This window comes from Columba livia, chromosome 1 (genome assembly GCF_036013475.1).
Source record: "Columba livia isolate bColLiv1 breed racing homer chromosome 1, bColLiv1.pat.W.v2, whole genome shotgun sequence".
In the NCBI taxonomy this organism is placed as follows: Eukaryota; Metazoa; Chordata; class Aves; order Columbiformes; family Columbidae; genus Columba; species Columba livia.
This window is the reverse complement of record NC_088602.1, coordinates 42,204,487-42,348,665: the sequence shown is the minus strand read 5'-3', so window position 1 is coordinate 42,348,665 and position 144,179 is coordinate 42,204,487. Positions and strand designations below refer to the sequence as shown.

The 144,179-nt window shown below is 36.1% G+C and overlaps 1 protein-coding gene across 1 annotated transcript; it reads right to left on the bottom strand.

Annotated features, from left to right (window-relative positions):
- Positions 1 to 48,855: 48,855 nt before the first annotated feature.
- Positions 48,856 to 51,382, bottom strand: LOC106145663 (coiled-coil domain-containing protein 70). Its single transcript, XM_013366760.3, has 2 exons — positions 51,240 to 51,382; positions 48,856 to 49,851 (listed from the first exon to the last, which is right to left on the bottom strand). Exon 2 carries the CDS (start codon positions 49,791 to 49,793, stop codon positions 49,095 to 49,097), a length of 699 nt encoding a protein of 232 aa, XP_013222214.1. The 5' UTR covers positions 49,794 to 49,851; positions 51,240 to 51,382; the 3' UTR covers positions 48,856 to 49,094.
- Between the last annotated feature and the right edge of the window lie 92,797 nt (positions 51,383 to 144,179).

Sequence of the window (144,179 nt, the reverse complement as noted above, 5' to 3'; positions counted from 1 at the left end):
GACTTTTTTCCTCTTTCATTTTTCATTGATACATTTTTCTAATTTGTCAACTCCTTGTTAAATGTAGCTATTTCTGCTTATGTTTCTATGTGCATTTTTCCAAATAACTCTTATTGTGTTACTCTTCCAGATCTATAAGAAGGCTACAATATATACAGGCTGCAGCTTAAATTGACTTTAGACAGAAATAATTTCGTTGGTAGGATCTTTATATTCCAAAATGTGTTAAACTACTGTTGTTTTCATGGTTTGAAGAATTCCCTATAGAGCTTATTTCATTAAAGAGTTTTTTATTACCTTTTTGCTAATCTCTGTCAAGCCAATAGAATAAATGTTACTGGTTCTAAAGAGACATTCTAAAGAGCAAAACAAAGAAAAAAAAAAGGTTGAGATCTTCCTAACTTAAAACTGAATAGAAGCTTACAGTTTTGAGCTTTATCTAACAAGCATCTTGAGGTAAAACTTCAATTGTAGAAATTCATAATGAACATGCCTTGGCTACACAAAGCAGTTTTTATAAAAGAACAAATATGTTGCTATGAAATCTACATGATAACAAAATAAGAACAATATTTGCAATTTAATTTCCTTTATAGTGAACATTTTCCACACAAAATAGGCTCAATTTTTCAGAGCACTACAGCTACAGTGTGTAATAGTCCTATAAAATCTGCATATATGCATCCCACACGCGTCATGGATTAAATGACGAGGTAGTTCCCTTCTATATTCTTCACTTTTGTTCTTTCTACTGACATCAAAGAGGAAGAAAAGTAAGGTTTTAAAGAACTATTTTAATAACCTATTACAAAAAAAAAAAAAAAAAAGCAAAATCAATGGTTGCCTCCATAAAAGTCATGCAGGCAACCAGAAAACTAGAATACTTTGTGAGTGACTGTACATTAGATGGCAGAAATCAATAGTTTCAGTAAAGAAGGTATCCTTAGGGATAGAGAGCTTCAAGGTATGAATAGAACAGTAGCTTCAGTGTCTGACATCTGCAGAACTGATAATACGGTTTCTAATCCCTGCCCAAGAGTGGCTAAAAAAGCACACTATTTCTAAAGTTTAATGAGCCTGGGTGAATACATTATGCTATCTTTCCTGCTGAGTTTCTTGAGCCCCGCTTTACCTGAGAGATATGTTAAAAGACCAATCAAATAATTCAGGGAAACCATGTAGCTTAACTGGCAATGTTGAAATTATGTTTACCATTCCTTCTGGGTCCCCTAACGGCTGCTGAAATGTCAAGTACTTACCTCAGACAGCAGCTTGATTTTTCAGTACCAAATATTATATTAGTATGAAGGAAGAAAAACATTTTATCTAGTTTTTGTAAATCTGTTTTATGCATTAATCTCACCTTGAAGTACAGAAAAACAAACATAGGGCTTCCTACTGTCTGTGATTAAGTGTTGTCACTCTTTGGTAGTGTCCTGACTTCACATCTTCATTGTCCAGTTCTCTTTTCCCATGTTCCAGGTTCTATGTGAAAGAAAACTACATTTGAAGAGTAACAGTGCACCTCAGTTGAAAATATCCTACTGTAATGACAGGGAACTAGGGTGGAATGACTTTTGACACATACCATCAAGTTACTTCACAGTATCACAGTATCACAGTATGTTTGGGATTGGAAGGGACCTCAAAAGATCATCTAGTCCAATCCCCCTGCTGGAGCAGGAACACCTAGGTGAGGTCACACAGGAACATGTCCAGGTGGGTTTTGAATGTCTCCAGAGAAGGAGACTCCACAACCTCCCTGGGCAGCCTGTTCCAGTGCTCTGTCACCCTCACTGAGAAGAAGTTTTTTCTCAAATTTAAGCGGAACCTCTTGTGTTACAGCTTGATCCCATTACCCCTTGTCCTATCATTGTTTGCCACCGAGAAGAGCCTGGCTCCATCCTCGTGGCACTCACCCTTTATATATTTATCAACATTAATAAGGTCCCCCCTTAGTCTCCTTTTCTCCAAACTAAAGAGACCGAGCTCTCTCAGCCTTTCTTCATAAGGGAGGTGCTCCACTCCCTTAATCATCTTCGTTGCCCTACACTGGACCCTCTCCAGCAGTTCCCTGTCCTTCTGGAACTGAGGGGCCCAGAACTGGACACAATGTTCCAGATGTGGTCTCACCAGCGCGGAGTAGAGGGGAAGGAGGACCTCTCTCGATCTACTAACCACCCCCCTTCTAATACACCCCAGGATGCCATTGGCCTTCCTGGCCACAAGGGCACAGTGCTGGCTCATGGTCATCCTGTTGTCCACCAGGACCCCCACGTCCCTTTCCCCTACAATGCTCTCTAATGTGTAATTTCCCAACCTATACTGGAACCTGGGGTTGTTCCTGCCCAGATGCAGGACTCTACACTTTTCCTTGTTAAATTTCATTAGGTTATTCCCCGCCCAACTCTCCAGCCTGTCCAGGTCCCGCTGGATGGCAGCACAGCCTTCTGGCGTGTCAGCCACCCCTCCCAGCTTAGTGTCATCTGCAAACTTGCTGATAGTACACTCTATTCCCTCGTCTAAATAGTTAATGAATATATTGAATAATATTGGCCCCAGTACTGACCCCTGAAGCACTCCACTAGATACTGGCCTCCAACTAGACTCCGCACCATTGACTACCACTCTCTGGCTTCTCTCCTTAAGCTAGTTTGCAACCCACCTCACTACTCTATTGTCTAGACCACACCTCCTCAACTTAGCTGTGAGAATGCTGTGGGAGACTGTGTCAAAAGCTTTACTGAAGTCAAGGTAGACCACATCCACCGCTCTGCCATCATCCATCCACCTTGTTACATTCTCGTAAAAGCCTATGAGGTTGGTCAAGCATGACTTACCCTTGGTAAAGCCATGCTGACTGCCCCTAATAACCCTCTTATCCTTGATATGCCTTGAGATGGCACCAAGGATAAGCTGTTACATTACTTTCCCAGGGACAGAGGTGAGGCTGACCTGTGTATAATTACCCAGGTCCTCCTTCTTGCCCTTTTTGAAGACTGGAGTGACATTTGCTTTCCTCCAATCCTCGGGCACCTCCCCCGTTTCCCAAGACTTGGCAAAGATGATGGAGGGTGGTCCAGCAATGACTTCAGCCAGCTCCCTCAGCACCCGCGCATGCATCCCATCTGGACCCATGGATTTATGGATGTCCAGATTATTTAATTGCTCCCTAACCCAGTCCTCATCGACTAAAGCAAACTCCTCCATTGACCTGGCTTCATCTGGGGTCTCAGGGGTACAGGGCTCCCCAGGACAGCCTCCAGCAGAGTAGACAGAGACAAAGAAGGCATTCAGTAATTCTGCCTTCTCTGTATCTTCTGCCACCAGGGCACCCACCCCATTCATCAGTGGGCCTACATTGCCTCTGGTATTAGTTTTATCTGCTATGTATTTGAAAAAGTTCTTTTTGCTGTCCTTGACCCCTCTCGCCAGCTGTAATTCTAAGGAGGCCTTGGCTATCCTAGCTGCCTTCCTACATCCTCTAACAGCAGCCTTATATTCTTCCCAAGTGGCCAGCCCCTGCTACCATGACCTGTAAACTCTCCTCTTCTGCTTGAGCATACCCAACAGATCCATATTCAACCACGCAGGCCTCCTGGCTCCCTTCCTTGACTTCCTTCGTGTGGGGATGCTCTGATCCTGAGCGTGGAAAAAGCAATCTCTGAATGCAATCCAGCTATCTTGGGCCCCTTTTCCTTCAAGCAGTCTTGCCCATGGGATTTCCTCCAGCAATTGCTTGGAAAGGCCAAAGTTAGCCCTGCTAAAGTCCAGGGTTGCAATTCTACTTGCTATTCTGTTCCTGCCACACAAGATGCTGAACTCCACCATCTCGTGGTCACTGCAACCCAGGCAGCCCTCAGCCTTTACTGCTTCGACCAGACCCTCCTTGTTAGTGAGGATGAGATCCAGCAGTGCTCCTCTCCTGGTCGGCTCTTCCACCATCTGCATGAGGAAGTTATCATCAATGCACTGGAGGAACCTCCTGGACTGTGGCTGGCTGGCCGAATGGTCCTTCAAGCAAACATCAGGGAAGTTAAAATCCCCCACAACAACCAGGGCCTGTGACTGTGAGGCCACTCTCAACTGCCCACAGAAGGCCTCATCAACTTCCTCAGCCTGATCTGGTGGCCTGTAACAGACGCCCACAACAGTGTCACCCCTGCCAGCCTGCCCCTTGATCCTGACCCATACACTCTCGACTCGCTCGTCATCCACTCCTGGGCAGAATTTAGTACATTGTAGTTGCTCTCTCACATAGAGAGCGACTCCACCACCACGCCTGGCTGGCCTGTCTTTCCTGAAAAGGGCATAGCCCTTTTGGTTACAAATGCCTTTCAGGTCAATGTCAACTTATGTGTCTTCTTTCATAGAATCATTTTGGTTGTAGAGGACTCTAAAGATCATCGAGTCCAACCGCAAGTCTAACATTAAACCATTTCCCTAAGAACCTCATCTATACATCTTGTAAACACCTCCAGGGATGGTGACTCCACCACTTACCTGGGCAGCCTGTTCCAGTGCTTCACAACTCTTTTTGTGAACAAATTTTTCCTGATATCCAACCTGAACCTTCTGTGGTACACCTTCAGGCAGTTCCCTCTTGGCCTATCAGTTGCTACTTGGGAGAAGAGACCAAAACCCTCCATGCTACAATCTCTTTTCAGATAGTTGTAGAGAGTGATAAGGTCTCCCCTCAGCCTCCTTTTTTCCAGACTAAACAGCTCCAGTTCCCTCAGCTACTCCTCATAAGACCTGTGCTCCAGATCCCTAACCAGATTCATTGTACTTCTCTGAACTATCTCTAGTACCTCAATGTCCTTCTTATGATGAGGGACCCAAAACTGGACACAGTATTCGAGGTGTGACCTCACCAGTGCCGAGTACAGGGGGACAATCACTTCTCTAGTTCGGCTGGCCACACTATTCCTGGTACAAACCAGGATGCCGTTGGCCTTTTTGGCCACCTGGGCACACTGCTGGCTCATGTTCTGCTGGTTGTCAATCAACACTCCCAGATCCCTTTCTGCCAGGCAGCTTTCCAGCCACTCTTCCCTGAGCCTGTAATGTTGCATGGGGTTGTTGAGACCCAAGTTCAGGATCTGAGACCTGGCCTTATTGAGCCTCATAGAATTGGCCTCAGACCATTGATCCAGCCTGTCCAGATCCCTCTGTAGAGCCTTCCTATCCTTCAACACTCCAACCCAACTTTTTGTCATCTGCAAACTTACTGAGGATGCATTCAATCCCCTCATCTAGATAATTGATAAAGATATTAAACAGAACTGGCCCCAGTACTGAGCCCTGAGGAATACTGCACGACTGGTCACCAACTGGATTAAACTCCATTCACCCCAATTGTTTAGGCCTGGCCATCCAGTCAGTTCTTTAACCAGCAAAGAGTACACCCATCCAAGCCATGAACTGCCAGCTTCTCTAGGAGAATGCTGTGAACTAACTAATTCCACATAAAACAAATCCCAAGAAGATGACTTTGAGGGCATGTTTCACACCAAAAATGATTCTCTAAAATCAGTAAAAAAATAAGTTCAACCTGGTGTGGGTTCTTTCCTCTCTACAATATTATTCACTAATTCCTAGAGATGCATTAATAAAATTCATTAAGAAACAAATGGATTTACATTAAGGAACTGCCACAGGACATTAAACACATGCTTTACTCCTCAGGCAATAGTGCTGTGCAGGAAGAAGGGAAGGAAGAACAGAAAACAGAAGAAAAGGAAGAAGGGATCAAAAGGACAGTCAGGCAGATGAACAAAAAAGGAAGGAAGGAAGGAAGGAAGGAAAGAAAGAAAAAAGAAGGAAAGAAAGAAAGAGAAAAGAAGGAAAGAAAGAGAAAGAAAGAAAAAGAAAGAAAACGAGAGAAAGAAAGAAAGAAAAAAGAAAGATGAAAAGAAAAATAGACAAAAAGGGCAAGAATGATAGAGTGAAAGGGATGGAAAGAAAGACAGGCAGATGAGCAGACTGAGAGGAAGGAAAATAGAAAGGCAGTTAGGGATGGAGGAAATATGTTACATTATTTCAGACATTTTTAACTGAAGAGGTTATGCCTTAAGATGCCAGGAATGACATGAAGGCTCAGAAGAATCAGGACCGGACCAAATGTTCTGTAGTTTGATCATCTGACTTCAGGGCTTAAACCTGAAAAATGTGTCTGGAAACCACTCTTCTTTGGAAACCTTGAGGACAGAGTGTGCCCCCAGGTTCACTGCATTTATCAGTACAGATGTAGCTATAAGGAATATTGCATGGGGATAATTATTAATATAAAAATATTTTAAGATACTATTTCAACAAATTGACTGAAGAAAGGCTTCCTTTAGAGATTTATAGATTGCCATTTTTTAAACGTAAAAGTAGTGTAGACAGAGATGACAGTCACGGGCTAGGTTATCAGTCCTTCAGATGTTCTTACCCCAGCTTGGGGATATAGAGAAAATGTTCTGTCACCAAGTTTTGGGTAAGCTGTACTTCTGCCAAGTCTATTAGATATACAGAGGCAATATCTGTTCAACCTGACTTCTTTGTCATGACAAAATGAGAAGCATTGAAGAAGTGCCTTATATCTCTGAGAGGCTCCCTGCTGATGTGAGAATCCCAGGGAGCTGCAGGTGTCAAACAGCATAGTTAAGAGCTCCATAGTATTTTAAGTTTCCACTCCTTTTTTTTTCTTCCATCGGTGCAAGTCATTTCATATTGTCCGTTTCACTATGGTGCTCAGGAAAAAATAAAATACATTTGACACTATGCATGTAAGTACATGCTTGAAGCTATAGTCTAACCATTTAATATGAAAAGCCAGAAAGTTCCCAAGGTTGCACTGGAAAGGTTGAATGAATCAGATTTGTCATGCATTTGACACTTCCCTATTCAATACAGTTTGTGTAAACTTACTGCTACAACTTAACATTTTCGTATGATTTAGTATACACGATAACTCCTAGTCCTTATCTGGAGTTCTTGTCATGTCAAAAAATGTGCACAAAAGAACTAGGTAAGTAAATATTGATGTATACCTTACAATCACTCTGAGGGCTGTATTGAGTGCTTCTTATGGGCTGCTACTTTTGCAGGTGTTATCTATAATAGGCAGGCTGATCTAAAATTCAAAAAAAGGGCATAATTTTACATTTGAGGTATGATTTTTAAGCTGAGGAGAAAATCAGACCATGTTCAAACACTATGTTTTCCACCATGTATTTCTGAGATACCTATTTCTCTGTTTTCAAAATACATTTTTTAACGTTGCTAGCCCTGTAATTGATTAAGTGACTGCAAGGCATACTGAATGTCATCTTTTTAGGGGGAACCTTCAGAGGTTTTCCTGTTCTCCACCTCCTGCTGTGGTGAATAAAGATTTTACTTTGCTAGATGAAGGTGATAATGATGAATCTTCCTGAAATTCCCTATGGCTGTTTATTTAAGCAAAATGAAGGAAAAACAAAACAAAACAAAGAAACTTGGCTATTTAAAATTTTAATATGGTATTGTCAGAAGAAATAGTGACATAGTTAAAACGCTAAATAATGCCTAAGCTTGCAATGTAAAAGTTTCTTAAAATTCACATAGCACATTTAAAAAGCAAACTGTAATTTCATAATATAAGGTCATATAGTTTTTTGCTGAGGTTTCTTAACACAATACTGAAATTAGAATAGCAATTTTGTTTTCAGACCTAAATTATGAAACCCACTGGTTAGTCTCAGGATACTTTGAAACCATCCTCCTGTACAGTGAAACCTAAAGATTGGAAAAGTACAGAAAAATATAACATAGTAAAAATAATAGTCTTAAAAATAATTTAGCTGAAATTATATATTATTTCATACTGTTTAACGGAAACTGATAACATTCCTCTATTTCTTAGTACTTGAGCATTTCATATAATAAATCTAAGTGCATCTGTACCATCAGATAGCATGAATCTACAGTCTGATCTTGGGTCCTGATCACCTGCAGTGGATACTTATTTAGTCCAAAGCTGTCCCTTGGACTAAAGCAACATGTTACGTTTAAGACACAACACCATTGCAGTTCTCAGGAAAGATTACTCCACGAGCACTCCCCGTATAAAAAGTATGGATAAATTAGCCTCAAGATATTCTCTTTACCCTAAAGATTAGCAAGCTAGGCACCCTTAGGAATCACTACATGCTCTCAAAAGTCACTTCAGGATGTGTTATGTACATGTTTGGAATGATAATAATATCCTAAATAGTTGTGACAGAATCCCCTCATTTTTACAGGTACCCAGCTGAAAAAATACTGAATAAATGTTGATTGTTTCTGAGGGTACAGAGAGTCTTTGGGAAAGTTCTTTGTGGTTAAATGTGGCCAGGTACAGCTTTTTTTGTACAGATACTGTTGAACAATCTGTAAAGCCATCAGAATGTGAAAGTGTATGGGGAATGGATTCATTTTAAAGAATGCCAAAGCGGTACATTAAGTGTTACTGTTAAATGATTCAATTGCTTTTGCAGCCTTTTCTTGGCTTTCTTAGAAATGTATGAATGCTTGGTGATATTACTCGCCCTTTTGGCTAGTAACAACTTGAAAACTTTGCTATTTTTTGACAAAGGATAAGCTTTTTTTGTTGTGTCAGCATAGCCAATTTTAATTCCAAACTTGCGTAACTAGAAAGTGAAAAGTAAAACAGAGAGAGAGGCATAGAACTGGGATGATGTAAATTAAAGGATTATGCAGGTTAAATTGAATTTGTCATCTCCCAGTATGATTTTATGTATTTTGAAAGAACCAAAATCAGAACTTGGAAACTAAAATCATATGAAATTTCTAGCCAACATACAGGTATGCTTTTTAATAACCAAATAACCAAAGGATCATGCTGTTACTCTTGGTATTATATAATGTAATCTCCAAGAACACCACAAGCTATAAGCATTTCTTGGTTTGCATTTCGGTGTGTAACAGTAATATTTCCTGTTGTGATAGCATGATCAGGCAGAGTTCCTTTTTTTCAGTGAGTTGTTTAAGACTGTAGTTTCAAAAGGAAGTGAAAAAGATATTAAATTGTCAAAAATAATTATAGCAAGAACACAAAGATCAGACCTATCATAAATCAGCAGAACGTTTTATAATGGTTCTCTCTATAAAATAATCTTCTACATATTTTTTTTCTTAGTCAAACAAGTAAAATACAAATTAGTTTTATCAGATATTTTTTTTAATGTTGTTATTATTTAGGTAACTTCTGAAGTCTGCTTTGTACTACTATTTTTGTGAATAGTCTTTTACAGGAACCAAAAGAAAAATGTCCATGATAAAATAGTCAATTTGTTATCAATCTAAAAAAAAATGCAGTTTTTTTTTTTTTTTTAATTGAAGTTCTATTCCATTTTCTAATAGAGAAGACCTTTACAAAGAAAATTATTTTGTGCTTTTTGTATTTTGTTGGAATAATGAGCTCTGTGTAAAGACACATAAGATAAAAGCTTTGTGAACTCAAGCCAAGCTTTTTTCCAAGTGGAGGATAATGACTCATTATAACTTCCAAATGTGCTTTCAGTAGCAAAAAAATACACCAGAATTCTTTTTATGTTTTCAGCATGAGAACCACTTTGGAGGACTATTTAATGGGAAAGACTTATGTCCCCCATAGTGTGGGGTCAGATAGAAACTCTCTTCTGCCCCGCATAAATCTCCCGTGTGCACACTAAAATACCTCTCTATCCATGGTGCATCTCACCTGACAGAAATATGAAATTAAGTGGGTGTAAGATACAACATTCTTGAATTTGTATGGAAGAAAATTTTGAAATACTCTGTAAAGCATTTCGTCATTCTGTGTTGCTTGCCACAGCAAGACTGTCTGACACACAGCTAGCTCAAAGTGTTTATACACAGTAACTCTTCGGGAAAGAAAATCCTTAAGCGGTACAATTATCTTCAAAAGAACAGTCCAAGTGATTAGGAAGTAAATAGAAGAAAAAAATATTTACTGATGCAGCAAATCCACTTTCCCTTAGAAAATATGTATTTTAAATAAGCTTGAGGATGGATATATATTTCATAAACTACTTTGAGGTTGCAGTCTTTCAGTTGTCCAGATAAAGCATCTGACTTTATTAATGTATGCATCTCTTTACAGTCTTCACTTTTGGGCCTTTTTCTTCTCAATGTAAATTAAGTTGTGCATAAGGAGGTAGCTGCTATGTCTCAAACTAGGATTGTATCAAGATGCAGCTGTTCCCAAGCATGGAAGCTCAGAAGTGCACACAAATTCACCAGATTAGAGCATATTTCAAGGCAAAAGGCTTTATCTCTCTTTTATCTCGAATTAGTTATATACATCTCTAAAAAGTAATCTGAAATGTGTATTTATAGAACTTTTTGTTCAGTTTGAAGTGAGTACAAAAGCTCTCTCAAAATATTTGTCATGTGTTGTATCTCTTGCCCTAAGATTTTTACGTTTTCTCTTCTGATTTCTTTGGTAGTTAATGCCACTAGTGACTAAGTCTACTGTATCTGACTTTGCTAGCACACCCACATACTCCCTCCAGCCCCCCAGAATAGTGCTTGGCTCTTCACACTCTGAGTCTGAATCTCAGGGTCAATTCTTTACAGTTTTACAAATTGGTACATTAAGTCAAATTAAATTTTAATTTAGTAAATATTTTAAATGTTTGTTGTCATGCTTTTAAAAAATGTACACAGAAAAAAAACCCAGACCCATGGCACAGTCATATAAATTGTCATTTGAAGCATAACTTATGCAAAGCAGAAAAAAAAGGATCTTTGGCTTCTTGGTTCAAGCAAGTTATTAGTAAAACCTTTTTTTAGGGCTGAATAGTCAATGAACAGACAAAGCAAGCCTCGTTTTTTGTAGTGTAAGAAAAGCAGAAAGCTTTTTTGAAGGTGAGAGGACCATGCCTGCTTAATAAATGAATTATATCAAACTAATTCTTATCAGATTGATGTAGAATATAAGCACATAATTATACCAGACAGTGCAGTGGTATGTGCATTTTTTTTTCTTAGCAAACTGAGTTTACAAAAAAACCAAAAAATGTTTAGTGGGACTATGCTGTACTATATTACAAAAATAAATCCCAAACAAATATCAGGAAATGTAGTATATATAATAAGAAATTTTTGTTCTTCTCAGTTAAAAAGATGAGGATAGTGTTATTATGCACCACAAATGGTAATGTATTTCAGTGAGAATAAAAACTAACTTTTTATAACCTGAAAATGAATGACAACATTTTCTTTAGGCTTTTATGGATTTCACATTTGTTGTCTCTGCTCAGGTTTAAGAGTTCCATTCTATTTAATTGTTGCTTTCACAGAAGCCATTTCCAATCTGTTGTCATCTTTGCTACTCTTTATACTCTTTTTCGTATCTCTGGATCCTATTTGAGATGGGGGATCAGAACTGCATACACTATAGTATACACTAACATAGACATATGTTTCTCACAGTAGGCCAACAATATTTATTCTACTGTGTTTGTTATTCTTTTCCAAACATTCTGTGTTCTTTGTTTGGTTTTTTTGTCAGCCCTGAATATAGAGATAGAGATATAGATATAGAATATAGATATAGAGATAACATATTCATAAAATCAGGGATTTTTAAATTGAAAAAGTCATTTTTCAGTGGCAAAAGCCTATTCAGAACTCTGTGTGTTTAGGAAAACAGGATTGTATTTTTCCATGCCAACAGTTTCAGAATTATCTTAAAAAAAATTTACCTCCATTTTATTTTCTGATGAATTGAGAGTATAAGATCCTTCCATATCTCTTTACTATTTGTCATAATATATAAATTTTGTCATTTATGGCCCCTTTCCAGGTCATAAATGACAACATTCACATATTTTGTCAAATGTATCTATTTTTAGCAAGGATGCACACAGACATCCTCACAGGATTCCACTGGTGAATTTCTTCCACTGTGAAGCTTGCCATCTACTCCTGTAAATTTATGTCTAGTCTTTTTACCAGTAAATTGAGAATAGTTTTCCATTTCACTCTATCATGCCTTCTTTTCTTCATCATGCTCACTAACTCCTTCAGAGAGATCTGGACTATAGCAGAACTGTCTTCTATACTGTTTGTCATAGATATGACTCAGGCTCGCTTAAAGTAAGATTCAGAATAAATTGATATCTTGCATGACATTGAGGTAAATTCATAAAGATTGATACTGTTCTGAGAATAAGTTTCCTTCCATATTAGTCATATCAACATACTTTCTAAACCACCATGGCCCAGGTAATGCTGATCCATAAATCTCCTCTGTTCAGTATGTCCTATGATTTATTGCTGTCTTTAATAAACTTGAAAATATGTTGCCAAATAATTTTTACCTTTTTTTTTTTCTTTTTTTAAGTTGGGGGTGGGGAAAGAAAAGAGTGCTCACATCCTCTAGCAGTGCTATAACATCTTGGGAAAATATTGGCTATATCTGCATTGTATAACTTTTTAAATCCCACTACTTTCTGGAATACATTTTGTGTGTCACAAAGAGTTCTTCACTACTCCACAATTTACATTATCTATATGAGGAGAAAAAAAAAAAAAAAAAAAGAAGTTGTTTCTGTTTTCTTTGATTAGATTTTGAGCAGCATTAGTGGAAAGCAGCTCTACATGATTGTCAAATTCTTAAGTTCCTGTCCAGTTCTCTGGTAACCAAATTGAAACTGCTATGAAATTCTGTGTCTTTGCTGGACCTGCCAGGATGTTTCTCAGGCCTAAGACTTGTTTCATGGAGAGTTCTTCTTTTTTTTATAATGCACTCAAGATAGCAAAAGATTGTTTCCAGATAAAAGCATTTCTGTTTTCACCCATCAAAGATGTGCGCTGCTTACGGAGAAGTGTTCTGGAAGGACACATGAGAATTTTAATGGTACTGCGATTAAGAAGACAACTGGAGGAATGCTTGCCATTTTTCCAGTTCTACACATACTCCTATTGGATTAATTCCTGTTACAATCTAGTCTCCAACTTCCTGACATCTTTTAAGAGGAAAGACCAAACAGTTCTGCTAGAGGTAACCTGACATTAATGAAGGGCAATGAGAACAGCATTCCTGACTGCAATGCGTGAGTCAGAGAACAAGGACAAAAAACCCCATAAACTGAGAGACTTCAGAAATTGAACAATTACTTGCTAGTACAAAATACATGCACCATTTGAGCATTAAATTTGGGCTCCAGTGGGGACTATTTCTTGTGTTGACTTGACGAGGTTCACAGTTGCATCTTGAACCATTACCTCTGGTATCCCATAAGATGACATCCTGCAAGTATGATGAGTTAGATTGTTTTCTGCCACAGCATGCTGCAATATGAAACTATCCATCAATAGATATACATTTTTCTGTATCAAATATACACTTTCTTGTATCAGCCCACCATCCTTGACTGAGTATCTACTAATACATGCCATCATCCACTGATTTTAAAATGACATGAAGATCTGAAATCTGAAATTTCAAATAGATTGGATTCCCTCTAAAGTTCAAAGAGTAGTTCTAGTAATTGACCTAAAATTCAGTACTCCGTAAAGTGTAAATTTATATTTTTTTTTTTTTTCTGCTAGAATTAGTACTGAAGTATGCCTTTAAACTCCAATGCTGAACCTTGATCCAGACGAGCTTTCTTGTAGTGAATGTCCCTGAAATGTTTCTGAAAGCAATACAGACAACTGTGTTTCTCTTGTGTGGAGATTTTACTATGTTACAAAAAATATTTTTCTTTCTGAATCAGAATAAACCTCCCAGATGTAAAAAAATTCCTATGAATTGTAACTATTCTTGATTTTGTTCTACTGATATTCTTTTCTCCAAATCAATACACTGGAATCTCAGAGTGCTGAGGAATTATATTTATACTAATAGACTAAACAGTGTCAGGGAACATAATTGAGACCAGACCTAAAGTCATCCATGCTGCATTTCTCTAGCACTGTGTGGCTCTTCCTTGACAGCTGGCACTCAGATGATGATTCAATTCAATTTAGGTGGCTACAAAGACCTGGAACTATTAGCAGGATGTAATAAGAGATGTACGCAGAAGTGAGTTTAAATGTATAGATTTGAGCCACTCTGTGCCATTTGACCTACAACTTGGAGATTAGACCCTGGAACATTTTATTTATTGAAAAGATGTAGCTTAGAAATCCAGGTATTCAGGAAAGTGTAGGGTTCTTAATATATCATGACTTTGTAAAATCAAGGACCTCATGTGATTCCCTCCCTCATGCTTCACCTTTTTTGCCCCATTACTATTATTTTTTCTATGATGGTAAAAATCTAATTTCTAATGTACATTAGAAAATGTTACAGATTTTAACAGATTCTGTTTGAAGTGCTTTTATGTCTGTAATATCACTAATATTGTTTATTTTAAAAATTATTTTAACAACAAATAATTTCTAATTGAAACTTAACATTTATTTTCTTTCTTGTATTTTAGCAGATAAACTATTTATTTTTCAAAACAATTATGCATCACACTTAGTTAGAAGTTGTTCGTATAGAATGAGTGCACTTTTCCTATTTAAGTTTCCATAGAACACTGCAGTTTATATTAGTATTATAAACGTGGGCACTGGTGTTATTTACATTCACATTTGCACATTTACACTCACCACTGAAGTCAAGTAAATACAAATAAAAATAGTATTTTGCAAAAAATACCTGTAAAATTTTATGCATTGTTACCAAATGAGCATGCCATTAGACATATGACACCTTCCTTTTTTGAATTTCAGATTATGATGGTTTTCCCCATGAGGTGGCTCCAGATACATCCCAATTTGGTCCTTTGCATGAGAGCTAAGTAAGGGGAAGAGCTTTATCTCAAGATGAACATTTTATGGTGTTTCTTCAGTGCTGCGTTGTGGTCAGAAGTGCAGAAAGTTGATGTAGGATGTAAATGGCCCTGGGGGAATCTGTAGTTGAGATACATCTGCATCAACTTTGGCATGAGAAACTTAAGGGTTAGATGCAGCTTCAGATTTTAGAAACATAAATGTCAGTGTCTGCATATACATTTCTACATTTTAGATTAAGTTTCTGACTCTCTGGACCCCTTAACTGTTGATTAGTGGCTCATTTCAGTTTCCACACAGTTATTTAGTGTTAGTTGAGATGCCTTGGGGTATCTTGTCTGGCCTTCAACTACCAGTTGAGAAGGACGTGAATACAAAAATAACTTCACTAAGTCCTGTGTTACAGGTGGTTATGGATATCTCGGATACCCTAGGGCATCTTAAATGTCTATATAACCCTACATCAGGACAGTCATACCAATTTCTAAAATTTTCATTGACCATACATTTGACAATTTATGAGATAAATCCCACTCCAGATGCCTTACAAAGGAAACATAAGGTCCTTTTATATTCAATGGAGAGCAATAGAAACCTCTGGAGGCATCGTAGAGAAAATAACTGTCTGGAGTTTCTATTTCTAGGCCTTGGCTGTAAAGATTACTAAATCAGAATTAGATGTGAGATATCTTAGTCAGACATACCTAAAGCCAGGTTAGATAAATATATATGCTCTGCGCAGAGGTGACCTTCAGTCAATATGATCTATACAGGAGGTATTTCCACTTCCCTGCATATTCTTACTCCCTTGTTTGTAGCTTCATTTTGTTGCATGGAAAAATCATGGAGCAAATCCTCTTCAAACACACTTTGGAGCACATGAAGAAGATAATGGCTGAGAACAATTTGTATGGATTTGTCAAGCATAAGTCTGACCAAACTGATTGCCTTCTAAGGCAAAAATACTGGATTTGTGCATTACAGGACAGAAGCAGATATCATTTGAAAAGTAAGATTTTCGACACAATCTTCTACAATATTTTTCTATCTAGTTACGCAATGAAATTCAACAAGGACAAAAGCAAAGTCCTGAACTAGGGAAAGAAGATTCCCTGGCCACGATACAATCCATGGAAAGATCATCTGGGCAGCTACTCTGTGGAAAAGGCTTTTGGGACCCTTGTGTGAGAGTGAGACAAATGTTGGCCATTAGCGTGGCCTGGCAGCTGAGATGGCCAACAGCATGCAGGGCTGTGTTAACAAGACCACAAGTAGCAGAACGAAGGAAGGGATTATCCCCCTGCTCAGCACTCATTGAACCACATCTAGAACACTGCAACTAGGGCCCCCCACTACAGGAAAGACATTGGTGAAGTGGATGGAGCAAGTTCAGCAGAGGGAGACCAGGAAGGTCAAGGCTGAAGCCGTGAGAAGAATCTGACGGAGGGGAACTGGTTCAGCTTGCAGAAGACACCACTGTATGGGGACCTAACAGCAGCTTCCCATTACCTATAGCGAAGCTACTGAGAAACAGATCTAGGACCTTCACAGAAGTGTACAGCAAGATGATGAGTTACAAAGGGCATAAATTTAGATGAAAGTCTCACACTAGATATGAGGAATTTTTTTTTTCTTTAATCATGAGGATAGTCAGGCAGTGGAATAAGTTGCACAGAGACACTGTACAGTACCCAGCCTTGGAGGTTTTCTAAATTTAACTGGATAAAGTCCTGAGAAACACTGTCAGATCTCACAGCTGACCTGCAGTGAGCAGGAGGTTGGACAACAGACATCCTGAGGTCCTTTCCTGCCTGTGATTCTATAGACTCCTATAGTATAGACTCCTAATGTATGTTTTTGAGATTTAATAGCCAAAAGATCTAAATATTATTATTTTGATCCTAAAGTAGATTAAATGAATCACATACCAAAATAGCTCCTTCCTACTTAGTAACTCCAAAGGAAACAAAGAACAACTGATTTACATGTAGAATATTCATTAAAAATATTTAAGGTCATGAAATATTAATTTATATGCAGAAAGATATAATTTGGTCAGCTGTCTTAATGTTTAGAAGTTATCTATGAAATGAAAGGTCAAAAAAATTGACTCAGTTTTTGGTTGGAGCGAACAAACACTGATCTGTTGTTCTCAATCTATTTAAAGTTCAGTTTCTGAAGGACTTTTGCTGTTTTACTAAAAACTGAAACTTACTTGAAATTAATAATTAGCAGCATATTATAAAGATTTTGTAAGAACAAAAGAAATAAGATTGCTGTTATGAAAGTTTTGCTTATATGATTTCAAATCATCACAAAATTATATAAATTACTAATATCTGTTTCACGATTTAGTAGAATGTTCAAAAAGACAAACAAAAATAAATGTAATTCTCATTTAAATGGACGAAGCTCTAATATTTTGCTTTCTTTACAGGTATGATTGTCAAACAATATACTTGACATAGAGGGCTATTGAATACATATATGATGCAGCATTGTGAATTCTTTTCTGCTGAGCCTTGCAAAATTAATAGATTGATAAAAAACATTTGCAGTGAAGTCCAAACACGTAAATGAAAGAATGTGGTTTCATGAGAAAAGATGCCATTTCAGACAAAAATGATTGGCATTTTCATTGTGAATAAAGCACTCATTGCAAGGAAGATTTCTGCTTAGAGGTGAGGAAGAACATAAGTTAAGTACCAGAATCATATAATTTATCTAGGGGAAAAGATGTATTATGTCATATGGTTCATCAGTCTGGTGATTCATAATTGCTCCTTGTCGTGTTTTCAACAGAGTTTTGCCTGATTTAGTTTTAAATGTTCTAGAGAAATAACTCTCTTTATTTCCCACAGGAGACTGTAGTGGCTGTGAGAGCTTATTGCAAAGAAGTTTTTATTAAGTTTAGCCTGATATTTGTTGTTTCTATAAATCACTGAGAGGTTTTTTTATTATTATTATTATCTTAATTGCCACTGTTTTCTCACTCAAGATGCTAAAACGTTGTTTCTTATTTATCCCAGATATATAACTTTGAAATAATTCCTCTGTAAGTGATTTCTCCAACCTTATGCACTTATCTTCCAAACTGTCTATACTTACCTGGTAATGAAATGATTGGAACTCCATATCTTTAGACCTGTCTGAACTGAATTGCTCAGAGAAAGAATCATATTTAAATAAACTAAAACAGTGTTTATAAGCTTTTTGTGTGATTCATTGGAAATTGATGGCTATTTCTTTTAGTTTCACTTTTCATTTTACTTATTACACAGCAACAAAAGAATATTTTTACAGGTTTGAAACAGTGGACAATTTATTGAAAGAAAATCTGTTAGGTGAAAACCAGTTCTGATGCTTCAGTGAAGAATGAAAAAGAAGTGTTAGTAGACAAGATACACAGCAAATAGTTGTGTGTGGATATTGTTATTAGGATTCATGAGCAATCGAAGCACTGATAGGTGGAGTTAGCTAAACATATAAGTAGCTCTATTTTAGTTTTATAACTTTAGGTTTTGAATATTATTTTGCATTAATAGGTTGCAATGGTCCCAGATATACCCAAACAGCTGTTCCTACATTTGTGTAATGTGTCAATTAAATCAATAGACCCACATGTGAACTTAGAGATCTACATGCATATATATCATTGTCAAATCTAAGTCTTTGCTGCATTTTTTCTGGAATGAACATTATTTATCTCCTGTCCTTCATCATATATGTGTTTTGGTTCTTTCTTTCTTTCTATCTTTTCTTTCTCCATTTTCTGTGTAGTATGAATGTTACTTGAATGCTTCCATTTAATCCTCTCCATTCTTTGCAATTCTCCTGAAACAAAATGTGAAATAGAACAATAGTTATAAAATCACTTCAATGAGAAACAGTAAACAAGGACAGTCTTGGAGCTGTTTTCATGGATCTAAAAATGAAAATGAAACCAGTGAACTTTTAAATGTCCTTTTGGCAAGCTTTGCTAGCATCAGTAATAGTGACCTCACACTTTTTTTCCTCTCTGTTTAGTGATTCCAGGTTTTTGATTAATACTTGATATAACATAGCCTGAAGGAAAACAGAGCAAAAAAATGAAACAGCTCAGTGATGCTTTGGAGGACACACTGGTGTTTGGGAAGACCTTAACTTTGGTTGCAATTATGAACAATCTGCCTGCTTGGAAGACCTGGAAGCAGGTATTTTGTTTTGTAAGCAAATGCTCCAGTTATTATGCTGTTATACCGCTGGAATGTCAATGACCATGTTATATTGTAAAACAGCATCATTTTTCCCCCCATACTGTCCTAAGATTAAGCATAATCTCTCACACCAACCCTCAATCCCTTCCATTACACAAGTCCATCTAATTAATTCTGCAGAGTTTTTCAAGAAATGGTTTCTCAGCTTTCAAATGTCTTTCTCACTAATAGACTTAGGGGAAACCCAAGCTCAATTCTTAGCTAACCCTGAATTGAGATTTGAAAACTGATTTTGCAAAAGTTGTTGAAAAAAAAAAATCGCAGAAAGAGTCACAAGCGGTGCCAGGAAACTGCCATGCTTTTGTCCTGCAGCATGCTCACTATGTACTGCCAACATATGCCTTATCTGCTGTCTTGAGGTACTCAAAATATAGGAAACAATCACGTTGAAACTTTTCTCTATACAGTTTGAGCCCTCATAAATATGCAAAGATATAAGTTTGCCTGGAACTGAGTTTAATTTAGTTTATATTAAAACAAGTAGTTTTACAGTACAGAGAAGGTAGTCTTAATTCTGAGTCACACAATACAGTTGGTGGGATTTCTTAATGAAAAAGCTATTAAACTCTATAAAAATGTGGACAAAAGGGAATTCTGAATGGAAGAAGCATTTTCTGCATTATACATATGTGAAACACTTTGGTTAATCTAATCTGCATAAGGTAAATGCATAGTGCATCTAGAGCTTATGAAAGAATTCTATAATATGTTTATGTATTTACATAACTGAACTCAAAATGTCAAGATTTGAACTAATTTTTTTTTTTCTTCTTTTTTCTTTTTTTTTTTTTTTTTCTGGAAGAAAATATTTTGTCATGAGTCACACACAATAACTTCAGTAAGAATTCAGGAGAATGAAAGAGAAAGAGATGGGACTGACCCCTCAAGGGTACCCAGAAGAAATGATCACTTGCCCGGGTTAGGCAACTACTTATTCAAGGATATATCCAGTAGAGAAAAATAACTACAATCAGGTTAGGCACAATCAGTCCCAGGAAGTCTCCTTAAACTGTGTCCCGGTCTAAGGGGAGGCCTCCAGTTCACAGAGCAGCTGCTGGGAGATGGCCACTCAAAGGGCACCTGGCTGTGGGTGTACAACATGGTCCAGAAGCTTCTCCATTCCTCTCAGCACCTCTTTTGTTGAGGACTTTGTCAATCAGCTGAGAATTCCACCCTTTGTGCCCTCCAGCTGGGAGGAGGTGAAGTTACCCTGTTCCTAGGTGGGGAGAATGTGACTTTCAGCACCATCCTTGGTGTGTATGTGGGCACAGGCACAGTGGGGCACAAAAAGTGCTAAAAGAGTCATCAACTGCCCCGTTGAAGGCTTTGGATCTCAGGGGGATGTGCAACTGCTACACTCGCACAATGAATTAATCAAATTTTAATGTTTTGATTAGACTGCCTATTTTACTGAGTCTAATTCATTTCACATAAGTGCTAAGAAATGCATATATTTATTTTTAATTACTGGTAAACACACATACGTTGTATCTTTGTGGTACAAGGTATATCTAAAAACCAAGAAACATTCCTGGGTCTTAAACTGTACTTCACAGTTCATATGTTTGTCTTCGCAATTGCTGTAAAATTCTTTAATGGATGTACTTTCTGGTAGAAAATAAAAGTATTGTAGATGTGATTATATTTATAAAATAATAAAAAGTAAATGAAAGCCTTATTATGTAGCAGAATGTTGTTGGAAACTCTAAAGGCAAACTGGACTGAAGTAAAAGATAGGCAGATTTTTAGAGGCACTTCAAACAAAACCTGTTATATCTCCAGGGCAAAACAAGGAAGTAGACTATGAATTGTGTATGCAGATAAGCAGAGACGGTGAAATGGCTGGAGAACTAATCATGTGGGATTTCAATTATCCTGATGCTGAAAGCAATGAGAACTGTAGAGTAGTAAAAAAAAAAAAAAATTCCCCCCCCTAAAACAGAATACATGAACACTCAAGTCTGCTGCTTCTGACTGCCAAAAATCAGCCAACTGACTTTAGCTGGAATCCAGAGAATCAGAACAATGTGATAAATGAGATAGAACGGTTGTCATCTCATACTGAACCAGTGGGGACCCATCCCTGTGGGGAAGCAGGCTCCAGTTTTGTCAGGACACTATCCTAATACCTCTAATTTTTGCCTAAGGCTTGCAAACAAAAGCTGTTAGACTTTGAATCAATATATCCCCAGAGTACAACACACTCTGTTCTATGCCACTATTAAACATTTTGATTGCTACACTGAGCAGTTCTTTTCCTCTGTGGAGAAAATCAGTAGTGGGCAATACTGCAACTGCCTCTATGGAGATTGTTTTGTGCCTCCAGGGATCACTATCAGAAAACAGTATATGTCTTATATGAATAAAAAAAAATAAAATACATTATTGTTTTAGAAGAAAAAAATATTAAAAAAATGCAATTTCCATTTATTTCTAAAAGAAAAAAATTAAGGTCTCTCCCACATTTCAGGTAGGGGTTGTGTGTCCGATAGCCTTTATCTGGTTTCAGGTCATATAAAGCACTGATAAATCCTATGGGTAAAATAGTGTTTTCTTGTAAAAATGACATGAAACAATCATGCAGGAAAAGAAATAACAGGCAAATCAAAACCAATTGCAAAGTTCTTACCAAACTTCTTGGGCCACATAACAAAAGTTTTCAAAGCCATCATAAATAATTCATATTAATTTGTGCATGATGTATTGTAAGAAATATTGAAAATGGCAGGAAATAATCATTCACAAAATTAGGGAAATTATGGGAAATCAGTTGCATACTCAGAATTTTAGTTTTTATCTGAAGAATTTTAAGAGTAACTTGAAAAAATGTTCTATAATACTTTCAAAGATTTTCAGTGCAAAATGTATTGATCATCATTAAATATCCATGGAATCATTCCTATTAAAGTCTTATTACAGTTTTTTAATTGTTCTTATTACATTCAGTTAAAATATCTGTTTATTTAAGGCAGATGGTAACTTTAGGCTTCTGTTTGTTTGTTTGTGTTTTTGTGAAGTTTCAGTGTATGTTCAAAACAAGGAAACTATGTATTTAAACAACTTCCTAACTGAAGTCGTAAGAAAAAATTACTGGATTTATGTGGCTATTTAATAGTGTACAATGAAATAAAACTGTCGATTTTATAATGAAACATAACCAAATGATTACATTTCAAAAGCTATACTGTCACTAAGAAGAGTTTACTTGATACTGATTTTTGTATATGGAGATACCTCATATAAAGAAACGCAGAAAATCACTGAGGCATCTCAGTAAAGCTGCCAGCTTGCCTGAGAGGAAAGAAATACCTGAGTGTGATAGGCAGGAGGCTCATTTGCTTATTTTTATAAGCTATCTTTTAAACAAACAAATAACAACAAACCAAAAACCACAAACCAAAACCAAAACCAAAACCAAACCAAACCAAACCAAACCAAACCAAACCAAACCAAAACAAAACAAAACAAAACAAAACAAAACAAACAACAACACCTGCCAGTAGACTGGAGCCTCATGACATCTTATATGTCTTAATGTATCCTCTTTCTGAAATGTTACTGAAAAAAACCAGAGAATAATTTAACTTAGAGAGAACATGTGGAGATTACGTGGTCCAAACACTGTTAAACCCACTTCGAAGGTGGATCTGACTTTGAATTTTGATGAGGTTGTTTATGATATTGTCCAGTTGATTTTTTTAATATCTCCGAAAACAGATTCTTCAAGCTTTTGAGTGACCCATTTCAGTGTTGGATTACTTTCTTTTGTGGGTCATGGTGGTTTGGGTTTGATTTTTTTTTCCTGATGTCAAATCAAAATTTTCTTTATTGCAACTTGTACTCATTGTCCTACCTCCTATAGCTGTGCTTGTCTGAGGATAGTCTGGCTCCTCCTACACTATACCAGCATACAATATATTTGAAGACAGCAATAAAATTATTCCTTAGCCTTATTTTATTAAGACTGAAGATGTCTAGATCTCTCAATTTTTTGTCATCTCTCATACTTAAGAATCTGAATGGTCACAGTCTATGATGTAGCTCTCTGCTTCTTATTTTCTGTTTTCACAAATAAAAAGAGTATTTTAACTAGTTATTGTAGTAGAGAAATATGTGCTAGATATAGAACAATGCAAAATCAAAATTGTATCTTATTTTTGTCTGTCATTTATGAAGTATAAGGACTTTTTTTGGCACTATTTTACATTTTTTGGCAGCACCATCAGTGACATGCAACTTTGCACTTCTGCATTATATATCAGAAGGATCAGATTTGTATTAGACACATCTCTGTGGCACAATTTAGACGATTTTGCAAGTATGTGCTGACATCTGGTGGATGAACCGAACACTCAAAGAAAGCCGTACTACTATTAACACATGCTAGTGTCCTGTTCATTCAAATAAAGTACTTGCAGTGTTTTCATAGAATAAGATCTGAGTTTTCTTTCAAACATGTATTGGAGAAAATAAATCCTGAGTAAAGATTTCGTTGACAAGATTTCTGTTTCTGTCATGCCATTTGGGAAGAACAGATTTCCAAACAAAGTCTAATTATTTTATGTTATTCTCTGTGGACAAATGCACCTTTTAAAACACATACAACAGCAAGTCAGACCATTTGGAGACATGACTATATTAATGTAGGTCTGGCTGGAAGTATATTACATAGCTTAGCACATCTCTAGTTCAAAAAAGCCCCATGTTATAGCATTTGCTGCCTGCTGGTCCGTGAGACTATGTTTAAGCAGTACCTGATCATGGAACAGATGCTGTTCAAGAATAAATGGGTGTGGTGATTGACAGCTCAATATGAGTCAGAAGTTTGTCCTGGCAACTAAGAGGTCAAACTGCATCCTGGGGTGCATCAAAGACAGTATAACCAGCTGGTTGAAAGAGATTGTTACACCTCTGTATTCAGCATTAGTTCAGCCTCACCTTGCATACTGTGTACAGTTGTGAGCACCACAATTTGAGAAGGATGTGAAGGTCCTTAACTGCATCCAGAGGAGAGCAACAAAGCTGGTGAAAGGTCTGGGATACATGTCATATGAGGGGTGACTAAGGACTTTGGGTTTGTCTAGTTTGGAGAAAAGGAGGCTGAGGGGTGACCACATTTCTCTCTACAGCTTCTTAAAGAGGGGACATGGGAAGAGAGGTGCTGATAGGATATGTGGAAATAGTTCAAAGCTGCATCAGGAAAGGTTTAGGCTGGACATTAGGAAGCATTAATTTAGCAAGAGGGTGGTCAAACACTGGAACAGGCTTACTAGAGAGGTGGTCAATGAACCAAGACCATCAGTAGCATTTGGACAATGTTCTTAAGAACATGCTTTGACTTTTGGTCAGCCTGAAGTGGTCAGGCAGTTGGACTAGATGATCATTTTATGTCCCTTACCACTGTAACATTCTATTCTATTCTATTCTATTCTATTCTATTCTATTCTATTCTATTCTATTCTATTCTATTCTATTCTATTCTATTCTATTCTATTCTATCCTATCCTATCCTATCCTATCCTATCCTATCCTATCCTATTCTAAATCCACTCAGAAATTAAATGGTGGTACTTGGAAGATGTAGGTCCTCTGCTCAACAGGGCTGGCAGGATAGCTTCAAATAGCACAGAAAAGGCTGAGGTATCCAGTGTCTTCTACAACTCAGTTTTTGTTAGGGTCAGTCCCTAAGTATCCATCTGAATAAAGAAAGACAAAGCAAAAAAAAAAAAATTGTCTAGTTCCAACTGCCCTGCCATGGACAAGGACACCTTCCACTAGACTAGGTTGCTCAAAACCTCATCCAGCTTGGCCTTAAACTCTTCCAGGTGTTAAGGAAGTTTCTTTACCCTAGGTTTCCTGAAGCTGAGACTCAAGCATGTATTCCAGAAATTCTTCTTAAAAAATTATTTGTAAGACACAGAATAAAGAACAGCTTGAGCTGGGTTCTTCCAGAAGAAGGACACCAAGCAAAGAGAGCCCTGGGCAATTTTACCCTTAGAAACTAAGCTTTCTACCCCTAGTGTGTCAGTTTGGGCCAGTTGTGAAGTTTGGGTCTCAGGTCTCCCTGTTCTTTATTGCATCTCTTAATTTTTATTAGGCAGGCCATTTTGTAATTCAGTGAGTAGCTGGATGTCAGTCCTGTCCTTCAGGTGCTATTTTGCACCTCCATATAGGAACAAAAGTAAGTCCTTGGCAATAACCAAAACATTCTTCTCTTTCTTGTCTGCTTTAGATGTGTTGTTCCATTCCTTTACTTATCTCTAGGGATGTAGCTCCTGTTGATGAAGTGACTGGAAGGCTGCCTGGTGCAAAAAGGACCTGGGTGTGTTGGTCAACAGCCACCTGAATATGAACTAGCAGTGTGCCTGGGTAGCCAAGAAGACCAACAGCATCTTGGTTTGTGTCAGAAATAGTGTGGTCAGCAGGACTAGGGAGGTGATTGTCCCCCTGTACTCAGCTCTGATGAGGCTGCACCTCAAATACTGTGTTCAGTTTTGGTTTCCTCACTACAAGAAAGACATTGAGGTGCTGTAGTGAGTTCAGAGAAGTGCAACAGGGCTGGTGAAGGGTCTAGAGAACAAGTCTTATGAGAAGGGGCTGAGGGAATTGGGGCTGTTTAGACTGGAGAAAAGGAGGCTGAGGGCAGACCTTGTTGTTGTCTACAGCTACCTGTAGAGTGGAGAGTGTTGGTCTCTTTTCCCAAGTAGCAAGTGATAGGGCAAGAGGGGAAGTATAGATTGGATATTATGAAAAATTTCTTCATGGAAGGGGTTGCCAGGCATTAGAACAGGCTGCCCAGTGAAGTGGTGCAGTCACAATCCCTGGAGGTGTTTAAAAAATGCGTAGCTATGTTTCTTAGGAACATGGTTTGGAGGTGGACTTGGCAGTGCTAGGTTAACTGTTGGACTCGGTTGTCTTACAGCTCTTTTCAAACCAAAACAATGTTATGATTCTGTGATCAAAAGCTCCCGTGTTTTCCAGCTTGACCTGACGCTGGGGCCCTTCTAGGCAGAGAGTTCGAAAGTTCACAGTTTGCGGCCCAAGGAAACTTAGTTACTCATGCTAAGCAAGATATGCTAAATTGTATATAAGGAGTTTCTAAACAAGTTCTGTAAGAAGCAGCATACTAAACAGTTCAATAAGCTAAGGCAGTCTATTTCCTAACACAGGGATGTGGCACCCACAGCTTTTCTGGGCAACCGTTTCTAGTGCCTCACCACTGTCATGGTGAAGAATTTCTCATTATATCTAATCTAAATCAACCTTCTTTCAGATTAAAGCCATTACTTCTTGTCCTAGCACTGCATGCCCTTATAAAAAGTCCGTCTCCGGCTTTCCTGTAGATCCCCTTTACATACGTGAAGGTTGCTAAAAGGTCTTCCCAGAGAATTCTCCAGGCTGAACAATCCCAACTCTCCCAGACTCTTCACAGGAGAGGTGCTCCCTGCACCTAGGACAGAATAATCCAAAACAGCAATACAGGCTAGGGTCCAATCCAATAGGGTGTAGATTTTAAAAAAAGACCTCAGGATCCTGATGGGCAGCAAGTAGAACATGAGTCAACAGTGCATTCCATATATTCTCAGCAGCATCACTAAGCATATAGTACTTACTAAGACTTAAGGCTGTCCCAGTAATTTATGGGCTCAGGATATGTCAATAGACACAGACCAAAAGCTTCAGAAATAAACAATTTATCTCTAAATCATAGTACAGTAACAAATACAGATCAGTAGTACAATTATCCAGGTCAAAACAAGAGAAATCCACTAATACTGGGCTAAACACAGCATCTGGACATGCACAGACTTACGTGATCATGGCTATCAGGCAAACAGACAGGAAGCAGGGCATAACTTCTTCTCCAGAAGAGCAACTTGGACCAACCAATGGGATCAGGGAATTCTGAATTCCCTGATCAGACTGCCCCTTTTATTGTTGAGTCACTGAAGCATTATCTGGATTTCTTAACCAAATATCACAGCTTGCCTCTGCTCCCTCTATGTGCCAGATCTGTCCTCAGTGTGAACTGAGAACAGAAATACCATATAAAGCAATTGTAGCCTCACATTCCTTTGTGTGCATATACTGGAAATAATCTATATGGCAGTACATGCCTTATGCCTCCTTTGGTGTGCATGGGACCTGGAAATACCATATAAGGCAATAGTAGACTTACATATACCCAGCAAGTCAAGAGATCTACTTCAGCTTTTGTTAGGCCATGCCTGGAACGCTGTGCCTAGTTTTGGTCTCACATAGTTCAAGAAAGACAATGAAGAAATTGAGATGGTTCATGAGGAGGGTCACCATGAGAATTAGAAGTCTGAAAAACTTTATATTTGAAGAAAAGTTGAAGGATTTAGGTAACTGGCTTTGAAATGTTAAAGTAGAAGGCTGAAGGGGATCTTATCACAGTAAAAAGTAGCTAAGTAGCTATAAAGAAAATGGAGGTGATATTTTCACAAGGATGAACAGTGAAAGGACCAGAAGCAATGAACAACAGTTTTTTAGGGGAAACAGGTCTGAACATGAGAAAAAAAATTCTTCACCATCACAACAACATTAGAATAGATTGCTAAGAGACATGGTGGAATCTTTCTTGCAGGAAATACTCTATATCTATCTATAATATTTTTTTTTTCCTTTTTTTTTTTTTTTAATAAATCTGTCTGCATCTCTGTAGGTGATCTCTTTTAAAAACAAAACAAAACAAAACAAAATAAAAAACCCTACATTTTCCATATTGTTCAGAAACATTTGAATACATTTGATATGTAGAATAGCACAATAAAGTCGCAGATGGATGGTAAAAAGTCAGAATTAACTTATGACACCTATATTTAATTTGGTTTAATTATTTTTTTTTCTTCTTAATAAAACTTAACAAAACTAAATTATTTTTAAATAAAAAAGAAAGGAGTTTAGACAAGTAATTAAAAAAAAAATTATGAGGTATACTATCATGACCACATTAGAAGAAGTTAATTAAAGTTCTATTTAGATAGTATTGAAAACCTACTATAGAGCCACAAGGTCAGATTTGAACACAGAAAAGATATTATTGAGCAAGTAAATACTACTTACAAGTATGTTAAGAAAGAAAAAAATTATGTTCCTAGTTGTATGCTGAGAATGTTAATTATATTACATTTATCAATAAAGCTGTGGATATTTTGGTGTCTTGGTTTTGTTAAAAACAAGTTTCTCCTTTAGTGAATTTGCCTGTCAGCTAAAGTTTTCATATTAGCCACATTTTTTCTGAAAAGCTAGATACACGTTTTGGTAGACATAGCAATGGTATGCAAGGTCATTTATAAGAATTGATAAGAATGGATGTACATCTCGAGAGAGGGGCAGTGAGAAACAGGTGGCCAGAAACTGACCAATGGAATATAACATACCATTCACGTGAATACTTCATATAAAAGTGGGAGATCATGAGGATCTTGTCCCCCTTTTCATTATGGCCGACATTAGGAGAGGACCTTGCTAGTTGTCCCTGTGAACTGAGGCCTAGTGACAGGCTGAATCCAGTTCCGGTTGGCTGCAGTGTCCAGTCCAGAACTTCAGGTGCTGGACCCTCATCTGCCAGAGCAGTTGCTGGGACTTTCAAGATTCGTTTTGTATATTTTGTATTATTTTCTCTATTCTTATTGGTAGCATTAGTAAAACATTTTTAATTTTTCCAGCTTTCTTCTCTCTGTCCTTTTTTTCCTCCCAATCACCTGTCCTTAGTGGGAGGGGGGGAAGAGGGAAAAGCGGGGAAAGCAGGGGGAAGAGGGGTTTAACAATATATCTGCCACAGTTTTATTGTCACCCTACAATCAAACCTTGACATTTGGCCCATAAACTCATTAATCAAAGATTTTTTGATCAGTATTCAAAAAATTATGGAAATTACATTTCTTTTTAGATTTAGTTTGGAAATTAAGGAGAAAAACATAGAGCAGTTGATCTTATAAAACATCCTTGAATTGAAGTAGGAGTTGATTTGCTTTAAATTATACCATGAGTGTATATTTCCTGCACTTTCTACTGCCATTCTGAAATTTCTTCAATTATTACTGCAAGCTTCAGGGTGGGTTTCATACTCTGTGTGAGGCAAGGAAGCTGAAGATACTGTGTTCAAGAGCTATTCAAGGCTGCCTGTTGCCTGTGCTTCTACTATGGCTTCTTACCTTCTCAAAAAACTTGAAAGGTCATACAAGATTGTCCATGCTTCCAGTGTGTCATGTGGACAGCTTCCACATTTCTTTGAATAAGTACTTCAGCTAAGGGAAGCATAAATGTAGATTCAATTTCAACATTCAGCATATCTGAACTGATCTGATCTGATCTGGTGACATTCCTCACCATCGTGGAAGAGTAATAGATACCACTGAACATGAGTCATCTCATCCTAGGAAGGCAATTCTGCCCTTCTACTAGAGAGGTGATGCTGACCCTCTGTTCTGGTGAGATCCCACCTGGACAACTATGACCGGCTCTGGAGCCCTCAGTACAGGAAAGACATGGACCTGTTGATGGGAGTCCAGAGGAGGGCCACCAAGATGATCAGAGGAATGGAACACCTTTCCTATGAGGACAGTCTGAGACAGCTGGGCTTGTTCAGCCTGGAGGAGAGAAGGCTGCAGGGAGACCTTATTGTGACCTTTTAGTATAAAAAAAAGGCTTATAAGAAAGATTATAGGCTTTTTACAAAGGCCTATAATGACAGGACAAGGGGTAATGGTTTTAAACTAAAGGAAAGGAGATTTAGGCTAAACATGAGGAAGAAATTTTTTATAATGAGGGTGGTAAAACACTAGAACAGGTTGCCCAGAGAGGTGGTAGATGCTCCATCCCTGGAAACGTGCAAGGTCAGGATGGATGAGGCTCCTAGCAACCTGATCAAGTTGAAGATGTCCCTGATCATTGCAGGGGGCTTGGACTAGATGACCCTTGAAGGTCCCTTCCAACTCAAACTATCCTATGATCCTATGATGTTTCTATCATAAAATGAACATTTGTGTTTGGGCAACCGAATGGTACTCTGAAAGTGACTATTTTTCATCCCAGAAATAAAGGAGGCACAGAGTGGCTAAGTAAGACTCAGATCTGCAGTAGACACTTCAAAAATCAGATGAATGCATGGTGAGATGGATCATGAACTGGCTGGATGTCAGAGCTCAGAGGATTGTGATTCATGGTGCAGAATCTGGTTGGAGGCCTGTAGTTAGTGAGGCTCCCCAGGTGTCAGTATTAGGTCCAGTCCTGTTCAATCTGTTCATCAGTGACCTAGATGAAGAGACTGATTGCACCCTTAGCAAGTTTGCTGATCATACCAAACTAGGAGGAAGAGTTGACACACAAGAAGCCTGTGTTGCCATTCAGCAAGACCTGGACTGACTGGAGAACTTGGCAGAAAAGACCCTGATGAAACTCAACAAGGGCAAGTTATCGTGGGAGACTAATTTAGGGTTCTGCTTACTGCAGAACAATGTTTAGATTTCTCAAAGAGAAGTGCGACTTACAAGATTTCGGTGGCAGGTTCACTCTATTATTTACTGCATGGGGGAAATACGCCAAACTGAATGCTGCTGACCTTCTCTCCAGGCGCCTGTACCCATTCACAAAGCAAGCTTTCAGGCGTTTTCCCTCCCTTGATAACTGTTCACTCTGGAGTCTGTATTTTAGAGCTCCAAAAGCAAACTTTCAGGGGAGGCCTGATAACTGTACTCAGAGTAGACTTTCAGAAAACAAAATTCTTAGAAAAAAAAAGATTTATTGCAGTAGAATAGCAGGAGAACTGATTCAAGCTGGGTACCTGCACAGAGGTCAAACCCGAGCATAGAAAAACACAGACTTTTGTATCTTTACAGACCATTCATATTGTGATTCAGTCCAATAGCAATATCTCACTTTGGGATCTTCTTGCTTCTCTTTAGATCTTTTTCACTGATCTCATATGTGCCTTTGTTTTGTTTAGCTGCAGACATTGCTAATGGTCCATGGTCTTGCAGGTGCTGTTTTGTCTGAAAAAAATTCTTTTCTTCTCAGCAAAGTACAAAACAGGCTCTATTCTATAGATGTCTGTAAAATCTGCACGTTAGCCTTGAAATCGTTATTTTTCCCCAGTCACTTCCATTCTTACCAGTAAAGTGGAAACTAGGCCTTATCTTGCAAGTGTTCAGTAAATTTTGTAGTTGCTTTCAGTAAAAATAAGCAGAACTTCACAGCTTAAGAGTTTTGGCAAATCCAGCTTACTAAGTAATATGAAGCAGAGAGTGTATTAAAAACCATACAACTTTATATTTCTAGATGATTAATTATATTTAGTATGCATTTACTTAAGCTAAATCATTTATATGAAACTTAAATTGGGTTAATCCACTGACCTGTGAGTAGTAAAACCAGTGTCATACAGTCAGCTTATTTAGCAGAGAGAGCTCAAAGTAGGCTCACCTAGGCTGTCATATTTATAAAATAAAGTGGTTGACTCATAGTCAACTTGCATACAGTGGGAAAAATATGCACGAGACTCCCTGTGCCCACAACTTATCTGTGTTTAGTTGCTGTTCTGCTTTCTTGTGGGTTTTCTAAAAGGAGTTCTTGGCCTGGCTGCAGCTCAGGCCTTTACCCGCCTCTGAAGCCTGAACCAAATTGCTGCTGGTTTGGCTGGGGGAGTCAAGTGCACCCACCACACAAGTGTAGGGTCCTGCACCTGGGGAGGAATAACCCCAGGCACCAGTATATGCTAGGGTTGAACCTACTGGAAAGCAGCATTGAGGAGAAGGACCTGGGAGTTGTGGTCAATAACAGGTTGACAATGAATCAACAATGTGCCCTGGTGACCAAGAATGCCAATGGTATCCTGGATTGCACTGAGGAGAATGTGACCAGCAGATTGAGGGAGGCTATCCTCCCCCTCTACTCTGCCCTGGTGAGGCCGTATCTGGAGTACTGTATCTAGTTCTGGGCTCCCCAGTTTAAGAAGGACAAAGAATTACTGGAGGGAGTCCAGTGACGGCTACAAAGATGATTAGGGACCTAGACCACCTTTCTTACGAAGACAAACTGAGAGAGATGGGTCTGTTCAGCCTGAAGAAGAGAAGGCTGAGAGAGGATCTTATCAGTGCTTACAAATATCTGAAGGGTGGGTGTCAAGAGGATGGGACCAGACTCCTTTCACTGGTGTTCAATGATAGGATGACGGTCAACGAGCACAGACTGAAGCATAGAAGGTTCCATCTAAACATGAGGAGAAACTTCTTTACTTTGAGAGTGACAGAGCACTGGAACAGGTTACCCAGAGAAGCTGTAGAGTCTCCTTCTCTGGAGACATTCAAAACCCTCCTGGACACAGTCCTGTGCAATCTACAGTAGGTGAACCTGCTTTAGCAGGTGGGTTGGACTAGGTCATCTCCAGAGGTCCCTTCCAAACCTAACCATTCTGTGATTCTGTGAAAAGGCTTCTACCCATACTGCCTCATGCAATGATCAGGTATTCACAGATCAGAAAGAGCAATAAGCAGGTTACAGCATTTCTGGATAGGCAGCACATTTCTGAACTTCAGAATATCTGTCTAACATGTGAAAAACAAGCAGGACTACTGCTGACTACCATTGATGTGACTTAAAATCATGCATTTCATGTTATTGTATTTTAAGCACTTATGGGTCTACCTCACTGGGCTGCATGGACTTGTGTATGTCCAGTTTGTTTAAATATTTCCCTACTTGGTCTTCCTCCATCAAAGATGTGCCTTCCTTGTACCAGACTTTCCTACTGGTCTCAGTTGCTTGCAGCACCTGAGAATCATAGAATCATCTTGGTTGGAAGAGGCCTTTAAGATCACAGAGTCCAACCATAACATGACTCTAGCACTAAACCTTGTCCCTGAGAACCAAAGAAACCATGTCCCTAAGGTCAAATCTTACCAGTAGTGATGGAGGAAAAGAGGACATTGAGTATAGCTCTTATCACTAGCCCAACAAACCAGATCAAGTGCTAAGAAAAGGTGTGGTATATACCCTAAAAGGAAATTCCAGTGCAATCTCACAGACAACACTGACAACTGATTAATGTACTTTCATGTGCTTTCAACCCTACTGAAAATGGCAATCATGCCACTTCCCTTGATGAGGCTCAATACTCCTTTTCTCTGCTTTTTACTAAGGATGTAGCTTCAAAATGTACATAATGGCTTCAACACAGGAAATATCCATTCCCTGCTCTTATTCCCTGGCTTATGGTCCAGTTCTAAACTGAATCAGAAGCACTTGTAAAAATAGGGGAGGTCAGTAAAAAGGTATTAGTGTCACCAGAGGGTCTTGGAGGAATTTGTTGCCACTCTGAAGAAATCAGGACATTGCACTATTTCTCCACACTGAGCAGGTTCCACATATAGGTACAGTAGAAGAATGATAGATCAGCACCAGAGAGTGGAGTCTGAGAGCAATGTTCTGTAGCTCAGTAAATACAGTCATGCCATTGGTAGTATCAAGCCATGGGCTTCGTACTGTGTTTGCATAGCCTTGGGACTGAGGTTTGTCAGTCTGACTTTTTAAATGTTTTAAATCCATAGACATATATCCTCTGGACTCAGTCAAACTAATCATTTGAAAAAAATCTATCGACAATTTGCTAGTATTTATTGCCAAATCACAACATATTTAGAGAATTGTGACATTTATTCTATTTATTTTATTTATTTTGCATGTAATTTTACCATTATTGGGAAACTCAGCAGTAGATGGTCTTAACTCCATGTGTCTTTTTCTCTCCAACTTTGATAAAGGAATTATTTCAAGCCAAAAGTTTAATGACATATGTTTTCAAACTAGCTTGATAAAGGTTTAGTGGTTAGAAAAAAATGTTTAAATCACACCATAAATTCCTTCAACTCTCTCATCTGACCTCAGTTTTCACATCTATTCCATGCATAATGACTTTGTACTCTACAACTATGTAAATAACTTAAACAGTCAGGCAGGCAATGCTTTCAGGTCTGAAATGCATTTGTCTCTGTTTCTGTGCTTTTAGAGCATAGTCTGGAAAAATTTTGACCTGAGCCAACTAGCAAGCTCTTAAGTAATTCCTGGATATGTTTTAGGAAGTCGAATATTCCAACTACTCTGTCTAAATGTCAGGCAGCAGTTTGCATGAAGCCACTCTCTTTCTGTGGCTGAAAGCATTTACTAATAGATGTGGGTCATTCCATTTAACCCTGTGCTCAGGAAGGTTTCTGAATTCTGTTTAATTTACTGCTATTGACATAGCTTTAGCTTCTGAGATTGAAGATTTTCTTTTATCATGTTCTTCTAGTGACATCCGAACTATAGATTGGTATACATTGGATAGCTTGACAAATTCGAAAGAACAGCTTTTTAGTTTCTAGTGTCAATTGTTACCCTTTTTAGGAAAATCTGTTTTAGCTATGTGGAAACTTATAAGCACACTAAAATCATAAAAGGGTTTGCAGATATTTTTAACTTAATTTCTTCAGATACCTTTCATGAGACAATAACCTCTTTTGAAAGAGAATCTTCCATCTGAGGATTTTAAGGTATTGCTAAAACATCAATAAATGTGTCAGGGAAACTTTGTAACATATCAGTGAGCCAGGGAAGACTGAGAGCTGGATTTATCATTTATTATTTGTGCAACTACATATCAGTACACAGCTCTGTGAAGCAGAATAGCAGTGTCAAACAAAACTCTTGTAGCCTCCCTGAAGAGGCATCTCATCATCATTTGATGAGAGCAGGTTAGTAAAGAGTAATTAATCTACTTGTCAAACATCGGTGAACGTAGCTCCCATTAGTACTAGACTCCAAACTGCTATTTTCTCCCTATTAAAGAGCTTTAGTCCCCATTATTCATATGTCCAAGTTCTGCATTGAAGATGAGGTGTCTAATCCTTCATAGCAACCACAGTTCCTTTATGGCATCATTTCCCAAAGCTGTTTGGCTCTGTACTCCTTCCTGATGAACAGACTCTACTATTGAAAATCTCTCAGTTCCAGGTAGAAAAAGGAGATAGACAAGACACTCAGGCCAGTAAGAGATTCCCAGAAGAACCAGGGGAATGAGGCAGATTTCACCCTTGTACAGGCAGAAGGTTTGGGTCAGACACGAATGCAGCCATAAGATGGTGTGGACCAGGTCCTCAGCACAGTTCACTTTATTAAGTACCTGCTATAGGATGGCCACTACCAAAAACAGCCTCAGAGAAACCACTGGACAACTTGGCTCAAACCCCTTTCTGAACATCTCTCACTTGCTAAAAGAATATTTTTATTATGGAGAGTGGATAAACAGAAGTATATCACTACACAAAAGAAGTACAAGCAATTTCATCTCTGTCATTTTCCTTCACCATGTTTAAAGAGTTCTCCAGTGCTGTATGACTACTGACCAGCCCTCCTTCTCATATGTTATATTTATTTTGATTATCCAGCCTTTGGTTTGCAGCATAGTGTTTTGATTATATTTGGTTCTTGCCTTCTTTTCTAGGCTGGCTATCATTCTAAGCCTTCCTATTTGTTTAAAATATAGGAACATATTTTCAACAGTCTTTATGCCTTGGTGAATAAACAGATTTTTAGATTATTTATTCAGATCTATAGTCATATTATCATTATCTACTGCATGGTTGAACAAAGTTAGGTTATTGCTTTTCCTATTACCTTAAATTGCAGTATAGAATTAAAAAAAAAAAAATCCTCAAAATATTTGAACTAGTTACAATGCAGAAACTGTTATAGCCACAAGAGAGAGCTCTTGTAAAAACATACAACTGCTTGAGAAATAAGTACATTTCGCACTTTAACAAGGAAAATAGTTTTAGTAATTAGTGTTGACTTTAATTATTGTATTTCAGCAGATTAAACACTGATGTAAATTAGCATGGTATTCCCAATTCCATTTATGTTCACCTTTTTATTTGTTTTTAATTAAAAGCAGGAACTAGTAAATAACATGTATGTAGCTACATTCCTTTTGACATGACAACAAAGTACTTTTACGCAATAATATTTTCTCTAACATTTCATTCCTCACTCTTCACTTGCACGGTACAATGATCCTTAGAGATAAAATATGTCAATTCAATATGAAAATGCAGCTCCACGCTCAATAATGTATTTGCTTTATAGAAAAGGGTTTATATTAGATAAAATGTTCCTCATACCCTTCGTGGGTTAAATTGTACCTTTTTGGGTGCTTAAACACAGGCTACACCTTTGAGATCTTAGAAGGACCTACCTCTCCATAATGTTCTAGCAGAAGATGCTTTGTATAATGCAGAATAGAACATGATACATATAATCATGTAACCAAATGGAATTCTGCAATTTAGCAGTAATTATATCTTTGTGACACATATCCTACCTTGTTCAAAACCAAACTGAACTTTGTAGAGAGAGCACAGAATCACAGGGGAGCTAGATCTTTCTTCTTGGTTTGAGCTACCTAGATTTGTTGAAGATCAAAGTACAATGCTGCCCTAGTTTGTGTCTGTGACTGAACCAGTATAAATGAGTATCTGTCTCTGCCACATCTCGTCCTTATAAAATCCATTCAGATCCAAAGGAGTGAAGCTACTTTTGTTAATTTTTTTCCCAGAGAACTGTTTCCCTGACTAGAGGGCTTGGACAGTGGTTATGTTTAGCCCCTTGAAGTCCAATTTGTGTTTATGAAGCAGAAAACTGCATCACTTGGAGAATGTGGTCTTTTATGTTTGCAACCATTTTCCACCACTTTTGACGGCATACTTTATTCTACTCTCATGAAAATTAATGGCAAAGCTCTGTTTATTTCAGTCACTGTGGGATCTGGCCATTAATATGTTAATTTCTTATCTTTCCTTCCAAATTCTACCATCCGCTTTTTCTATTTTTTCTGATTTGAATAAAAAATGTGGTTTACAGACATATTTTCAGTTACTAATGCTATGAGTTTCCTTACACGGGAATGTCTTCAGCTAAACTTTCCAGATGGTATCCAAGATTCAGTCATCTTTTCTTTAGATTCCTCATTTTGAAGTTGCTACTGCATGATAAATATTGAATTAGAATAACAACCTTTCTCAGGTACCAAAATAGCTCACTCTTCTGATCTCATTATTTTCTTCCATTCTTCCTCTAAATCTAATAGCTTTCTGTCCCTGAATTGCAGTGCTTAAAATATCTATGACTCATTAGTTGTAAAAAAATTGTCTTTTTATTCATTAGTAGTAGAGCTTTTTATTGAATGTCCCAGCAGTGGCCCAAGACAATTTAGGTAAAAACCATTATTTCTTCTGTCTAGACAGGAATTAATTTGTAGTTTTGCCCTTTTGCACGGGAATGATGGAGAATTGTTGTCATTTGATGCAATACACAAAAGACTTTTGCACTTTTAATCTACAGATCAGATATTGTCAACATTCCCTTTATGACCAAGGTGGCCACAATTCAGCCAAGGACTCAAACAGATGTTTTTCCTTAATGATGTATAATAATTTCACAGCAATTATGAATGCATTTAAAGTTACATTTGTGTTCCATACATTGACTTCTGAGGGCTTTATTATTTGAATCAAAAGACTTTTCTTATATTTTTCTTTCTTTTAAATAAAACATCACCTGACTTCACGTTTCCTAATAGAGATATCACACTAAATACAGATCACTAAATTCTGAGTCTAGAAATAAAGCCCTTCGCTTCATAACTGATGTTGAATAACAGTTGGAATCACAGGACCAGAAAAGACTGCATGGCTTATGATATTCAGTAACTACAGACATCAATAAAGTAGATGTTTAATTAGACGTAGAACATGTATAAATTCCAAAACACAGGTACATCACCGAACACATTATCAAACACAAACACCAGACCATATGATCTATTGACTTCAAACTTCCAGTGTCTAGACAATGCAGAAGGTATTGTCCATCTAAATCCATGTCCAGACAGCTTAAAATTGTCCATATTTCAAAGATACTGAGAATCTGCTGCTGACACTAAAGCCAAAAGTTACTAGATACTCAATGTACCTGTCATCAAAGCTGCATATTTTTTTTGCCACCGTATGCTTTTACTGTTCATTAACTGTCATCTCCTTCTCAGATATTTTGGTCATATATGGACTGTTTTTATCATTTGGAGCTTTATCTTTATGATATATTCTTATACGGGATTAATGAAAAAAAAAAAAAGAAAGATAAAGTTATTTTCATTTGGGTTTCAGTTATGGAAACAACCTCCCTTCTTCAGAAATGCAATTGCACATTTGCTTGAAGTCTCCTAAAAGAAGTATAAGCCCTCTATAGATCACATACTGAGTCTTAAAAATCTTTGAAGTCAGGCTAAACCATGGTAACTGCTAAAATTTATGCTGAAAATGATGAGTTACAGAATGTCTAGTTTATTTTTCTGGTCACTTACTCTGTGTCTGGTTTCAAGGTTTTTTTCAGTTCTAGCAGCTTTTCAGAACACTGAGTATCAGTCAGTCATGATACTTCTTACCTACAAAATGTGTGAAAACATACGTGTAGTAGTGCTGAATAACAGCAGTGGATTTTGTTGGCAAATCCTGGCTACAGCTGCATCCTGGTATTTCCATCCTCAACAAGTGCGTCTGTGTTAGGCTGTTTTCAGGGGTAAATATGCCTTGCACCTGTTATCTGTACTCCTACAGTAAGTGTTTGAGCACAACAGTGCTCAACTCAAGCACAACTCAAGCAATTTCCCTCCTGGTGGAGTCATGTTTGAAGTCACTTCTGGGGCACATCTAGGGCGTATCGCCAGCAATGTAAATGCAAGGTCCTCCAGAGCTTAGCTCTTTTGAATGTATCAGTCATTCCTGGGATTGATACAACTGTCACAGACGGCATCCATGGAAAGCATGCCACATGGACATATATATCATCCTAGAACTATAATTTACGATATCACGTCAAGTACTGGTCCTTCCCACTTGGTAATGTAGCAGTTGGTTATGTAAGTGTAGTAAAAGAGAAGCCAAGTAATACACTGAGAGGTAAGGAGTAGATAACCTCTTAATCCTGTTTGGAAACCAAAAGAATCACCAAAGTATTAGATATGAAGAACATTATAAATAACAAATAAGAGCCTTTAAAGGAAGTATATCTTAGGTCATGTGAAGCAATCCTTGCTTCTAAATATCATGGTTGAAGAGCTACTCAGTAATTTTAGCCATTTTATAGTGAGTACTGTCTTTGTAATAGTTGGTAGTAATTTATGAGCAATGTACATCCACAAATTCTGTACTAAAAAAAGATCACCTTCCTTTGTGTTTTTCATTCATATGAATCATGATTTTTAACACTTATTTTGCTAGACTAAACTAGACGTAGATTTTTACTCTCATATTGTAAAATAGATTCTCCATTCATCTTCACATCTTCCAGTTCAAACTTGTGCTTCTTGACCACAGGTGACCAGAATTGGATGCAACTACATGTAGACTAACGATGCCATCTACAAAGATACACTAGAATTTCAATTTTTCAGTTTTTGTTGTTGTTTGGGTTTTTTTGTTGTTGTTGTTTTAATCTGAAGTTCTAGAACTTCACTGAGAAAACTGCCCTAGTTTACAGATATCTTATGTACTTGAAATTGCATCACAATTTATATTATATCAATTTTCAGTGTAATTTCTTTCTTCCAGAGTCATGATATGATCTCCGCACTATTGATCAAACTCTTCAACCTTATGTTTTTACATGGATTTCATTACTTATGCCTGGAAACAGACAATTATGAAAATATTAAATATTTATTGCAAGTCCAAACCTAAGGAACAATGCAATCTCACTTTCATTTCAGTAACCTGTATTTAATACCTACCAAAAGTCTCTTTATTAATTTTGTAATTCTTTTATGAACCCATGGAAAATCTCCAAATTGACTAATATTTGTAAAAATATTATATACTGTTATATATAATTTTTTTTGTATTAACCTTATCTCATATAAGGTGTCTCTTTGACTCTCTCAAAAAAAATTCATGACTTTTAAAATAAAGTAACAGACTTGCACTTGTCTCAATCTGCCTTTTTTTTTCCTTAAGGTTTTTTTTTCTATTCTTCTATTATATTGCTGGGGTCTGCTAATGTGTTATTTAATGTTAGTTTTATTAGTAGTCTGGACACAGATTTTTCATTATTTAATGTTAGTTTCATTAGTAGTCTGGACACAGATTTTTCAGACAGCCAACACAATCATTACAAGCAGTCCAAACTTCATTCACAGCTCAACTATGATACTCTAATACCCTTTTCTCATGGTATTTAGATTACTTTACCATTGGTAAAGTAATCCTTATTGAAAAACATCCTTATTGAAAACAGAAGCAAAATATGTATTTAGTATGTTGGCAACACCTATACAATTATCACAGTATCACAGTATGTTTGGGATTGGAAGGGACCTCAAAAGATCATCTAGTCCAACCCCCCTGCTGGAGCAGGAACGCCTAGGTGAGGTCGCACAGGAACATGTCCAGGTGGGTTTTGAATGTCTCCAGAGAAGGAGACTCCACAACCTCCCTGGGCAGTCTGTTCCAGTGCTCTGAATTCCTACCTGTATATTTCCCTCCATAGACTCTGGTACATTTATCTTTTCATCCTCTTTCTGTATATGTCTGTGGAGAATCTTTCTACTCTATTTTCTATTATCTACTCTATTTTTTTTAATTCTTCCTTCAAATTTTGCTTTTTGAACTTCTGAAATACAGCTGTCCTATCATAGACTTGAGGAGTCAAAGAACCACAGAACGGTTGAGGTTGGAAGAGACCTCTGGAAGTCACCTGGTCCAACCACTCTGCTCAAGCAGGGACACTTAGACCCAGATGTCAATGACAAAGTCCAGGTGGCTTTTGAGTATCTCCAAGGATGGAGACTCCACAACCTTACTGGGCAACTTGTGTCAGTGCTTGGTCACCCTCACAATAAAATAGTGTTTCCTGACGTTCAGCGGGTACTTCCCATGTTTCAGTTTGTTATCTCACTGCAGACGACTGGACAGGGCCTGGCCCCATCTTCTTTACATCCTTCCTTCAGGTATTTATGTACATTGATAAGATCCTCCTAAGGTGGAGGCTCTGCATATCTCTAGGATTTACTTATGTCTAAGATGAGCAGTCCCATCTCACTGCCTTTCCTCATAGGAGAGATGGTTGAGTCCCTTCATCATCTTCATGGCCTTTCACTGGAGTCTCTCCATTATGACCAGTTCTGCACTGTACTGGGAATCCCAGAACCGAACAGAGTACTTCAGGTACTCTATATAACCTCTGTCATTTATCTTTTCATCACAGATTATCTATTTTAATCTATTTTTGAATTGTTTATTCCTCCTAGTAATCCTGTAAACAGTAAATTCTGTACACATTTAGTGATCTCCCCAAAGACTCTTATACATACTAATAAAGTATGTAAAGTTAAATGCATCTTGAAACCCCAAACAACATATTACAAGGAGGTCCCAGGTACAAATTTTTTTCCTACTGGGTTGGCTGAGAATGGATATAATTCCTGACTCTGAATGAACCCTGCAAAAGCTTGGATGCAGACTGACTTGTAAATGCAGTTGTTTTGTAAACTATTGGGCACCCATGACATAATTTTTTTTCTAGTGGTTGGATATTAGCTCTTTCATTTAACTTACTAATGATTAAAAACATGAACCAAACCTCAGACCAGTTTCTGACTGTTAGCTTGTTCATTAAACTGTAAATTAACAATTATTTAGTATAGCACATATTGGAGTGACTGAAATGTTTTATGAGACTCAAGCTTTGATATTTCCACAGTTTTCATTAGGAGAAAAATTCTCTGGACTCTAATTCTCTAATTTGGAAAGTTTCCTGGATTTTTCAGCTTCTGTTTCCCACTACTCAGTTTTATACTATTATTCTCAGACTAATCTTGAACCACCTTGCTAAAAGCTCTAGCATACACATCATTAATCTGCAGTATACAAATATGATAATTCAGTGTTTTTTTCTGATGGCTAATGATTATTCTCTTGATCAGCACATTGGGGAATGAACTGGATACCTCTAAACCTAAAACATGAATTTTCTGATCCCAATAGTGAAGACAAAAAAGACAGTACACCATATACTCTGTGAATCAAATACTGAGGGAAAATCAATATGCACTGAATACTGGATTGAACTGCAGTTTACTATGAATATGACCTTCAAGCAAGTGGTATAGACACATGATCTAGAGGAAATATCTAATTACTGTAATGAAGAATGTTCTATCACCTACAATTTACTCTAGACTGGTCTGTTAGTCATATTTCACTCTACAGGATTTAAGTCAATCTTAGAATCTGTGTAAACACTGATACCCTCTGTGAGCACAGTATTAGGGTTATCTTAAATTTAGCTCCAGTCTGCCACTCTGAGGAATCTAATAGTGAATGTTATTTGTTATCGATTTTTTTTTCTCCTCTTCTTGTTCCATCCACATACTCCTCTTTATACATGCAGAGAGACTGAGTATCCTGTGTCTGTTAGATATTTTTCTGATCAGCCTACCTCTAATTGTGCAAGAGAACTGTACTTTAAAAATTTCCTGCTCTCACATAGAAGAAGTGCTTCACCCCATCAGCATCCTTAGACCAAAGCACTCTAAGCATTCTTTTTTCTATTTTATCCTTTGTTGTTGTTGTTGTTGTTAATGTAACTTGCTTCTAAACAGCATTCCTCACTCAGAAATACTGTTAATATTATGCTTCAGGTAAAGTAACCAGCAAGTGGAATTCCAGTGAAAGCTACACCAGTGCGTTTTCCATCTTCCGAAAATCCTGCCTAAGAGCATGCCCTTAATTCATATGTCTACAAACTCGGGGCTACATTGAGTTGAAACATATCCAAGATCTGTAGCTGTAGTGGAGAAACAGAAAATATGTCTCTGGCTTAGAGCATTTTGAAGCTGTACTACTATGCCAAACAAGAGATGTGTATTCCTTTGTACAAAGACTTTGTATATTAGATTTATACATCAATAGTCTTAATTCTATTGGCTTGCAGTATTTTGACCATTTTAATAAGCATCAAAGCCTTATTTTAGCACCTAGCTCTGCCTCCTGGACCTCCTGTTGATTTTGTGTTTTATTTTATATTACATTTAACGTTCCAAATCAACGCCATGAGGAGGTTTAAATAACATATCCACTTCGTTGAAAAAAAATCCCTGGAGCAAATAAAAATGTAGTATTTTCAAAGCTTAGAAATATTTTTTTCCACACGATTAACACAAACCCATATTTTCATAAATTTGCCTTAAGCTTGCACAAACTTTCTTAAAAGACTACTTTGTAGGAGCTACATGTAGAATTAAACACTTTTCTGCTATGGTATCTTCAACTTTCCCTAACATCTGACAAGAACAGAGGGTCTCTTCTGCAGTGCAGTGAAACACATAGAATTTTTATGCAGAGGAAAATGTTCCTGCTTACCAGCTGATATTCCAGACTCTTCTAGAAACTATTTTTCACTTTTGGAGGATTATGACTTTCATTAGATTCACTACTGCATGGAAAACATTTGACAGAACTAAGTCCATCCATAGTGGGTACTGTGACGGGGATTCAGTTTGCTCTTCTCCTGCTGAAACCAAGAGGGTATTGACACTGAGTAGCCTGAGGCTAAAACTCACTGGTGTCCATAGATATGGCTTTTAGGTAGAGCCCTACTGAGACTGAAGATTTCTTCCCTGCAGCTTCATCTGCTTCATCATCTTGGTGATGCACTTTTCCTATAAACTTCTTGTAAGATTCCTACCATTCCAAAGGTCAGTCAATCCAGTGATGATCTCTGTAGTTCTCAGAGTAATAGGTGCAATACATTCTTTAGTTCTCAAGGTGGTGGGTGTGATCCAACTTCCATGACATGCCACTAGTGTCCCGAGTGAGAAGCTTTTTATTCTTTAGTTAATTTGCATGTGAGATAGGAGAGGGCAGCTCATCTCCTCCCTCTGCTCACTCCTCATGCTAATTAAGGAGATTGTTCCTGAAGTGAGCAGGTGGTCCCAAGAGTGAGTCATCTTGTCTCGGAAGTGAGTCGGTTTGCCCTGTAGGGGTAGCTGGTGACTCATGATTTCCCCCTTGCTGGTCAGTGATCACTCTGTGGCCCTGCTTTTGTGCAAGCCCAGTTAAGGCCTTTATCTCAAAGGCTGGTGCTTTCATTTCACAAAGAATAGGTAGGCTTCAAGGAAGAGATACCCTCCTGTCTCTGCAGCACTATCTTTTCCTCCCTGCCAGAAGTTGCAAAACCAGTTGTTTAAGACATAACAAGGTGCGTATCATGTCCATCACACAGGCCAGGATACCCTTAGCCTTCTATGCTGCAAGGTCACGCTGCCATCTCCTGTTCACTTAGTGTTTGTCAGTGCCACCAGGTCCTTTTCTACAAAGCTGCTTTCCAGGTGGCTAGCAACAAGCATTTACTGTTACATGAGGTTATTTCTCTACATGAATTTCCCTAGATAAATGTGCATTTCATTTTGCTGAACTTCATTAGACTCTCATTGGCCCAAATCTCCAGCCTGTCCTTCTGAACGGCATCATATCCATTGGGTGTATCAGCCACTCCTCCTATTTTTATGTCATCTACAAACTTGCTGAAGGTGCATACCACCCCATTGTCTGGGTCATTAATGAAGATGTTAAACAGTATTGGCACCAATATCGATCCCTTACACACATTGCTGGTGATGGTCTCCAACAAGACTTAATTCTGCTGACAACACCACAAGAGCTTCAGCATCACGCAATAGTCAGTGTATGGCTGCTTATAGACATTCAGCTGAAGCTCTATCATCACTCCTAATGCCACAGTGGTGTTTAATTTTTCACAACAAATAAACAGCTAAATAAAAATACTTAGAAACACTGTTAATCATACTTGAAGTATCTAATTACACACAATAATTTTGTAATGTTTTAAACATAATGTATTTATAGAATAATTAATTTGTTCATCTGTAAGTAAATTCAATCGTATTAATGCTATAAAGACAAATTAAAGCACTGCATTTCTTCATCTTATAAATATCCAAACCCTGAGTTGAAATAACCCCTAATGTAATGAGAAGTAAATGCAGAATTTTCCAGAAGTAACATTACCATCACTAGCACATAATCTTGCCAAGTTATTATCATAGTCCCTAATTCTGAGTAAACACATAATAAAATTCCAAGAGAACCAAGGGAAGCAAAAGATTAGAGAAAGCAGCCTGGGGAGAGCAGCCTCATATGCTCCTATAGAGGCTGAAATATATCAGAATATCAGACTATCAGAATATATGAAGGTGTAACAAGTTACCATAGGCTAAAGCAGTGGTTGTCCATCAGCTGCTCATCACACTAAAGAACAAAGGTAGAGACTTTCTCCTGCATGACAGCAAACTGTCTTATGTGCATAAGTGTTCTCTTCTTACATGCCCCGTCTGACAGCCAAAGCATAGGCTATCACATAAATTATATGTGAACCAGGGCTGTCTAACATGCATGAGTCTCATGTTTGACTCAGAATGTGTCTTAATTACCCAAACTTACTGCCTTGCTTCCTTGTCCAGAAAACAATTTTTGATTCTGCACGGAAATTTTAAAATTCTTTCCACTGCAGTCACAAACTCCTTTGTCTACTGTGGGAATGATTTCTTAGGGTTTCCTACTGCAGTGCAAAGAAACCCACAAAACGATGAGCTGCTGAGCTTTGCAAATCCTAGTTAGAAGCATTGTTCAGTTGCACTTCAGCTCTGAATGGGCAGAATAGGAGAAAAGGGGAGGTGGAAAATGGTAGCTGGAATTTGAATGGCACAGAAATGCTAATTATAAATTCAGTATGGAATAAAAAGGCATAATCAAAATGTACCCGCATATGTATTTTTTATGTAGCTGCATGAGTTATCTAACACAAGGTCCAGGCTCAGGGACAGGACCATTCACTCATACTGGTGGTATAACAAACTGGCTACAGGGACACTGCACTGGGTGTAGCTGCTAGGCTGGCTGGAAAGCCAATAGCTGCAGGATGAGCCTCTGTGGAGGAGGTCCTGAGATGCTTTGGGCCAGTCACAGCTGGATTTGGTGGCTTCTGACACTGCTGTAGATACCTCATCTTGCACCAAAATCGCAGCAGGGCAGGGAAGCCTCCAGTGTCTTGATCCACACTTGTGAAGGAAAGAACTGCAGTTACTGGAGGCACGACAAAATGGAGGAGAAAATACCCCCAGAGAAATGAAGGGGACAGATGGAAGAAGACATCATCGAGGACACAGCTGGAGCTGCACTGTTGTAAAGAAACACCCTATGCCAGATAATGTACTTCTGAGAGACTGCAGACTGCAGGCAACACACATCAGGGCAGAGACCACCAAGGGACTACAGCTGTGAGTAATCCATGCATACAAATGGGGAAGAAACAAGGTCCAGCAGACAGAAAACATTACTCACTGACCCCACCCTCATGTATGGCTACAAGAATTGGAGATGAAGAAGTGCAATGTGAGATGAGAACAAGGGAGGCTGAGATGTAGAAGCAGGAGTTCTAAAGCTGAGCATAAGGAGGAAAGGTACTTCCTTGTTAATTTATGCTTTGTTTTGGTTCATTTTTTTTTAATAAGTGAATAAAAATGAAAATTTTGTATTAATTAGCAATAAATTAAATTAAGTCAAATTCCGCAGGTTGAGACCATTTTGCCCACAACATCTGCCACACCATACCTGGAGTTCCTGGCCTACCATGCACACTGCAGAGGAGAGAAATCTGGAAACAGCTACAAGACTGTTGCTGAAATGACACCTGAACTGGCAGAAAGACAAACTATTTCATTCATTAACAGACTTTGGGGCCAATATATTCTTTACCAGTGAGGCAGGACTTGTCATAGGTGGAACCAGAAATCAGTAACGTGAACCATTAGGCAGCAGAATCATCCAAGAACATGTGAAGTAACATGAGGCTGCGGAACAGGGATGCCAAACGTAATTTTAGGAATGTATAAATGTAACTACTCCTATATTTATACAATATAAAAATTACATTCGGCCCTCTGAAGGCAACCACGAGGCTGATGTGGCCCCTGATGAAAATTAGTGTGACATTCCTGCTGTAGAAAATAAACCACTGCAGACCTACATGGGCTGATGATCTCGTAACATCTGATTTGTCCAGCACTAGATGGATGAATCAGGCAGGGGAACCAGGCAAATATGAGACATTGTTTTTCCTCCATTCTGATGTAACCTTGCCTAATGTTTTCCTTCTAAGGTAACTTGAAATCTGTCCCTGCTTTCAGTGAATGACCAGTTGACCTCTAGAGGTCACATCCCACCTAAATCATTATATTATATTTACGTAGTAACGTGATTTAGTCTGCATCCAGAAAAAAGTTCATGTACTGAACCATAGTTCACTTCTTAGCTCCCTCTGACCATAAAGATCTGTGTGACAGATGTCTGTCCAGAATGCTTCCAACATGCAAAGTATCTGAATCAAGAGAAAGGATATGAATCCAAACCTTTAAACTGAAGACAAGATACATCAGAGCTCTAATTGGGAAATCATCTGTACAAGAAAAAAACTCTTAATGTTTCTTCAGGGAAATATGCCTTCCAAATTGTATCAGATTTACCAAACTAGACGTCCACAAGTACACCACTGTGCTCAGCTTTCAAAAACCTCTCTGGCCTTTATATTAAGAGTTTACTATTTGGCAAAAGAAAAGAAATATTAACCTGTTTGTCTCAGGTGCTAACTATACATGACTTTGCTCCACTTCGCCTGCAATATCACTTCTCTTTGAGATTTTGGAGCCATGACCAGATAACTTCCTTTTCTAGAACTTTTGTTTCTACACTAACAAATATTCTGGATTGTATTGCATTTTGTTGGTAACTTGATTTCCTGGGAGAGCAGGAAATATCTTCCAGAGACCTGGACCCAAGGCCAAGTTTCAAATATTCATTTGTGGCAATCTGCTTATGTGTGGGTGCAGCTAGAGCAGACTAGCCAGGTCTACACAGTGAGTTCTTGTCCCTGATTTCCTATGCACACCAGGTAGTCTTAATGTGCTGTTTTTATTCTGGTGTGGTTTTCCAGTTCCAAGATATTGAAATAATATCTTTCCACACCACAAGGGCGGTGTTTTTATCATATGATAGTACAATTTTGGTTTATGGGTACTGGAATGTGACACAAACATGTGTGCAGGTCTGTCCAAGTGTACAAAGCCCACAAGGCTGATGATGGAGGAATGTATAAGATTAAAGAAAAACCCTGGCTCATCTAACCATTGCTTTTAGGAGTAATTGTGCATACCTATAGCCTTGGAAACTGTCTGCTGGAGCTACACAAAGCAGAAATAGAAAAAACTTCCTGGTTCAGGTAGACTGTATTCAAGCTTGCTTCCCAATCTTCTTTGTTTAGTAACACAGACATATTGAATTTCTCTCTCAAAACTCATGTTTAACTGGATCTTCGAAGGAAAAACTGAGGCAAATGATTCATTAACATTCTGAAAATGTTTCATACCAGCTGCTTTCAGAAACATGGTTTTACTGGTTAAGTTTAGATGTAATATTGGAAGTCTGATGCAGTCTTACTTGTATATGACTTTAGTGTTTATTATCAAGATCCATTTTCTATGAATATATTCCAATATTCTATAACAAAAAAAATTGTGTTAATCTAAACTTTGAATACTATAACAAGACACTTATTTTCTGTGGTATTCAACACCTCAATAAAGCAGACATCTGCAGGTATGCATTGTATTGCCAACAGTAATTTATTAGGCTTGAGGGATTCCAGATACCAACACACATGTTTCACCAGTTTCCAACTTCATAGGCTTTTGTACTAAGCCTAACAGACTGCTTTATGGCTCAGGTTATCCATTACTTGCTGCTGATATTCTGTAATGAAGGTGAGGCCATAATATCTGACTAACAACGAAAATTCCTATATTTGTAAACTCTTTACTAATCCTGCTAAATCACCCTAAGCATCTGATTCTTTACTTATACTGCTTTCTTCTTCCTCTTGAAGCATCTTTTGCCATTCATGGAGGACTTTGTGCTCTTCTTGAAGGGCTTCCTCCTGACTTTGTAGGGCCTTTTTCTCATCTTGAAGGGCCTTGTTCTCCTCTTGAAGGGCAAGTTTCTCTTCATGGAGGGCATGTTTTTCCTCATGAAGAGCTTTCTCCTCTTCCTGAATGGCTTTGTCATCTTTTTGAAGAGCTTTAAGCTGCTCCTTGAAGGCCTTGTTTTCCTCCCATAAAGCTAAAATCTCTTGCTGAAGAGCTTTTTCCTCCATCGCAAATGCTCTTTCTTGTGTTTTGAGAGCCTTAATCTCTTCTCTGAGGGCTTTATTTTGTTGTTGGAGGGCCTTTTGCTGTTTCTCAAGGTGCTTTGTTTCCTCCTCTGGAGAGTCCCTATGCTTCCTTTGAAGGACTTTATTTTGTTCCCAAAGGACTTTGTTCTCTCTTTGGATACTTTCATTCTCCTTATAATAGGCTTTGTTCTCCATACGAAAAGCTCTGTTCTTTTGCTGAAGGTTTTGATTCTCTTCTCGAAGAGACTGATTCTCCTTCCAAAGTGCTTGGCTAAATCGTGTCGTGCGAGGGGAGATGGCAGATGCAGGCAGCAGCGACAAATTGCTGGTGTCCCTTGAGGGATCTTTTTTCTTTAAGCTAGCCATTTTGTCACTTAGCTGCAGCACTTGGGGGCTGTGTTGTGGTCTAGCTGGGTGATTCCATCTTCCATATTCAGTAGTAATGGAAATCAAAATAGAGGTTAAGGGCCCATAAGACTCTACTCAGAATAACATATAAATAAGTAAATAAATAAATGTAACACTAAATGTGAAATAAAAATAATAGTAAAAGAATTTGACAAGCATTGTATATTTTTGTGTGTGCTGAAATACATACAGCACATTAAATTTCACAAGACTGAGTTAATTATAATGAAGAAAAAAGGGATATTTCCTTTTAGAGTCTTAAAACTTTGACAGTCTTTCTCATGGACATATGCATTCATGGAGAAATACAGATGATTAACATATATCTTTAGGTGTAAATTTCTTTGCTTTTCTTTTTTACTTTTTTTTTTTTTTTCAATCGTGTCATTAAGTATTTATTTTTCTAGAACTGTCACCTTTGTCACCTTACTTACACTTGAATTTGCTGTTAATGCTGTTTCTATTACAACTATCTTGATCTAGGTCAGGGACAACCTTGAATTTGAGCTTACCTTATCTTTCAGATAAATAAATACCAATAAAATGTACATATAAAGGGACAAAAATTATCTATAACCCCCTAAGAGATAGAGCTGATGAGCTCCTCTCTTCAGACTCAATTCTATAACTGAGATAAGGGGCAATTAAACACTTTTTGTTGTTGTTTATTCCTTATTCTATCCTTCTGGGAGAATGTTACATTGTCCAGATTGGAGTAAAAGTACAGGCTAAGCAGTATGTTTAGGAGCCTAATTTCTATACACAGGACAACACTGTAATATCAGGCATGTTTTGGATATATGCTTGGTGTTTTCTAGGAAACTCTAAAAAATTAGTCACTGTGTCACTTTACTATCTAATTCATACATACAGTAAAATACATATACATATGTATATATATATATATATATATATATAATGAAGAAACTACCAGATGTTCAGAGAAACTACATTATATCTGTGGAGCATCCAGTAGGAAATGGTTGAGAGAGTTGGCATTCAGCATGGAGAAGAGAGGCTTTGCGGATAACTTATTGCAGCCTTTCAATATTAAAAGGAGCCTATAAGAAAGATAGGGACAGACTTTTTAGCAGATCCTGTTGTGACAGGACAAGGGGTAGTGGTTTTAAACTAAAAGAGGAAAGGTTCAGGCTAGATATGAGGAAGAAACTTTTTACAATGAGGGTGGTAAAACACAGTAACAGGTTGCCCAGAGACATGGTAGATGCCTCTACCCCTGGAACATTCAAGGCCAGGCTGGATGGAGCTCTGAGCCACCTGATCTAATTGAAGATGTCCCTGCTTATTGTAGAGGGTTTGGACTAGATGACCTTAGCAGGTCCTTTCCAACCCCAAATATTCTATGAAAATTATGATAAATTAAGGAAATCACACAGTACTTACCGTTGTGTTATCCCTGAATCAGTCTGCCACCTGGCAGCTCACGGCAGAGCTGTCTGGTGACACTGTCTTCAATGATGTCATTTTAGAATGCATAGCATCAGTGATCCAACAATGAATGGCACTGGTGAGCATAAATGTTGTGACCATCTGAAGGTAAGCATAAGTATTTGTAGGGTATAAGTATTTGTACTTCTCAATATTTTTTTCATGTTTCTTCATATACTATGTTAATTCAAAATATTATTATCTAGCTGGCTGAATGGTTCTTGCCACTGGTGTTGATGGATGCCATTAAACACGTTCATATATAGACTCTGAAAGTGAGCTTTTATTCCTAGCTATGCAGCATAAATTTGGGACAGCTGTAGTTGGAGTTATTTCTAAATTATGGAAATTCCATAAATGAAACTATATAGGGTCTCTATGTTACGAAAACAAGACTCGGATTAGTATTTGGCATTACAAATGTTTGAGTAAATGTACATGGAAAGTGAGAATTATATAATAAAAGAGTCTGATGGCGGGCTGCCTGAAATCTTCATTGCCTCACAGAAAACATTACTTTTTTCCAACTCAAACAAAATCCATGCATTCTATGACAATTATTTTACCTTTTTTGAATTAGAAGATGAGTTACTTAAGACACCTGCATACTTAGATTACATCAGTAACTTGTCCACTCTTTATGAATTTTGGGGGCAGAAAAATACTGTATTCCAACCAAAGTATAAAGTTGTTTTCAATATTTGTTATCGGACTGAAGCAACCAATATGTTTTTTTTTTAGTGATACACTATGCACTCAGGATATTAAAAAAAAAAAAAAAGGAGGTGGATGAGGCACTTTCAAATCCAGTGAGCTTAAAATAAGATTTAATAGTTTTGTTTAAATCACTGCACACATCACATCATCAGTATTTGCTGTCTCTCAGCTCTGTTCTGTATGTTAATTAGGTGGGGGACTGAAATATGGCATGTAAAATGCTCAGTAATCCCAGGAGATGAATACACACAACTCCCACTGAAAATTCTGCAGGATTATCAGCCCTCTGAATCCTTTTCTCCAGGATATTTGATTCCCCTGCCTGCTCATGCAAATTAAATAGGCAAAGCATATGAGTAATGCTGAAATCTGTAGTACTGAACAAGATCAGTTTCTTCGGCTCATATATGTTTTCCAGTCCTTTTCCTCACCTTAGCTCCTCAGGAACAGTTTAAATCTTATTTCTTCCGTGCTTATCACCAGTATAAGTCTGAACATCATAGCTCCATTAATTTTCCCTTAAAAATATCATTATGATTAAGCAAAAACACTTCAGGTAAGTCAGTATCTGTTGTAGGTTTTTTCATGTCAAAATGTAAAGTTTAAAGTAACACAGGTTATTTTTACATATAGGTCATTTCCTTTTATAATTAAGGAATATAAGTAGTAGGAAAGCTGTCAGTTTCAACAAGTGACAAAGAATAAGGCAATATTTCCTTTTCAATACCTCCTGGGTCTTACACCTTGACTTCTCAGAACCCTGTTTAGGAAAGGAAAGGATAATCTGAGCTTGGAAAAGAGACAATTTTATGAAGCCAGTCCATAGTTGGAGTAAAACAATGCAGCTATAATTGCACCAATAATGATTTACTACACTAGAAAGTCTTGATAATATTTATCCATTAATAAAACAAAAGAACTCAAGTATTTAACAGTATTTATCAGAAAATATAGAAACGTAGGCAAGCTTGCAATATTTTTTAAAGTCTTTCTTTTAAAAAATAGGTTAAAATCTTTTCATTAAATGTTTTCCTCAACCAGTCTTGTATGATACCTGTATAATCACACTGCTGTTTGATAATTATGGGAGATTTGAAACATAGCAGAATTCTAAGATTACTCAAATTAATAAAAAAATGAAAACCAGTTTTTGTAATCTTTCAGACATTACATTTTACTATTATAAGTAATTTTTGTAGTGACCACTCTGACTGAAGGCGATGGAAGTATATCCCTGCAATGGAAGGTGCAGATACTGATTTCAAGGGGACAAGGTATGTAAGGCCTAATGTAATAGTGAAAATAATGGCCTAAGAAAACTATTATTTAAATTTACAAGTTCTTAGTTCTGGTTGTTCTGATTAGAACATTAAAAAATATGTTTTTCAAAATAAAAGCTTGGTCTAGAAATTTTACATTACAGTAAAATGCGACAATCCAGACTTTTTTTATGAAACCCACTCTGAGTATATGTATAGTGCAACAGCATACATGGCATCCACAAAAGATGCAAAAAAAAAATACTTGAGTTCCTGCTGTGAACCAGGCAAAATCTCAAATACAAATGAGTTTCAACTAATCCTTTTTGAATGCTGCTACAACCCACATTTAGCTGTACTGCTTTGTGGAAATGAGTAGCACAGCAGGTGTATTCTTAACTTTTCAGGTGACCCTAGCTAATAATTCTGATCAATCTCTGACCACTATCTCAGAATAGCTAAGTGCATAAAAAAGTCAAGTACCTGCAAATAAAAATAACATAGTTCAAAAAAGTAACCTTATAAAACTGGAATCACACACACTTTATAGCCTCTATTACATATGCTAGTTGCTTTTGGACAAACCTAAAAACTCAGACTGGAACCTAAAAATCTAACTAGCATACTTGGCCCATCTGGCGCTTTTACTATTCTGAAAATTTTATGCTGATGTGGCTTCTTTTTCAGGTCATTCAAACTCATGATTTTCTCTCCCAAGTGGATATAAAATGTATGTTGTTGCTTCCAGGAGACTGAAAACCTGGACTAAGACAGATCTTTACTCTACCTGCCAGAGATTAGCAGAGTACCGCAGAGAGCAAAAGTTGATGGTGCTGTACATCTGTGCATTCAACATTTGGTGGCACTAAGCCACTGGTCTCTTTTCTGCATGACCAACTGACTAATTACTGTACTTGGCCTTTTTGAGTCCCTTCAATTAATGCAATGTGCAGTTGCACACAGTGATGGAGTCACCCATACAGAACAGAATCCGGGCCAGAATTAGGCTCTAAGTCCCAGAAGCACCTGTTACAAATACAAAGTGTCCAGATGGTCTGGTCTTTGTGGGAAAGTGTCACGAATTGACTTATCTGTCTTTCTTACTTTTGGTTTAAGGTCATAAACATGATTCTTTTGAAGCAGAAAGACAGTCACGTTTAGGGAAAAAAAAAAGAAAGAAAGAAAGGAACCTTAGGATGAATGTAAAACCCACTCCATTTGTAAATCTTAATAACCCAATGGAGCTTGTTGTTATCACATTCTGGGCAGGCAAATGGGATTAGGCTGTGATTACAATGCAGCCTTCAATATAATTAGACAGATTTATTTAAACACAGCTGTAAACCATAAAAATGTGAACTGTTTAGTGATTGCAAATTCCACAGTTTGTAAATTCAAACTTAAGTCTCCAGTCAGCTATTTTGCTTTGTATTTGTTTAGAAACACTAGAAAATACTCCTTTCAGAGTATTTTTTAATGGATGTGAATTATTTGAGTTTACAACAATGAGGAGTGCTCCTGAATGCCAATTAATTTTCTAATAGTGCATTGCTTTATTCATGAGTATTTTAAAAAATCTCTTCCTCATGTCTAGCCTTAATCTCCCCTCTTTCAGTTTAAAACTGTTACCCTTTGTCACATTGTAACAGGCCCTGCTGAAAAACAGGGCCTGTTTGAGATCAGTGATTCCACTGGCAACCAGCATGGATTCTGCATCCTGTGCCTTCTTGGCTTTATGAGATGGAGGAAGAAATACAGAGTTTTATGTCAGATCCTGAAAACAGTTAGGATATCTCAAACAATAATCAGCAATAATGGCAGTCATGGCTTATTAGTAAGACTTTTAATAGAACAAATAATGGACAATATTACCAGCAGTAAAAGCATTGACTGTCAGTTTCATGCATTGCTGAAAGCTCTTTTCCTACTTTATTCCCTCCCTTCCTTCCTTTCTTCCTTTCTTCCTTCCTTCCATCTGTCCGTCCATCTTGCAGCCACTCAGTATGAGAGAGAAAAGAATGAGAGGGGTAAGAGGAAAACAGAGAGTTGAGGGAGAGATGAAGCTGTTTCATTTATAAGGAAAAACTGAGGGAGTAATAAAACATGTCTTCCATCCACCAATCATTTGACTTGTATCTAATATTTATTATTCTACTTAGTGCCTATAAAGGCCTTAAACCCAGACTTCTGTATCCCTACATGTTCACTTAACACAAAAAAAAGGAACATCACAATTAGCTTTCTGAGTTCCTAACTCAAATTTGAACAACAGTAGCAACTGAATTCATGCAGTTCACATTGGAATCATGCCTATTTTTATTATTCATAAGTACTGAGATAACATTGGCTACTATAAAATGTGTAAGAGACATCCAATGTTTTTAAGCCTAAAGTATATAATAACAGCTACAACCAATAATTATGGATTTGGTTTATGTTGTAGTTGATGCATTATTTTCCTTGGATTTTTGGGAAGCTATAATATATGCTGAACAAAATTTCTGTGTTATCAATGGCTCAAGAGACATATGGCACATGAAATATATCTTCTAAGTGAATTGATTCACATGATGTTTTAAAATTTGAACATTTATCATTTTACTGGATTTTGGAAGAATCTTTTCATAGAACCAATATTTGAATTTTAAAATGTTAAAAGAGCATGGAAGTGGCATGAGGAAAGGACACTTTTCATACATCCTGAGGACAGACAATATAAAATTTGCCCCTAATTGTAAAAAGTGATAGGAAATCTAAGCTGCTATTTTTGTTAAACATGTGAAAACACGATACAGGGCAATGTCATTAACATGTCAGAAAGGCTGAGTCATACTTCAGTATGCTTTATCCTTGCTTTATTTATTTAGAAAACTGATGAAATACTGCACACCAAGTGTTCTAAGAACAGTGGATCCACCAGTGAAGGTCTACAGCTGTGGGCCTTTACCTGGGTATTTTCTTCTAAGAGCATTTCTGTGCTTTCACTTGGTTGTACCTGTAGGAAAGCAAAGAAGTGAGAAAGCAAGATGTGTGATTCCAGGCACCCAGGTGATAAAGGAAGATCAATACTAACATGACCATCTGGACGGTCAAATAAATAGTACTAACACAATTAGACCATAGCAAAATATAAAGGACCTTGGACAGATTCTGCTGAAGTACATTTCTCATAGCTGTAAAGAGTGATAGCCCAGACTCATGAGAATGGTGTCTCTGGCTGGATAACTGCCCCCAAGTGCATGGGATGTGTGAATGTCCTTGGGCCTGATCTGTGAATGAGTGGGAACGTAACCGAAACAAACATAACATGAGTGTGGTGTGTTTTTAATAACAATTATTGGAAAAAATCTTATGTGGTATCTTAGTCCAGGCCTGTATCTGTAAATCTTATAAATTGTCAGTGGCTAATAAAGTGGGTCTCAGCCTGGCTCAGCTCTCTGCTCTGCCTGGCTCTGCTCTCCTTCCTGAACAAGATCTCTGCCTGCGTGTGCATCTTTGTCTGCGTCCTGGTGTGCGTCGTTCCTCATCGCCACATGTACCTGAGCAGTCAGGTGTGACATTGAGCTGGACTTCAGAGCTACATACGTAGGCAAGTGTGCACCGTAAGGGAAAAATATTGGGCCAGATCCAACAACCTGACAGAGGCTGCTGTGGCTCCATGCTCCAAGGTGCAACCTGTAGCGAGGCCGAGCACATCTTCCTAGCAGACACATGCATACAGAGCACATATGTTCACTACATATGTACGTATTTATATATGGCTGACTGCACAGATCAAGAGACACATTCAGCACTCATACAAACACAGACACCACCCAGGAAACTCATCCTGCTCCCCTCCTTGGTTGAGCAGGATGGTCTGCTATTCAGTATGTATATCTATATATATATATGCACAGTGTGGTTCCCTCCAGCAGGTGGGCTCAGATACAGTCACCTTGGTAGCTGCCGCTGGATCTCAATCTCCCTGAGTGCTGGCATTTGGACATATGAACCCCTGAGGGTATAGCCCAAAGTTAGTTGCTGGTATAGACCTCCTGACTCACACACAGACACAGACACACGCACACACTCCTGGTCACTTTACCTACATGCTGGCTAGTCCAACATGATGTTTGCTAGCGATCACACACTCACTTGCATGTCCATGATCTCTGCAGGTGCTGGCACCACTAACACAGGGGCCTCATGCTCTGAGGTCCTACTCTAGTGGCTAGGAGTCAGGTTGACTCAGTCCAGCTTCTTCGCTGTTACTAAGGGCCTGACTCCAGTTGCTGCACTAAGACCCTCATGTGCTCCTCCTCCCTTGCCCTCCCTTTCCCCAGTCCCTCATCAAGGAAGGAGTTAGAAAGCAATTAATAAATAAATAGGGCAGACTGTGCTGACCATGAACAGGGCATGGTCAAACAAGTTTACTGACCAGCAAATTATTGACACATGACTGGACTCTTTTTACCCACGTATATGTTTATTTTCCCAGCCTGTTCCTCCTCAAATCATCTAAATACATTTTCCTTCATTTGGTTCCTCCTCAAAACATCCCATAATCAGTCCTGTGCACTCCTGAAATGGTCTCCTCCTGCAACCATGTGTCCCACACCCCCCAGGTGGCAATCCACCTCAGTCCAAAAGGAGCTCCAACATTGTCTTTATCTTTGGAGGATTCACACATTAACACAGGGACAAAGGTTTCCCTGGGATAGCCCAGGGACAGGGCCAGACAAGGTGTTCCTCCCTCTGAGTCTTGAAATTATGTTCCTGCCTGCCATGGTGTCCCTGCATTCCACTGGGCTTATGGAGTTGGGCCTTTGATGGGCTGACAGGTCCTGTGATGGGTCAGACAGTAGCCAGGGCAGAGTATTGTTCGGGGTACCCCTCCCATTATTATTTTTCTGTGCTCTGTTGTCAGCTTGCAGACAAGCTCTTAACATATAACCTAATGTGTGTCTGTTAGCACACCTGCACAGTCTGCTCAGCAGAGCCTGCTTCTAGAAGCCAGACTTCTCCATTGAAAAATAAGAACTGAGTGCAGCTGTGAGTAATTACAGCTGTGAGAAATATGTATGTTAAAGCCACTGGCTGTATTGGACAGGTGTTATTCTGTTGGAAACTCATAGTCATGTCATTGTCCATAAAATTGATTCAGAGCAAGGAATATTACAATAATTTAGCTGTACTTTAACATGGTTAGTTTTGGAATAGACATCTATTTGTCTTCCTAAATAATAACAGATAAAAAGTTTATCTTCTGAGTTTCTAACTGCAAACTATATAAGCAAATATATATGTTTATATAAAACTATTTATATATATATATATATACACTATAATATAAATACACACAATGTAATATATATATAAATATGATAATTGACAAATTAGGTGTTTTCATTGTAAATATTTTTTGTTTTCATCTCACACAGAGTGAAATTCATCCCACTTAAATTCTGCTGTCAAATAGCTAAGCGTTTATATCCAAATAAGTCACTTTAGACTTTCCTCATAGTCACTTCAGAGAAATACATCCCTCCAAGGGGAGATACATCTCCTCTTAACATAGGCATCTAAAAAAAGTAAAATGAATCACTACCATCATCTAGATATGCTTACTTTTTTCATTAATCCAAGCTGTCTATCTAAGACTTAGATATCTATATTTCAGGTGAATAAAGTAGTTTAAATCCAGCATCATGTAAGACAAAGGTAGAAAGCAGTGTTCAGAGAACATCTCCAAATCCATCTCAAATGTGAAAATTTCTTTTATTACATCTCTTCTATAAGACAAAATGTAATAAAAGATCGAGAAATTAAATGTTGATAACATTTTTCATTTCCTTCAAAAATGACTTTGTGAAATTCATAGTAATGGGCACACAGGTCGTTTAAGAGAAAAAGACCTAATTTACTGGAACGTACCAAATCAGTATCTGACAGAGAAAAGTCATTTTTACAGTCTCTTCCTAACATGATCTGACATAAATACGAAGGAAGAATTAACATCCTGAAGCGTGTCATGCCTCCACTCCTACCTGTTCAGTCTGTGACAGGCTGAAACTGTAGCTCTCTTCATCATTCTTAGTAATAGCCTAAGATCCTTTTCTCAAAGACACACCTGAAATCAAAGTCCTCATTTAATAATACTTCCTTAAAAAGACACACAACTTTTATAGAATCATTAACAGTTTTCTACACTCAGAGCAGATAGTACTTCCTCATTTCCTTCTGCCTTTCCCAATAAATACCATGACAGAACTTGAAGTCAGATACATACCATACATTTGGATTAGTTACACAGGATCCTTTCACAGTAAAGTCAATACTTACAAGATGCAATTCATGATATCCCAAATTTGGCTTCTAAAATAGATTTTATCAATTGTTTCTCAGTATTTGTTCACTTTTGAATACAGAAGTCTAAACAGACTTGCTCAATTGTAGGTATGTGCTTGGAATCTTACCTTAGCTCTCCTGAATATCAGACATTCTGTTTGCTGAAATCAGTATTTCACTGAAATTTCTTCAGATGACATTCAGACATGGGACCAAGAAAATACAGGCTTGGTTGTATACAGCAGACTGAATTTATATGCTGTATACAGACAGCATAGAAGTCTAAGTTTTATTAAGAAAGATCATGGATGAAGGTTTTCTAAAAAAAAAAAAATATTTGAAAGAAGTTTCAAATTTGATGAAACATAAGGGAAACTCCTGGCAGACAATTCAAGGTCACTTCTAAAAGCTTTAATGAGGGATGAAAATTACTAAATTTGTAAAGGTGATTACATGCTTTGAACTCTTCTGGTTTATGCTGGATTGATACTATTTTAAGAAACCCTTGTATACCTAAACCCAGGGCAGTTATTTTCAAATGCAATCTATGCTATTTGTTGCATTGTTTTTATGCCCCTACTCCAGTTTTCCAACGCTTTTTATTGCTCACATCTAAGAGAAAACAAAAAGGAACATTCTTTACCTTTAGAAAAGCCTATGAAATCTATATGCATGGAGTCACATATAGAATTAATTTGCCTGCAACTGCTGCATTAATTAATTTATGTATTTTTCTCATATCAAGCTATTTAAAGTAAAGAAAGTTTAGATCTGAAATTGGACCTTTTAATTATTCAATATTTCAATTACAATTATGGGAAAAAATAGTATTTAACTCCTCCATAAAGTGAACTGTTTTATATTAAAAACAGTAATGATTTATGAGCTGTTAGTATTTTACAAAATCTTTTAGTTCCACTGAATTTCTGTGAATTGTACATTTTGAAAGTACTTTCAGACATCAAAATAATTGAAGTGGACCTTCTCTATTCCTGTTTCCTTCCTCAATAAACAAACAAAACCAAACAACTCTTCTTTCCTTTAGTTAAGGATCACTATTCCATAACAGTCTTTTGAAAAAAAAGAAAAAAAAAATCTGGTTCTTATTTGCTTTTTGTTATAAAGGACCTACCTTTTACAGATTTAATTTTTTTCAGTCTACAACTCTAAACTTAGAGAAATCAGAGATGTACATCTAAATAATTTGATGGGTAGCCTATCACCTTTATACTCCTGAGTCCTTTATAATTTTTTCTACAGTTTCCTTTTACTGCTGCTGAAGAGAAGGCCACTCTTAGCAAATGTGTTCTAGAGCACCTCTTTAGCTGTCCTAATGTGTTACAGGCTGTAGGCACCTAGTAAATCATATACTGCTGCATAAAAAACACACCTTCAACACAATAACATCTAAGAAGGGCTTTAGGTCATTTCTGAAAATATTTTTAAGTAGTTAGTAATAGCACAGGTACATTCTTCAATCTGTTGTTTGCACTAGAGATTTTAGAAACATAGAGATACTGTACACACACACACACACACAAAAAAACCTTCTGAAGTGCTAGAATATTATTAAATCAACTTAGTTTCCAGAAAAAAATGTCTAGAGTGTTTCTTAAAGGTTCAGTAGAAGTTTGTGTATGTGTTCAGAGGCCTGAGATCAGTCGTTTCTGTTTGACCAGGGATGTTGTTTGTCTCTAGGAGGAAGTAGAATGTGGCAATTACAAAGGTGAAAAGGAAAATACTGTGAAATTTCTGCTTTGATTCCTGCTCCTCTGTCAAACTCAGAACTGGCAGGAGATGGTTCCCTCTATCTCTGGGGTGCTCAAGTATATTCAGTGAGATATTTCTGAGGACACTGGCAGCCCTCAGTGTGGCTCACAAGAGAGGGAGTTGAAACAGATGACATGACAACTTTGAATTTTTTTCTTACCGAGCCTTTAAAAAAAGATTAACATACTGGAAAACACATCTATATTTAAAATGTTCCCATGCAATTCTTCAGTCTAATCCTGCAGGCTTGGTATATTTGTGGCCCTTTCCTAAGAAGGATCAGGTAGCACCTCATATACCGTTCTGAGTACTGCATCCACTATCACATCACTGTGTGTACCGCAGCTGAGGGAACTGGTGTTTACAACAGCTCTGGTTGCAGGTTGCAAGGTGCTGGTGGTGGGGTTGGTGCAGGGTGGTCTCTGTGAGGAGAGGCTGGGGCTGCCCTGTGCCAGACACCAACAGGTTCCAGCCAGCTCCAACTCACCCACCACAGGGCACAGCTAAGCCCCTCAGCCAAGGTAGTTTGTCTGTGATAAAATGTTTGACATAGTATCTACAGTAATTTTGATGTTTTCTGCACTGGAGATGTAGTCAAGACTATAATTTTGACTGTGAAACAAGGTTTTCTGCCCCAGGGCGGGGCTGTGGTGTGAGAGAGAGACACTGCAGGGCTCTTCCTGGATCTTGAAAATAGATTGGGAAAGGCCCACTAACAAATGACTTAACAAAATAGACACTTTAATAAAGCAGACTAAAAGAGGAATGCAGATAGTGAGTAAATCTTGTGTAGAGAGCGAGTAAATCCTATGTCCCTTTAGATGCTGGTAACCCCATATTCATGCAGCTTCAGACAGATCCCAGATGGATTTACCTATGGCATGCTGAGCAGATCCTGTCCATAGAGACAACCTCCTCTTTTTTGATATTTTGAGCTGTTTTAAGATTTTCTTACAATAAACCTGTCCTATTTATCATCCCTGCTGTCAAATAGAAAGGAAGTTTACATGAGAAATTATTTCTGTATTTTTAAAGTCAAGACCTCTCAGGTGTCAGAATTGCTGGCAAACACAAACCTGGACCTGCTCAGGTTAACTGTTACATGGATCACTAATTTCTTGATACACAATGGTCTGTGACCCGGATGACTACACCTGTTATCTATGCTCATACACATTGAATGTTATGTAAAGTAAGATCAATCATTGCAATGTGAGAAAGAACTGGAAAAGTCATGATGTCTAATTCCAGAACAGGAGTCACAGTTGAAGGAGTTCAGACTATGTTTACCATTATCTGTTATCAAAATTAAACGCACAGAAATGTAGCGTTTTAGTAACAGTGGCAGATAATCTTCTCAGGCCCTGAAATTTGATCAGCTATTCTGCTGCACTCTTATGTGGGTCTTTGAGATGAGTTTTGACCATAGGCATAATTCAGAAGAAGGTGTGGGCCCTGCAGCAGTAGTTCTTGTTTTGAAACAGCATAGACTGTTCTGTGCTATGTTGCCTTGGTGCTAGCCTACTTTGCTAGCACAGATGCAGCCCACACAGATTCCATGAAAACTGGCTCCTGTTCATTTGTGAACAGGTATTTCAGATATTCTCTGTGTTTTATTTTGATTTCAAACTCATTCAGTTAGGCTTTGTCGATCACAATAACAGAGACTAAAATCTTTCCTTGTATTTTACAGGGATCCAAAGTGTTTTTAAATTCAACTCTGTGGCAAAATCTCTTTGTGAATAGGAGTCATAGACAGCTAAGCAAAAGCTAAGTTGTGACAAGGAATAGTAAAATATTCTAGTGAACAATTTTCTCCTTTACTCTTTCAGACTGGAGTCCTGCTGTCAAAGATGTTTTCCTTATGATTTTCTAAATCGGGACTTTGTCATAATTTTGAGATTGGTCCTGGCTTAGGTTAGAGCAAATAATGCACCTCCAGAAGGTAATTAATGTCATTAACTCATCTAGGATAGTTATAAAAAAACTTGGCAAACTTCTCTGATTTTCTCTGTGTTCTTTTTGTTGTTCTAAACTTTTCAGTCAAATTCAATCTCCAAAGACATTACTCTAACTCTGCTGGGAAAAATTGGTGTTTTAAAAAGGAGGTATCAAATTGATGACATTAGTAGCTGGGGAAGAATAGACTGCATCTGATTATCAAGATTGAATGATAGCATTATCTAGATGACATAAAATGCTTGAATCCAAAAATAGATCTATTACCAGCTGAAAATGTTATACATTTTGTTGATGTGTTATTACTTTCTTTTTTCTTTTTCTAGAAGAATGTTCATCATCAGAGTTACACAATATATAACTAATTAGTTATTTTGGGGTCATATATTTTCCTTATTATATATGACCTGCTCAATATAATTCTGAACATGGAAAATTGTTCAGTAATAAGTTCATCACCTCCTCTATAAAAGGGAGTACGTGGGAATGCATACAGTCTTGTTGAAATCTTGAATTATGTTCAATTTGTTGAGAAATATTTAATTCAAAAAACAAAGGAACAGCAATTGCAACAGAACTACTGCTTTTACACAATTCATTAGGCTTGTTTCTTTTTCTTCCTCTGCTAGTGGCTTGAATATGTGTGACTTTAATAACTTCAATAATATCGCCCCTAAATTACAGTGCTATGCAATCAGTCATGCCATTATCAGTACACTGTGCCTGTCTGAAAGGTTGCCTTACAGACTTCAGAGCTGAAGTCCAAACAGTTTTCTAAAGAGAGATGTTTTACCTACGAGGACCTTGCAGACAGCAAACAACCACCCTGCCTGGGCAAACCTTGTGGTCCTAGTGCTATACTGCAGCATGCTTATCTTCTGGCCCTGCTTGCGCTCAAAAATCCAAACACAGAGCCATCCTAGAATAGTTACTATAACCATGGGTAGGAAGTCTAATTTTGAGGGATATTTTGGGGAGTAATTGAGGCTAACATCTGATACCTACATGATTCTTATTAAAAGTGAGTAAAGTGTGTAATTCTAGTGTCTGAATATGGTCACATTAGACGGTATATGTTAAAGCATGTGGCTGATACCTGCCATCCACAGATGGCTCGGTTTTGCAGGACCTGTGTCATGTCTGCCAGCCCCATGAATGTGTTGAGTACATTTTAGTAGTTTCAAAAGTGCTATATGACTTTGTGACATCACCCTAATTGTTCCCTTGATTTGCCATGTGAAATAATCTTGAGTTGCAGACATGAAAACAACATAAAGAAGTTTAAAAATCTATGGGAAGAAGAGCATTCAAGCAGTGGCAGGTAATATTCTAAAGTTTCATAGGTTCCTTTTGGCCTTTTGGTTTAGAAAAGCCTGTCAAAGTTTGGATATGTTGATAAACGTTATCTCAGTCCTGTAAGACAGAAGAGCAGGTTGGAAATCTCAGTGGCAGTCTCTTCTAAAATGGCTTAACATACCAAACTCAGCCTGACTGCTGCCAACATATTGTATTTATTATTTATTTACTGAAAACACTGTACCGACAGTCTCACTTTCCCCTTTATGCTATTATCAGAAGCAGAAACGGTGAGTGCCTGTATCTTCTTCCACTCCCCTTTAGTCTTCCCAAAAGGCCAGAAGCTGTCTTTTATCAACTGTTTCCTTTACAATGTGTTCTCTCTCTTTTGGCTTCTGATTTTTATTTCTTTTATATATATTTTTAAATTTTGTTTTAAAATTGTTTGATCTATTTGGTCTTTCAAGGCCAGTCCTTGCCAGTTATCATTCATTTCAGTAGCTAAAATTAGTCTCATAATCCTCTTTGTGTTAGTTGTCTCCTCATTGAACCTATAAAAATGTGTGATGTAAGTGCAGGTTTTTTCCTATTATCACACTTTAAAAAGTAGTCTTGTTCAAATCGGTACTGCAGTAGAAAAAGCAGATCTGTACAAAATATTAGTGGATCTCAATACTCTGAATCAGTATGGCTGTAAATGAAGAAACACAGAACAATATGAATCTGTTTTGCTCTTCAAACTGTTATTGTACTTTGCTCCAGCAACTTAGCATTTCATGGTGATTTTTTTTTTCTAATAATAATGAGTGTGCTACATATATGGTAAAATGTAATTATTACACAGGTCAACTGGGATATGTAAGAAAACATTTTACTGTATTTTGGTATTGAATTAGGAAAAACTTAAATGTAGTAGAATGTCTCATGTTATACTTTCAAAGTATCAAAGATGTGGTTTCTGTCATTTTAGCAGAAAACTGAAATAATATTTTGCAAAATCTTTCCTTCCTGCTCACAATTGCTGTATAGTAGCACAAAGGTATAATATTGTAGAGCTCTATGAATGCGGTGAATTCATTGCTTACAAACAGCCCTGAACAACAAAATTCTTCTGTTCAAATGATACATATTTATACAGCTGCATTTTTTTTTTCATTTTACAAAGGACAGTAACTGCAAACTACATAAATAGCATGTATTTTTGTAGGTTTTAAAAAAAAAAAATCTTTATATTCCTCCAAGTCACATAAAATAGTTCTGAATGGCAGTGTACTGAAACTGTGGTAGCAAAGTAGAGTCACTAACTGATGAGAAATCATTTGTATCCAGAATTTCAAATTATCCAATTCCAGTATTTGAAGCAGACATAAAATCTTTTTGCATAATTACGAATACCTGGTAATATTAACTCCCATGTAGTACAAGAAATGTAAAGACCTGTTATCTACAGATTGCATAATGCATTTATTCATGTTATTTCTGAGGGAGTGAATAAGACATCATCTTTAGAGAGTATTTTTGACAAGTATTCTTCTTCCTGCTGTGCTTAGTATAGTTCCTAAACATACTGTTTTGAAGGACCGAGAAAAATTAATAACTACAATTTTCCAAAAGGTAGGATCTTTTTAAAATATTCTACATTGAGAACTCTTTACTTCTATTGGCAAATCCCAATAAGCAAAAGCTATTAAACAAAATATTAAGTTTTTATTTTGCTTTCATAACTTGCAGTCCAGATACTTATCCACTTCTGTGCAAAGTTAGTGTAAAAAGTGAGTGAATCACAGTGGTAGATTTTAATATAACTATCCAGTCTCTGAAGTGCTAGTCTGTCAAATCCTAAGGAGTCTAGATAGATTTCCATCATTTGGGATTGCCATAGAGATCTCGTTTTCTCTGGGTATTGGAACAGCTTGTACATGAACAATTAATGCAATACTCATTTACCATGCAAGGTAAACATTAGGAAAAAGTAGACTTAAGTCATGAAAAGTTTATATGTGGAATGGAAAATGCAAAGGTCAGATAGTGAATTGATGTACTCTTTTATTTCTCTTCTAGCTACCAACTTTTGTTAAGAATGTGTACATCTGGCTTCTTGTATAATAAGGCTGTAATTATGTACAAAATATCAGTAAGCTAGAAGAAAATGAGGTAATCTTAGCCAACAAGAAAAAAAAGATCCAGAACATAAGTAGATTTGAAATCCACATTTTTCTGGGACTTATTATACATAAGAAATTCAGCAAAAATGTGATCAATAGAGTGCTAGTTGTATGGAAGACTAAGACCTACTGGAGTGGAAAGTGACAACCATGTGCGATACCAAGATACCTCAGAATATCTTATATGTCACTAATTACGTACAAAAAGGAAAATGAATTGTGTTCACCTTGTCAATATATGTTAGGAGTTCTCTGGTGATATAGTGTTAAATGGAATCACCTTCAAGAGAACAAGTGGAGAAATACCCTAGGTGGACTACAGAAGAAATGCCAAGTATTTGCAACTTTATCAAGGTTAGAGCTCGATATTCAAATTGTGGTCTAAATATTAGCAGAGGTATCCTACATAAGTAGAGACCTTTTTAGTTAAATGTGAAGAGATTGTCACCAAATAGTGGTGGCTACTCAGAAATTACTGGGATTTCAAGCTTTGAACTAAATACTTCACCTGTACACAAACCTTTCTTTAGTCACTTGCAGATCGCCTAAAGATCAATGTCCAGTGCCAGTCAAGGTACTCTAGGGATAACCAAACATGTTGACATGGAAGTGGTGGAAAGGATGTAGAGCCCAGGAAAGACCTATGCATTACTGGTGCAACTGCTGAAAGTCATGGGACACCTATAGCGGAACCTCAAATAGCACTAGACATTGCTGTGTGGTCAGCTGAATTGATATCGCACTGGCTGTCCAGCTGAAAAGCTAGGTGGGTTCCTCAGGAGATGTTAACAACAGTGTCATGTTGGGATTCAACTGAAGAAGGACATAGCAGTATCCTATGTGGCCTCCAGAAGCTTTTCCACCTTAATGTGTGACAAACAATAACCTAATAAAGTGTTATATTTGTACCAAAGATAAATAAAAACATCAATATGTATATTTGAAATCTGTATTTTTAATAAAAAATTGAATAAATCATGTGACAATAGAAACCTTCAAAGGGCATTTATTAAATCTCATGTAATGCCTTGCCACTATTTAATCAATGTCACTGAGCTACAATATTTTAAAAAGCATTAATTGTAATGTAGTATTGAACAGTATGATTCGAGGTGACCCAGTCACCCCCATCCCTCATTTTAGTAAACTCACCACTTAATAACTTAATTCAGCCTATGTGGGGAGCATATATAAACCATCAAAATACCAGAATTACTGTGTTTATTCAGAGCATCTATATATGACATCAAAAAGGTGTAAGGAAATGGAAAACTGGATTTTGAAGGTCAAATTATTCCACAGAATAACTCCATTGATGCCAGCAGCATTATTATGAGTATGCATTTGCTTTCCTGTCGTAAGTCGTATAAGGAAGAGAAAGAAACAGTTTTAGAGAGCTTCTAAATTAGCTCCATCTCATCTCTCCCATCTCTTCTGCCCCAAATTAATTCCCCCTGTCTTCCTTAGCTGCAAATAGCAAGAAATGAAAAACAACCCAAACTACTGTCACGCTTCTTGAAGCACATTTGTCAGTGGCAATTTTGAATGGAACATTTCCTGCCTAAAGAGGGAGTTGATTAATTTGTTCATTTTTAAACAAGAACTCAAGAGACAGGAACAAAATACATCTTTGTTTTTCAGATTATTCAGCCTGGAATAGACACAGTCCTGATGTAACTGGGAAGGCTGAATAGCTGCAGCCTCACCTGTATCATATGACATTGGCGTGAATGTCATAAGGGACATGGGGGAGAGAAAGAGGGGTGAAGAACTCTCAGTCATTGTTTTTCTCTCGATTATCTTAGAGTAGGTTAAGTCAGCTACATCTGGATCTACCCAAGGTATCTCTGTTAAATCAAAATATTAAAGCAGTATAATTTGAAATACTCACTAGTGTTGGTAAAAGACAAGCTTGAGCAACAGGGAATTTCCATTTAAGACTAGTTCTGAAGAGCTAAATCTAGTCTACCAGTTCTGTAAATGCTCGCATGTTGTGATTAGTCATTGGACAGGGCAAAATATACAGTTTGTTACAGGATAATGCATTCCTCCTGCTAAGCTATTTTGTTTTTTTTTGTCTCAGTACCTGCCACAGAAAGACTTGTTGAGACTGCTTTCCACAGCTCACTTTTGGACTAAAACTACTTATTGTCAAGAAGAGCTCCTACTGCTCCAATGATGATACCTATATTTTTTTCCAAAAACTAGTTTTAAAGGTTCATTGGCAACTGTCCCATCTGGGGTGCCAACTGACAGCATGTCATGTTGCTGTAATCTCTTGAATCAACAGAAGTTTTATTATTGTTATTATCGTTATTATCGTTATCAGTAAATTGGGAAATTTTAAAGAGAAAATGGGGGACCATTGTAGGAAAATAAGGAATTAGGATTTTAGGCCTATATCAGTGTTATAAGCTGTGCTGCTAAGGCTGAAAGTCTCAGCTTGTCCCCTGTATAGCCCTTACCCAGAACCACGAGCGTGGTTACCTTATGCTTGCTTTGTACCCTTAGTTAAGACATTGATAAATGCTATTCTTAGTTTTGCTGATCTCCGTGCTAGACTGATGAACTATAGACAACAAATGAGACAGGTAGAACTTCAGACAAAGCTAGCCCTGCGACCCGATGACCTTTCGTTTGGTACTTGCCAAGAAAGAAGAAGTAGAACCCGCAGACCACTGGGACGGAAGGAACCTGAGGACATCGTGAATACTTAGAAAATTCTACTGGACAGCGATAAATTTTGCTTAGTTGCATAATACCTATTAGAACCCTATATAAAGACCAGTTATACTGCTGTATGATTGTCGCTCTCCGAGGAGGTGACCCAACGCTGCTGTTCCTGCAAATCTTCTACAATAAATACTTCTCAAAGTAACCCACAGGAGTTCGAGTCTCTATCCAGCGCCACCTACTACCTTTTTCAAAGAGTTTTGATTAAAAAGTTGGATTTTTCCTGGAATAAATGAATTCAAGATGTCTCACAGATTGTCCATTCAAATATTTTATGTTCATAGTCTCCACTAATCTGGAGACCTAGTTAGAATATGTGCTATACATTTTTCACGACCAAAAAAAAAATTATGGTAAGGAATCACAGAAACAGTGAGTTAGCAGATGTGGCACATGGAGGAATGTATAGAAAAAGAAATAACAGTGTCTTTCATGTTTTTTAGTAAAAAAAAAAAAAAAAAGAAAAAAAGAAAATTACTAATGAAAAATACAGATTTGATTTTTCAATGGACGGCAATCTTTGCAGATTTTGAAAAGGATTTCAATAAGAGAAATGTCTTCTGATGAAAAAGTTATTTGGACAAGATATATAATTCCTCTCTTTTCTCACATTTAAGAAATTAATCTTCTAAAACATAGTGTATTTTAAACAGACTTGACATTTCATTTCAGTTTAAAGACTTTCAGTTGAAGAAAAAAAATCAAGTGATGATAATTTTTATACTGTGAAAATATTTACATTTAATTCCGTGATAAATGAAGAAGTCACTTAAAGTGAACACATGAGTAACATAGATGCTACGTCACCTTCGTTATTTTCTGTATGTTTACAACTAAACTCACCTGAAGTCCAACTGTTAAATATTCATACAGCTGACTGTCATGGTTTAATCTGAGTAGGCAGTTAGGACCACGGAGCCACTCACTCACAGTCCCCACCCTCCACCAAGTGGCATGAGGGAGAGAATTGAAAGGCAAGGGAGAAACTCATGGGCTGAGATACAAACAGTTTAATAAGCACAAAAATAAAGAGAAAAAAATGCATATAGAAAATATATTATGCACAGGTCTCATGAAAGCTTTTCCTTTATAGCCATTCCAAAAGAGCGGAGATCCAGACAGCAGCTCGCACTTGAAAACAGTTGTGCCAAACAATCTGTCCTAGAAAAGAGAGTGTTTCGGTCAAGAACAGCTAGTGCTAGCTACTAAAAAAGGAGAAATTCTAACTACTATGAAGGAAATTAATATGATCCCAGCAAAACCAACACAATGACCCGTACTAACTACTGAGAAAGAGATAGTGAGAAAAAGAAGGGATTGTTTCTGAAGAGTGTCTGACTTCATGCAGCTGAATCAACTGATCACAGTATGGGAGTTCCTGCCTTTCTCCCACATAGACACCTGCACTTGAAAACTAAATTTATGTGTTTATGATTTGGAGCCAAAGCCTTCTTAAAATTCCTAGTGTTCAAATTTTAGAATTTAGTTGAATTGCCTTCTGATTTGTATACACTGGTTACCTGAACATAGTACAAATGGTGCAGTAGAAGAAACCTCTCCATCTGTGGAGGCAGCCTGTATGAAAAAAAGAGATCATTTTTGGTTATAGTTTATATGGGTTCTTTGATTTTCTACATTTGGAATACTTTAATTTAATTTAAATAAATGCCACAGTAGTTAATCCTATACTCCAGCAGTAAAATTATTTAGCAGTTGTGGGTATTGAATGAGTAATATTCTTCTCTTTCGGCTCCCAGGCTGTGTATGTAAAAGAATTTTTGTTAGAAGCCGGATGTGTACATCTGTATTTTATCAGTTAAATAAATACACATACAATATTTTATCAGTGACACAAACACAGTCCATATGCAAACACACACACTCCCACACACATATTTATATTGTAAATATCTATATAGTTACTTCCCACTAGGTGATATACAGCTCAATAAAGTTATTCAAAGTGTTACCTTAAATTTTACAAAGACCCTTTTGACAGGCCCAGTTTTTAATTTATAAGGTGAAAAATAGTCAAGACTAATTTAAGTCATAATTATTCAGTGTAATAACTGGAATAGATATTAGCTTCACAAAAAGTTATATTTTTGGTAATGTCCTTTTATTCTATTTAACAAAAGCAGCAGGCACACTTTGTACTATGCTATCCAGTAGAAGGTGATACCAAAAATACGATCAAATACCATGAAGTTTTGTTAAAAGTCATATATCAAACAGAGAAATTGTGAATAAAAGGACTGATCTGATGTCTAGTGGCTTTTCTACTATTTGTCTACTTTTCTGAGTGAAAAGAAACATTAAAGAAACCTTTAAGATTTTGAATGAGAAAAAATGACGTATCTATGAAAATTAAGAAAATTATAGATGTTTGGGTACTGTGTGTGCTGTGAAGATGGGGTATTTTCCCCCCAGCCCAGGATGTGTTTCACCTGTAGTTTCAGCAGAAATTTATTTGGCTTCCTTGCATTCAGTCTTTCTTGCAGGTTTTCCTTATAAGAGGATAATTATAATGGTAAATCCTGTTTCAGATACCAAAATGGAAAATTATTTAACTGTGTATCAGCCTATTTAAAGCAGGAGGTTCTCATTGTTAATGCTAAACATACCAAATATGCTTAATTTCACATTTAGTACAAGTTAATTTCCATGAAACCTATCCAATGCAATACTTTTCTTGTGCTGGTAAAGAGACTTTTTTTTTTTTTTTTTTTTCCCAGTTCCCTTCTAAAAGTAAATAAAATATTGAGGGGTGATTTTTTAATTTTTTTTTTTTTTTAATTGCATAAGGGAAATCTAGCCACATGCATTTTCTTTTAGTCAGTTTAAGATGTGTCCTGATGGATATTCTTTCTGCTGAATAATGTGTCATTTTTGTCTGAATTTCAAAAGTCATAATGAGATTAGTGTTGGATGAAAAAACATTTTATAAAACCTCTCACTCACAGTAATGTTTGTACTCTCCTTAGTAGTGTCTCTGCTGAATAAATAACATTTCTAAGCTGATTTTACTGGTTTCTAATGCTTATAAAATGAAAGTAGTGATGGATAGCAGTGTTATTCAATCTTTCCGTGCTCAGGTCAGGAAATGTTGTGGCTAGACAAAAATGATACAACAGAGGAAATAGACACCACATCTGTTTGTGAGGCCTGATGATGGCAAAATGTTATTCCCAAACTGATGGCAATAGTAACATATTAAACATTATTATTACAGTTAAGCCAATACATTGTTATTTTAGTTTTTATTTTGCCTTTTTCTTTTGCATACATTTTAGAAAATAGGTGAAATTATTATCATCTGAGCCCTTGGCTAAAAGTTCTAGGTGTATTTCCTTTACAACAGTGCCTGCAACATGTTACATGATACCCAGACAAACTAGAAAAAAAAATCCAAGTTCATTTTAAAGGTTTCTATTCCACTATTTCTAGTCCACTTTCAATGATACAGTTAGTTGGTTACAGAAAAAAAAAAAAAAAAAGTAAATAATTTAATATATATAAGAATGCAAAGAAATATCTTTGTAGAATGAGGACCACTAATTTACTGAATAGTGTATTTAGCTCTAGTATTGTGTACATGTCAAGTAGAGGCCTGTGAAGCTTTGACTTTCTAATTTATTAAGAATTTTCCCTATATATCAAATCTAAATGAAAATATGTAAAAGAAAGGAAAATAGTGCAATATTGCCTTTTAATATCCCAAAAGTAGTTGTCACCGACTTATACCCCATGTTTCCATTTTCATCCCTTGAAACATGATGGCCTAATTTCATTTTAGCAGAGTTGGATTTTACATTCTTCTAGTTCATGGAGTTCACGACCTTGACAAAGCCCAAACAATTTGGAGCATTTGCTGCTCTTCCACATATTATCAAATAATTGTAAATTTTAACTCTGAAACTTAACATTGCAGTAGAAGCAGCTTTAGACACATACCCTGTAGAGAGGTCATTCTTATTCTTTGAACCTCAATGTTTACTCCTACAGTAGTTTTGCTTATGCTGTTTAGAAATCAAAAGAAACAACATACTAAATGCCTGGCACTAGTCATTGCAAAATAGTCTGGAAGAAGGTAGCTAATACTTGCTTGTAAATTGAATAGCATCACCATCTTAACACATTTATCAAGGAATTTGAAAAAAGAATTTGTATAATTAATACTGATTATTTTCACAGAGTTCATAGAATCGTAGCAGTATGAACTACAATTAATATCAAAAACTTATCTCCATGGGGACATCCATTCTAGTGAACTACTTGAAATGAATAAGGCAACATTTCAGGTAAAGCATTGAGTATACAGGCAAGATAGGACCATTTTAAGAAACTGTCTTAAGACACAGACCTCGCTACAGTTGGACTAAGTGAACACTTAATAATTTCACTTATAAAGTAGCAGCAGTTATGCTTCAGTTGATGTTTCCTGTGTATATATTAGAGAAAAAGCAAAAGTTGGTTTTATACAGATTGGTACATATTAGTTAGATCACCCTTCAAATAACAAAGAGTTTATTTGACAGGACAGTCACTGCTCCCGGAGGACACAAATCTCCTTTAGTTAAGGTACTCTGTCTACCAGTCTCGTGCCAATGGCCAAGATGATCCAGGAACAATTAGGTGACACCATATACAATGCCTGAGTAGCTGAATCATGCTGATAAGACTGTAAGACATAGCTCTTGCTTTCTTTGAACTGATTCCACATGAACCAGAAAACTTTCCTGGAAAACTGTTCCTGAGGTTGCTTGGAAACTGGCTCTGTAAGAAAGAGGATAGCTTAGCTTGAGAATGATCTGGTAGGTAACTTTAACAGATACACAATGAAGAGTATTTATTACAGACTACTTGAAGTTACTGTGGAGATTTTCTCTCCTTCCACAGTGCACAGGGGACTTGATTAGGCAGGGTCAAGTTGACTGGCAGATCCTCTAGTTTTAACTAGCCAAGTGGCTTCTGCTAAATGTGTATCCCAATGCTTTAATGTCCCAGCACCCACTGTATCTCAGTGTAGTTTTTAGAGTTTAGAGTTTTAGAGTTTTTTTGAGAGAGGGCTTATGATGAGACTAAAACGTGGAATATGCATGCTCCAAAAACCCAGGACACCTAGGAAAGTTTGTGTTTCTTTTTTGTTAACTGGTGGGCACATGTCTGTTATTTTATTGATCACATCCATTAGAATATGAAAATGCGCATCATGCCATTTTATTCCTAAAACCTGGATTTCCTGCGCAGGTCCTTTGACTTTGTTTCATAAAAAAACAGCTTTCAAAGGAATCTGGATTATTCTTCTCCCCTTCTCAAACACTTCCTCTGCTGTGTTGCCTCACACAATGATGTCATCAATATACTGCAGATGTTTGAGGGCTTCGCCTTGTTTAAGTGCAGTCTATATCCAACCATGATAAATGGTAAGACTGTCCACCCCCTGGGCAGTTGATTCCAGGTGTACCAGATGTGAAAGCAAATTGTGACCTGCACTCCACTGCCAGAGCGATGGAGAAAAAAGCTTTGGTGATATCAGTTGTTGCGTATCGTTTGGCAGCCTTTGACTCCAGTTCATACTGGAGTTCTAGCACATCTGGTATGGCAGCACTCAGCAATGGTGTGACTTCACTCCGGCCTTGATAGACCACTGTTAGCCTCCACTTTCCATTAGATGAGTCTTTTCACTGGCCACATGGGGCTGTTAAGGAGTGAATGGTTCTCACTAATCATTCCTTGAGCTTCCAGTCACCATATCAACTTATGGATGGGAAGCAGGAAGTCTCAATTTGTGAAATACTGTCACTGGTGTACTGTCCTGGTAGCAACTGGCACCTGCTGTTCTTTAACCTTCAGCAACCCCACCACAGACAGATTGTCTGAGAGATCAGGCAAGATAGACAGTTGTTTAATCTTCTCCATACTCAAGGCAGCTATGCCAAAAGTCCACTGGTACCCTTAGGAATCTTTGAAATACCCTCTCCTGAGGTGCACTATGCCAGGGACATATGGAGTCCCAGATCCAGTCACAATAGGATGCTTTTGCCACTCGTTCACAGTTAGGCTTACCTCAGTCTCCAACACAGACAGCTCTTGCTCCATAAAAACAGATGGATTCTGCCCCATTGTAATCTGATGGTATTAGAGTACACTGCACACTGGTATCCACGAGAGCACTATAATCCCACGGGGATCATGTGCCAGGCTATTTACCACTGGCTGGTAAAACGGCTTGTCCCTTTTCTCTGCCTGGCCAAAGGCAGGGCCCTTCTATCCCTGGTCATAGTCTTCATTACTTTATTTTTGTAACTGCAAAACAGAAGTCACTTCATCAGGGTCAAAAATATGATCAGTCCTACTCTGCTCAACAGGCCAGTTTTCCAGGATGGATGCTTTTTGGCTGTTTTTTCCTTGCAGTTCCCATACCCACTTCCTTGTGGCTTCCCCAGGTCACACAGGAAGAACCACAGGGTTGCACAGGGTATGCCTTACCAGTACCCTTTCCCTTGGACCAAAAATGGCTGACTTTTAACAGTTGAAGCCTTGGTTAGAGTGTATGAGGTAGCCTTATCCTTCTTGGCTTCCTCAGATATTTTTTGGGCAATGTGTCCACAGCCAAGACATAGGCTTACATGTAAGAAGTGACATTATCTTCATATTCTCAGAGTTGTCTGGCCAGCTCATCAATAGTTGTTGCCTCTGTTGTCTGTCCAGCTCATTATCACCAGGGTGTGAGTGTATGACATGGGTATATTTCTACAAACTTTAAACAAATTGACTGCATACATTGAATTTCATCTAGGTCTTTGGATGTCTGGTTGTTATCCAGGTCATTACAGATCACCTCCAACACAGCTAATTCTCTTGGATACTGGATACCTCCCTCAACGATCATCTGTTTGCTCCATGAATTTGTGTGTTCTTCCTTGAAGGAATACCTGTCCTTCACACTTGACAGGAGCCACTGCCAAAGGCTGAGGACTTCTGCCTTTTTTCCAGTCCCTTTGTCAATGGCCTTATCCCTAGCAAGGGATTCTAGCTGTCTTGATTCCTTACTCTCTAATTTCTGACTACTGGCCTCAATATCCCTGCATTGCAGTAACCACCTGAGAATTAGCTTATCTGGTTGATGGCTAAAATCTTTTTGCACATGTAACAGCTCACTTAGGGATAAGGATTGGGTGGTTTATGTCTCATTTATGATTTCAGTCTCTTCCCCCTCCTTTTCCTGTGACTGCTTTGCTGCAGAATAGGGTGCCTCTTCTGATTCTTTCCCTTCTTCCTCTTAGGAGGAGCTTAGTCATCCCTTACTAAACAAGCTGACTTCTGCTTCCGTGTTTTCTTTTTAGTTATGGTGGTGACAGATATAATGTCTGGTTTAGCCACAGTGTTTGTTTATCTGTTTTCTCTCTCTTTTCCCTGAGGGTGCTGCATAATATCAAGCAGTTTTTGGTAGATGCTGGCCGAGGCCCAACAGAGTGCAGTAAGTTGTGCTTCCTTGGAATGTCCATGGGATTTTTTTTTTCAAACATTCTATCAGTATCCGATAGTTGTTTGGGAATTAAGTTCCAAACAATTGGAGGTGAGAAGTTCTCTACATACCTGCCCATATTCTCCTACAGCTCTGCCACCCATGACCATACTCTTGTGGAGCCTGGGTCATATTCCTGAATTGCTTGTTAACCTTAGTCAAAACTGAAGGAATATTCCTAAGAAATACCAATAGAGGCATTTGAACTAGGATGCTCAGCATACTGAGACATCATAGTAATGAGGGAGAAAACACCACAGAAGAAGCTGGTGAGTGTATGATTCTGTATTTCCTCCACAAAAAATATCTCAGAGTAAGAAGTGTAATATTTAGTATTCTCTATCAGATGAAGTATAGTAATGGCTTCAGTACAGAGCCCAAATACAAGACTATGCTCAAGGTCAGTGTTTTAATAGCAAATCTCCCAGGAAAAATATTACTGATCACTAAGGAGCACAATAAACTGCAAAAGACAACACCAATCTTTAACACGTACAGCAAGAAGAAGAGCATGGCACAGATAAAATAAATAAATACCAATATTTTGACCCACAACTGTTAACAGATATAAATCCCTTCTAAAATGCTCTGGTCAACCTATTATTATCTCAAACACTTTGAGTCTCTGTTTGGGCACCAAAAAGGGCTGTCATGGTTTAACCCTAGATGGTAACTAAGCACCAAACAGCCTTTTGCTCACACACCTCCCCTGCCCATTCCTTCCTCCCACCAGCAGGAAACAGGGAAAGAGAATTGGAATGGTAAAAGTGAAAGAAATCGTGCTTTGAGATAAGAACAGTTTAATAAATGAAATGTAAGAAGAAGAACAACAACAATAATAAATTGTAATGAAAAGGAAAATAACAGAGAGAAATAAAGCCCAACAAAGACAAGTGATGCAAAAGAAAACGTTTGCTCATCACCAATTGACCGATGACCAGCCAGTCCCTATCAGTGGCTCCCCAGTGAATCTTCCTTGTAGTTTATTGCTTAGCATGATATCGTATGGTATGGAATATCCCTTTGGTCAGCTAGGGCCAGCTGTCCCAGCTGTGTCCTCTCACAAATTCTTGTGTAACCCCAGCCTACACACTGGTGGGACTGTATGAGGAGCAGAAAAGGCCTTGACTGTGTAACTACTGGTCGGCAACAGCTAAAATATCCCCGTGTCATCAGCATTGTTTTTGGCAGAAATCAAAACCCTAGCTTCACACTGGCTACTATGAAGAAAATTAACTCTATCTCAGCTAAAACCAGCACACTCACAAATTTTAGTCAATGCTATAACCTATGGACCAGCTGCATTTGATGCTTGGAATAAAAGAGTGGTTGTGTCAGTTTGGTGTAATCAGGGATCATGCTACTTGGTGAGACAGTTCATTCTGAAAATAAAATCTACCCAGGTGAGCACAGCATTTTTATTTGTCCTTCATCACAACAAACCAAATTCAAACACAGTTTAGACATGCAATCTTGTGTTTTGAGAGAAAAGAGCTGTTGGCAGTTGCCTAATAGTGGCAGAATCACACCCTTCCATCTTGATTTTATTTGTTTAAATTTGAGGACAGCTAACAGTGTAATTTTTGAGGGGAAGCTATTATATTAAAATGCTTTATTTGTTGGTTTGCTTGGCTTGCCTTTTTTGTTTTTTTGGTTTTTTTTTGTTTGTTTGTTTGTTTGTTTTGTTTGTTTGTTTGTTTTTTTAGATCAATCCTACTATATTTTTCTTTTCCCTGTCCCATACACTCTCCTATCTATTTTGTTCTTTTTCTACTCACAGTGACATACACTGTATCATCTACTAGTATGAAAATTGGAACAAATAGCCTCTGATGGCAGAGCCATAGCATAAGTGAATTTTTTTTGTAATCTGTTAGACAATTCTTCACAGTTTATTTTTCTGTCATGACAGGTTCATTTAAACCTTATGCAATCTTAGGGGAAAATGGAAATAGGTTATCTTTATTTTTTAAATGATGTGACAGGACTAAAATCAAGAAAATGCATTTCCTGACTGCAAAATCATATTTTCAAGAAAACTTTTTTTATTACAGCAACGTCAGCTATATGTGAAAAGTTTGAGATGCCACTTCAATTAGATAAATGAAAAATTAAATATAAGACATTCCCTAGCTGCCAGTATTTATTAGAAATTCAAGCTTTCTGTGCAACTTGTCTGTACATTCAACTTTCTGTTATAAAATGTACAGAATGGTTACAATATTTTTTCAATCCTGTGCATGAATAAAGATATATAATAATAGCATTATTCCAATGGGAATCATAGAAAATATAGAAAGATAAATTAATCCTCACACACTCTCCATATTAATGAATTTCATGGTGTATCTTGGAATATATAACCTGCCATGCTTGGGGTGATATACAAAGAACATAATTTCCTACTAGCATGTTTCCAAGGGGAAAGAAATAGTCTAGGTTAGTTTAATCTATTTTAAGTTTCAGAATGTTCTTGTAAATTAGTGTAAATTCAATGTGGAATATTGCTGACAAATTAAAATTTTTATTTTAAATAAGTTTGAGGCTATTCAGTATAAGATATTGCATCTGTGTTATTTCTTTAGTAATTGGAAATGTGGTAATATCTGGTAAAGGAGGAAAGTGAATGTCTTCTGCATGATGGATTAGATGTCTGTCTGTATGGTAGAATTTCAGCTTGATTAATAGATAAGGCTTCTTTTAATTTGTTTACATGCAGTAACATTTATAGGGAAATCCATTTATAGCAGCAAACTCATCAGAAAATAGCATGGTTCCTATTATACTAACTGGAAACACTTTTTTTTTTCTCTAATCTTAAAGAGAAATTCCCATCCAAACCCCATTTTGCTTGGACAGTATGTTTTGTGATTGCTTGGGCTCTGAAATTAAAAGAAGTATAATTATACATTTTTAAAGGAAAAAACATACTCTAACATAAATAACAATAAATGCTGATTAGATGTTATTACAGGAAAGAAAAATATTTATGTTTTTCCAACTGTTAGTAATCTATTCAGTCTACTTTCTGCAAAGCTGTCTATGAAATTCTATTTAAAATCTGGATGTTTCCAAGGAAGGCAATTTCTTTATTCCAGATTTACTCTGTTACAAGAAGAAATTACATATTACAGACTTCTTAGGCAAGACTCTAATTTGGCCCTAAAATAATAGGATGTCAAAGTAAAAACTTGCAATTGTAAAATTAAAAAAAAGCATTCCAAATCACATATTTTGCCTGTCTCTACCTTGTCAAAGTGGGACAAGAAAGTGTGCTATACGCCATGGACTGTGTATGAAAGTGTATTTGGTGAAGTACATCGGGCTTAAAACACCAAACTTATGTTGCTTACCAGCCACAGGCAAGGACTTCTCTTATGTGAAATCAAAATTTATTGTGACATTTTAAAGCACTGATAGATGAACTCTTTATGTCTCTGATCCTATTTGTGACATTGTGTTTGGCTATGTCACACATTTCTAAAATAGTTTCCAGGTTCTTGTTTTGCTACTCATTCTGACATTCCCTGCTGTTGGAGGCTGATCAATGCTGTTAGGTCAGGATTTTTCTTTTTTCCTCTACTTTCTTGTCCCTGCTAGTCAGCCTTTTTTAGTCTTCTAGGCACTACTTAGAGTTATTTTATACTATCCAACCATATTTCAGACGTGCCATAGACAGTCAATCCTCACTTTGCATTTGAATGAACTTACTGCAGTTTTCAAACTGCCCTGATCCAGTTTATGTTGTCATTGACTACAGTTAAATCCCTTTGTTACAAGGTCAGCTTTTCCTCAGTATGAGGAAACTATCTGCATGGGAACTGTCTGGTCAATTGCTTTGGGGCACATAATACTGTCTTCTTCCTAATAAATTCAGGTGGAGACTTTCATGCAAATTGGAAATTTTCATTCTAAATGGCTTATGGTTAGCAAAGTTACATATTAACCTAGCTTTTGTAACTGGAAGAGTTCAAAAATTTCAATTATATGCCAAATAACAATTCCATATACAAAATCTGCTTATGTGGGAAACTTAAAGTCTTTTATTTTCTTCACTTGCTTTAGATGGAAACAGTAACTAGATAACTTACATCGAAAACATTTACTATTCTGGGTTGCAATAATTCAAGATAATTTACTAAGAAATAAAAATAAAAAACCACACTACAACATACTTTTTTTTTTTTTATGAAATGCACAAAATATTAGTAAAATTTGTGGTTGTTACTTTTTCTCCACAGCAACCTTGATAAGTGTTATGATTCTGAACATAAAAGTAAGATAATTTTTATATTACTTTTGTGTTTTATTAAGATGTTCTATACCTTATATTGTTGTTATTATTATTATTATTTTTTTTTTTTTTTTGCAATTCAGTTTTCCTTGTATTATTTTCTTGGCTCATAGAAAATGTTATGCATATATGTATATCAGAGTATATACACTTCAGAGTTGAGTTCTTGAAGTTTTCTAACACAGTTTTTGAATTAACAAGGCCAGCAGAAATTATTCCAATAGACCATTAATAAAATTGAACACAGAGCTGGCAAGAACATTCTTAGCTGTCAGCTGTTGGGTTTTAGGTTTCAAATTATTTATTAATAACCTTTTTAGTTTAATTACTAAAATTTATAGTTGAGAGATGGGAATTGCATCTTCAAATATCAACAGATTAAGAACTTTTTTTAAGATCTGTATTGTATTGAACACTTCAGTCTACTTTACTGAAGCTGAATACATTAACAAGTACGATGTAAGTGCAGAATGTTTTTTGATGTAAGCAGTGCATGCCAATTTAGCCTTGTTAGCTGGCAATCAGCTTTGGAAAAAAGTAAGACACAAAGTCTTGCTCCTAAGATATTGCCAGCTGTTACTAAAGAAGACTCTCTACTTACGGGCAAATGTAAATGTTGAAACAGGTTGTAATGATGTTGTAACCATAATGAAATATCTCACAACTATATTGAGCATCTGCTAAATTGCAAGTTTAGTTTTTTTAATTATTATTTTGTTTTGATTAAAAACATTTAAGACTAGTAAGCATATGAAAGATCAGACATAAAGCCCAATGAATCTTTTGTGGCTGCTATCTAAGTTTTGGAGTCCAAGAAGCAATGCCTTCATTCTCTTTGTTATTAGTAGATATGCTTTTACTCGTAAATATTTATACGTCATTCAATTCTGAACACTAAGGAATTACATAGATAATTAGACATCTGAATGTGAATAATACTTAGACATATATTTACTGATTCTGTCTTTGTGTTAAGAACTGGGGATAAACCTTGATCTAATGTTGTGATTTATAGCACATTGTACCCACGCAGCCTTGCTTGAGACCAGGAGAAGGGTGGGGAAGAAATATAGGTACATTTGGGAGCTGGGGGATAGGTTAGTATATTGAATTCTGTCTTTAATTAAAATACTGTGATTTATCTAACAGTAGCTGTCTGATACTCTTCAGATATTTCCTTCAGCTATTGTTTTTCTTGAAGCTGAAACAGATGGTACAACACACGGGAAAAGTCATGAGATATCATAAAATAATGTAAAGACCAGCTTTCAGAGTGGAAGATATTTTCCTTCTGTTTCCTTGGTATTTTTCAGTTATTTCAACCAATTTTCTTCTCTTGAAAATAAATTTCATAGAATCAGAGAGTGGTTTGAGTTGGAACGGACTTTTAAAGTTCAACTAGTTCCAGTGTCCCTTCTGTGGGCAGACATATCTTCCAATAGATCAGGTTGCCCAAAGCCCCATCCAGCCTTGAATGCTTCCAAGGATGGGGCATGCAGAAGTTCTCTGGGTAGCCCTCCAGTGTCTCACCACCCTTGTAGAGTATTTCTGCTTTATGTCTGTGACAGCCTTGAAGCACATCCACCCTCATCCTTTGCAAAACAAAGGACTTATTAAATATGTTATGCCTTGAACAGCTGTTTTTTGCATCTTTGAACAGGAAAAGATAGGTGGCTGTGAAGGCAGATAGTTTCTATAGTTTTCCCTCAAGGTCTTTGACAAATAAAGGCATAAATTTTAGAGATAAAGACAATTCTTCCTAAGTCTACCAAGGTCTCAGTCCTCATTCCTGGCTAATTGGGATGACCAAGATGGGTCATCTAGAAGACAATCAAATGCGTGGAGAAATCACAAACCATCAACTACCCCTAATGGACAAACCAATTCACTTCTGGTCAGTACTGCAACCACTCCTCTAATTTTTTGACCACTAATAGAACAATCTTCTTAATTAGCATGAAGAGCGAGCAGACGGAGGAGACAAACCATCCTTTGCTATCTCACATGCAAATGGACTGTATTCTAAAACTTCTTAACTTGGGACACTTTTTTGGTGTGTGTTTGTGTGTGTTTGTGTGTGTGTGTGTTTGTGTGTGTTTGTCTGTGTGTGTGTTTGTGTGTGCTGCATGGCATTAATAAAGTTTCGTACCCCTCACAAACTGGAACAATGGAGTGATGAGATGTTACCTTTCTTCTGATATCTTAACCTATCTCTCCTTTTCCTCTTTCTCTCTCTTTCTCCCTTTCTAACTTTATTCTGGGCATATAAGAGTAATATCTTGTGTGTTTTGTTGTTAAAGTCTTGCTAAGTTTTATGATACAGGTACCAGCTTTTGGGAAGCCACTATTCACTGTAATTCCACTGTGTGCTTTCTAGTAAATTTGTGATTTAATTGAACCTCTTGGGTGATTCTCATCATTTTGTGTTACCACACAGAGTATTCAAAAGTTAACCTTTTCCCTGAGCCCACCGATGTGGGATGGGACAATGTCTAAATCTACTCTCAGTTTAAAACCGTTGCCTCTTGTCCTTTTTGACATGACATGTATTTTTCCTGTAATTTTTTCCATGCTGAATAACTGTTTCGATGAGATGTATGTGTTGTGTCTTAAAAGCAAAAGAGAAACCAACAGAAGAACTGAATGTTAAAACTTCAGTTTTTGTCTTTAAAATAAACAAAAGCATATTAAAAAAGCAAAAGCAAAACCAAACACAAACAAAAACCTTCTCCCTGAAGAGCTAATGCACAAATACTGAAATATTCCCAACAGTATTTTGTAGTTTGTTGTTGTCAAATGCATACGAATTTCATACTCTCCAAACAGAGGTAAGATATTCTTAACATTTATCATTTCTCATGTAACATGAACATTAAAAAAAAAAAAATCTTCTATTTTATTTTCTTGTAACAGACAAAAGGGTTTAAATCTCATTAATAGGTTTTAGATTACTTACTTTAAATGGCATAGCTATGAATCTATTGGATATCATCCCAGAATGTGTATATGGCAAATCCTGGTGGCTATATTCCTTTTCCTTATTGTTTCATAATTTCTTGTGCTGTTGATGGATAACAGATGGATAGCTGCTTGGGAAAAGAACTTGATAGTTAAAGTTGTGTACTTAATTTTTTCGTTTCTAATTGATTTTGCCCATTTCCAAGTTTGTTTTGTTTTGGTTTATTTACTTGAGGTTTTTCCCCATACCAGCACTATTTTCCCTGAGGTGAGGAGACTGTCAAAATTCATCAATCAGTAAGGCAATTTAACTACTTTCTTGCAGTGCTCTGAAGAACTTTTAGCTTTCCCAAAACACTGCAACTTCCAGATCTACACGGGACAGTATCTTCATAGTGTCACTGATTGGACAGTTCTGTACAAAAATATTCCTATATTTATTACTTTGGTTTACAATTAGAAGGACTTCCAAACCACGTCTTCTAAATGCACAACGGAAAAACCCACAAAACCCTGATGATATTTGGAAGATTTCACTCCGAAATGAAAAGCAATTAATATATAATTGCAGTCTGTTTGTAATTTTCTTGGACTTCACCCTCTTCTTCTTTTTTTTTTTCTTTTTTTCAGACAGCTCAAATTTAGAAGCTTCTTAAAAAAATTATGCTTGCCCCATAATATGCGTCAGCTGTAGCTGGAGAAAAATGCAAGAATTTGGAATTAAATATTTGAATAAAGAACAAAGGCTGCTGATCTAAGAAAGAGAATAACAAACAATAAACCTGGTCTGGGGCCCAGTTTGCAACGACAGGATAGTATGAAATAGAAACAAAGACTCGTTATAAATTGCATACCTTTAATATTTGACCCTGTGAAAATTAATCCTTAATCCTATAATTACCTATTCACATTACCTTTAAAGGAGATATTCCTCCTGTTCCTGCCTTCAGAGCATTTGGAATTCAATCACTTTATATATCAATTTTTCTCTCATAGTATGCCCTGTGAAGGGGGAATCAATTTGCTCTGTGTTTGAATTAGTGAGTTGGAAAATTCATAGTTGTTAGTGGAAAAAGTCTGCTCTCTATGTTGGAATAAAAAAAAATTACATAAGAGTATTTTTATTATTCTTAAGTAGCACTACATATGAGTTACAATTATATTTGGTAGCCAGAATTATTTAGCACCTGAATTTCTCCAGATTTTATGGAAAGCAGAAGACAGAAAAAGAGACACAAAGCAGTGAATGAATTTTCCCAGGAGCATTGCTGAGAAAACATCTATTCCTGAACTGTAATGTAGAGTTCTCTGTGAAGAAAATTAGCAAGAAGCGGTTTGCTAGTTTTGTTAACTAGAAAATGATGGGTTATTTTATTTTGGCTTAACCAGCTGAAAGTTAAATGTCTGTTCTGTTCTTAGATCTTTCTGTAGTTAATAGAGGATTGATATCTTCAATCATCTCGTCTATCTTAGATATATCTCCGGATAGTTGATTTTCAGTCCACAGGCTAAATGAAAAACAAACCTTAGGTTAAGTGCTTTAATGACAGGTTGTTACATTTAGTTGTATCCAATTTTGTGTGGGTGTCTCTGCATTGCAGTGTGCCAGTAATTGCAGAAATTTTCTATATTCCAAATATCACTAAGTTTTATTCTGGAATGATTTTCATCAGTGTCAGTGATAACTGGGAAGAGAATAATATATTTGAAATACTGTTATCAGTCAGAGCTATCATCAGAGCTTTGCTCAGTTTTCATCAGAGATTTATTATCAGACATTATTACCAGATAAATACTGACTTAAAGATTAAATTAATATAATACGGAAAAGTCAACATTTAGTACTGAGTCAGCTTCCTTTTTGCAAAGGATAACCTCAAATTAATATGTATTAGCATATATTTTGTAACTTGAATTTTTCAAGATGGAAGAAATTAGGACCTTGGTATCCTTTAGGTAATACACTTTCCTCTTCCTTCATCTTCAACACCAAGGACCAAACCATCTTTTTTTTTTGTGTATGAGTACTTTACCGCTATGGTTAGAGTATACACTAGTACATGTTCCTTAGTATTTGGAAGTACAACAGCAGGGCTCCACAGATCAATTGCTTGAAAGAAATGGAAGCTAACTGGAAAAAGGTGGCACTCTACAATTTGGGAGGATTAGAGGAGGTGTCTCACTGAGCTCCAGCCCCACACTCAGTGCTCCTTGATGGCCAAGAAGAGGAACACACTGCCCATTGTCTGCACTCTTCATAACCAATACAAAGACCTGGTATTCAGCCTTTCTGGAGGTCTTGAGACTGAGTAATCTACAGAGACAGTAATGTATGAAGGAAGTTTACCATTATTTTTCCTTCTGGTGTTGTAGCCCAGCTCTTTGCAGCCAGCTTTGAGACATTGAGGTCTGCTCATATACAAAGCATGTGTCAGAATGGGCCTGAGCATTAAGAGCTTCACTCTTAGTGAATTTAACATTTACATCACAACTTACTCAATCAGTGAATAAACAAAGTTATAATTACCCTTAAAATAAAATAGCAGTCAAGCATTACCAGCTATTCAGTTTAATTTCATTTCTACATAATCTGTAATTTTGATCCATAAATTAAAAAAAATACATTTTGATGAAGACATTTTTACAAAAATGTTGGCCTTCAAGCAAATGATCCTTTGGCATCTTGCTGTAAAGTTATACACAAAAAGATCAGGCATGTTCTGAATTCAGCAACAAGACTGACTTCATGATAATTTATTGCCTATCAGATACTATAACCTACTTTGGAAGAAATTTTGGAAAGGCAATCAATTACGGAACACACCATCTGATAGTCCACATACTGTATACAACATTAGTCAAACTATTATGATTTCAGGACCTGAAGTAAATTCTTTCTCAGAAACCACAACTTTGAATAAAAAGATTCCAAAGCTCTATAGGAACATGTGGTATACCAAATTGTGTATGTGTATAAGGATATATATATACACACACATATACTTTACTTTCTGTTAATTATCAATAAGTCACAGAAAATAAAACCTTTTCACTTTTGATTTACATATTTGGAACAGTATATTCTAATGTAAAAAAGGTGACTACTTACATTTGGAAAGTTTGAACTATTGTAGTTTTCATGATCTAATGATGTAGGGATGTATCTATGATGATCAAAGGATGTAGGGAAATGAAGCTTGCAAATACAAGTACTATCTTTTATTTGTTTAAATACTACAGCTGAAGCAAAACCTTTGCATCTTGAAATCTTGTCTACTCTTCCAAACTAATAAAGCTGACACAAAAATATTTATTCCTCAGAAAATAAATTTAAGAAAATAAAATATTAAAGCTTATGACTTGTTGTGTGCTGAGGAAGTAATGAAACTCCAGTATTTTGTTCTCTATGTTGAATAGTAATCTTCTCTGAGAACAGTTTCCTTTCTGCTATAACACATAACATATACTGATACATATACTCCAGCAACAGGATTGTTTTGGCTAAGCTCAGAGAGTATATAGGGGACATAATCAAATAGCAGTCACCTTTAGTATCATGATCACTGTCATTCATGACAATGACACACTATTGTTTTTGTAGATTTTTCTTATTCATGCACATTATATGATTTGGGAATAACGTAAACCTAGAACACTAGAAAAACTCTTTGAAAATTTCTAAAACAAATAAATATCCGTCCCTCTCAAATTTTAAAGTTTACAGTTTGTCATTACAGTTGCCTTTGCCAGTTTTGAAGAAAACATTTTTATTATGAAACAAGGGTATTTCCAAGGTGATGATGGTGGCAGTGATCATGAGTAACTTATCACTAAGGAAGAGGGAGTAGTATTAATACGTATGGCCTGTAGCTCTATATTCTTATGATATTTAGAATAGATACATACATCCATATGTATATTATTTATATAAATACTTATGTAAAATACATAAACACATATACAAATTTGTCTTCCTTAATTCCTAGCTTCTAGAATGATTTAGTTATAGAAGCATCTCTGTTGTCATGAAAAAAAGAGTATGGTTTCTAGTGCTTAGGCTAGAAGAAGTAAAACTGTGAAAATGTAAACCCCAAAGGCTCCAAACTGTTACAGAAACACAGAGAATTGAAAATGTATTTTTTAAAATGCATGCTGTTGACAACTGATTCCTGTAGTCATAAGACCCACATGTCCAGCAGGGCTTTTTCACAGAATCCTATTAAAAAAAATTTCCCTCTCAAGAGAAAAAAAAGAACTTTTAAGGCCTTAGGACAACACTAATTTGCAATAGAATCTTAGGGCATATTCCTCTTCTATCTTTAATGCATAAAATATATTGCTAGGACTCAAGAAGTAAATAAACCTAGCTGAACCACACAGTGAGAGAAACAGGTGTATTATTTAGACTGAATCAAATTTATGGTGAAAGTGTGGCCATGTAACCTTTTAGAATTAAAGATTAAATTGTTTAACTTCTTGAACCAATGGGTTTAGAAAGTAATATATTCTGTAATCTGTCACTGGGTTATATACTGTATAAACTGCATATTCTATGAACATCTACAGTATAAAAACATGGTTAAACTTTGAGAAAATGATTTCTTAAAAATAAATACATAAATAAATATGTGGTTAGATATAGACACAGAATGTGAATATATAGAGACAAATATATGTTATTCCATAAATTTTTCTTTGTCACAAATTTTCCTAATCTGTAGGGTAAGCATTTGTAAAACAATATTTGTACAAGTAAATTTTTTTCAGAATATTGTTTATTCTGCCCTCTCATGTTGTCCTATGTATCTTGGACAATCACTAACTGAGCATCTGACTCATTAAAAAAAAATGATTTGGTGTTCCATAAGGTCCAGGAAAATGCCATTTTTCCTAGTGAATACAGAACTTGGTAGGAAAGTATATTGATGCAATGTGTACCAAGCTGTAGCTTTGTCTGTTCAGCATTTTAACTGTTTGGAGGAGTGAGCTGGCTGTTGGTGAACAGTAGAGTTACTTTGAAAATAGATATTTGCTTGATCTCTCAGCCCCTGGAAACTTTTCTGGTTTTAATAAGCAGAAAGGGAAACAGTAGTTTTGGGATTCTTCAACACAAAATTATAAGAAGGACCTTATTGCAAATAACAGTTTTGTGGCTAATACACATGCTGGAATAGTGTTCAGCCAGTTCTTTTTCAGCTACATTAGCCTAGCAGTGCTAAATTCTAGCAAAGTCCAAACATGCAGTTATTTCTGTTCAGATCAGGAGGTTGTGCAGAGCATAGCCAATATCAAGAACCAAAGACAGAGGAGACCTATAGAAAGGTAGGCATGAATTAATCCAACATGATGACCAAAGGTACCTCACTCTTTATATAGAGTCCTTGCACAGTATTTTCAGAAGTTTTCATTTTTGTTTTTGTTTTTCTTTTTTTTTTTTTGTGTGTTTTTGTTTGTTTGTATGTTTGTTTTTTTGTGTTTTTTTTGAGGCAAAAGAAGCGATACAGTAAGAAATCCAGGCCATTGAATGGACACCAGGCAGAAGCAGCAGTGGCAGAGTACCGCAGTCAGGGCCAACTCAGCAGCCAGACAGGGTCTCAGCATGTCCTGCATTGGCAGGAGCAGTAACTGGAGCCAGCATCTGATAGCCCAGCAGGTCGCTGAGGGGAGTCAGTAGAGCAGCAGATGTGTGTTAGGAGAGACCTGGCAGGCTATGTGAGATTCAAAAACTGGCAGGAAGGTTCACTGAACAGAGCCAGAACTTTGCCTGGGAAGCCACTGAAAAGATAGAGGAGAGAGCTTATACTCACACTGTATAGTCAGATTTGAGCTGTTTCATTTTGTTTTACTCTCTGTGACCATAATTATTGAACATAACAACTGCTAATAAATTAATAGTGAAAGAGAATTCTCCTGCACACACCAGAGAGTCTCTAGCCCTTTTGGAAGGAAAAGAGATATGCTCTAGCTACAGACACATACATTTTTAACGCACAGTAGAAGTGATTTCTTACTGTTATGGGGGAAATGTTGGCTTCCTAGATGTTTAATGCTTGTCATGCTAGAAATAATATTTACAAATATATCATATTCATAATATTTGCTAAAGAGATCAGAATACGAAAACCCTGCAGAAAGAATGTAGTCAAAAAATGTTTCAGGAAGGTTTTATTGGCACACCCTACCCCCCTCATGATAACCCTCACAGACCAAGTTGTGGGTTTTTTTTTTTAATCTCAAAGCTTAATCTGCTTCAGTACCCTATACAGTCCCCTGAAGAGCCTTTTTTTATTTTCTTTTTCTCTTTTTTTTTTTTTTTTTTTTTTTTCCCCTCTGTCTATCAGAAATTATTTCAGGTTTTCCTGGAGTCGGTTGGTCTTTATTCAGAATCTGCCTACTTGCATCTTGGTAATGAAATTGGCTAATTCATTGGGAAAAATATCTTAATTTACAGATTTTGAAATTAATCTCTGAAATATCTTAGATACTCTCCAGTATCAAGTTTTCCCTCTAATCGATGCTAGAGAGACAGTGTGAATATTTTGTAGCCCCCATGTCATATCTACCAACAGCAGGAAAATGTCTTGGATAGCCTCAGGTGTCTCCAGTAGCGGCAGATAAATCAGTTCCTCTGTGTCTGCCAGAGGATAACTTGATTACTGCATAAGGTTATGTGGCTCAGGAAAAAAAAAATAAAAAATAAAAAAAATAAAAAATAATCTTTCTTTTCTTCTAAGGTTTATGAAATGGTCCCTCTGCAAATATAGGTCATTTTGGGAAGATTAACTGTAGTTTAAGAGATTAGCTTTTCTGTCATCATGAAGATCATTAATATCTCAATGTGTTACTCAGGAAAAAAGAAAAAGTTGTTTTGGTTATTATTTTATTTTCACTAGGCATTTTATGAAACATGGGGTTACCTATTTATTCGTCTTCTCTACTGATCTCCGATCAGAGGAAAACCAGGAAACCTACATGTTTTTCTCCTGTGCTACAGATTTTTTTTCTTCAGGATCATATTTGAAGAGTTTGAAGAAGCTGAATCCAAGTAACACAAACAGTTTAGAATTTGAAGCTCTCACTCACGTATGCCTCTGCCTTTGTGTCCGTGTCTCAATAATTTATTCCTTTGGTAAGCCTGTTTGATATGACTATTTTTTTTCTCTTTCCTAAATAGAACCAATACATTTCACCTTCCTTCTCCTGTTGAACAGGTTACTATAAAATCAGCTGTTGTTACACTATCAATCTGTAAAGACAGAGTATGTTGAAATACGTTATTTTTACATATGTGTATGTTACAGTTTAGTACAGTAATTTCCTCTATGAATTGATTTTGTGTCCTTGAATGCTTTATAGAGCTGTTTGCATTTTGAGGAGAGAATTTTACTCCCTCTTTTATGCAGTTTGCTGTACTATCAGATAATAAAACATAAAGAAGTCTCATCAGAGTATAAAAAGGAGACATTAAAAGGGCAAATGTTTCATTTAAAGTAATTTTAAAACACCGATAGAGAAGCAAAAAGTTAAGTAACTGTATCCACCTTGGTATACTCAGTGCTAGAATATTTTTCATGGAAACAATGAGTAGTGATAACTGAATTATTCCATAAAGATGGTCATATGCATTATGCTTTGCATTTTTCACAATTTGTGTGACTTACACAGTACCGTTGCAGCATCTATCTACCTATCTATTTATCTATCTATCTATTTATTTATTTCAGTGAAAAGAAAACAGCAAAGAGGAAATATAACTTTCATTTAATATATATGCATAACATATATATATACTGAGCACGTGAAGGAATGACAGAGAAAGGATTTTATGTGAGAGAGATATTCCTTAAACATAGTCATTTATTTGAAAAAAAAAAAAATAAAAATCTTATCTATTTATTTCTGACAGTATGTTCAGTTGGTAATCAGTGGACTAGATCCATCCTGAGATATTCAGACTGCCAAAAGCTACAAAAAATCCTCCATTATTCAGTAGATTTATCTGATTCAGATTGTCAGTACCATGAGTGCTAAGCTACCTGAGCTGGTTCTTGTTTTGAATCAGCCTGGATTTTATGGTTTTTAGTAGTTCAAATATTATGGGAAGAAAAAAAAATAAAATAAAATAAAGAAAAAAAAATCTACAGTCTTCAGGCCAAGCTCAGGTACAGATGCCAAGTCAAAGGACCTGTATCAGCAAACCATACCAAAGCAAGTTAGCCATGTGCAACTTTTTAACTGTATCCTACACTACACTTCTTCATGTTTCAGGTCCAAGAGGATTTCTTGGTTTGTCACACTGATCCAGAAAGACAGAAACAACAGCTACACTGATGTTCCAGGGTCAGAAAGCACCCTTAAAATCCAGAGAGTTGAGGAAGCTAAAGAAACTAGTACACTTAAACGAGCTATGACAATGATAGCTCACACTGCTGCTACTAATCTGACATTTTGCACATTTTGTGGTTTTTTTTTGGGCTGGAGAAAGTTTTATATGTACTTAGATAATGAAAAGTTGCTCTGTAGTCATCCTCCAAAGTGGTGGTGTAGAGCAGGCTTCTCCCCAGCCCACAGTGTTCATCTGTTTGTGATTTCGGTGTGCACTTCCAGATTTAGCTCATGTGTCATCACGTGGTTGAAGAAGTTGGAATTTAATGGGGAAAGATTTTAAATGCAAGAGCTGAAGACAAGGCTGTGTACTCAGTGATGACCAACATCAGACCAAGATCAGTTATCTGTGAAGTTCTGCCAAGTTCCTGTATTTTTAGATATAGATAGCAGATGATGTATCCTAGAAGCAAAAAGAAAAACAACTATTAAGTCAGAGGTTGTATTTACTACTGTTTTTAAAAATGCACTCTTGCTTCATTGAGGATACTGTAAAGGGAGTTAGAGGGAAGTTAGAGTAAAGTTAGAGGGAAACAAAGATATTGTCATAAGAGTACATATACACAGAAGTATAACAGAAACGAGGAGACACACACAGGTAAAAATGATTGATGAAAAGCATAAAGATTCTGAAATTAAAAGGAAAAGCACTTTGTTCAGATGTTGAATTAATTCTATGTAGTGTAATGTGTGTAATTATATATATAAAATACATAGTAATGTAATATAACATGTACATAATCTTGACTCAATGTGCACATAATATTCTACAATAATGCATGTATATTTTTGCTTAATATGTATATAAATAAATCTTTGAAACTATGAATTTCCAGTGTTGTCTCAAAGGTTATGTATCAGGAAATATCAAGATATCATTGGCAAAGTCTAGCTGAGGGCACCTGGTGTTGGCTGTGTCCTTCAGACATTTCCAGCTTCATAATAAGGAGATACCCACTAGCCAGCACTAGCCAGATGACATTGTGTAGAAAGCTTAAGTGCATGGTCAGATAGGCCCAACTGATGTCCTTTATGAATAATTATGAGGGTAGGGTCATGGGACAAAACACTGTGTGACAACCTGTTCAATTAATTTAATATTATTAAAGGTACATAAATTCAACGTTTTTCTATACAACAGCCCATACCTTAACTGTGAGGTTAAAATGTATTACCGTCTTTTTCTTCGCCTGTGAAGTGTCCTCAAGACCTAAGCCTGTTTTATGCTTCCCCAAGTAAATGAGCTAAGGTTTGGAAAAAATGGTAAACTTTGAAAAGCAACTGCATGTATCAAACATTTTCCAATGGAACTACAGATTTTTATTTTATTTTTTTTTTTTTTAGTATTGTGTTGCGGAGTGCACCTGTGACCATCAGATGTGTTTCCTTTTTTAGTATTTTGACCTGTGACAGCAATGTATAACCAGGTGCTGAAGACTGAAATGTTGTTTCTCCGTGACACTAACTGGAAAGGGAGACGCCTTTGAGTTTCTGTCAGTGCTGGAGGTGAGCTTATTCTCCAAAGAAATCCACATATGTGGAGATCTTGCTTTTTCTCTAGTAATCTAAATAGAGTTGTATGGAAGTAAGAAATCAACTTTTCATGAAATCTGTGATTTCTCAGAGGTCTATCCTATTTTCATGCAATACTTGTTTACATACGTTACTGAAGCCAGAGATCTTCACTAGATTTATTTATTTATTTATTTATTTATTTGTTTAGTTATTTATTTATCCATCTATCTATCTATCTATCTATCTATCTATCTATCTATCTATCTATTTATTTATTTATTGCTGTCTATGACAACCTGAAAGGAGGTTGTACCACGGAGGATGTTGGCCTCTTCTCCTAAGTAGCAAGTGACAAGGACAATAGGAAATGGCCTCAGGTTGTGCCAAGGCAGGTTTAGATTGGAAATTAGGAAAAAATTCTCCATGGAAAGGGTTGTCTGGCATTGGAACAGGCTGCCCAGGGAAGTGGTGGAGTCATATCACTGGAGGTGTTTAAAAGACATTTAGATGAGTTTCTTAGGGACATGGTTTAGTGCTAGAGTTAGGTTATGGTTGGACTCGATGATCCTGAGGGTGTCTTCCAACTGAAATGATTCATATGATACCTAAAACCTCACTTGACTGCTAAGATTAAGATAAAGTTGCCTAAAAGTATACAGCTAGTGCACTCTGAAACATCCCAGGGGATAGAAAGTCATTCACGTGGAATAATGACTATGGCACAGGACCCATGGCTAATGTCCTCTCGAAGCAGCAGGTAAAGGCCAGACTGGAAACATCTGTGTGGGCATCTGGGTAGAGAAATGGGGGTTTTTATGAGTGAGCTGAAGCACTAAGCTATTCTAACTACAAAGAATGTGTGAAAATCAACACATAAAAGTAACTGGAATCTGGTTTTTATGACCTCCTGCTTTGACCTTTATACAATAATATTAAGAAGAGCATAAGGTGACCCAAGTCTCTGTATGTTTATTGTTAAAAATAACAAAAGAGTGTTTGCATTAATGGTGCAGTACTGTACTACAGGTACTTTTCACCACTTCATCCATGCATGCCTACAGCTACTTATATTCACTCACTATAGTGCTTGTAACACTTGTATAAATATTGCAACGAACAGAAGAAGCCATCCTTTCAAAATAAATGTACAGAAAGTGTTTGTTTTGTGGTATTCTTAGGAAACATTTTTGTCATTTGTGACTTTTAAAAGAGACTTTCCTTTATTAAGGGCTTTCCTTTTTAAAGGACAGTTATGAGAAATCAACAATAAAAGAAACAACACAGGAACAAAGTTATAAATCAGGAAATCAGCTCACAATATCTGCAAATGAAATAAATTAATCTGTTGAAATGTGTATGGAAGACAAATAATGATTTTTTTACTTTTGATTTAAACTTATAATTATTATATGTTTCTGTGATCCAGAAATGAGTATGAGCAAATTTTCCAAAGTACAGAAATCAGAATGTCTGCTGCATTTGTTTAAATGCTTATTTTAATGCTCTCTGTTTCAGTTTCATTGCTAAGATTGAGAAACAAAGCTGTCCTGTTTATTTTTGTAAGCTTAATACAGACACATTAAAAATAATGTGAATTGTAATAAGCATGTTGCAGTATTTATACACACAGAAATTGTTTTTGCTTTTGCCATGATTTGCATATCACTGACTCAGAAATATCTGCATTCTTGTTGCAATTACTAACAATTTTTTTTTTCTTAGTCAGAGATTTGTTTCCATAACAAACAGACTGAAAAACAGTGGTTTTTCACTTTTCTGATTTCAAAACAGATACATATTAAATATAGTTAATTTGAATTTTAGTATTTTTTCTTTCTAAGCAGTATAAGAGTGGTTTAGTGCATATTAGTAAACCATTGTGATTTATTACTGTATTAGTAACCAAAGAGGACCCCAAAATGCACTGTAGGCATTGATGTGTGATCATCAGTTTGCAAGACTTATATGAACTGTAGTTTTTATTCTGAGAAAAAAATATTCAGCTTCAGTGTTGTTATGGCAGGTAGACAAAAATATTTAATGTCCACATGGATTAACAATGCTACTAGTTTATTTAAGTGTCTTAGTCATAGCCCATTCTGATATAAGTTATCTTTGGTACTAGTTGCATTCATTAGTATTGTACTGTGATGTATTACACTAGCAGCAATCTGTTACAATAAGATTTTGAACATATTTGAGTCGTACCTTGAAACTGGTTGATGGGTCAAAACTGTATCTTAGGTTTGAATTTGTTTGTTTACTGATCAGTAATTTCTAGTTGTGATTCCATCTATTTAGTTAGTTAGTTTTACGTCCTTGGGGCCTCTAGTACCACACTGTGCCTATGGTCTGCAAAAACCTTGTATTTTATCTGTTGGAGTTCCTACTATAACACATTTTTCTTTAAAACCCTTCAAGATATGGCTTGCCAAATATAATTAATATTTTATAACCATGACCTAGTCATGCATATATCATTGTTCTGGCGTTATTGAATATTTCAGTATATGAAAATACTAGTACCTTAGGAGGTATATATATAGAGGAGGTATAATATCATAGTAACTACTTATTATTAATGTCTTAGAACAATATAAACAATTGTACCAACATACCTTACAACAGAGAGGGCGAGGCATAAAAACAAGAACGTATAGTCTAAAGGAAATTCTGTTACTTAAAAACAACCTGAGGATGTTAGTCTTGTAAGGTTTGTACAATCGTAGGCTCATAACTAACTGACCATTAAAGCAGATTATCAGCTAGATAACAAAGGAATCTTGTATCTGATGTAAAATGTAATTTTGTTTTGTTTTGCTTCAGTTTGGTTTTTTTTTTCATCTTCTTTAAAAATATGTGTAGCTTTTCTTGTTTGTATTTGGATTTTCCATGCTTCTATTTGTTTTTCACTTAAACTGATATATGATGAGGATTATTTCAAAGTATTCCATCGCTCTGAATATGAAGCCCCCTAAAAATGGAGCTGCTTTTAAAGCACTCAACTGTGCTATTGATTGCTTCAAGTATCTAAAAAAATAGGATGGTCCAACTTGGGTCATACTAGAGTTTTCCCAAAGGTTTTTTTCCAAAAATATTCTAATGTATTGAACAGTACAATATAAAAATATCTTACATATATTGAACAAGATACAAACATTTTGAACAAACTTGGTTAACGCTTTTGCTAAGTCTGGGTGACAGAGGCCTCATGTCAATATCTATTTCATAAATACACGTGTGAAAGCAAAATATTCTCCCTGTCACTAATTACATTATGACTTTAGAGTATGAAGTCATATCTTCACAGCTAGAAACTGTTAATGTGAGGTATTTTTAGTTCCTAAAGCTGCATACAATTATTCTAAAATCGAAGCATTAGCTTTATATAAAAAATGGATTTTGTTATATAGCTCTTGTAAAGCCACACAGGGTCACATGTATTTCTTTCCTCCCTTTGATGAAGTCATCTACTTTATTGTAGCAGATGTATTGTTGGGAAAATAGATTTGATCCAGATAGTTTTTCAATATTTCCTTTATTACTATCATTGTACTAAATTTTCTGGCTGCTCCAAGTATCCGTTAGGTCTCTACATTACATTCAACAGCTTTTGAACACCAGCACCAAGATTCATTCTCCTGCTCTTAATAATAATTTTGATACCAAGAAGACAAAGTATGGCTTTTCCTCTGGCAAGATTCTTTACCACCTTGTCTACTAAGTAATACAGTGCTCTTTCATAATTCCTGTTGGCTGTATTTATTACTGAGTAGGTCAGAATTTAAAGCATACATGCAGTTAAAATTCAAAAAGTTGCCCTGAGGATTTTTCAAAAATCCATAGGAACATGTCTGAATATTGCATTCATATTTTGGGGTGTAAATAATTTAAACAACTTTAGTATCCATTCTTTCCTTCTTATTTTTAAGCTTTACTGTATGAGGAATGTAAATTCTCTATTTTCTCAAATTCCAATAGCACTGGCATTTTAAAACTTTAGACATAAGTGTTTGTCCTAATCTCTATCTTTTCCCTCTTTTTATCAATTATGCATGGATCTTGCTCTCTGATGATCAAGTGATGCGAAACATCAAACTAAGTTTTTATTGTGCTAATGAGAAAGAGCTATCTGACATCTAATGACTTCTATGTCTCCTTGAATTATTCTATATCTCACTTCACGTACAGATAATTTAGCTGATTGATAATCATTCTTCATTATTTTTGCATTACAAAACCTCTTCTCTCCTTTTGTCTGTAAGTAAAAGTTGATCATTGAATTTAGTAAAGGTCTCTCTTCCTTTTTGTTACTTACATTAAGGAATGTATTAACAAACTCATATTATTTCAAATTCATATATAGCCTCAGTACTATTTAAATTCCACTTCAAGTATGCTAGCATTATACAACTGATGCAAGTGTTCAGTATTTTATATATTTAATGGCAAATAGACACATCTGAAATAATTGTAAATTGAGGGATAATTTTCCATGTTATTTTTTCAGGTATATGAATGACCCTTATACATTGCAATTAATCTCAAATGAGCCAAGAACAAACCCCAAGGTGTTTTACCTTGAGTAGCATGCTTTATTTTGTCCTAGTGGTGTGGTCAATATCATACTGGAAAAGGGTGACAGCTGCTGAAAGGTAAAGATGAAAGGATGACAGATTTGAACTAAGGTGAAGGGGAAAGATCAGGTGAGATGCCAAAATTGTTCTAGTCAGAAATAGCATCATTACAATAATGTGCAAATGGATCTTGAAGTTCAGGTTCATCTCACCCAAATTTTTCTGTCTCATGGCTAAAGTTTAAGTTAATTGGTTAGGTCCCTTTTATTATAGAGAAATTACTACTTGCAGAGGCTCTTTACAAAAATATTTTAAGAAGGAAAGAATAGCCCTTTGGAAGTACATCTCTCCCTTCTCTGACTGAAACGAGCACAGACAAATGGATATCTTTAGGTCACTAATGGTAACCTTAGGTTAGAGAAGACAGAAAACTGAAAAAAAAAGAAAAAAAAAAAAAAGAAAAAAAAAGTCTGTGAAACACAGACAAAAGAATAAGGAAGGTTTGAAGTTTTGATTAAAAAAAAAAAAAATAGTTTTCCAAAGCTAGTGACAAGAAACCTGAATTTCATGTATGTAAGATAGTGGAAGCTGATAAAATGAGAAGATTCTAAGAAATAAGAAGAGAACTATTATAGCAATGATAGTGTCAGAATTTCATTCTCTGACAACTTCATCCTCATTAAACAAAGCAGTTTTGCATAACAGCATAACTTCCCTTAAATGGAATAGGAATATAAATACAGGCCATGCTCTTTTGAAACATCTGCTGCAGAAGTAAAGAATTCTGTGCCATCCACTTTACCACTATTTGCACTAACCTGACGATGATGATACTTCAATGCAGTCTTATGTTCTTATCAAATCATTCTAAAGTTGCTTATTAGTGAGGTTTGCAGTTGTTAAGAGAGGAGAGTGAGTTTATTTATGAGATTGTTTAAGTGTAGGATTTTCTAAATTTCATCCACTCTCCTTAGGCAGTCACAACAGACAATGAGTTTGTTTTGTTTGTTTGTTTTTCTTTTTGTATTTCACTCCATTAATTTATCAATATCTATTCAATATATTTTTTTTCTTCACTAGAGCCTGTGAGAACTTTGAAGACTGACTGTCCATATCTCATCAAAGCAATTCCTTGCCATTACAGACTCTGAAAGTGTCTGTGGCAGCTTGATTTCCCAGTTCCAAAGTCACGTAACAGTATAGCCTCTTGTGAAATGGAGTAGTTGGTCTCTTCACTGGCGTAGCATAAGGAATCAGAAATAAATTAGTGTCTAGGTTTAACTCTAAAACTGAGATTGATGGTGTCCAACAAAGGAAGAGTCACAGTCAGGCAACTGTGGAAAGGCATTCAATGATCATAAGGTTCCCATCTCCACAGGAAACACTTCCCAGTGAATGTACCGGAATGCCTATTGAAGGACAGCCCTTCTTTGACTATTGTTTTTAAGGAAATTATATTATATAGCATTAATTTCATGTTATAGCAGTATAATGCAGGAATCATAACAATCTTCATTGACAAATGCTTCTTGAGATAAATCTTATTTCCACATAGAATAAAATGCCATGTATTTTTATATCATGAAGTAACAAAGGCCCACTCACTTCTTTACCTTTTAGAGACCAGATTTTACTACCTAGACCTGTAGAACTTATTTCTTACATTTCTGAAACTTATCCCAAATTTGCTGTTCTACAGAACATGAAGTCTTTTTACAGAGATATTGAGTGTGAAGGAAAGACTGTGAAGTCTATATTTTAAAAGGATGTATTACATTTTGCAGGTTGGTGTGTCAATATTAAATACTTTGGATGGGGATTAATCATAATTCTTCTGCACTTTTTTGTTTTGCCATATTGCTGGTCTTGCTGTGGATATTTTTTAAATAAAACTCATGTAAGGAAAATGCAGCTTGTTATAGAAAATGCTTAAGTTTCTAATTAGGAAAACAGCATTGCAGTTATAGTACACCCCCAGACTGTATTAATATTTCATTTCTTAACTTCCATCAAGGATTATTCAGAGGAAAAGTTGTTTTGAATACTAATTACTCAAAATAGGAAATATTTCAAAGGTATTTCTAAATTACTTGCGAGGCACATATTTTGCCATGCAAAAAACTTGAAAACTAGTGTATCAAATCTGTTTGCAACAGAACTGTTTCTAATTTTCATCTCCCTAAATCTCACTGATAAAAACAGTCTTCGCACTGCAGCATTCTAGGTTGTAATTACAAACAAATACAAACTTTCTAATGAATTGTCCTCTAGTTGATATGACCAACTATAACTTTTATTTCATCATATTCTAAACCAGCAACAATCCTGAGGCAGCAAAATTTCCCTTTCTATGGCTTCAACAGGGTAGACAGTCACAGGAATTTTCCAGTTTACACAGTTCAAGTATTCCATTAGGAATGTTTTATTTTGATCAGTGGGCAATGTAATCCATTAAGATGTCTCTCAAAAACCTTCTTTCTCACTGTCACCTCACCTCTCTCTCTTAGCTGTTAAGTCAATAAGCTAAGGCAGTCTATTGCGTAACAGCAGTTGTCCTGGAAGAAGGGTTAGGCTCAGTGGCACTTCTAGCTGTAATAAGTTTATGATGTTGCTTTTATGTTTCACAGTAGCTGGGGTAATACATTTCTTTGTTGCTGAGGAAACATAAAAAACAAGATTCTACTTGTAATTAACTAGCTGAGAATTCATTCATGTAAAATTCATGTCAAGCTGACATTCTCTAATGAATCTTCATTCAATATGAGGTTGTGTGAGAGAAGTGTAGCCAGGTGATGTAATTTATAGGTACTTTAATTTAACCCAGTGGCAGCAGATCTGTCATCTCCCCATGATATCTTTAAGCCTAGGACCTGAACTTTAAGAGAAGTTTAAGATTTTCTTTTTTTTTTTTTTTTTTGTTTTAGGTTAAATTATTTGTATCTTCTCCTTCAGTTTTCATTGCTATAAGGACATCATTTAAGCTTTTGTAATGTGTTCCCTGCTGTTGTATTTTAACTCCAACCAGCAACTAGGACCACACAACTGCTCACTCATTCTGCCCCGCAAGTGGGATGGGGAAAGAATTAGAAAGGGTAAAAAAAAGAAACACCAAACAACAGTGGTTTGAGATATGAACAGTTTAATAGGACAGTAAAGGAAGAGAAAATCCTACTACTAGTGCTGCTACTACTAGAATATACAAAAGAAGCAACATGCAATACAGTTGTTCCCCACCCTTGAGTTCATTCCCAAGCAGCAGTTGTCCCCTGATTCCAGTTTATGTTCTGAGCAGGATGTCATGTGGTAAGGAACACCCTTTTGTCCAGCTTGGGTCAACTGTCCTGGCTTTGTTCCATTTCAGCTTCTTGTACACTCAGCTCAGTTGGTAGAACATTGGAAGCTCGAAAAGTCCTTGACTAGGTGGCAACAACGAAAACATCAGTGTATTATCAGCATTCTTCTAATATTAAATCAAAATACAGCACTATACCAGCTATTAGAAAGAAAACTAACTCGATGTCAGCCAAAATCAGGACACCTATACACAGAGAACATTTGAAGAAGAGACAATACAAAAGGTTTTGGCACTATAGAAATAGATTTCTTTTTTTTTTAATCCTCATCTGTTTGAAATACACTAAAAAATTTCTTGGTAAGTATCCTCAATTTTGTCTGCTGCAATTTAAATTAAACAAGTATTATGTCCACTTCACACATGAGTAAGAAGAGGATAGTCCAACATATCAGAATAGAGGAACTGAGGAGGAACATACTTTTTTTCTGATTGGATTGAAAATGTAATGAAATTTAGTTCAGCCTATGGATTATTCAGTTTCCAGATCTGAAAAATTATGGAAGTGTAGATTTTGTATGGACCATAGAAAGTTAAATAATAGCCCTAATTTTTTTATTGGAAAAAGAAAGGTAGACATTATCAACAGATTAAGATTTTTTTAATGAGAGTCTTCTTATTACAAACTTAAATGTTGTGACTTTTTTTTTTTCCTTTATCTTTTGCTATTAGTATTTTGGTTCAGAAACCAGGAAGAAATCAAAAAGTCAGATATAAAATTGTAGAACCAAAATTCTGCAAAGCAAAGGACTACTATGATATACATGTTGATTGACAAAAACATCTTGAATGTCTTAAACAAGTACTTGTAACATGTAATTAAATTACTTTTAACACACAGGATCACCACAATCTGAAAAGCGATGCAATTACTTTACTAACTTCTAAGAAAGACACTGGCTATAAAGGGGAAAGTGAGTGATTTATCCTGAAACCCACTGTAAGGATCTGTATTTTTATGGTGGTGTATTGAAAAATAACTGTTATCAATGTTCTGTGCCCAAACAACCTGTTGTGAAATAACAGGTGGCATATCTGAAAGATCATTAGTTCATAAATTCCTTACACAAGATCAAGATCTATTATTAAGTAATATATGTGTATTGAGGTGAATTGATACGTATTTTACAGAAATAACTGATGATCTTGACCATAAATTATGCACAACACACTACAGGATTTCCTGAATTAGTTCTGATTAAAATCAAAGATAAGATATTTGATTTCAAAAGTAACCTGATGTTATTTGGATTGCTATTATTAATATGTCCGTTTTAGAGTGGAGAAAGTTACCTCTATTTCATTCATTCGAATACTGTCAGGATGTTAGCTGTATTTCTTTTTTGTGTTGCACAAATAAGTTTTATAAATTTTAGCATATTTGAGAAGCTGATAAATGTAGTTACCTTTGAATTTTTATCATCAGGTTTTGGAAGACTGTGTTTATTATTTTGGTCTTTCAGGAACAGAACTACAAAGACTCAGCATTTTTTCATGTATCGAGGCACAATTGTCTAACTATAAAGAATTTAGCCATCAAAAGTAGATTTAAATGTCCAAAAGACAAGAAAATATGAGACCCTAGAGTGTGTTCTTTCTGTTCTTGGAGGATTTATTGCATATAAATGGCTGAGTTAGACAGAAAAAATTATCACCATATGGTTTATTGGTTAACTCTTCACAGTTTCATATATTTAAAGGCCAGAAGTTCTATTAGATCATCTAGTTTGACCTCCTATATCACAAGAATTCTACCCATTTATTCCCATATTTAGCTCAATAACTTATTTCATTAAACCTATATTTTGGAAGGGCATTTATCATGATTTAAAGATGTGAATAGTTCAGTACTTTCCATATTAATCTTTCACAATTTTTACTATTAATGACTACTATTATTTCAAAGCTTTTCAATACTCTGTTTTATCTTTTTTTAGTTGAAAGTAATTTTTTTTTTAACTGTCAATCCACTGTTTTCTGTTATGTCCTTCCTCACTAAAACCAGACTCATTTAGTACTTTACGTATTCTCAATCTTAAGGTACTTACAAATTGTTGTCAATTTATTTCTAAACCTTTTTGTGCTTTGTCAGAATATGTCTGTGAGACATTTTTTCTAATATTCATCTAATTCTATTAGGCTTTTCCCACCCCTTCTCTATGTTCTAGTAGGTGTTTCTTACAGATATATTAAAGAAGCATAGCACATTAGAAACATAGACATTTTCAAGAGTATTACTCTCTATCTATATATATATAAAAGTGTTGCTACGTGGAAAAAGAATGTTTAAAGATCTTAGTAACAGAGGCACAAACTGAAAGAAAAAACCCTGAACACTGCTTGTGAGATTTCAAATGTTTGTTGCCATAGTTAAAAATAAGTAAATTCTGCTGAGGTAATAGTAGTGTGTCAAGGAATTTTCTGGTGTATCAAGGGGATCTTTGAGCAATTGTTCTAAGAAATTAAAAATGTTTATTGCAGTGGTCTGGCAAGATGTCACAAAGCATAAAATATTTTTTTTGGCAGTTAAAGGAAGAGGAGCCTATGAAGCAAGCCCATGTATTCGTCCTTCCTTTATTTTCATTAGTGTGGCTGAGGTTTTATAGACTTACAGATAGTGAAAATAATTGATTATTTCATAGATGTATATCAAACACTGAATGCAGCAAGGTGTGATTTCTTTTAGACAAATTAAGTGTCCGTATTCATGTTACTTATCTTGTTGCAAAATGACATTAAAAGGTTCAGAAACTTCAATAATTTAACTGAGTAACCTAAAATTGGTGTTAAATAGGAGTGTCCTTGTGTGTAAGAATGATCTCTAATATCATATTTTTATAAGTTCTTAGACAAGGTCAAAAGACTGAATAAAATATTAAGAATACTTCTGCCTGTAACTCATTGCCTACTATGGTATCAATGCATTCTAATTACTTACAGAGGACTTCAGAGTGATTGATTTTATATATATGTTTATGTATATAGGTATGTATGTATTTATTTATGTATTTGACTTTCTTCAATTGATTATCTGACAACAAGCTAACAAGGAGGAGTCATACTTTGACACCTCTTCATTTAGAAAGCATGTATCCAGAATTCACTGGGTTTATATTTAGAATATGACTGGATTTGTAGTTCATAGAGCTATGCACATTTTCCTAGCTGTATTCTTAAGCTATGGTCCAGAACATCCATCTTTTAATAGAACCTTTCACTTTTCTTTATTAGGTCCTCGTTTCAAAGACTTACCTCAAGCTGAAGATGACTCACAATCAAATATAAGTGAAAATATTTTAACATGAATGAACTTAGATTTCTCTCCTGTTTTCATCTTTGAAGCATAAAATGAGTTGCGGACTTTTAAACTTCTTATAGCTACACATTTAAACTACCCCTGTGACAACGTATGTCTATGGTGAGATTTTTTTATCATTGATTAGACAGAAAAATATTTTGGTTTGGGCAAAAAAAAAATACAAGTTAATGAAAGGGAGAGGACTTCCTGTAACAAAAACCTTATAGTTATTTGATTCTGAACATTTGTAAAGATTCAAACTTCATCTTAATGTTAACTACCTATTTTACCTGTGGGATGATAAAGAAAATAAATATTTTTGGATTGCAATTGCCAAATTATCCTTTTTTTGAAAAAAACAAAAACAAAAACAAAACAAACCAAATCAAACAAACAAACCAACCAACCAACCAAACAAACAAACAACATTAGATCCGTTCACTGTTACTTAGGAATAATTCATTTCTTTGGTCTAATTTAGGTTGACATCCAGGTAAGTCAGTGTCAAACTATGAAAGTCAAGTTCAAAGCAAAAAAAAAGCTAACCTGACATGTAGACAGTAGGTTAGTTGTAGCTAAAGGGTCTTTCTTGTCCATTACCATTTCGTAGCTTGCCTTTTAAATATACAATATTGTCTTCCCAAATTTGTTTCTCATGGTTGTGTCACGGCGAATGTTTAGCGGTGATACTTTGACAGAATTCTATAAGTGGAAATAACTTCAAAATGTCATACTTTTTTTTTTTTTTTTGTCTTGTACCTATAAAAATATAGAGCCAATTAGAATTCATATATTAAGGAAAGGATTTAAAATTCTTTTAACAGTAGTCTAGCAGCTTTCAGTGAAATTGCTGACAAAGCTGACTGTTACTTTCAGTTGAGGATATTATTAAAACTCACATTTTTAAAACAAGGTTCATGATACTGCTCTTTTTTAATGCTGTAGCACAACACAATATTGACATCTATTAAAAATACACCATGCCAGACTATATGATTTTTTTTCTTTGTCAGCTGATTGTTTTGTCTAGAAAATCTCCCCGAACTTCATTAAAAGTGTCTAAGGAATGTAACAAAAGAAACAAGTGGATAAAGTAGAGGAAAAAAAAAAGTTTTGGGTAAAGTCTATATAAAACCATGAGTAATTAGTGTGCTAGGAATTTACTAATGAAACTCTGTATGTATGGGTGTTGAGGCTTTACTTAATGTTTTAAGTAAAGAACAAGATAGACAAGAATATCTTCAAGATTGTGTTCTGAGGGCTCGATGAAATTTGTTTGCTCAATAAACTCTAATCACAGAATCATGGAATCATTTTGTTTGAAAGAGACCCTTAAGAACACAGAGTCTGACCATTAACCTAACACTGGCACTAAACCATGTCCTTAAACCTCATCTACGTATTTCTTAAACACCTCCAGGGATGGTGACTCAACCACTTCCCTGGACAGCCAGTTTCAGTGTCTGAAAACACTTTCTGAAAAGAGATTTTTCCTAATATCCAATCTAAACCTCTCCTGGTGCAACTTAAGGCCATTTCTTCTTCACCTATCTCTTGTTACTTGAGATACTGACACCCACCACACTGCAACCTCCTTTCACATAGCTGGAGAGAGTGATAAGGTTCCTCAGCCTCCTTTTCTTCAGGTTAAACAGCCCCAGTTCCCTCAGTCGCTCCTCCTAAGACTTGTGCTAAGAAATACCTTGTTTAGCTGGAAACAGAACAAATGCTGGCTGTTTTATTTATCAAAAGGTGACCATGATAAAAAAAAAAAAAAAACAACAACTAAGCAACCAAGCAACCAAGCAACCAAAACCACATTAAATTGAATAAGTTTATAAAAAAGACATGAAGTAAAGCAAAGATATGAAGTAGGTTTTAAGAGAAGAAAAGGGGAAAAAATAAAATAAAAAGAAGGATAAAATGCTCTGTAAGGAGGAGTGATTCCCTATGTAGTAGCGGTGAGGTTGCAGAAAAGGACACCAAGGTGACTTTCAGCAGACTTCGTAGCCTAGCCCCAAGATAGGTTCACCTCACACTATGGCTGCTGCACTGGTTTGTTCAGCTTTCTTCCTAGACAGCCTAGTCTTACCCACAGGACAGTGAAGTCATGAAATTTGTAAAACTGCATATATCTTTTATATCTGTGATTAAAGTGTTTTGGTATCCAAGTCCATTTAGTCTCTGCATTGATTTTATACTGAGATATTTGTTTTCTTACAATAAAATAATACTGTCTGAATAAGTCTCTTCCAGCTCTGTTTTCCAGCACTGTTCAACTCCTTTATTTCCAATTGTTCATAGTCTATGTAACTACAGAGAGTAGCTTAAAAACCTTGGCCTTGGAACACTAAAACAAAGTAAATTTGCATTTTTTGCTTGTTTTAGCTTGCGTCTTTCAATGAGTCCCATATACTTATATCTCTCTTATACTATTCTACTTCATTCAACTCCTCCTAATTAATGTTAGACTGTAGGAAGTTTTGGGCAAAGGACTAGTCTTTTACTCTATTAGATGTTCCCATTGCACTCTTTAGTATTGCAAAATACATTTGTAAGTTACTTCATCCTATTTTTTGTTTTGAAATATGATTTAAATATGATTTTTAAAGTGCTAGAGCAAGCAAGAAATTGTATATGTCTACAAAACAGTTTATAGTACTGTAATGTGTTTGTGTCCATGTCTTAATTCTTGACTTGCTTACTGTTCTTGGATGCTCTCCAAATTCCCTGCATGGGTCTTATAATTTGCATCCGTCATCCACAGAGGGACAGTGACAAGACAGAGAAGACATCTATCTGTGTTTAAGAGTACCAGTTTTCTAGACTTCTGTTTTGACAATATTGATAGCACTGTAATTTCAAATTGTTGGTATACAAGAATACAGTAGTGGGAATTCAGATTTAGTATTAATAGTATCAACAGTTCACAGGAGATGACATGATATGGAATATGGAATTGAAAAACAGCAACCAAAACAACACAAGAATTCTGTTATTACCAGCTCAAATAAATTAGAGGGCTGGTCATTTGGGAATATGTGAAGAACTTTTTAAAAACAGATACTAATAATATGATAACCTTGAACAAGTATTATATGTGCTTGAATTTTAATCTAATAAAAATATTTTTATAAAGGTGTATTGTGGGCTTGATTGGTTGGTTGTTGTTTGTGTTTTGTTTTGTTTTGTTTTTTCTTTATTCTGAGCTGAGAAGGAAGAAATACCTACAAAAATTAGAGGAGCATATTTTAAACTTCCTTGAAGAAAATCGTGGAACATGCTGTTGATTAGCTGAACAGAAAATAGGGTCTGGTCAAAGAGAAAATCCCTCTGGGAAAGAAAGTCTAAAAGGGTAGAGTGATTGTTGACAACAGAAAGTGGAGAGCTTGGAAGGATGACAAATAGATATATTTAATCTGGGAAGATAAAAGCAGAGAAGAAGGGGAATTTCATTTTGGAAACTTTTAAGTGCACAAAGAGTGAGACACAGGATAAATTACTACTGGTTTTGGTAGTAGTAATATGAAAAATGACATGAAAAATGAAGGGTAGGGGCTGAAAAAAATATGTATAAAATAAACACAGACAGAAAAAATCCTTTCTGAAGTACAGCAGGTGAGATTTGATTTTATTGGGTTCCAAGGCAAGAAGGAAGGAGAGTGTTTTACACATCACCTCCCCAAGGCCTCACTCCCAGACAATAAGGACCCTTAACAGTGTTGTAAGCATGTAATTTATGGATACAAGGTCTTCTTCTGTAAGGCAAGGATAATTGTGCTATTACTGGGTCCCTGATTTGTTCTAAGTTTATAGATCACAGGGTTTTTTATTTTAAGGGGGATTAAAAATAACTGTATTCCAAGATTTTATTAGAAATAGAGGTACCTTGACAAGTGTGTATGTATATATATATATATACATATATTTTTTTTTTTTTTTTCAGCAAAATTGGTAGAAATTGTGTTTGTATGTGGAAGAGTGAATAATTAGCCCAAATTCTTGAAAAATGCTTTTAAAGTTCTAGAGACTTTTTGTGTGGAGTGTGAGTGTGGGGATGTGTCTGACTTAGAAGAACAGCTATTTTCATATTCTAATAATCAGTCATTTGCTTCTCATGCAGAACAGGCTGAATGGAGCAGAGGATTCAGTTTAAAGTTTCAGACGATGATGGGAAGGAGCAGTCTCATTTTATTTTATGTTTTGTCAAAGACTATCAAGACAAAGCAATAAAACTTTTTAAAACCAGACAAAGTTGGTTCTTTTCTGTTGGGACAAGGTTACTGTTCAGGTTATTTTAAATCTTAGGGATAATACAACTCCTTATAAACCCAAATGTCTAAACTCTGGCTGATTTTTAAATTCACACTCTCTAAGTCCCTTATAGAAAAGAGTTCGTACAGGGACTACTAACTTTAAGTCTAGCACAGACAAATGAAAAGGGAAATACAGGGAAAACAGACAAGTAAACATCATTAACCTTTAATATTTCTTGTGAGCTAAGGATTAAATTGAAATGAAAGTTGTAAGAAACATTCTTTCCAGAAGATGGCACTCTTATACTGTGTATTTTTTAGCAGAAGTTCAGTTACTATTGATGACTACATATTCACTTATTTGTCTAAACTATTTAATTATTTATCTGCACACAGAAGGTAGAGTAAAATGTAAAATATAGTCATCTTCGTGCAGCCTTTACTCAAAAAACCCTGTATTTATTTTGCCAGCAAGAAGCATCACTAATTGAATTGAATCATTGTCTTTAAGTAAAAATTATACTTGGAGATAAACATGTTGGTTTAGTTTTTTTTTTTTTGTTTAGATTTTTTTTTGTTTTGTTTTGTTTTTGTTTTTTGTTTGTTTGTTTTGTTTGTTTTGTGTGTGTGTGTGTTGTTTTGTTTTGCTTTGTTTTAAATAAGCTGTTACTCCCACTCCTAAACTGATAAGACATACTATTTCTCTCTTGGAGGTGACACATACAAATAAAGAAAAATATTGACTCTTTGAGTGATACAGCAGCCATTCATGGTGGATGCATTCAACGTCCCCCAGCCAAACCAGCAGCAGTTTGATACAGATTCCAAAAGAGGTAAAGGCCTGAGCTGCAGCCAGGTCAAGAACTTTTAGGGAACCCACAAGGAAGCAGAATGGCACACTGAATACTGGTAAGTTGTACATGCAAGGAGTCCCATGCATACATTTCACCCTGTATGCAATTTGACTATGAGTCAACCACTTTATTCTATAAATATGACAGCCTGGATAAGCCTACTTTGAGTTCTCTCTGCTAAACAACCCGACTGTATGGTGATGTTTTTTTACTGCTGGCAGATCACTGGATGAGCCCAATTTAAGTTTCATGTCAATCATCTAGCTTAAGTAAATGAGCACTAAATAGAATGAAACAGAATTATAATGTTGGGATTTTTTTGTTTTGTTTTGTTGTGTGTTTTTTTGTTGTTGTTTTTGTTTTTAATATTTTCTCTGCTTCATGCTACTTAGTAAGCTGAATTTGCTGAATTCTTAAGCTGTATGCTGTAAAGTTCTGCTCATATTTCACAAACTTGTAACTACTTCATGTAAACAAAAGCCACTACATTGAACATCTGTGAGATAAGGCCTGGTTCACACTTTGCTGGGAAGGAAAGAATTGTCTGGGGAGAAAATGACTTCAAGGCTAACACGAAGATATTACAGACACCTGCCAGATAAGGCCTGTTCTTCACTTTGCTGGGAAGGAATAGGATTCATTCAGACAAAACAACATCTTCAAGGTTATGAACTATCAACAACATCTACATTTAAAAAATAGCAAAGGCTCATCTGATATTACTGAAAAAGATCTAATGACAAGTAAGAACATCCCAGATTCAAGTATTGCTATCGGACTGAATCATGATGTGGGGGGCAGGTAAATAGTCTGTAAGGGAATAAGTACCCTGAGACTGCTATGGTTGGCTGGGGCCTCTGTGAAGGCACCCAGCTTGAGCTAACCCTCCTGATACACTCCTCTGTTAAATTATTTATTTCTGCAAACCATGATGCCTGAGAATTTGCTTTGAGAGACCTAGGAGACTTTGGAGCAACCTGACACCAGGCCCCTGGAGCAGGCTGAGATGCAGAATAATGACACTTAGAAATCCTAGCCAAGTAATACAAAGAAGTGGGTGTGCACATAAAATCCTTTGGCCATAAATACTTATAATCCCTTACTTGTTTTCCCTTACCTTCTATGTGTCTTAGACTTAAACTGTTGATCAAGTGGGGGGCAAAGTTTGGATCAAGCACCCAGGCTCATCTTTGAGGAGTATAGAAAGTCAGGGGGTCCATTCTGAACCTTATGATTCAATGGGAAAGCCACCCTCTACCCTTTTGCATCTCCTGCCCCCATATAAGTCACTAAAATGACTCTCACATGATTCAGCTTGGAATATTTTCTCCATGCAGTAATAGAGTGAACCTTGTCATCGAACTCTGTTAAGTCGCACTTTGGTTTGAGTAATCTAAACTTCATTCTGTGTCAAGCAGAACCCTAAATCATTCATCTGTGACACAGTTGCAGTCTTTGAACAGTTAAAAATGAAGTAATATAGAGGCAAGAAGGTTATAACTATACAATGAATGACAGTTCTGAGTGTGATGAACCATGAATAAAAGTTTCATTCTATCTTCACTAGTATGAATTTGATCTCTCAGTTCAGACTTACAACCTTAAACCTTAAATATTTCTTTTCAGCTATGATAAATTTTCTGTTATATTTTCCAATGTGATATGTATTTTCAGAATTAAAGTAATTGAACAACTCCCTTCTTTTAACTTTATCTGAGAGATCTACAATATTTTTTTCCAAATCTATGTCAGGCAAACTTCTTATGGTGTTTACTCTAAAGATATTTTTTTCTTTATGTATTAGATTTTGTGATGTTATAACCAAGATGCTTGAAAGAATATATTTCATTCCTATGCATAAGAAGTCAGACACTGAGCATAGTAACTGATATAAAGTCAGCGAAAAGACACAGTTTTCCAGGTATGTATTATTTAAGTAGACTAGGCAATAGATTTAAAGGCACATATTTGTCTAGTTAATTAATGTATTCCTATGTAAAACAGGAATATATGTAACAAAAATCTGCAACAACAGACCTGTGTGAACAGAACTGGAAATTGTCTGGGTGAGTAACATATTTCCCTGCTTTATACTTTAGATCTGTTAGATAGTTTGTGATGTAATGTTGCAAAAGAACCAATTAATGTTATGTGAATGTAGCTCATTGATAGTTTTCTCCATTTTTGGACATTACAAACTATTTAGCTGTACAAATGTTTTTTGAGCTTTTTACGTAGTAATTATTTGTGCAGAATCCCTGTTACTTTTCTTTTGTCATTGATGTTGAGCTCATGTTCATTGGGACACATCTTAATTCAGTTACAATTTTCTGATCTGGAAATATGGTTGTGGAACACAGACCTCATTAGTATTTGTGAGTCTGTGTTTTTTGCAATAGATCAGGCTCCTACGGTACCACTTCATTATTTTTATTTCCAAAAGAGTCTAGGAGACAAAACCTTAAAAAAATAAGCAAATATGTTAGCATAAAATTTTACAAATTGTTCTATTGTTGGAAGTAATGCGGTCCAATGAAGAGTGTAATACCTGGGAAACCCTTGGAAACCCTTCTGTAGGATACATTAATACATCTTGCAATGTTCTGCATGGCAATGAATAATGAAAGCACATTGCAGACTCCCCAACAAGAGGTGGATGTGAGCTGATTCAGCTTCAAAACTATGTAGCCATGTCATTTTTGTTGTATTAGTACAAATGTAATTACAAATGTTGTTGGAACCACACAGATAATTGCAGGGGAGACTGTACTATTTTACATGACTCACTGGTTTAGACAGCACTTATTCTGGAATGTGTGCATATTTCTGCTTGTTCAGTAAAAACTGTTTTATGAGGCTACACAATTCATGTCACTTCTCTGAATCTCTTTTAAATCTCCCTATACAAAGGTTATAAATGCAATAAGTTCAAGGTTAACAACATCACAGAGAATTTTAAGGCCCACAGGGAAAAGAAAGAAAGATCCAGTATCTTCTGTCTGAAGTAAGAAGACTAATCTTAACTTCTCTTTTGCTGGTTTAGATCTAATTTAAGTTTATTGACACAACTTGAATCTTACACTAAGTTTCATTCTGGTTTATGTTTTAAAATACGACAAATATTTGCAAATTTCTATTATAACAGAAGCAGATGTTACTACTTTTTATAAAAATACAGTTTTTCTTGACCCATGATATTTTTTTTTACTTTGATAATTTCCGTTGCAAGTGAATTCCAACTTGCACTATGGATTTTTCCTGTACTTTATGTGTTTCAAATCCTGAATAAGACTTTCTATATAGTTCAAAATAAAAACTTAAAACATTTTTGCATCTACAGAACGCTTATTTTTTTTAATAAATATTGTCTATATACATTACAGATATGTAGCTGTATGAAGATCACATATATAAACTTAAAATAACATAGATTTATAAAATGTATATAGGTTTACAGTATAAATCTACCACTTATTTTTAAATAAAATGCAGACTTCTACATAGATAATATGCACCTTTCCATATATATCACTGCAGTAAAAATATTAGTTTCTATGCAGAAGTTTTAAAGCATGCAGAAATTTCATTTCTAAAAAAGGTAAATTTTCAACTGAAGATATCTCAGCTAAAGACTGTAGATGAAGCTTGACTTAAAGCCTTAAGAATTTTCCCTGATATTATAACTGATGACAGACATGACCATTCAGAGTAAAACAGATTTACTTGTATCACTTTAAGCACTTCTAGGACCCAAGGACTCTCCTTTTCTCATGGACTATTGCAAGCACTGGGGTCATTGTGTTTTCTTCCCAGTGAACTTCATGGTCTTCATTTGTTCTAGGAGGGCAGAGAAAATCCAGAAAAAGAGAAAAACAAACAAACACACAAAAAAACCCACACAACCAATCAAACAAAAAAACCACACATCATACTCCTTTTGCTCATTTTTGCTTTTTTGTAAATATAGTCAGGAGCTTGGTATTTAAAGCTTTCTTTGAGACTTTGATTGTTACAGATAGAAACTCGTTTAAGTGGAAAGTGGTATGGGTTATGCTGTGTGAATCTCCTCTTTACTGATCCATGTAGTCTTAGGAAGCAGAAATATATCCTAAATCAGCTTTCCTTTAAATGACAGGAGTGGTCAGGCTCCTCCTTTGATAACACTTAATTTAGTTTCTATCTTCATGAAAGGCTGTGAATTCTACACTGGTCACAGTTACCTCAGTAATACAGAAGCTACAGAAGCAGGGGGAAAGAGAATATAACACTATATCTGTGTTGTTTAATGTTAACCAGCTCCCAGTTGATCATACAGGTTATTGTAGATCATGATAAAACTAACTTTCTTTTTGTACTGTAAGTTTGGCAATGCAGCAGCAAACATCCTGAAATTTAATGCTGCTATCAGAGAATGAGAGATTTGGTGTGAAATATTAATTTCACTTTTAATTAAAAAAAAAAAAAACTAGCACTTGTGCATTGTTTATAGTTCATTTTTTCCCTAAAAACTGAATGCCAGCTTTAGTTTTATGTTGTTACTGCAGATCAGTTACTATATCCACATTCAAAAGGGAATTATTGTCTTCACCTTTCAATCTTTCTTTTTCAAACCAATATTTTCCATCCTGTCGGATATCCTTCTGTTCTTCAATTACTCGGTGGAGAGTTTAGGGTAATTTCAGAAGAATTTTGCTTTGTGTAATTCTAAATTCTTCATACTTAGAATTTTTTTGAATAAATCAGACAACAGATTATATCAATTCTACCAGCAGTATAGGGTAACATTTTCTAAAGCATTTAAATTACTTCAAAACAGAAGTTGGAATGATTTTGGAGTACCTTAAGGCTATGAAATAAAATAGTTATGAAAATTCATCTTAGGTTCCCATCGTTAATGAGAAAACCCAAAAGCATCCAGAGTCAAAATATTAAGACTCCACACTTAATTTGTATACATTTGGCAATGAAAGGAAGGGAAATGTTAGTTCCCAGACCTTGCATACTCCCCTAAGAGATGTTTCTGAGCACTCTTCTAAAGAAGAAAAACAAAAGAGGAAGATACAGCAGAACACAAAATGTTAGGCAAGAGGGATAATGGAAAAGTGTCTATTAAAATACTCAACTGATTAGAGAACTCATCAAAATAATCAATGAAAGGAGGAGAGCCATATGTTTTTTCTTTCAGTATTAATATCTGGATTCATCTGCTGCTCCCAGGGGAATATTGTCAGTACTACTGTGCAAGATATTGCAGGTGAAAATAGCTAACATCCTTCTCAGTGGTGTGTGACTATGCAGAAATCAATTCAAGAAACTGTGAGCTAAGATGTCTGTTCATTATTACCTTCCTCTCTTTACTCCATTTGCTGCTTCATCTCCCTGGTGCATTTTTACTGGTATCTAGATTGGGAACTATTTTGAGCAGAGGCTTGCTTTTTGATTACTTGTCTTTACAGTGCCCCACACAATAGAGCTCTGATCTTTGATTGAGGTACACATAAAAGAAAATGAAAAGAAAATAAAAGATAATGATCCTGTAAAATAAGCCTCCTAGACTGGAATTCTTTAAAATTACCCAACTCCACTGAAATCAGTGGGTATAATTGTAGTTAATGCCCTAAGCATCAGTAGGGGTGCCAAGATTTTTCTTAAATTGGGAGGAGAGGGAAAATTTTCAGAAAATTTTCAGGAAGTTTCTTTTAGCCCAACAACAGCTGTAGTCAAGGATTTAGAACTGATTTCCCTATCAAGGACTAGAACTAGTGTCTTATATCATTGTCTTTCACATTTTGAATGAAATAATGAATTAGACAATATGCTTTTTGACACATAATATTTGTTCAGCATTCTGTCATGAGTAACTGCTTATCAGTTTATTGACTTAAATTGTAATGTTTTGTAAACTACAAGCACACTGAAAAAGAAGAAAACAGTGTGTTTTTTAGCAGATAGCCCTGAAGTGGCTTTATGTGATTTCTTCCAATAAAACAATTTAATACTAATATTGTTACTCTGATATGATGCTCTGAAAATACAATGTAAACATTTATTCAATAACTCTCAGAACACCTCTCTGAAGCACTCAAGTGTTAGGATAACAAATTTACAGATGAATAAACTGTACACAAGTGAAATGACTGATCTAAATTCACATATTGAGTGAGGGGCAAAACTAACAATAAAACAATGGATCTCTGAAAAAAGATCAGAGCAATTCTTGAGACCCATTGCCATGGGACAGTACTCATTCCATTCAAATTATGTGGCAACACTGACAGCTGAGATGGATTTTTTTTTTTTCCTCCATATAACACTGTCATTGCAAAAAAACCTAGTTTTGGCTATATTTCAGACCCTTAAATTTACATCACATCGACTTTAGTAAGGAGAACAAATCTGGATGCATTTCAAGTACGATCAAGTGTACAAGTAATGGCAGCTGAAGTATTTCAATTATACCAGCAATTACCAAGAAATAGTAACAATATTTTGGTGTCAAAGTTTCTTTGCAACTTGCTTCCTTGTTTCTTACTGCCATCACAAATTTTCCTAGAAGATGTAATTCTACCACAGATCACATTACAATGTCAAATCTTCTGTTAATCAGCATGTGAAGGTGCCAAGGGTATGGATATACTATCAAGAGAAAATGAGATGATGTCAGTAAGACTTGACATTATCATGTCAAAACAAATGGAAATTATATATAAGTTACTTCTCTGCAAATAAAGAGGAACATTTAAGATATTGATGGTTATGGTATGTTTTGTCAGGGGTTTATTTCTAAAATGGGATATTAAAAGGGTTACTAAGTGAAGTAGTCTGGTCAGAAAATGTCGACAAATGAGTTGGAAGTTTGGAATACATTAAGTCAGAAAAAGTAAAAGAGTACTTGCAATTTGCATCCCATGAAAATAGACAAATCATCTTTTAGGAAATTGTTTCATCTGTAAACAGATGGATAACTACTTTGAAAAGGTACAAAGAGTCAGCAGAAACCCTACCAAGAATGGAAAAGTACTGATCAGTTAAGACAACTGTGTCCAGTCAGGGATAAAGTAAGAATTACCAAAAATCCTGTGATGAGTTGGACTTAGCAAGGAAGTTAATAACAATAATCAGAGTTCATCAGTCATGTAAACTCATTAAAACAAAAACAAAACAAAAAACAAAACAAAACAAAACAAAACACAAACAAAAAAAAAGTGAGATTACTATGTATTTATAAGTTTTATATCAAAGAATTTTTATGTATCTTTTAAAATTGGTGGTGATTTCTGATGAGATGACAGCAAATAAAGTCTTCTCTTGCTTTGTAATTTTGTATAATAGAAACTTTTTTATAAGGACAATTCTACATTTGAAAAGGTCATTTAGTCCAAATGTTGCTTAAAAGAAGTGTTAACTTTAGATTACTCATGACCTTTGATTCAGTTAAGTTTTGAACCTCTTGATAGAAATACCACTGAATCTTTGGAAAATGTGTTCCAGTGCTTAACAACTCTTATTGTGAAGATTTTTTTTTTCCATTTATTGAGTTGCAATTTCTCTTTTTACAGTTTGTGATAACTGTTTCTTGTCCCGTTGTTGCGCACAGGTGAGAAAGTCCAGCCTCATCTTCTCAATAATCTGAAGACTGAAATTAGGTTCCCCTCTCTCTCCTTAGCTTTTTGAAACTCATCTAAGCTAAAAAAATCCAGGCTCCCCAGATGTACCTCATGTGCCAGGGCCTATGGGCCCTGAACTTTTAGTAGCCCTCCTTTGATCTTTTGCAGTTTGTCAATACCTCTGTTGTACTGAGAGGCCTATAACCAGTCACATTGTTCTCATTGCAGTTTCACCAATGCCTAGTAGAGGTGAATAATACTTCCCTTCACCTGATTATGTTTTTACTAATGCACCAAATATGTGATTGCTTTTCATTGCTGCAAGGATGCACTGATGACTTAAGTTCACTTTGTTGTCCGCCAGAGCCTCTACATCCCTTTTTGTAAAGCTTAACTGGTTAGTCCCTAACCTGTCCTACTGCATGTGTGTTCTGGGAAATACAGAGGGGACTTGGCATTTCTGTTTGGTGAGTTTTGTGGGATTCCTGTCATCCCATTCCTCTAGTATATTGAGATATGTCTAAATGGCAGCCCTAGCCTCCATCATATTAACTGTCCCTCACGTTTTAAAATCATTCATGAATTTCATTAAATAACTAACCACCTGCTGGACTCCAAAGTGTTGAATGCATCTATTGTTAGCTTCTTTTTACAACCAGTTATTTTATCTTTAATAACAATCAGGGTATTCAGACATGATTTGGCCTTGGCAAATGTCCATGTTGGCAGTTTGCAATCACCTTCATGTCCATAAGATGTGCCAAAATAACTCCCATGAGGACTTTGGTCATAATCTTCCAAAGGACTAAGGTGGGACCGAAGGCACATCGATTCCCTTGTACTCCGTCCTCCTTTTTTTGAAGATGGGTATAAACATTTGTCTTTCCCAGTCAATGGAAACTGACGTCAATGGACTTCTCCCAGTTTCCACAACCTTTCAAAGATAATAGGGAATGCTTTCATGATTATACCAACTAGGTTCTTCAGCACCTTCAGGCACATTGTGTTCAGTTTCATGGACATTTTTAATCGAAGGTCATTAGGCAGTCCATGAACCTTTGCTTCTTTACTTTCAAGTAGTATACTTTTCTTCCAAAAAAAGCACAAACATGTGGGAGGACTAGGGACAAACTTTGTCTACAAAGACTGGGGGAAACAGTGCATTTAACACCGCAGCTTTTTCCATGTCCCTTGTCATTTGCTTAGCCTCACCATTATGCGAAAGACTCACATTTTATTTGGTCTTTCTTTTACTGCTGTGGTGTCAATATATGTTTTATTTTTTAACATTCATATCCCTCACTAGTTTAAACTTCAGTCAGACTCTTGACCTAATTCTATCCTTGCATGTCTAAGAAATGCTTCTGTATTCCTCCCAGATAACCTGTCTCTGCTACCACCTTCCTTGCATTTCTCTTTTGCCTTTGAGCTCCATCAAGTCACTTAGCCAACTCCACTGCCTGCTCCACTTCCTTCACATCAGTGTTTACAATTCTTGTGCTCTGAGGAGCTTCAACCCCCTTAAAACAACTTCAAAATTTGTAGCCAGAGTTTATTGCACTTATGAGATTATGTTCCCTAACCACACATTATGGATAGACCAGTAACCCAGAAAACAGGAAGCTCCTTTTGCACCTTTCCACAGGAAAGAAAGGTGTTTGAGAGAATATATTTTTAGCCTAATTCATCCATACACCTCTCAAATGTGAGGAAAATAATTGGTTACGAAGACTAGAAAACTTCTCTCCTTCCATCTATTTCCCCATCCTTTAACCCCTGAATAAACTAATTTACACATCTCATGGTCCTTCACATTCTCATGCTATCCTTCTGCTCAAAAGAAATAATTTACTGTACATTAGCAAAGATTAAGAAAATTATTAATTTACTGCTACTCTAAATTATCTGTAGATGAAAAATATTTTGTGGAAAATACGAGTTTGAATGTGCTTTGGCAGAGACAGTATTTTTTTGTATGTTTGCTTGGTTTTGCTCAGTCTAGGCAAGCTACTCATCAGATGCTATGAAATTCAAGGTAAAATAAGTAGGGACCTGTTTTTATCCTTCCTGCTGGAGATAACCAAGTTACAACATAAGTGTAAAAGCAAACAAGTTATGATCTGAGAGTTCAGTCACTTCTTCAGATGTACAACTCTGTACTTATTTTGTGGACTCAATTGTTCCTTGTTTGTGTTGACTTTTGTTCTTGTTGAACTGGCACCAAGTCATTCACAGTAAGAATATATTAAAAAATAAAAAATGCATTACAACAAATTAAATTTAGTCCATTTAAAAACAGAAAGTAAAACACAGTTATCTTACTTTTTTTCCATGTCTTTATGAATAGCGTACGTCATTGTATTAGGAACTGATAGTTCAGATGTACAAAAACTCAGTAACAAACTTCTGCTACAGCACATCAGAACAAGAGAATGAGTGATTCTTTGCATAACTAAGGTTTAGTCTTTTATCACATCTCACTGATTAGTCTAAAATCTTCTATGAGCAAAATTAGTGTAGCAGTACAGCAGGAGACTGAGACAATGGCATATCTACGATTTCAGAGTAAACACATGCACAATGTGCTTGCTTCATGCCTTTCAAATATGCTAGTTTTCAATGTATCTAACATTCCACAGTAATGTTGTATAAAAAAGTGCAACTTTTCTTTGCCAAGCAGATCAGTTGTACATCATGTTCAACTTTGTGACATATCAAGTGTAGACTCATGCCTCAATTTTAAGTTACAGCAGTTTTATAAACCCAACCTGGTTGTGAATAAGAATGTTGCAACCTTTTGGTGCTCTTTTAATTAATTTAATAATATCAGGGAAAAAAAAATAAAGTGTAGTAGCATGGAAAAAACATTTATTTCCCTAGCATGGGATGAACAAGATAGCATATGCAACTATTTCACTCATTCTGCTGCATTAAAATATAATATTCTGATCAAATTTCAGCATTTCAGTTCCTGGCTGGGACCAAAATGGTTAAGATGTAGATACAGGGTGTTTTGAAAGATGGACCAAATTTGCAATCACTATGTCTCTGCAGTGGTGACCTCAGTGGAAGACACTTTGAGAGGCATTTGGGACAAATTCAACTATCACCTTGGTGTTGTTTATAGAACAGATGGAGGGAACATAGAGCATTTATAAAAAGGTTACTAAAGCTTGGTAACTCACTAAATAATTTGTAAAATTTTTGTATAATTGTAACATGTTGCCATTGTGAAATATGTTGCCTTAAAACTGGTTCCATCCTTTTAAAAAACTTTGTATTTTTCATAAGTTTTTTCACACACTTGTAGACTCATCATGGACTTTATGCATGGACATTTGATTATTTACCAGAGACACCAAGGGTGGGAAATAGCTCTGTATCTTGACTGAGTTGTCAAGTAGACCAACTTATTAATAACTAAGATAGAAGATGTCCATTTCATATAGATTCAAGGCTGCCCAGACAAGTTCATGAGACAGAAATAAATTACATCAACAGCCAGAAAATTCCTTCTAGATGAGGAAGTATTTGAACTCAAAATTGTTAGAAGTTGTGATTTTACTTGGAAGAAGCATTTCCATGTTTGTCATCATCTCACACTCTTTTTCTTTGGTATGTGCTGTTGGATTCTGTGAGACAGGACAGGACACCCTGAACTGCATGGACCTTTGGTCCAAATTAGTAAGACTTGTATGTAATGTCTCTAGGTGGAAGCTGGAAAATGGAAATAGACTTCTAGCTTTAACCTCCATTATGGAAATAAGTACACAAAAAAAAACCCCAAACCAACCAACCAGCCAACCAAATCAAACCAAACCACAACAACAATAACAAAACCACACAAAAACCCCACACAAAATCCAAAAACCTTGAATTGTGGACTGAACATTCTGAATGTTCTCTGATGTGTGTTTCCTTGTGATTTTCAACAGCAAATTTCTCATGTAGGCAAAACCAACTGTTTTTGTGTTCTAAGTACAGCAGTCTGAGGAGTGCAGCAACTAACATGACTTAGGCCTAGCTAACAGAGCTTTTGATGTAAGCCTGTGAATTTCTGTTTTACTGTAGTAGAAGCAGATGAAATACAATCAAGCACTTGTCCCAAACAACACAACAGTTCTAGTGTGCTCAAGGAAATAGATAGCCAACCTATGCAAACCACCTGTTGATAATCAAGGAGTGCAAAAGTGTCAGAAGGGTCTGGAACAAGCAGGTTCTGAGTGTTAACCAAAGGCACAGCAAATCCAGATGTGCTGACACAATTTGAACAGGCTGTCCTATAAATGAGGACACTTGAGAATTCTGGGATAGCCAAGAGTTTCTGGAAAAGACTCTGTGGAGGTAAACTGCAGAAGATATTAATTAATTAATTAATTAAGATAAATCAAACTGCTTTTGCCTTAGCACATCAAATGTTTCTATTTGGTTTTAGCTGTGCTACATGCAAACTAAACAGTAGTAGACAATCTAATGTATTACACAGAAAATTGCAGCTGAATATGTGGGAGGGAAACAAAACTGTGTGAAATCAAGAGGATTCCTGTGCATGTTTCATAATATTAACCAAACCCCTCCTGTAAAAAACAACCAAACAAACCTACATGGTCTTGGCTAACATTTTGCTTCACAAATTGCAGCTACTTCCTTTTTCTATGCATAGCAAAATTTTCTGATCCCATAGTTATCATTTAGATAAGACCCTATTGAAATGCTGGATCTTTCATTGTATTGATGATCTGCGAACACCATCACGTCCATCATAGTAAAATGAAACAGAAAGTAGTTTGCAAGACTGGGTATTTGAATATCAATCAGGCTTCAAGATCTACTGGTTAATGTATAGTTACTTCAAGTGCTGAATAACTTGCTGAATAACTTGCTCCTCATGGATATATTAGAAACACTAATTGTGTGTATAGTTTTTGGGAGCATTGTTTACAGTTAATAAACAATGAAGAACTATAGAAATGGTATTTTTTGGTGTGCAAGATATTAGTTCAGTATTGTGTTACTTGTGCTTTTGCTAATTGCATGAACATTCAGGGCTTTAGTAACACAAAGGCATTTGTTCACACCTGGTTCTTGGGAGGGAAGGAATGAAACTTAATTAGTATCTTGTGGATAGCAGCAGTTTGAGCAGGAAAGGTCTTTTTCTGTCATCCTTAAGAGAAGAGAGAAGAGAGAAGAGGAGGATGTAGTCTGCATCTTAAAGACAAAATAATTTCACAGATTCATCTTTCTAGTTCTCTCTGTTTTACTAATTTATTTTGATTACATTTTCCAGTGGTGGCTGGATATTTTACTTCAGTTTAGAGATATTGAAGATGTTGGGTGAAAGCAGGAAAGGTAAGAAAGAGGAGTTAGAGTCTGGGATTTCTATAAACTGCATCAGGTACACTGGTGACAGCATCATTCTAAAACAAAGTAATTCCTTCAGAATGATGAGAAGATTTTAGTTCTCTAGAAAGTCCACAAAGAAAAGTCACAGCAACTACCAGACACTCACTATACCACAACCATCTTCCATTTTTCTTATGCCAGTCAAATTCTCTGCATAAACATGCCCTTATTTTCTAGACCATGTTTTCATTTCAGTTTTTATTTTATGTGGTTACTTAAAAAACTTTGAAAACATGAAAACACTGCAGCTAAGACAATTGCAGAATATGGGATATCTTTAGAGAAATATTATTGTCCCATCCACTTCAATGAACACTGCTCTGATACCTAGCGGGAAAAACAAACAAACAGACAAAAAAAATCCTCATTGTAACTCACATCAAATAACTCGGAAAAAAGAGGATATTACAAAAAAAGAAGATATTACAAATATCTGTGGTTGTGATGAGCATGCTAGCTCACTTTAGCATTGCATTTGGAAATGTTTCTATCTCTTCACTTAAGCTGAGAAGGACCCAGAGCTACGGGATCCATTAATTTGGTCCATCCAGGGTAACCAAAGTGAAGAAATCTACCTGTGATGTACCGACTTCTTTACCAAACATAAGCCTGCTTAGGCCATCCAGCAAAGTCCAATGAGGACAAAGAAAGCTCCTATAAAATCATAACCTGATCTGTAGTACCTTAAGGGTGGAACATATTTTACAGTGGAAGATTATTTATTGTTCTCCCAAGTCTCCTGATGCCTGAATAGCATGAATAAGTGAGACACAATATCAGAAAGGTTGTGCTAGTATTGAATTTCCTTACCTTGACACTGCAGTAGATATCTTTTTAAAGTTTGCTTTAGACTTGTTTGGTGTGAGAGATTTCAGTGCTTCTTTGTTTTCAATAATGTATAGAAAGATAATAAAAGGGAGTTAGGTAGTGAAAATCAGATCTGTATATACAGAAAAGAAGTATATATTTAACAGCTTCTTTAGCTTGTGCAAAGCAACAGATCTTTAAATTTCACATGGTTTCCAGGAGAGAAAGAAAGACATTCAAAAAGGTATTAATTCAATCAACTCTTTTATGTTTCAGCCTTTGCTAGGACTGGTGTTATTATAAAACCATTTATTCAACATTCTTAATACATTAAAAAAAACAAACAAAAAAACAAACAAAAAACCACAAACAAACTTATATAAATAAAGTTAAAATGTAGATTTAAACTTTTTTTTTTTTTTATGTTTTTTTTTGGAATGAGTAAAACATAGTGTTTTCAGAACTTTTTTTTTTTTGCATAGGTTCTTGGCAGGAAATGCAGATTCTAGTAGACAATCTCTTCTGTTTACTTAGTCATTTTACCCATAAGAAGGTAACATTTCAGAATAACTTTACACGTCTCCTTTATTAGAGTTTTAGTTTTGTTTGGGGGTTCTAAAATTTTACAACATTTGTAACCACTTACTTTCATAGATGTTGTTGCTGAATTCTTATATTGTGTATGACATACATACCCTCAAAAAGATACTGATAATGGTTTGCCCCTAAGATGTTTATTTGAAATTATCCTTGGAAAGAAAAAGCATCTTCTTGATTTAACCTTCAAAATACTTTTAAAGAACTGTCAAAACAACTGAACTTTTAAAGGGTTTCTAATCTATTTTTAACTTCACAGAATTTCACTACTTCAGTGCTTGGTGAGTACACCAAACAACACTCCTTGTGTCACCTTGTAGCCCACTTGTAAGCTTTCACTTTTTCAGGGAAGTTCTTTAATACTTTTTTTTGCTGTCTTGTTGTTTTTTTTTTGTTTGTTTGTTTGTTTTTTAAAGAACCTCAGTAAAACCACTTCTGTACACTGAATGTATAACAAATATTTTTAAGTGCCTCTTGAGTCAGCTTTGTACATGATATACAAATGAAATTACTGTCTATCCTTCACAATTACTTTTTCTCTAGATTACTCAGTATGCGCAAGTGTCTTGCTGAGGATGCTGTGAGAATGTAGGTTGTAATATAGACAAATAAACTTTAAATCCTGATCACGTGGACTATTTTAAGATGTTCATACCTTGCCAACACTTTCATACACATTTCCTTGCAATGTTCTGCTTTTACACACACTTTAGTATCATAATATTAATCCCATTTCATCTGGGGTATTTAATGGGATAAAAGATAAAAGAAGCAGCAAAGTATTACAGCTAAATAAAAACACTAGTGCACTTTGCAGATGGTGTTATAAAATGTTCTCAAAAGATCTTGACTCAAAGCCACCATCTGCTTTTACTGAAGTTTAATCTGAACACATTATACAGTCACTTCACAAATAAACCACAAGACATATATCTTGCAAGTTTTCAATGTTCAAAACAAAGTCACACAGCATAGTTCATCTGTACTTACTATTCACCAGGAAAAACAGTATCTCTAAACTTCCAAATCATGTAGAAGGCAATGTTTTAAGGCAAATTTTTGAATTTTTGTGGGAAACATTGCGAGATCACTCCAGTTATAAATATTGTGAGTTGTTATGATGGACGATAAAATCCAAGGTTTGACTGGGTTGGATAAAACACAGGAACCATGAACACTTTAAGTTTTAATAATGTTATTCTCTCTCTGCATTCAGCATGCCATATCTGGGTTCTACTGCCTGCTGGATTACATCGCTCATTAGGCAGCTGTTGAAGGATTCAGTGGTGTTGCCTAGAGAAAGGCAATTTTTTTCCAAAAGATCTACACCATCCTCCCTTTTCTCAGCATACCACTAGCATTGAATGATCACTCTCAGCTGTTTATTTTTCTCTTCTGGCTTATCTACTGGGAATGTCTTCCTTTTCCTGTATCTTTCTGCTTTCTAGAAAGTAACACATAGCTTACAGGTAGACATACTAGTACAGTGATACTGGACACAAATTTTTATTCTGCATTAATACAAAATTGAAGAAAATAGCAAGACAAGGGCAAGGCATATTCAAAGCATATTAGCTGTTCTTGAAAACAAAACAAAACAAAACCAAACAAACAAACATAACTTTGTGAAGTGACTGCAGGGCACTGTGATGAAGTTAAAGTGTTAGAGCCATGCCAGGCAGAGCACTGAAAACCAAGTTTACAAGCTCCGTCACAATAAAGGTGAATTAACCAGGGCATAGTCTCATAGTTCTTTCAGAACTCAAGCAAAAAAACTTAACTGGTGTCATCCTGGTGCTGCAAATATGAATTGGTAATAGATTGGAAAACAGTTACAACATTAAGGTCTTAAAGACAGAAAAGGGGAAAAGCTAAGCAAAAGCAGAAAGGACTACGACATGCAAGCAGATTATGTAGGAAAGTGAAGCAAGAATGCAGCATACTCAATGTTACTTGAGCTTTTCATAACTGAAGATTAGTTCTTGTTATGTGTTGGTAGAAGGAAAGAGGAAAATCTGTTAGTTGTGAGATACATGAGAGGTGCAGAACAAATGAAGCAAGGAGATTAATTATGTCACATGTACCAGAAGTGTAGAAAACAAAGCTGGAAGCAGCCTTGAAAGGTCATGTATTCTTTTTTTTTTTTTTTTTCCTGAAATTATGTTCCTGCCTCAGCTATCTATATTCCCCACAAATATTCATGAAACTTTTAAAAAATACTTTGACTGCTGAAGATTTCACAACTGAGCCATGCAACCTGCCCTTGGCCTTACTACATTTGAAATTGGAAAATGTGTTCATTAATGGTAATCCTTGTACCTTTTGCTGTATTTTGAAATAATTACTTTTTGTGCTATTCAAAATATGCATTACATATGATTTATTTACTTTCTCTCTGTAGTTCCTCTTGACTCATTAAAATATCATTGGCAGAACACTGACACCATCCAAATCATTAAGAAAAATATGAAGTAATCTAGGCAATTAGCAATAGTAGGAAGATTATTCTTAATCTTAAAAAAAAAAATTAAGATTTTAAAAAATCTTGAAAATGTCACAAAGTATGTATGAAAAACCAGTGGAAAGAAAGGATTCATAAAGAAAGAAAATGAAATAAATTATCTGGGTCAGATCAAACTAGCAAGATGTGTTTTATTGGTCTGAGGTAGAACTGCAGCTCTGAGGCTGACAAGAAGCTTGGAGAAAAGGAAGTGACATGGAGGAGAACAGGTGCATAAAGAAAAGATGACTGAAACAGAAGCTGCAGGAAAGAAAAGAAACAAGAAATTAGTAATCGGTCAGTTATGAACCACTTAAATTTAGGCTGATAGCATGACCCAAGAAGAAAAGACAGAGAGAGGCTGTCACGGAGGCACCCCGAGGTTAGTTTAAGGGACAACAGGGTCCAAAACAACTTTTATTAAACCGGTGAGAAACAGGGTTTTAGCACTCCAAAAGTGACTTAAATACAGGTTCAGATATCAGTTGAGGAAAATTATTAAGGGGCAGCAACTAATACAACAGGCAGTCACAGAGTGCATGCACATGGCTTCACACAAAACAATGCTGGAGCCATCCCGGAGGAGTACACACTTGCTGGAACACGGTGTGGAATTATTTTTAAAGAGATACACGTACTCGTAGTGAGTATGGGAAGTGTACACTCTCGATTCTGCAAGGGTAAATTTATAACACACTCGCAATCCTGTGAGGGTTAATTTACTTACACGTGCAAATATGCATGGAATATTACACGTGCTTATGTGGAAGCACGGGAGGAAAATACACTCGCGACTGTGCGAGGAAATAATTTATACACATGCTCGTATTGAGCACGGAAAGTTACGTGTGCATATGTGCATATGTGCACGGAAAGTACACGTGCTTGTATTAAGCACGGAAAGTAAGCGTGCAAATGTGCACGGAAAGTTACACATGCAAATGTGCATGGAAGGAAAATACACCCCCAGTTCTGCGAGGGTTAATTTTATACTGAAGGAGGGAGGGGGAGAGAGGGGGGTTTGCATTCTGCCACAGGGGCTGAAAGAGAAAGAGAGGCTAAGAGCAGAAAAAGCCTCATGTGAGGTATTACCGTAACAGCTGATAGTCAGAGACTTTAAAAAAGAATTATTCAATCTCAGAAAGCATTCAATACAACTGAAGGTTTCCATGAGCAGAACCTTTCATGTTCTTTGATTACGTGATTACTATATTTGAATGCACATTTTTGCAGTACAAATGGAGGAGTTGAAATTGTATGTTCCCCTGTAATGTAGTTAGTCTTATAATTTAGTACTTTTCCTTCTCAGCAACTCTACTGAAACAAAAGGCAGCTCTCTTATGAGAAAAAAAAAAATAATAATGTAGTACCTACAATACATAAAATAAAAATTTTAAGTTGTGGACTGACATTTGTATTCTTTGCTTCAACATGGTTTTCTGTTTAATTACCAGAACAAATGACTATTCACCTACACTGATCTTCATTACAACCCACTTACTGTTTGTCTTTAGACACAGTTGGCAGCATTTAAAAGATGATTTTAAAAGAGACTATTTAACTTCTTTTAATAGAAACATATCACTCTTTCAAATGGGCAACAGAATAACGATTCTTAATTATTATTAAACTCGTGCTGATTTTTTACAGAGTCTAACAAAGCCTTTAAAACAAGGTAGATATGTTCCTTACCTTTTAAATGATCAATCTATCATTTAAAAATATATCTAGTTTATTCTTGCAATATTTTGGCAGCAAGGACAATACAGATTCTTGTTGCTTTTGATGGCAACCTAACTTTTCACTGCTACAACTTGAAATGCAAAATACTACTTCTGATTGACTGTTGGTGATCGTTTACTTTGTGTAGTGTAATCATGGTAGGAGGAATGAAGTCTGAGAAGAAACATCAGGTTTTTCCATTAGTAAAGAAGTGGAAATTAACTTTTAATTGCAGGGAACAGGACCTCTCAGAAAACATACTTTTTTTTCCTCCTATCAGCTTACTGCTGGTATGACAAATGATAAAAATGTTGAGATGTTTTTATTTGTATAACTAAACACACCTCATCAGCTAGTTTCTAGAATAGAATAGAATAGTTTTGTTAAAAACAAGTTTCTCTTTCAGTGAATTTTGCCTGTCAGCTAAAGCCTTCATATTAACTGCATTTTCCTGGAGAACCAGATACATGTTTTGGTAAACCTAGCAATGGAATGCAAACTTATTGATAAGCACGGATGGACATCTCGCGAGAGGGGCGACGAAAAACAAGCGACCAAGAAACTGACCAACTGTGTATAACATTCCATTCACGTGAATACTTCATATAAAAGTGGGAGATCACGAGGATCTCGTCCCTTTTCCCTTTTTCCTTATGGCCGACATTAGGAGAGGACCTTGCTAGTTGTCCCTGCGAACTGAGGCCTAGTGAGAGACTGAATCCAGCTCTGATTGGCTGCAGAGCCTAATCCAGGACTTCAGGTGCCGGCTCTGCAGTTGCTGAGACTTTCAAGATTGGTTTTGCATATTTTGTATTATTTTCTGTATTCTTATTAGTAGCATTAGTAAAACATTGTTAATTTTTCCAACTCTCTTTTCTCTGTTCTTCTTTCCCTCCTGATCACCTGTGGGAAGTGGGGAGAGAGAGGGGCAAAAAAGGGGAAGTGGGGGGGGAGAAGGGGTTAACAATACATCTGCCAGGGTTTTATTGTCACCCCGCAATCTTAACCCTCGACAATATCTTCTGAAACTTGTCACTCTCTATTAGGCTGATGTAATACCGATATTCAGCATTCATGTTCTTATCTAAAAAAGTATTGTTAACTTGTTCTATACTCACTTTAGGAGAATGGCACCCAAAATATTGTTTCATTTTCCAAATAAATTTCCATTGCAAGGGCTCAATGGAAGAAAAAAAAAAAAAATTCAAAATCCTTCCCCTGAGCTTAACAAATACCTGTATCTGTCTATATGTATATATATAAGTTATAATATTCATACCCACACATGAGTGGATATCATCTGTAAGAACAAATCATCATGAAGTACAAATAAAACAGTATGTTGAGTAAACAATGTAACCGTTTTCATAATTAACATCAGAATTGTACTTTTTCACCTTGTTTCATCAGTTCACTTTAAGTAGTTTTATGTATCACATCTTCTCTTCATACTAATATTTACCTCTGATGTACTTCACAAGGGAACTATTTACTGTTGGAGTTGGTGTGCTAGGAGAGTTCTCTCCAAGCTTATTTCACCCTGGTTCATACAGACAGCAACTACTCTCTTTTATGATAATTCTCTGTCTCCCACGCAACAGCCCCAGGTGGAGGGAGAGTGGGAGGCCGAGGAACAAGAGGAACATCTCTTGTAATGCAGGTGTACCCTATTGAGATAAGAAAGGTGTAAACATTACATAAAGCTGTGGCTTTATCTTCCTTCCAGAAGACAATGTTTTATTTTCCAATTGTTTTTGTCTTTCAGAATTTCCTGATATTAAACAGAGTGGAATAAATTATTTTTTTCAAGTAGAAAAGAAAAACGCCACAGAAAAGATACTATATGCACTTTTTTTTTTTTTTTTTTTTTTTTTTTTTTATTTGAAGTTTCCAAGGAGCTCCTAGTATTCCGGCATCATTCCTAAGATATTACATCTACTCCATCATTCTTATATTATTGACACATCACACTGGGAAACAACAACAACAACAACAAAACAACAAACAAACAAACAAACACAACCCACACCACATACTAAAAATATGTATATTTAGGTATATATTTTCTTTCTTACCCTGGCTGCTTATATACATAAGAATGTTGTGTGTTAACTGTTGTCTTTAATGACTGCAATAACTTAGTAAACTGTATTGTCTTTTTCATGAAAAAGCAATTTAGTAGAGCTTTTTGACCAATTATTATAAGAATGTGTTAGTCTTAACCGTACGAAAGAAACAACTCCATCTTTAACTGCAGTGGTGTTTGAATGTTTTTTTAATATGCTGCATTTCCCTGATGTATGCTGAATCTACCAGAACATTTAATTTAGGTTGTTTATCTGAGAGCCGCACTGAGGAATACATAATTTGGGTTAGTCACATCAGAGTACAGTAATTTGGTAAAGCATAAGAGCACAGATAACCAGCATATCCACAAGAAAACCACAAGTCCTCTGGTATAAACATCTATGTACAGACTTTGAAAGTTCATAGTAACCCAGAACAACACATATATATGAGGCAGAATCCCAGATGTTTTGTACTGTTCCACAAGTTAACAAACCCCTCAATTCCATTATCTTGTATCTGTGGAGAGGAACAGAATTATGTTTTTGAGTTTATCTTTTACCTATTTATTTTCACAAGTCAAAATATAAACACATAAATAATCAAACTTTTTTTTTTTTCAATTATGGTAAATTTGGTCTCGTAACTGAAAGAAGAAACCCCACCTTCACAAAACAAAGTGTGCCCTTCCTATGCAGCTTTTAATGCCACATTTCATTCCTTCATTCAGTAGGAAGGAAAAAAAGAAAGAAGAAAAAAAAAAAAACACAACAGAAAAACCACATGTATCACATCATACATGGTGATGTCTAACTTTACTTTAGAAGTCAAGTCACTGTAACTTAAGTGAATGCCATTATATAAATAGTTATTCAAGCTGAAACTGTCCTTGGCAGTACTGTACAAGGCAATCTTTCCATAAGAATAAACAATTCTCAAACAATTTCTCCAATATATTAGGCACAAACATATTTTTTGCCAGCATGCGGTGTGCATATTTCTCTTCCAATTATTTTTATTCTTTTCACAAATGTTTACAAATGTTTATCAAGGACAAATCTGAAGAAATCTCATTCTGTGCCTATATGAGTGGTCTCCTCTTTTACACTATTTCAGCACAGTCAGTTGTTCACAGTTCCTTTAATAACCTGAATTCAAAACAAGTTTCTCCCTGAGCCTCTAATGCTACACAAAAAATATTAGTATTTATGATTAAGGGAGTGGAACATCTCCCTTATGAGGAAAGACTGAGGGAGCTGGGTCTCTTTAGTTTGTAGGAGACTGAGGGGTGACCATATTAATGTTTACAAATATATAAAGGGTAAGTGTCACAAGGATGGAGGCAGGCTCTTCTCGGTGACAACCAATGGTAGGACAAGGGGTAATGGGTTCAAACTGGAACACAAGAGGTACCACTTAAATTTGAGAAGAAACATCTCAGTGAGGGTGACAGAACACTGGAACAGACTGCCCAGGGGTTTGTGGAGTTTCCTTCTCTGGAAACATTCAAAACCTGCTTGGACACACACATTCCTGTGTAGCCTCATCTAGGTTGGGGGATTGGCAGGGGGATTGGACTAGATGGTCTTTTAAGGTTCTTTCCAATCCCTAACATTCTATGATTCTGTGATTCTGTAATGCCAGCATGTTACTACTCTCAATGCCAAAATTTGGTAAGTCTCTGTCATATGTAGAATTAGAGCAACTTCTTGCCCATATGGCAACTCTTGTGATAATCAGTATATTTTACTCTGGCATAAGCACAGATGAAATGTGGTCAGCAAGCTTACCCCACTGTAATGTGGTTTTAATTTCTTGCACATTGCATGACACTGGTTGTTGCTAAATGGTGTATAAAGCATCCCTTAAGCGCTCAGGCCAAACACTGAGACACACATATAAAGTTTTCACTAAGCAGTGGGATATCTTCTGATTACATTTATCTTGATTTTTGTTGCATGGTGTGACCTGTTTCTTGTCTTGTTTCTCGAGTGTACCTCACCTCCTGTCTGGACTGGTAATCTGCATTTCCTGTAAATGGTAACCAGGATGTATAGGGCTGCTCTTCATGTCAGTGCTCCCCCTAGAATACCTAGAATAAGCAAGACACAGGAAATAAGTTGACCATATAGGTTAAAATAGGTTTAAATATACGTAAACAGAAAAGACAATCAACTGTTTAACAATCCATTGAAATGAAATATTGCATATTTATCTGAATGAACTTTATAGAGGAAGCAAGATTAAATCAAAAAGCTTTCTAACAATTTGCTTTCCATTACTATCTAATACTTTTAAAAGGTCGAATAACTGTAAGATGCTTTCAGGATACACACATGAAATACCTTATTGGAATAATATATGACAAATCATTATTTTCTGTATATTTATTTCTAACAGGGAATGGCCAGCTGCAGTTCAAAAGCGAACTACAAGTCAAATAGTCCTAAAATCCAAATATGAAAAGTTTTCTGTTCAAAAAAGCATATTTTAAGGATCTTTGTAGTTCTTTAAAGTTCTTCAATTTTCACACCATAACTAACTAAACATAGGTGAAGGCAGGTCCCAAATGCTAGTGTAATCCAAAGACAAGTGAGAAATCAAGGCAATACTGATACATCATTTTCTTACCACATAGCAAATGAATGTTATAAGAAGCAATTCAGATATTCCAATAATGATAGAGATAAGGAAAAAAAAAAAAGATTACATTGTTACTTGTTGCCTGAATTGTTGGTTCATCTAACAGCATATAGACGTAACAATTATGGGAGAAAAAAATGAAAGAGCCTTGCTTCTTAGTCTTGTTGTTCACCCAGAGGCAAAGACAGCTGTATTCTTAAACAGAATCAGGGACAGTAAATAAAGGACATTTCAATACAAAATCAGTAGATTTTGAGTTCTTTCTTCAGATTTTTTTAATCAGACCCAGGTTAACTGCTTATCTAACTGAAGTTTTAATGTGATGAACCATCTTTATGTGGTTAAAGAGCCAAATAAAAATTACTGTTTGCTGTTTTTAGCCTTTGCTCCCCTCACTATGTAATCTGCAATGCGTTTCCACTTTGTGAACAGCTGTTTTGGAAAATAAAAATTGCTTTTTACACATGGCAAAATCTGTGACACTCCACTGAGCAAAAATGGTTTGTCTTGCCCTTTCATGCATCTGTCAGAATGGCAAATTTTAAGAAGTATTCATTTTTAATATCTATTTTATTTGCACATGCATACACACGAATGCACACACTACAATAAGGAAAAGAATGCTCATAGAACAGAATATTGCAAACCTAAGCGCTGATATTTATGAAATACCATTATGGAAGTTGCCTGTGTAGTTTTCATTTAATCTCCTTGGGCAAACATGTCATAGTTTGTCTTTATTTGTGCAATTTACGTTGTTAGATTCATTCACATACAGCAGAAACGAAATACTGCTCAGCTAGTGAACAACTTCTAGTATATTTGCTCTATTTTTTTTTTCCTGTTTCATATGTAGTTCATAATTTAACCTATTAGAAACTATAAAACTAGTTCTGGAAACAAAATAAAAAGCCCAAGACCAAAAAAAACCAAAAAGGCATATTATAAACATAAATTCCTAATTGCAGTACTTATGTGAAGTTCAAATTTTACAGCAAAGAGCTGAGATATAGAGTTATTAATATAAAGCTTCTCTGCATATTTTGTGTGCCCAGCTAAGACATCTCAAATTGCTTTCTCATCCCTGTAAGTTTTCACAAATCCCATGGCAATGTACTTCACAGTTACTACAATGCATGAAGAAAAACCTCTCTTAGTTTGTTTTGAACAGACTCTACCTTCCCCTTCCTAATTTTACGTCATATACACAAGTTTTCATATTTTTGAGAACACGTGACTATTTTCTAGTTCACTTTTTTCTTTTTTTCTGGTGCTACACATATTTTTATAAATCTTTACTATTTCCCTCCTGTATTTTCTGGATGTATCTTCTTCATCTGTCAGTTTCTCGTTATATAATGTTGTTTGGAGTTTTTTTCATACTTTTTGGTATTTTTTTGTTCCTTTTCTGAGAAGCTTCTGTAGTCTAAGTGTTCATTGAGATGTGAGGGCCAGAAGTGCACAATTATGCAGCCATAGTAAGCATTTGTCAATTGGTATAATAATATTTTCTGCAGTTTTCAATATTATAATTCAATATTATGAGATGTTTAGGTCTTCAGTAACTTTCATCTTTACTGCTTTGAATATCTTATATCTTTAGAAAACCTTTGTCTTAATGAGAGAACTGGAAGGAACCCATGTAACTTCAAAATATCTATTCTTACCAGGCTACTGCCATCTCACTATTAAAGTGCCTTCTATCCTCTCAATGGAGTTTTCTGTATCTCTTCATGTAATAGCCATTATTCATAGAATTATAAAACCACAGAGTGAGCATAAATAGCACAGGGAATGCTGTTAATTTCCTGAAAACATCTGTGCTTGTGCTTGTCTTTAATACCATGAGTTTTTCCATTAATTCCAATGGATATGTGCAAATGTTTGTAAGCACTGCTCTCATTGGGGTCTCTGTGTATTCTGAAATGACAGCCATAAAATACAATGTCTAATCCCCTACTTTGTTTTCTTGTGCTTTTTTTGTTTTGTTTTTTCTGCAAGATGTTTCAAATAGTTATATGCATCTTAAGAAAGACTTCAATGGCTACTGGGGAGTGGGAGGAATAAGTCAGGGGCTTCTCATAGGCTTTCTTTACTGTTCCCTTCTGTGCCCAAAGCCAAGGGCCAAAGTTTTTCAAATATGTTTGTACTGAAGTTCTGTGAAGTATACTTACTTACATTACACAAAACCATCACAATTTAAGACAAAATGACTTTAAGCAACCTGTGTTCTTATTTGGTTAGAAGACTTTAAAGGTAAAACACTGTAGAACTACTAAATCTTACATGTAAAGAAGAATTTCCCCCACATGCCAGTCAAATGCTAGACCAGTATTTGACTTAATGAGATAAAAGATATATTTATATAGTATGGAAGAATAAAATCATTTAGGGGAGCAATACTGAAAAGAAAACTTTTCTAGAGCAGACAGCCTGTATGGTTGAAACAGTTAAATCTAATGGAAACACAGAAACATTTAACACTATGTGAGGGGAATACAATCTGTTTCTAGTGTAGTTTAATTTCAATCCATAATAATTACACAACTGGTGTTTAACATACAGAACTCCAGCAGAAAAGAAATGATGAAATTAAAACCTGTGATGAACATAATAAAAAAAGCAGACAAGGGAAAAAATATCTTCCCCCCAAAAAAATAATAGAAGACTTTTTAGCAGAAGATAGCTCTTCAGATTCAGTTTTGCTCTTAAAGTTTTATTCCTTGTATTTTCCAAAGTTCATAATTTTCTTTTTGAACTGAAGATTATCTCCTCTCCTCTCCTCTCCTCTCCTCTCCTCTCCTCTCCTCTCCTCTCCTCTCCTCTCCTCTCCTCTCCTCTCCTCTCCTCTCCTCTCCTCTCCTCTCCTCTCCTCTCCTCTCCTCTCCTCTCCTCTCCTCTCCCTCTCCCTCTCCCTCTCCCTCTCCCTCTCCCTCTCCCTCTCCCTCTCCCTCTCCCTCTCCCTCTCCCTCTCCCTCTCCCTCTCCCTCTCCCTCTCCCTCTCCCTCTCTGCTCCTCTCTCTCCCCTCCTCTAATTTTAGTTATCAGTGCCCTGGTCCTTCTTGTAAGGTCAATGGGGAATTAATATAGATATTTTCAGTATATTCAGATCTGGAAGTTTTAGAGGAAAATCCTTCAGCGTTTTTAATTACTTGAGGGATGGAAGATGAAGACTACAGATGAAGATGTCGACTACACGGACCAGATCTGGAGGTTTTCCATTAAAGCCCCAGCCAGACAAGGAAAAATTATGTTTCTAGTTTTTCTGCTGGACAAGGACAGAAGTCTCTGTCTCCCTTTCTTGCACATGATTCAGTGTGGGCTACACTCCATATTTCTGCTCTCCACTGCTCCCTCTGGTTATAAAGTCAGTCTGCTAGGTCCCATTCTTCTTTGCAGAGAGAAAGTAGAGAGTGACGATGGTGACAAAGTACTGAAAAATGGAGTACAGTGGAAAAAGTAGTTTATTTTATAACAAACTTGCAAACGATAGAAGGAAAACTGAAAGAACTGTGGAAAGATACCACTACTCAGAGACTAAATAAAGTTTATATGAACAACATTGTGACAACCAAATCCCTGGACTGGGCAGGATTTCTTCAAGGACTACAAATAGATATGTATGAGCTTTATTCAGGCTTTGGAAGTTATCTACTTGACATCAACCTGCAAGAACGGTTTACTGTTTCAGAGAGGTGTAAGTCATGAGATAGAAATGGATTTTCCTTTTGGAAATGAAAATGCATCAGCAATGGAAATAAAGGTCTACTGCCAAAATATTGTGGAAATTACTTTTTTTCTATCTATACACTGACTTTTTTGTGTTTATTTCCTAAGCTGATGCTACATCTACTTTAAAACAGCTTCTATACCCTCTTTTATTAATAGTCATTATTAATTCTGTGAGACATTTGAATCAATAGCCCTTGGGGGCTGGGTACAGACACACATACAGGCACGTGTAGAAGGCTAATCTCTAGGTAAAGCCACTATACACCCAAACAAGGCTGATGGACAAGACCTGACACCTTCCACAGTCATAAATAATGTCCTGTTCCCCTAGGTCAATGGTGCTGGTCTAAACTCGAGTGGAGGGTCTGAAGCCTTGGTTGCTGACAATGTATTTTCTGTGTTGTAGAAGAGAAATCTGAGAAGAGAAATTGTTTTCCACCTGCTATCTATACCTATATCTATATAGCAAAGATGTTTTTAATTATTTGTCATCGAGTAGCATGATTCAGTTCTTGTGACACTACCACCTAAACTTCCTATGACATGCCTGTACAAAGTTTTGACCACATAAGGCTGAACAACCTAAGTGTCCTTGAACATACATACAATTTCAAATTGTGTTAAACATGTAGATGTGGGCAACTAAACAGAGTTCCTAAGTACCATCAGTATTATTAACAGGATATACACCTCATAGTGTATGTTCACATTTAGTGAAACATTCCTCAAAATGAATTGGACACTTTTACCTGTTTAATATATTTGCACTTTGCAAATGTAAAAGAGAACTGTACATCTATATTCTCTAACACTTTTCTTGTGGTAAGTAACATACACTGCATTTTGGATGCTTTCTGGAACCTTGTGAAGTAAGACATACCTTAAAGTAAGATAAAAGTCAAAGAGTGAACAAATCTGTGTAATTTCTCTGCCTATTTGAGCCAGTCAGGAGGTCAGGGTTTTGGGAAATGAAAGGATGGATTTCCATCACGAAGGAATGTCTGTAAAAGTAATTTACTTGTTTTCTTATTTTAATTTCCTACAGCCAGCTTTAGCAAATATGGAACTTAGACCCTTTGTTTCCTGTCTTATTATGAATGTGACTGTTGTGACAGCTGAAGAAAAACAACTTGAAGTACAGACTAAAGTACTTTAAAAAAGTTTCAAACATAATCAGAAGTTGAAGTAACTCTTTGGAGCACCATATTTCTCAATTATTTATATTACTATTAAGCCTTTCACAGTGTAACTAAGTTAACGTAGTCTTCTTAAATTGTCTCTCTTGCTTATTCATAACCAAGGAAGCAATCCGAACGCACTTGCCTATGAATCTAAAGTAAATATTATCCCGTGACCGTTTGTCTGTTTGTTTGTTTGTTTTCTTTTTTCTTTCATAATGCTTCTCATCAGCTAGAAGTTTAAGCTTTCCTTTCTTCACCTTTCCATCATGTTGAAATTTTGAGGTATTTGCTTGTAGAAATCAAATGAGTGCATACTGAATTGAAACCCTGGACATGTGTAGCTTTCATTTCAACAAAATAATTTTTCTTCAGGGTTTCTAGGATCTGTAATTTAATTGAGAGAAACTGAAGGGGAATTCTTTTTACATTTCTACACTTCTGTACAAGTCAAGGCTTTACTCTAAAGTGATTTTAACTTTTGTGAACACTGCAGTAAAATCTATCTTGAATATACAATTTTATTATGGATAAAATAATTCTCGGTTGATAGAATGCTATCCAGTAGAGATGTGGCATTTTTCATGAAGCTGAAGTAAAAACCACTTATGTCTAATAGAAACTGGTATGCCAATCAGGAGAAGAGTGTTTCAATAAAGAGTAATGAAAATAAATTAGAGTTATAGAAAAAATATGAGAAATTGGATTGCTCACCTCACAGAAAGACAAATAAGGGCAGATGTCAAATAAAATATACACAGTGGAGATAATACAGAGAAAGTATCATGGATCAAGAGCTTTTGTTCTTTTTTGGTTTGTTTGGTTGGTTTGGTTTATGTTGTGGTTTTGTTTGTTTTTTTCCAATTTATTTTGTTTTGTTTTGTTAAGAGACGATCAATGGGACCATTAATTAAATGAATATCAACAAATTAAATACAGATTAAATGGACTTTTTTTGTTCTTTGTTTTTTCCTTCACATTGCATATAATGGAATTTCCTCTGAATGACCTTCAAGTAAAAATATTGTTTAGGCTACTAGATTACAAGAATATCCTAAGCACTTCTAGTTAATGCAGACTTTGGTGCTTGGACAAGATATAAAGTCTTATGCATTCTAGTGAAAAACAATTTCTAGCAGGTAGAAAGTTCAAATATGAATGTCAGGAGAAAGAGAGAGTGACAAGAAAGTAGATTATTCAATATCAATTAAAACCAGAGTTCCATGTATATTCATCAGAGAATCTCATTCTGGTTACTTCTCTAGGTATCGTGTATTAGGCCTGTGTTTTATTACCACAGTTATTCAAATGAGAAAATAGGAGATGAAGTTGGAAATATAGTTTTTTAGTATTAGCTAGGCTGCTATCAGAGATTCACCTGTACAGTGCACAGCTTTGTTTTTGTAAAATGTGTTATTACTTTCATAGCAATTTTAAGAGAACAGAGCTTGTGGGTTTTCTGTGAATAGCAACTACAGGTCTATGAGTAACTTCAGGTAATTTAAAATTATCTGTAATTAATTATTCAAAACTATAGTATTTTTGTTTACATTCTTATTATTTTCTGTTTTTTAAATGGAAATGGTAAATATCAACAACATCAACAGACCATGCAGTTAGTCAAAAGTATAGTTAAACTAATGTTTTAGCTTCTCTTGCAACTTCTGACACTTGTTAGTATAAAAATACACCAGTTAACAAAGGAAGCAGTTGAAGGGTACAAATATGTTACTCAGATTGAGAATCCTCAGGTAAATCTAAGAAAAACATATACAGAGTGAATGACTATTCCATTTTAGAATCATAATACTCTATGATTCTTATAAATCATAGTTGGAAGGGACCCATAGGATCATTGAGTCCAATTCCTGACTTCAGACAGGGCAAACTTAAAGTTAAACCATATATCAAAGGGTGTTGTCCAACGCTTCTCAAACATCGACAAGGTTGTAGCCGTGACAACTTTCCTGGGGAGCTTGTTCCAGTGCTTAACCACACCCTCAGTGAAGAACTTTTTCCTAATATCCAGTCTGAACTTCCCATGACACAGCTTTAAGCCATTTCCTTGCGTCCTGTCACTGAACATCCCAGAGAAGAGATTATAGAATAGTAGAATCATAGAATCATTTTGGTTGGAAGAGACCTTTAAGATCATCAAGTCCAACCATAACCTAAGTCTCGCAATAAATCATGTCCTTAAGAGCCTCATTTATATATCTTTTCAGCACCTTCAGGGATGGTGACTCCACCACTTCCCTAGGCAGCCTGTTCCAATGCCTGACAACACTTTCTGTGAAGAAATTCTTCATAATAACCAATCTAAGCCTCCCCTGGTACAACCTGAGACCATTTCCTCTCATCCTATCACTTTCTACGTGGAAGAAGAGACCAACACCGTCTGTGCTAAAACCTCCTTTCATGCAGTTGTAGAGTGCGATAAGGTCTCCCCTCAGCCTCCTTTTCTCTAGGCTAAATAGCCCCAGTTCCCTCAACCACTCCTCATCAGACTTACACTCCAGACAAGCACATTTCTCTCTGCTTCTCCTCATGATGAAGCTGTAGCCAGCAACTGGGGTTACCTCTCAGTCTGCTCTTCTCTAAGTTGAATAAACCTTGTATCCTTAGCCACTCCCTGTAAGTCATGCTCTCTTGTCCTTTCAATTTCTTTTTTGCCCTCCTTTGAACACATTCTAATAGTTTTGTATCATTCCTATATTGTGGACCCCAAATCTGCATGCAGTATTTGAGTTGAAGCTGCACCAATGCTGTGTATAAGTGGGGGAATCACTTCTTGCAGCTGCTTAGTTACACTGTGTGCTTTATACACTCCAGGATGTGATTGGCCCTTTTGGCCACCAGGGCATATTTTTTACTGATATTGAGTTTAACATCAACAAAACCCTGCAGATCTCTTTCTACAGGGCTACACTCATGTCCCTCAATCTACACATACATCCAGAATTACACCATTCCAATTCCAGAATCCAGAAATTATTGTTAATTTATATACATCGGCAATTGCCCAGCACTCTACCAAGATCTCTTTCTAAGGCTTCTTTACCCTTAAGGGCTTCAACAGACAAACTTACTTAGTGTGCACTCAACTCCTGTGTCCAGGTCACTGATAATATTCAAGAAATATTCAAGAAAAGTGACCCTAAATGTGAGCCCTAGGGAACACCCCTGGTCACTGGGCACCCTCCAAATGTTACTTTATTTACTACTACTCTTTGAGCCCCACTGTTCAGACAATTGTTCAAGTTGTTTTATGAAAAACAAATCTCTCCAAAAGTTAATTATATCTTGTGAACATCACTGATAAACTGACGTATAGTGATTCTGAAAAACTTCTGAAAATCAAAGGAGCTTCCCAAAATCTCTAATTTTTTGCTTGCAAATTCTCTTCTACTAGTACAGATTATTCATTATTCCTTTTCATGCAATGCAAAAGGAAAGTGGGAAAAAGCAGCAATAAGAAACTTACAATTTGTTTTTTTCTTGTCCTCTTTCCTCTCTGCTAAATCATGTGACTACTAATGGTCTACTAATAAAGTTCATTTGGATTTTCTGGATGCTGTAATTGCCACTTAAGAAATAACTTGGGAAGAAGGAGGAGAGAGTTGATTGACTAGTTATGGATCAGTTGAAATATTTTGAATAAAGTTAAAACATTGATATAAATAAATTGAAAAATTGATAAACGCCATGCTTTTTTGAGGAATATCAAAACTTTTCTGGAACATCTATATGTCTGCATTTCAAAAGTTATAATTTTCAGTGTTAAACACTTGTATTGTAGGAACCGACCACCATTTTCTCTGGAGAGAAATTTAAAGCTTTGTCCATCAATCAGCCTAAAAGACTTAGAGTGGGAAGTGTTTGTTTTCTTGTTTCTGATGATGAAATGAAGTATATGACATGGAACTGAAAACAGAACATGACTCCAGAGTATTAGTTAACATATATTTCAGGTACAAACATTGTTCCTGTAATGTTTTAGTTAGCTAAATATTACTTTCCCCTATTGAGCAAGACAGCTAAAAATGTGATGCTTGAAGGCTACTATACTCTATATACATATGTATTTCACGCATCTGTCTTAAAGAACAGAATTAATAAATTAGAAGGCTGAACTAATTTTGATCATTCTTTTGTTAACCCAGTTTTGTCTCTACTTTGCATCTTGATTACATCCAAAAATTTAATTTGAAGTTTCACAAACAGCTTGGGCACTGCAACTGCTGCCTGAAAACTGAAAGAAACATATTACACAGCATAATTGACTTAAACTAAATGAAACACAATTGGATTTGCTTTATTGAGTTTACATAAAGTAGTTAAATTTACCTAGATCTTTGTAATTACAATATGACACATTTTGAAGTACAGAAATTAAATCTGCTTAACAGATGTAATTTATTTTAGATTTTGCATACTTCTTTATCTTTTAAGCTGTTCTTTTGAACTTCTATTTTAATGAAGCTGATTACATGCAGCTGAAGTAAATTAATTAAAAATAACCCCAAAACAAATTTAAATACAGAAATCTTTCTATAAATTGTCCATTTTATATTGCCATTAAATAAAACAATCAAAAAACCTGACTCAGCCAGGTAATATGATGTTTACATTTGAAAGAGTAAGCAGATGTACACAAAAACTATCACTGATTATAACTTGCTAATTAAAATGCATTTATTCACAAAATACACTGCATTGATGGATACGTCTCAGACAGAATCTTGGTTCAGTAAATAGAATTCAATATTTCTATTCCTTAGTTGTTGACAGAAACATAGTGGGACAACCCACACCAACTGGAGTAGTGCAATGGATGGCTATAAAACCTTCAGAAGGGATAGGCAAGGAAGGAGAGGAGGTGTGGTAGCCCTGTGTGTTAGTGAGTATTTTGATAATGTATAGCTTGATGCTGGTGACAATAGGGTTGAGTGTTTGTGGTTAAGAATCAAACAGAAGGCCAATAAAGCAGATATCCTCATAGAACTTTCTTATAAACCATCCAATCAGGATGAAGCAGATAAAATATTCTATAAGCAGACAGGGGAAGTATTGCTATCACTACCCCCTGTTCTCATGGGGGATTTCAATTTACCAGATGTCTCCTGGGAATAAAAAGCAGCAGAGGAAACAGTCTAGGAGGTTCATGGAGTCTGTGGAAGATATCTTCCTGATGCAGTTCAAGAGGTGTCAATTAGGGAAGAGGCCCCATTGGACCTCTTATTTGTGAACAGAGAGGACTAGCAGGCAATGTGATGGTTGGAGGCTGTCTAGGCACAGTAATCACACAGTGATAGTTTTTGATTCTTGAAGAAGTACAGAGGATGGTCAGCAGAACTGCTACCTTGGACTTCCAAAGAGCAGACTTTGGT

Bases quoted from the DNA above. Each gene is read 5' to 3' on its own strand.
- LOC106145663 (XM_013366760.3), bottom strand. From the start codon at position 49,793: ATGGCTAGCTTAAAGAAAAAAGATCCCTCAAGGGACACCAGCAATTTG.